Source organism: Ascaphus truei, chromosome 17, assembly GCF_040206685.1.
Source record: "Ascaphus truei isolate aAscTru1 chromosome 17, aAscTru1.hap1, whole genome shotgun sequence".
In the NCBI taxonomy this organism is placed as follows: domain Eukaryota; kingdom Metazoa; phylum Chordata; class Amphibia; order Anura; family Ascaphidae; genus Ascaphus; species Ascaphus truei.
Genome location: NC_134499.1, coordinates 8488660 through 8632838, shown reverse-complemented (window position 1 = coordinate 8632838; position 144179 = coordinate 8488660). Strand labels below are relative to the sequence as shown.

At 51.1% G+C, this 144179-nt stretch overlaps 1 protein-coding gene across 1 annotated transcript; it reads left to right on the top strand.

The window, feature by feature from the left end:
- Positions 1-32485: 32485 nt before the first annotated feature.
- Positions 32486-99176, top strand: ELFN2 (extracellular leucine rich repeat and fibronectin type III domain containing 2). Its single transcript, XM_075573842.1, has 2 exons — positions 32486-32717; positions 90130-99176. Exon 2 carries the CDS (start codon positions 90531-90533, stop codon positions 92937-92939), a length of 2409 nt encoding a protein of 802 aa, XP_075429957.1. The 5' UTR covers positions 32486-32717; positions 90130-90530; the 3' UTR covers positions 92940-99176.
- Positions 99177-144179: the final 45003 nt, after the last annotated feature.

The following is a 144179-nucleotide window of genomic DNA, read 5'->3' as shown; positions in this document are numbered from 1 at the left end:
ATGTATGTATGTATGTATGTATAACTGTCTCTGACTGTCACTTCTGCCCGGCTGTCTGTCTCCCTAGTCATAGGGTGGGCCGCAGAGCACAGTGTTTCACTGTCTCTCCCTCCTGCTTGGCTGTCTGTCTCTCACTTCTGCCACCGAGTGGGCAGCAGGGTGAGCTGTCTCTCAAGCTGTCTCTCTCTCTCTCTCTCTGTGCCGGCTGCCACTCTCCCCTCTAACAGACTAGGCAGCAGTGCACTCTCTCTCTCTATGCCTGGCTGTCTCTCTCCCTTCTCACAGACTAGACAGCTGGGCGAGTTGTGTCTCTCTCTCTCTGTGCCCAGCTGTCTCTCTCTCTCTCTGTGCCCAGCTGTCTCTCTCCCTTCTCACAGAGTGGGCAGCAGAGTGAGCTGTCTCTTTAGCTGTCTCTCTCTCTGTGCCCGGCTGTCTCTCTCCCTTCTCACAAAGTGGGCAGCAGGGCGAGCTGTCTCTCTCACTGTCTCTCTCTCTCTGTGCCCTGGCTGTCTCTCTCCCATCTCAGACTAGACAGCAGGGCGAGCTGTGTCTCTCACTGTCTCTCTGGCTGTCTCTCTCTCTATGCCCGGCTGTCTCTCTCCATTCTCACAGAGTGAGCAGCAGAGTGAGCTGTATCTCTCACTGTCTCTCTGGCTGTCTGTCTCTGTGAGCAGCAGAGTGAGCTGTCTCTTTCAGCTGTCTCTCTGGCTGTCTCTCTGAGCCGTGGTTCCCTCCCCCATATAACACTCTCTGGGACCTTGAAGTCTCTGTGACGCGCCAGCTCACACAGTGATGTTAGTCACTGTGCCCACTCTCTGCCCGCTCTGTGCCACCAGGAAACATCGGGATCCCGGGCCACATTGTACCCGTCCCTTCTATAAGAACTCCCCCTATATAAGAGCATCCCCGCAGGCCTATCTCTGGGGTTAGATCCCTGCTATCAGAAAACTCCTATAAAAGAGCCACCTCCTTTCCTATTGGATAAACCGTTCTGTGTTAAAACAACAGGAGTTATAGGGAGCGGTTATATGGAGGTAATAGGAGGGGTTATAGGGAGCGGGTATATGGAATAATGGGAGGGGTTATAGGGAGCGGTTATATGGGGTAATGGGAGGGGTTATAGGGAGCGGTTATATGGGGTAATGGGAGGGGTTATAGGGAGCGGTTATATGGGGTAATGGGAGGGGTTATATGGGGTAATAGGAGGAGTTATAGGGAGCGGTTATATGGGGTAATGGGAGGGGTTATAGGGAGCGGTTATATGGGGTAATGGGAGGGGTTATAGGGAGCGGTTATATGGGGTAATAGGAGGAGTTATAGGAAGCAGTTATATGGGTAATAGGAGGAGTTATAGGGGCAGTTATATGGGGTAATGGGAGGGGTTATAGGGAGCGGTTATATGGGGTAATGGGAGGGGTTATAGGGAGCGGTTATATGGGGTAATAGGAGGAGTTATAGGAAGCGGTTATATGGGGTAATAGGAGGAGTTATAGGGGGCGGTTATATGGGGTAATAGGAGTTATAGGGAGAGGTTATATGGGGTAATGGGAGGGGTTATAGGGAGCGGTTATATGCGATAACGGGAGGGGTTATATGGGGTAATAGGAGGAGTTATAGGGAGAGGTTATATGGGGTAATGGTAGGGGTTATAGGGAGCGGTTATATGGGGTAATGGGAGGGGTTATAGGGAGCGGTTATATGGGGTAATGGGAGGGGTTATAGGGAGCGGTTATATGGGGTAATGGGAGGGGTTATAGGGAGCGGTTATATGGAGTAATAGGAGGAGTTATAGGAAGCGGTTATATGGGGTAATAGGAGGAGTTATAGGGGGCGGTTATATGGGGTAATGGGAGGGGTTATAGGGAGCGGTTATATGGGGTAATGGGAGGGGTTATAGGGAGCGGTTATATGGGGTAATAGGAGGAGTTATAGGAAGCGGTTATATGGGGTAATAGGAGGAGTTATAGGGGGCGGTTATATGGGGTAATAGGAGTTATAGGGAGAGGTTAAATGGGGTAATGGGAGGGGTTATAGGGAGCGGTTATATGCGGTAATGGGAGGGGTTATATGGGGTAATAGGAGTTATAGGGAGAGGTTATATGGGGTAATAGGAGGAGTTATATGGAGCGGTTATATGGGGTAATAGGAGGAGTTATAGGGAGCATTATATGGGGTAATAGGAGGAGTTATAGGGAGAGGTTATATGGGGTAATAGGAGGAGTTATAGGTAGCGGTTATATGGGGTAATAGAAGGAGTTATAGGGAGGGTTATAGGGGGTAATAGAAGGAGTTATAGGGAGCGGTTATATGGGGTAATAGGAGGAGTTATAGGGAGCAGTTATATGGTAGTGTGTGATACCGTGTGATAGTGTGTGACACAGTGTGATAGTGTAATAGTGTGTGATACAGTGTGATAGTGTGTGACACAGTGTGATAGTGTGTGATAGTGTGTATCACAGTATGATAGTGTGCTTGTGTGGGATATAGTGTGATAGTGTGTGACAGTGTGATAGTGTGTGACAGTGTGATAGTGTGTGACACAGTGTGATAGTCTGTGATACAGTGTGATAGTGTGTGATACAGTCTGATAGTGTAATCGTGTGTGACAGTGTGATAGTGTGTGCACAGTGTGACAGTGTGTGATACAGTGTGATAGTGTGTGACACAGAGTGATATTGTGTGATACAGTTATACAGAGTATGCAGCTTATACACTGTCTTCCCTCTCTCAGCTGATTCACTCCTTATAAAGACATTCAGCATTGTCACTGACCTGTGCAAACCGCCAGTGACTGTGGTCCTCAGCTCCCTCTGGTGGCCAGCAGTCTGTATGACATCTCTTGGTGCACTAACCCTGGAGTGAGAGTAATACATATCAAATCAAATGAGCTTTATTGGCATGACGAAAGAACATTTCAGTATTGGCAAAGAGTGAATAATAGGGGGTAGGGTATAATAGTTACACAGAACATGAATTATAGGGGGTAGGGTATAATGATTGCACAGTACATGGGTAACAGTTACACACAGGGATGTGGGGGTTAGTGGACGTCTCTCAGCCTCTGGCAGGTGCTGATATAGTGTGCAGCCAGTTCTGCGGGGGTTTCATCTTCTCCCAGGAGGATCGCTATTTTTTGGTTCTCATCTATATTATTAAAGTTCTGGATAAGAGCTGTGAGTTTCTCTAGGTGGACACACATCACTTCAGAGTATTGTGTGCAATGCAACAGGAAGTGTGTTTCATCTTCTACCACTCCTAGCTCACATCGCTGGCACAGTCTCACCTCCCGGGGCTTCCAGTTCTGTCTGTATCTGCCTGTGTCTCTCACACACCTCTCCTAGCTCACATCGCTGGCACAGTCTCACCTCCCGGGGCTTCCAGTTCTGTCTGTATCTCTCGCACACCTCTCCTATCTCACATCGCTGGCACAGTCTCATCTCCCGGGGCTTCCAGTTCTGTCTGTGTCTGCCTGTGTCTCTCACACACCTCTCCTATCTCACATCGCTGGCACAGTCTCATCTCCCGGGGCTTCCAGTTCTGTCTGTGTCTGCCTGTGTCTCTCACACACCTCTCCTAGCTCACATCGCTGGCACAGTCTCATCTCCCGGGGCTTCCAGTTCTGTCTGTGTCTGCCTGTGTCTCTCACACACCTCTCCTAGCTCACATCGCTGGCACAGTCTCACCTCCCGGGGCTTCCAGTTCTGTCTGTGTCTGCCTGTCTCTCACACACCTCTCCTAGCTCACATCGCTGGCACAGTCTCATTTCCCGGGGCTTCCAGTTCTGTCTGTGTCTGCCAGTGTGTCTCACACACCTCTCCTAGCTCACATCGCTGGCACAGTCTCCTCTCCCGGGGTTTCCAGTTCTGTCTGTGTCTGCCTGTGTCTCTCACACATCTCTCCTAGCTCACATCGCTGGCACAGTCTCATCTCCCAGGGCTTCCAGTTCTGTCTGTATCTGCCTGTCTCTCTCACACACCTCTCCTATCTCACATCACTGGCACAGTCTCACCTCCCGGGGCTTCCAGTTCTGTCTGTGTCTGCCTGTGTCTCTCACACACCTCTCCTAGCTCACATCGCTGGCACAGTCTCATCTCCCGGGGCTTCCAGTTCTGTCTGTGTCTGCCTGTGTATCTCACACACCTCTCCTATCTCACATCGCTGGCACAGTCTCATCTCCCGGGGCTTCCAGTTCTGTCTGTGTCTGCCTGTATCTCTCACACACCTCTCCTATCTCACATCACTGGCACAGTCTCATCTCCCGGGGCTTCCAGTTCTGTCTGTGTCTGCCTGTGTTTCTCACACACCTCTCCTATCTCACATCGCTGGCACAGTCTCACCTCCCGGGGCTTCCAGTTCTGTCTGTGTCTGCCTGTGTCTCTCACACACCTCTCCTATCTCACATCGCTGGCACAGTCTCACCTCCCGGGGCTTCCAGTTCTGTCTGTGTCTGCCAGTGTGTCTCACACACCTCTCCTAGCTCACATCGCTGGCACAGTCTCACCTCCCGGGGCTTCCAGTTCTGTCTGTGTCTGCCTGTGTCTCTCACACACCTCTCCTATCTCACATCGCTGGCACAGTCTCATCTCCCGGGGCTTCCAGTTCTGTCTGTGTCTGCCTGTGTCTCTCACACACCTCTCCTAGCTCACATCACTGGGACAGTCTCATCTCCCAGGGCTTCCAGTTCTGTCTGTGTCTGCCAGTGTGTCTCACACACCTCTCCTATCTCACATCGCTGGCACAGTCTCATCTCCCGGGGCTTCCAGTTCTGTCTGTGTCTGCCTGTGTCTCTCACACACCTCTCCTAGCTCACATCACTGGGACAGTCTCATCTCCCAGGGCTTCCAGTTCTGTCTGTATCTGCCTGTCTCTCACACACCTCTCCTATCTCACATCGCTGGCACAGTCTCATCTCCCAGGGCTTCCAGTTCTGTCTGTGTCTGCCAGTGTGTCTCACACACCTCTCCTAGCTCACATCGCTGGCACAGTCTCACCTCCCGGGGCTTCCAGTTCTGTCTGTGTCTGCCTGTGTCTCTCACACACCTCTCCTATCTCACATCGCTGGCACAGTCTCATCTCCCGGGGCTTCCAGTTCTGTCTGTGTCTGCCTGTGTCTCTCACACACCTCTCCTAGCTCACATCACTGGGACAGTCTCATCTCCCGGGGCTTCCAGTTCTGTCTGTGTCATGGAACAACAATCATAGTTCTGTTCCCTTTTTCCCTTTTTGCAGCTCCCCCTGCTGGCCCTTTATGTAGTAGCACTTTCCCTGCAGTTATTATTCCCAGTGCAGGTGAAAAGGATACATTAGTTTCTTCTCTATCTCCTAGCCTCCTGCAAGTGGTTGCTATGACAACCCCTGTTATTCCCCTGGCATAGTGGACTGTCCCATTACCCCCTGCCTGTATTCACAGTTTCCTTAGCCCAGGCTCTGTTCCTGTGAGACACCCTCAGGCACCCTCCATTTTGCTTTCTTTCAATCTCAGCAGGCTAAGCAAGCACTACTCATGCCACAGCTCTTGGTAAGAGTATCGTTTTTACTTTTTGTCCCTATTATCAAGCACTATTATTGTAGAAGCTCTCTCTCACTACACCATCTACAAGTAACTTTGTTATCTGCTGCCTATTAATAAAGTGAAGAAAAGATAAGAACTTGTGGTGTTTGTAAAAGGAAACTAGTTAAGCTGTCTGACCATATATTACCCAGCGTACTCCCTTTGGTTCCAGAACAGTAAAAACGGCCACTGCTTACAGCCTTTAGACAGTAACTTGCAGCAGCTTTAAACAGCAAGCAGCTTACACAGCTCCTGCAGCAGTACAGAAAGCAGCCTTACACTGTCACACAGCCTTCAGCTCACACACAAGGCACCAGCACTGCAGTCAGACAGTGCACTGTACACAGAACTTTGATTGCTCTTTTCTGTCTTTGAGTTCACCTTCTGCACAGCCTGACAGTGAGGAGCTACCATCTCACCTAACCCTGCGCACGTTCCATGGCTAGCGCCACCAGGGCCACGCCACCGGACACCCGCCAGGACACGGGTCAGAGCCACCGGACACCTGTAAGTACAGCTACCCCTACGCTTACCGCTGCAGGACACCTACCGGCACTATCCGAGACAGTCATCCATCGCTGACGCAGATAAACAGACCGCACGCCACACGCACTGGCTAAAGGCCTACACACACCTACAGCATGGCAGAACTCAGATCCCCACCAGACACAATGCAGGAGAGTGACCACTCAGACACAGAGACCACTGCGCAACTGCAACAGCAGTCGAAGATGCACTTTTCAAGAGAGTCGACAGCTTTCCCAGGATCACAGCTAAAGACTACTCGAAGTTACGAGAGCTCGGGGACCTGCTGCAAGAGCTGGAGTTTGCAAGAAAAGACCATTCCTTAACAGGTCTCAACGTCCTAGACTCAGCTCGCGGAGTGAGACCCATCTTGGAGAAACTACCCTACAACCTCCAAGAAAGATGTACGTCACAAGGCTCCAAATACAAAAGGGAGAAGCAAGTCGCCTTCCCTCCCTTCTCATTCTTCTTGAGCTTCATCCGCGAAGCTGCAAAGACAAGGAACGATCCCAGTTTCATCTTGGGTGCGCAGACCACACACAGTGCAAACAACCTGAGGAATGAGAGACCAGTGGCGAGATACGGTAACGCCAGAACACCTATCTCGGTCCACAGGACGGACGTGTCCCCCACGACCCAAACAACTCCCGGCCAGTCGGTCGCTGGAGACAAGAAACCAAGGGAACAAAACAGGGAATGTTCCATACACAAGAAGCCACACCCACTTAACAGGTGCTTTGGGTTCAGGATGAAGTCCCTAGAGGAACACAAGAAGTTACTCAGAGAATTTGGAGTTTGTTTCAGGTGCTGCAATTCCACGACTCACCTAGCCAAAGACTGTAAAGAAGCCATCAAATGTGTGGTGTGCAAAAGTGACAAGCACGTAACATCTCTACATCCAGAGGCGCTGACACTCCACCAACTCAACAACCCATCCTCCATAGCGGAGCATGGCGGGGAGGAAGGAGAAGGAGAGCCAACATCTGTCATGTCTCAGTGCACCGAGGTTTGCGGAAAAGGAAGTGACAAAGGGTCCTACTCCAAAATCTGCCTTGTCGCAGTGCACCCCCAGGGACAATCTGTAGGGCTATCCGGATGTATGCAATCCTCAACGATCAAAGTAACAGATCATTGGCGAAGACGGAATTCTTCAACTCATTCAACACACAAGACAATGCCTCACCCTACACCCTCAGAACCTGTGCAGGGTTAACTGAGACAACAGGGAGAAGAGCGAATGGCTACATTATACGTTCAGTGGACAACAGAGTGAAGATATCTCTTCCCACACTCATCGAGTGCAACTACATGGCTGCAAACAGGGATGAGATTCCCACACCAGACGTGGCACGCCATCACCCACACTTCAGAGGAATAGCCAACTACATACTGCCGGTAGAACAAGGTGCCAAAATCTTGCTGCTGCTCGGTAGGGACATCCTGAGGGTGCACAAAGTCCGTAAACAGCACAACGGTCCCCACAACGCACCATACGCCCAAAGACTTGACATAGGATGGGTGGTAGTGGGCAACGTGTGCACTGACAAAGGACACAAACCAGACTATGTTGACGCCGCAAAACGGTGATAACAGAATGTGGACACACATCCCTCTCCGAACCATGTCTTGGCTATCTCCAAGTTACAGGAAGGCCAAGTGAGGAGAAGAGACAAAGTCATACCCCTGAGATCAACAAAACCATCTTCGCATCAGGGGAATGTGACAATGGTCTAGGATGCTCAGTAGTCCAGACCACTTAGGATGATGAGTCAACTCCACTCAAGGAAGAAAGTAACCTCCTGAAGGTGATCGTCCAAAGGAAAAGAAACAATCGGACGTCCTCCTGCGAGCAATGGCACAGCTAAGACGTACAGTCATTCCTCTCCGCAGAATACCAAGTAGCAAAGCAGCCAGCTGCCACGGCTGGCATAGCCGCAAAAGATTGCACCCTGCAGGTGAAACCACAGGGGCAAAAAGACTGTTCTCTCACACGCCTAAAAAGAGACAGTCGCAGAGACATTCCACAAAAGGATTTACAAGGACAAAAGAGACTGTTCTTCGTCATGTCCAGGGAGAAAACAACCTCCCGAGGGCAGTTAACAAAGAGACGCAAAGGCGTATCACCAAAATATGTGGAGACATTCTCGTGCAAGAGGAATGCACTGATGACTTGGAGTGCACAACGTTCCAAACAACAGGAGACGACCATACAAGCGACCTTAGGGACTTGGATCCGGGGACCGACACGCCGCCCATACAGCGGAGTCTGGGGATAAGCTGGAATCTCAAAACAGACGCATTCACATTCCAGGTGTCCATCGAGGGAAAACCCTACACCCGACGCGGGGTCCTGTCCACGGTCAATAGTCTTTACGAACCGCTGGGATTCGTGGCTCCAGTCACCATACAGGGGAAGTCTCTTCTCAGAGAAATGTCCTTCGAGAAGCAGGACTGGACGTGGAAGGACTCTTTGAAGATCCTAGAGCAGCTTCAGATCCCACACCCCTACTCACCCACATCTCTCACCGCTGCACACAGCAAAGAGCTTTACGTGTTCCAAGGTGCCTCTACAAAGGCCATAGCAGCGGTAGCCTACTTAAAAACCACGGATGCGGATGGAGGCGACCATGTCAGGTTCATCCTCAGCAAGGCTAAAGTGGCGCCACAACGCGACCACACTATACCCAGACTTGAGCCATGTGGCGCCGTATCAGCGGTAGAACTGGCAGAACTCGTCAAAAACGAAATTGACTGCAAACCAGATGCTGTCAGGCTCTACACAGATAACACACACAATGTGGAACTGGGTTGCATAAGCAATGAGAAAAGAAGATTCCACGCATACGTTGTCAACCGTGTAGAAAGAATCAGGAAGTCAAGCCAACCAGAACAATGGTACCATGAACCCACAGACCAAAATCCTGCAGACCATGCCACCAGATCAGTGCCCGCAGCACAACTACAGAACACGTCGTGGCTCACAGGACCAACGTTTCCAACGCAGCACGTGGAAACGCCATCAGCCCCAGTTGACGACTTTGAACTTGTGGATCCAGAGGAGGACATGGAGACAAGGCCTCAAGTATCTGTGTTACTCACGAATATACGGTCCAGAAACGCCCTGAGAAGATTCTTTGCCATCAGAGGACCAGCCAGACAAATATGCTCCAACTGTGGAACCAATTTCGTTGGGGCACGTGAAGGATTACAAATAGGCACTAAACAGTGCCGGAGACTTTTGCACAAAGACATTGTGGTGCAACCAGCTAACCTGGAGCGGTGCATCCACCTGGCCTCCCTTACCAGAAGATTTTGGCCAAAGGACTTTGACGCCAGTGGTACCGGCCGGTATCACCTCGCTATGTGGACATGGACTTTTGCATTGTTATGTTATGTTTGCATTGCACATATGTTCCACATATTCTATTATATAGTGGTATCTCCAGATACCAGATGGGGAGTGTCATGGAACAAGAATCATAGTTCTGTTCCTTTTTCCCCTTTTTTGCAGCTCTGCCTGCTGGCCCTTTATTTAGTAGCAGCAGTTATTATTCCCAGTGCAGGTGAAAAGGATACATTAGTTTCTTCTCTATCTCCTAGTCTCCTGCAAGTGGTTGCTATGACAACCCCTGTTATTCCCCTGGCATAGTGGACTGTCCCATTACCCCCTGCCTGTATTCACAGTTTCCTTAGCCCGGGCTCTGTTCCTGTGAGGCACCCTCCATTTTGCTTTCTTTCAATCTCAGCAGGCTAAGCAAGCACTACTCATGCCACAGCTCTTGGTAAGAGTATCGTTTTTACTTTTTGTCCCTATTATCAAGCACTATTATTGTAAAAGCTCTCTCTCACTACACCATCTACAAGTAACTTTGTTATCTGCTGCCTTTTAATAAAGTTAAGAAAAGATAAGAACTTGTGGTGCTTGTAAAAGAAACTAGTTAAGCTGTCTGACCATACATTACCCAGCGTATTCCCTTTGGTTCCAGAACAGTCTGTATCTGCCTGACTCTCACACACCTCTCCTAACTCACATCGCTGGCACAGTCTCATCTCCCAGGGCTTCCAGTTCTGTCTGTGTCTGCCTGTGTCTCTCACACACCTCTCCTAACTCACATCGCTGGCACAGTCTCATCTCCCGGAGCTTCCAGTTCTGTCTGTGTCTGCCTGTGTCTCACACACCTCTCCTAGCTCACATCGCTGGCACAGTCTCATCTCTTGGGGCTTCCAGGTCTGCCTGTGTCTGCCTGTGTCTCACAAACCTCTCTAGCCCACATCACTGGCACAGTCTCATCTCCCTGGGCTTCCAGTCCTGTCTGTGTCTGCCTGTGTCTCTCACACACCTCTTCTAGCTCAAATCGCTGGCCCAGTCTCATCTCCCGGGGCTTCCAGTTCTGTCTGTGTCTGCCTGTGTCACTCACACACCTCTCTTAGCTCACATCGCTGGCACAGTCTCATTACCCGAGTGTTGCAGAGTACATGCAACCACACACGCGGGGTCTCTTGATAATAAATAAGCCTTAAGCCTTAAAACATACAGTACACAAAACAAAATAGCTTCTCTTCAGCAGAGAAAAACAAAATAGCTTCTCTTCAGCAGACAAAAACAAAATAGCTTCTCTTCAGCATAGAAAACAAGGCAGCTTCTCTTCAGCATGCAGGACACAGAGAGTTCATCCCACATGTACTTTGAAAACAGACCTTATAGCAGTAATCTCTTCAGTATTTCACTCCTGTCTCCTGACCAGCTAGCCTGCATGTGTGTACAGCCTGGGGGTTTTAAAACACCTTGATTATGCAGCTGGGGTCAGAATAATTAAGCAGCCCTTCTCAACTGAAACTTAACCTCGTCACTGCTGCACTGCAAGCCTAAACATAGGTTTGCCAGGTATATGGCTGGTGACGTTCAGTCACCCTGTCACACGGAGGCTTTCAGTTCTGTCTGTGTCTGCCTGTGTCTCTCACACACCTCTCCTAGCTCACATCGCTGGCACAGGCTCATTTCCCAGGGCTTCCAGTTCTGTCTGTATCTGCCTGTGTCTCTTACACACCTCTCCTGGCTCACATCGCTGACACAGTCTCATCTCCCGGGGCTTCCAGTTCTGTCTGTGTCTGCCTGTGTCTCTCACACACCTCTCCTAGCTCACATCGCTGGCACAGTCTCACCTCCCGGGGCTTCCAGTTCTGTCTATATCTGCCTGTGTCTCTCACACACCTCTCCTAGCTCATATCGCTGGCACAGTCTCACCTCCCGGGGCTTCCAGTTCTGTCTATATCTGCCTGTGTCTCTCACACACCTCTCCTAGCTCACATCGCTGGCACAGTCTCATCTCCCGGGGCTTCCAGTTCTGTCTGTGTCTGCCTGTTTCTATTTCCAGGCTGTGAGCGCTCATTCTGTACTGGCCCAAGGTCTGTCTCTGCTTTGGGTTATTTACCTTCAGTAGGTAGGGTGCCGGAGTGTATTCTCTCTGTAGGCTGTGGTAGGTCTCCAGCTTCTTTGAGCGCTGGATATCATTTTCCCACATAGTCACATACTGCTTCTTCATTTCGCTGGCGAAATAGGTTTTTGGCAGGCTGTTGATCTGTGTCCGGTTTTGTTCTTGGAGTGAGAGGACAAGTTGTTTGATGGAAAAATACAAGAGCATCACTAGATCGCCCCCAAGTGGTTGTTGCTGTCATCATCTCTAAACGTTCAATTCTCTTTTATATACTGCTGCGGCACAGTTTATTCGAGCATTTGCCCGTTCTGTGCCGCAGCAGTAGCCTGGCGCGCGCCCGAGTGTGACGGGCGCACGCCGAAGCAGCGGAAGAGCGCCCTCCGATCGGGGCGCTCTCCCTACCGCTGCCGGGTCCGCCGGGTCCCCCGGAACCCCCTGCCGCTGTCCCGCGATCGCGGGACACCAGGGCTCCCTCGGGGAGCCCCTGGACACGCGTGTAGCGGGCGCACGCTCCCGATGACGCGTGACCGCGCGTCTATGACGCGCGGCACGCCGAGGGGCGGCCACTAGCAAGCCGGGAGATTTCCCGGCTTGCGGTACCGACCACACTTCAATAAAGTGTGTCGGTAGTGTATACTGTATCATTCATAAGGGTTCGTCACGTTCCCTCTGTCCTACCCTCCCTCCCCTCTCTGCTCCCCACAGGATTAAATCAGGGTGTCTACGGAGCGGCACCCCATTCATTTCAGCTCAGGGGAGCCCCTGCTTCTGGAGATACAGACCCTCATAGGGGGTGTCACTCGGCGAGCAGGGTTCCCGTAATGGCGGAGTGTCACAGTTCCCACGCGCCTGCCGGCCAATAGGAAGCCGTGATGTCATCCGGTGCGGCTTCGTATTAGACCACGTGACGCGGGAATTTTAAACTGTGCTGAGATACCGGCACCCCTTTTGTAGGTCTGTATCTCGGGAAGCAGAGGGTCCCCACAGCTGAAATTAATGGGGTTCAGCCTCAGAGACCCCCCCCGCTCCAACCCTGTGTTAAAAAAAATAATAATGTTTAAAAAGTACCTGAATTTCTCCTTTAAGGGGTTCCCTCTTTACCTGCCAAAGTGGCCGCTCTGCCCCGTTTTCAGCCCCCAAAGCATCATTGGCTTTAACCCTTGGAGTGCCAGAGGTCCCTAAGTAGTGCTACAGCCCGTCCGTTCGGCACTGTGCGGTTCAAAAGCGGTCACGTGACGGCGGCGGCCTTTTTGGCGGGAAACGGAAGAAGAGGAGGGATCCTTAATCTCCACTCTCCCCTACCCCCCCCCCCCAGCCCCCTCCTTAAATTTTATACTCTTATAATCTCTATAAAATACAAGAAACAGTGAAATTGCGCACCAATGGTTATCGCTAATTGTGATAAAATAATCAAATTGGGTGAGAAGCGCAAAAAAGGCAAAACTAAACGCAATTTTACAGTAAATAGAAAACCTGAGTGCAGGAAAAAAAAATATATATAAATATGTGAGGAGTTGGCTGCTGAACGACACACACAGCTCAATATCTGGAAAAGCTGCAAACAAAAAAGATCACAACTTTTAGGGCCTCGTTCTAGAAGCTCCGATAATCAATTTATCGAGACTTTTGAGCAGAAATCGCAACATTTTGCGATGTAGCTGCGGTATTCTGAAAGCCTCGATAAGTTGGTTAACTCGCACGGGGAAGGCCTTTTTTTGGCGATTTCGCGCTCCTGGCCAAACCCACCGCGTGGGAGCAGCGAAACCTCTGGAAATCGCATTGTTTCTGATATCACGCTGTTCTAGTCGCTGCGGTTAGATAATCGGAGCTCTGGAATCGCGGGTTTATCAACGATTCATCTCGCCAGCCCAAGGGCGGCGACATGCGATCTGCGAGCAGGACTTTGAAAAAATAAAAAATGCATATTTTCCGGCATCAGATTGAAGCCGGGGGTCTCCGGGGGTCTCCGGGGGTCTCCGGAGCTGATACACATTAATAAAAAAATTTTTTTACTTCTGCTCTGGGTATGTCTATTTTTGATCAATAAATGGCCTTTTATTTTTACTAATTGCGCGTGGTTTGTTCTAATGGTCGGAGGGCAGTGACCACCATTGCAACAGCATTTTTTTTCTATTCAACACACCGGCCGGAGCACGCCGTTTCAGCGCTGTACCCGGGCGTACGGCTCCTCGGTATCAGCCTCACGCGGCAGACATCAGGATTGAGTTGTGAGTACTTGCCAGCTGATTTTCATAGCGTGGGACACAGGGTGTTAGCGAGGGTAGCAGTTGCGGGGCTCAGCGGATTTGCCGTGTGACACGCTTAACGGCGTGTTCATCGGTAGCTCGGTCTCGCTCATTGCTTCCTAGCCCCCCACCCTGAGTGAGTCCATTCACACACTTGGAGGGTAAGAAGCCTAATCGGGTTCTGTGTCTCATATACACGTTGTTTGAATCTAATCGGACTAATAAGATAAGAATTATTCTACTTTTCTACTGCTATCGTTGGAGCATCAGTGTTTGAGGTTTGTTCCTCGTTTTTTCCACATTAATCCCAGCTCCGGACCCCCGGCTTCCATCCGATGCAATAAAAATGCATTTACAAGCAGCTTCGTTAACTTAGCGGCTAACCGCTAAGGCAATGAAGGGGTTAACTACCAGTGCCATGTTTATTGTGGGTAGCGGGGGTGGGTGAAGGTGGTATTTGGCCCATGGTGGGTGTTTTGGTTTAGGTTTTGCGGGGGGGGGGGGTTGAACTACCCACCCGGGCCAAATGCCGCCTTCACCCATCCCCGCTAACCACAATCAACATTAAAAAAACACAACAACCCTAATACCTACCTCCTCTACCCCCAACAACCATAATACCTACCTCCTCTACCCCCAACAACCCTAATACCTACCTCCTCTACGCCCAAAAACCCTAATACCTACCTCCTCTACCCCCAACAACCCCCCCAACACATGCAGTACAGTAATGGGCAAAATTACTGCGATCCATTTAAAATAAAACATCAGACAGCATAAAGTAAATAAAACTTGCACTTACCCCTGCCAGGATGAAGGCTGTCCTCATCCTCATCACCGTCTTTGTACTCCGTTGTCAGCAACAGCAACAGTACAATAAAAAAGTACAATCTAATAGTTTCCAACCCCTTAATCACTTTAGCGGTTAGTAACCACTATAGTAATTAAGGGGTTAACCCACCCTCCCCCACTACCCCACTACCCACCCAGGAGGCCTAACCACCTACCCTGGGGACACTACCGCCACCCTCCAACCCCGCTACCCATATAAATATGGGCATGCTTTGCCACTATAGTAATAAATGGGTAACCTAAAAAAAACAGGCACAAAATAAAACACATTACATAGAAAAAAAACACTCTAAAAATGCCAAGAAAACAATTGATTGCCACATTGGTACAACATGCCCATATAATATGGGCATGATTTAGCACTATGACAGTCAATGGGCAGCTAAAAAATAAACAACTACCAAAAAAATTAAATTCAATAATAATCCCCAAAAATAAACAACAATAAAAAATTAAACACCAAAAAAATACCAGACATAAATAAAACAAATACCAAAGAAGCTCCAGAATTAAAAAGCAAAACACCAAAATAATACCATAAATAAATAAAAGAAAATCCCCCCCAAAAAACATTATAAAAAAGCAAAACACAAAAAATAAATCAGTTACAAAAATCAACAAAGAAACCCAAGAATTATACAAAGCAATGAACCAAAATACATTTAAAACAAATAAAAGCAAGTATTTGCCAAAACATGCATTGCTTGTTACTGTATGTATCTATAGCCCTAAAGGGGCCTCGCGGGTGAATAGGGGGGAGGGTTGGTTAACCCCTTAATTACTATAGTGGTTACTAACCGTTAAGGTGATTAAGGGGTTAGGAACTATTAGATTGTATTTTTTTATTGTACTGTTGCTGACAACGTCGGCGGGAACATGCCAAACCGTGCGGGGGAACATGCCAAACCGTGCGGGGGAACATGCCAAACCGTGCGGGGGAACATGCTAAACCGTGCGGGGGAACATGCCAAACCGTGCAGGGGAACATGCCAAACCGTGCGGGGGAACATGCCAAACCGTGCGGGGGAACATGCCAAACCGTGCGACGGGAACATGCTAAACCGTGCGGGGGAACATGCCAAACCGTGCGGGGGAACATGCCAAACCGTGCGGAGGAACATGCCAAACCGTGCAACGGGAACATGCCAAACCGTGCGGGGGAACGTGCCAAACCGTGCGGGGGAACGTGCCAAACCGTGCGGGGGAACATGCCAAACCGTGCGGGGGAACGTGCCAAACCGTGCGGGGGAACGTGCCAAACCGTGCGGGGGAACATGCCAAACCGTGCGGGGGAACGTGCCAAACCGTGCGGGGGAACGTGCCAAACCGTGCGGGGGAACATGCCAAACCGTGCGACGGGAACATGCCAAACCGTGCGACGGGAACATGCCAAACCGTGCGGCGGGAACATGCCAAACCGTGCGGGGGAACATGCCAAACCGTGCGGGGGAACATGCCAAACCGTGCGACGGGAACGTGCCAAACCGTGCGGGGGAACATGCCAAACCGTGCGGGGGGAACATGCCAAACCGTGCGGGGGAACATACCAAACCGTGCGGGGGAACATGCCAAACCGTGCGGGGGAACATGCCAAACCGTGCGGGGGAACATGCCAAACCGTGCGGGGGAACATGCCAAACCGTGCGGGGGAACATGCCAAACCGTGCGGGGGAACGTGCCAAACCGTGCGGGGGAACGTGCCAAACCGTGCGTGAGTTGTGTGTATGTTACCCTATGTACTACACTGAGTTGTGTGTATGTTACCCTATGTACTACACGATGAGTTGTGTGTATGTTACCCTATGTACTACACTATGAGTTGTGTGTATGTACCCTATGTACTACACGATGAGTTGTGTGTATGTTACCCTATGTACTACACGATGAGTTGTGTGTATGTTACCCTATGTACTACACTATGAGTTGTGTGTATGTACCCTATGTACTACACGATGAGTTGTGTGTATGTTACCCTATGTACTACACGATGAGTTGTGTGTATGTTACCCTATGTACTACACTATGAGTTGTGTGTATGTTACCCTATGTACTACACGATGAGTTGTGTGTATGTTACCCTATGTACTACACGATGAGTTGTGTGTATGTTACCCTGTGTACTACACGATGAGTTGTGTGTATGTTACCCTATGTACTACACTATGAGTTGTGAGCTTTTCTGTTTTGTTTGAATCTCTGGAAAAGGGACACTCGGGGTTGCCACCTCTCCGGGCACTGACCTCCAGGCTACGGGTTGCCACCTCTCCGGGCACTGACCTCCGGGCTACGGGTTGCCATTGTCCATCTCCAGGTGGCGGCGGGGAGCGGTGTGCTGCGGCGGCGTCTCCGTCATTCTCTGTTATTCTCCTGCCACGGCATCCGGACACTGTGTGATGTCATGACGCGATGCAGCGTCACGTTGCCATGGCAACACGTCATTTGACGCCGCACAGCCATGTTCACTGCAGTTGGAGGGGGAATTGCAGCAGGATGCCGGGAGACGCCGCCGCGTCACGCCGCACCAGGTAAGGGATTTTTTTCCCCCCGGGTTGGCCTTCAGTAGAAGGTGGCAACCCTAGTGACACTGTGTGTGTCATCTGCATATCATTACCCAGAATCCCTGGCTGCAGTGGAAGCACCATGCTAAGAGATAATGGGGAAGGGCAGGGTTGCGGGCCTGTTGGAGACGTGTGAATGAGCTCACAACGTGGGGTTCTTATTCACTGTACACTGCACGGCAGAGGGTGTCATACTCAGCCCCACTCTGTTTGTGTGGTAGGGGTCCGGAGAACCTTCAATAGTTTGAAATACGCGTGTCATTACTTTTTTTGACGCTTCTTCCTATGTTTTCTACTGTGATTCCTTTCTGCAAACCTGCGTGTAGGCTCATGACCACTTTTAAAATGGCTGCCACTTGCTCTCGCCCCTCCCCACCCCTAAATATAAGATGGCGTCTGATATGGAAGGGGTTAACCCCAGTCTCCGTTAACGAGCGTGTGCGCTGGCGGGAACCCCCGTATATAACCTGCGTGAGCTTGGCTGTCCTAGGCCCGAGGTTGCCATGGAAACCCTGCTCCCTTCTTCCCCCATGACTCCGGGAGCGAGACCATTCTGTCCGCATCTGTCAACCTCTGCAATCCCCCCCCCCCCCCAACTACAGGTCATGTGCTGCACCCATTCACTGCCGCAGGGTAATGAGAGAGAGGGGGGGGGAGAGGTAGATACAGAGAGATAGAGAGATAGAGAGATAGAGAGATAGAGAGATAGATAGAGAGATAGATAGATAGATAGATAGATAGATAGATAGATAGATAGATAGATAGATAGATAGATAGATAGATAGATAGATAGATAGATAGATAGATAGATAGATAGATAGATAGATAGATACATAGATAGATAGATAGATAGATAGATAGATAGATAGATAGATAGATAGATAGATAGATAGATAGATAGATAGATAGATAGATAGATACATAGATAGATACATAGATACATAGATACATAGATAGATACACCGATAGATAGAGAGATAGATAGATAGATAGATAGATAGATAGATAGATAGATAGATAGATAGATAGATAGATAGATAGATAGATAGATAGATAGATAGATAGATAGATAGATAGATAGATAGATACATAGATACATAGATACATAGATAGATACATAGATACATAGATACATAGATAGATACACAGATAGATAGATAGATAGATAGATAGATAGATAGATAGATAGATAGATAGATAGATAGATAGATAGATAGATAGATAGATAGATAGATAGATAGATGATAGATAGATGGATAGATGGATAGATGGATAGATGGATAGATGGATAGATGGATAGATGGATAGACGGATAGACGGATAGACGGATAGACAGATAGACAGATAGACAGATAGACAGATAGACAGATGCACAGATACACAGATACACAGATAGACAGATAGACAGATAGACAGATAGACAGGTAGACAGGTAGACAGATAGACAGGTAGATAGATAGATAGATAGATAGATAGATAGATAGATAGATAGATAGATAGATACACAGATAGAGATAGATAGAGAGAGAGAGAGAGAGAGAGAGAGAGAGAGAGAGAGAGAGAGAGAGAGATAGATCGATAGATAGATACACAGATGACTGACCATAGGGACAACATAACAACCCCTCTCTCTCTGCCATCTCACTCCTTTCCTCTCTATCCATTTCCCTCTCTCTCTCTCTCTCTCTCTCTCTCTCTCTCTCTCTCTCTCTCTCTCTCTCTCTCATTTCACTCCTTTCCCCTCTCTCATCATTCTCCCACACTCCCTCTCTCTTCCCCATCTCCTTTTCTCTCTTCATTCCCCCACACTGCCTCCCTCTCTCTCACCTTACTCCTTTTCTCTCTCTCCATTCTCCCACATTCTCTCCCTACCTCTCCCCCTCTCTCTCTCCCATCTCACTCCTTTCTCTCTCTCTGTTAATTCTCCCACACTCTCCTCTCCCTCTCCACCTTGATCTCTCCTCTCTCCTCCCTTCTCTCCCAAAAAAACTTCACCCCCTGTTCCCTCCCTCCTCTCTTCCCTCTCCCGCTCCCTGTTCCAGGGAAGGTCTTTAGCTGACAGGTGTCTGTACATACGACAGCCTTTTCCCTCCCCGACCTGCAGCGAATTAAACGTAATCTGCATAAGTAATTGGCTCACAGTGGCTCGGCCTGCGGGTGGGGTGAAATTAACAAGCGGTCGAGAGAGACACTTCGTCAACAGCGTCTCTGCATAAAAGCCAACGCTGGTGAAAGCATCTCTGTTCCACTACCTTTTAAGTTCCCCCTGATCACTGCACTTTTGGAATCCACCCTGCATTGGACGTAGAGTCGGCAGCATGCGCGTCTCCCGGGCTGCAGCGCGGGGTTAGGGCGGCAGCTGTTTAAGTCTTGCAGCAAAAAGGATTATTTCTGCTTAATTACGTTAATCGAGGTCCCCCTGCTGTGAGTGACCGGGGGCTGGCCTGCCGTTCCCAAACATAACATTATCCCCGTGTCTATTTACACTGAAGACGTAGCAGCGCCCGGTGTAAGCAGCCAGGGGCCTGGCCCGAGTGTGTACAGGGGCACTAGGAGGGTTACGATGCCGCGTCTGACAGCTAGGAGATGTACAATGCTGTCTCAGATCCTTCTGACAGTGTTGGGTTTACGTTATGTGGTTTGAGCGTTGGGGGGAATATTTGTGCCATTTTGGGTGGTAGGGGGTACGTTTGCTATGTTGGAGATGTTTCCTTTCGGGGTTAACGAGCGAATGTTGGGGGCGTTATCTGATTTCCAATGTTTAGGTGGATATGGAGAAAAAGAGAGAAACAACCAAAAAAAGAGAGATAGACAGGCGCAGAAAGAGGGATAGACAGACAGATGAAGGATGAGAGAGACAGACAGAAAAAGGGAGATTGGTAGACAGCCAAAAAAGAGAGGTAGACGGACAGATGAGGAAAGAGAGGGGCAGAGTTCTGGAAAAAGAGAAAGACAAACATGCGGAAAGAGACAGACATCCAGAAAGAGAGAGAGACAGACATCTGGAAGGAGAGAGGGACAGACACCCGGAAAGAGAGAGTGACAGACACCTGGAAAAAGATAGATATTCAGACATTCAGAAAAAGACAGAGTCAGACATTCAGAAAAAATAGAGCAGCAGACCTCTGGAAAAGAGAGAGGCAGACATCTGGAAAAAGAGATAGTCAGACATCTGGAAAAAGATAGTCAGACATCTGGAAAAAGAGATAGACAGACAGACATCCGTAAAAAGAGATAGACAGACATCCGTAAAAAGAGAGAGGCAGACATCTGGAAAAAGAGATAGACAGACACCTGGAAAAAGGGAGAGGCAGACATCTGGACAAAGAGAGAGGCAGACATCCGGAAAAAGAGATAGGCAGACATCTGGAAAAAGAGAGAGACAGACATCTGGAAAAAGAGAGAGGCAGACATCTGGAAAAAGAGAGAGACAGACCTCTGGAAAAGAGAGAGGCAGACATCTGGAAAAAGAGAGGCAGACATCCGGAAAAAGAGATAGGCAGACATCTGGAAAGAGAGAGAGACATCTGGAAAAAGAGAGAGGCAGACATCCGGAAAAAGAGAGAGGCAGACATCCGGAAAAAGAGATAGAGAGACATCCGGACAAAGAGATAGACAGATCTGGAAAAAGAGAGAGACAGACATCTGGAAAAAGAGATAGGCAGAGAGGCAGACATCTGGAAAAAGAGAGAGAGGCAGACATCTGGAAAAAGAGAGAGGCAGACATCTGGAAAAAGAGAGAGGCAGACATCTGGAAAAAGAGAGAGGCAGACATCTGGAAAAAGAGATAGACAGACATCTGGAAAAAGAGATAGACATCCAGAAAAAAGAGAGAGACAGACATCCGGAAAAAGAGAGAGACAGACATCCGGAAAAAGAGAGAGACAGACATCTGTAAAAAGTGCTCTGATTGAAGTGAATAGGAGTGTCAATGCGATAGTGCCCCGATCGGCACTATTGCAGTGTAGTGAATAACCGTCTTTGTTACTTACAACAGTTTGCTCCCCACAAACACCACTGGGCTGTACCCATTCCAGATCACGCCTGTACCCGCCCCCCTGGTTTTCCCTGACGTGTTCATGTTTCTGCCCCTTCCAGATCCAATGTGGCTCCGGTTTCCGGGGTTTCCCGACTGCTCCGATGCGGGTTCTCTCTCCGCGTCTTCCTTTTCCATGAGATATTCCACCTCGGGCCTTTCCCAGGGCAGGGACCCTCCCTCCTGGCTCCGGGATTTATTTTACAGCTTGTTTTTTTTTTAAAATGCAAAATTCAAAAGCAAGAGATGAAAATAGAAAAGATTAAAAGATTACAGATAGCTGGGGAGAGAAGGCCTCTCTGCTGCAACAGTGTCTGCTGCTCTCACCCACACTCACTCTCCGATCACTCACTCTCCCTGTCTCTTTCTTTTATTATTTTTCTCCCTTACTTCCTCTCTCTGTCCCTTTCTCTCTTCCTTCCTACCTCTCTCTCTCTTTATTCCTTCCTTTTTTTCTTACTTCCTTTCTCTCCCTTTCTCTCTTCCTTTCTGTCTCTCTCTCCCTCTTTCTCCCTTCTTACCTTTCTCTCTCTATTCCTTACTTCTTTCCTTTCTCTCTTTCTTACTTCCTTTCTCTCTCTCTCTTCCTTCCTTTCTCTCTCCATTCCTACATGTATCTCTCTATCCCTTACTTCCTGTCTCTCTCTTACTTCCTTTCTCTCTTCCTTTCTTTCTCTCTCTCTGTTCCTACCTTCCTCTCTCTATCCCTTACTTCCTTCCTGTCTGTCTCTTACTTCCTGTCTCTCTCTTACTTCCTTTCTCTCTTCCTTTCTTTCTCTCTCTGTTCCTACCTTCCTCTCTCTATCCCTTACTTCCTTCCTGTCTGTCTATTACTTCCTTTCTCTCTCTGTTCCTTTCTCTCCCTTCCTTCCTCTCTCCGTTCCTTCCGCTCTCTCTTCCTTCCTTCCTGTCTCTCTTACTTCCTTTCTCTCTTTTACTTCATTTCTCTCTGTTCTTTCTCTTCCTTCCGTCCTTTCTCTCTGTTCCTACCTTCCTCTCTCTATCCCTTACTTCCTTCCTGTCTGTCTCTTACTTCCTTTCTCTCTGTTCCTTTCTCTCCCTTCCTTCCTCTCTCCGTTCCTTCCGCTCTCTCTTCCTTCCTTCCTCTCTCTCACTTCCTGTCTCTCTCTTCCTTCCTTTCTCTCTTTTACTTCATTTCTCTCTCTGTTCTTTCTCTTCCTTCCGTCCTTTCTCTCTGTTCCTACCTTCCTCTCTCTATCCCTTACTTCCTTTGTCTCTCTTCATTCCTTTCTCTCTCTCTCTCCGTTCCTACCTTCCTCTCTCTATTCCTTACTTCCTTCCTGTCTCTCTCTTACTTCTTTCTCTCTCTATTCCTTTCCTTCCCCCATTTCTCTTTTCTCCACTCTTCACCCACCCGCCCTCTCTCTTCCTTTCTGTCTTGCAGTCTTTCATCTTTCCAACTCTCCCTATTTCTCTCTCTTCCATACTTTCTCTCTCCATTCTCTTCCCGCTCTCTTTTGATATCTGATCTCTCTCCGTGTTAATTCCTTCACACCGGCTCAAATGTGTCATATGCCCCTCCAGCACCACACGGGTTAAGCTCCTTTGCCCCCCTCGCTCTCCGGGTTTGTGGATACAAGGGGATGAGAGCGGCCCTAGCATCCTATTGGTCAGTCCCTTATGATGTCACAAACCATTCTAAAAGTATCCAGTGGCTTTAATCTCTGGACATTAGATTGATCCAGGGCAATAAATCTTATCTACGATTCGCTAATGCAGCAAATACACGAACAGACACATTGCTAAGGCCATGAATTCAGCCCTTTATAGCTCATTTCTGAGGAAATAATATTTGGAATTTGGCTCAATATAGAACAGTATTTTTGTGCTAAGAATATGTTTAGCTGCAATTTGTTTTAACACTAACCAGGTTTACTCTTATACATAAAATATACTGGACACCTAACAAGCTCCTGTTAGGTGTCCAGTATATTTGACAATTGTGTTTCAGCTAGTCTTGGCTGTTTGGAAGGTGGCAACCTCCTACTTAATTGAAGCTCACCCCCTCCCACATTTGAATGGTTAAGGGCTCACTCCATAGCATCTTCCACACAGGGGAACTTGTTTGCTTGCAGGATGGTTGTGACAACTCTAATACAGAGTGCTTTTCCTGGTAATGTACAGGTTAATAAAGGCTTAAATCAGACTTAGAACTTTGCAACTAATATTGACAGATTTACTATAAATCATTCTTCCTGTTATTACACAGGTTACTAAGAATTTATATTAGCGTTAGGGACCCCTGAATTGTGGTCTGCCGTGAAGTTGGCTCAGGGGCTTACAACAATTTTGGCCAAAAATGTCAAACTAAAAGACCATTTTACTTAATAGATATTTATACATATATATTTAGGCACTGTACCGTGTATGAGTTTCACTGGATGTGCTAAAACTGAGCTTTGTCTGTGTTTTATGTACTGTCTCTGGTTTTAAATACTCTTATACATAGACTGGATTTGTCTCACTATAATATGGTTTATTCTGGTAGTGACTCTGGATTTATCTCACTATAACATGGTTTATTCTGACTGTGACTCTCTGGATTTGCCTCAGTATAACATGGTTTATTCTGATAGTGACTGTCACGGGAGACCAGGACTAATACCGGGGATCAATATCGCTAGACAGAACATGAGAGTTTATAAAATGAATTTATTGGAAAAGTATATCCACAACTATACAAAGCACACAAACATCACACATACCCTGCACTGGGGAAACTGGGGGATACCCTGCATACCTAGTAGCAGGGACCACCATGCAGAGATTTCCCCTGTTCTCTCTTCTTGCCCAGTACCTACAGGACTGGTTTTCAGACCTGAGACCAGCACTGGATTGGACGTTGCAGTGTCTCCCTGTCACAGCCACACCTCTGTAACTCTCTGCGGACTCTGTCTTCTAGGGGTCTCCCTCCCCACCTTTTTATTCACTTAAAACATAATATTGCAACACTCAAGGCCAGGTGCTGCCTACATGCCCAGGCCCTGATTTGTGGGTAGAACTGCAACATAACATTTGCAACATAACAAGGATACAGGGAAAGGTCACAGACCAAGTTGCAACAATTCTCCTGCAAACATATTAATCCCTGATTCCTGAGGTGCTGGAACCAAGCAAAGACATTCATATATACATAACATATAGTACAATACCAATGTATTACTGACAGGTACTGTAGGGGTAGTGGCAGACTTAACCTTTATTAACAGCAGCCATATTTACCCTACCGTCACACCTCCCCCTTAAACGGTGAGCTCTGGGGTGGAGACCCCAATGGGTTCATCCCCAAGCGTGACGCCTGAAGGCCAGAGCTAAGCCGGCCCAGGATCGTCCTGCCGGGAAAGTCCATCGGCATTGCCGTGCTCACTCCCTTTTTTGTGCTGTACGGTAAAGTCATATTCTTGGAGGGTCCCCTGACACCCGCTGCAACCAGCTCAGGGGATTGTGGTCAGTAATGACCGTAAATGGGCGGCCATACACATATGCTTGAAGCTTCCTGAGGGCCCATACTATAAGAGAGAAAAAGTATATAAATGCAGTAGTCTAATTATGGGGTGCATGGGAAATAGATACTAATTAGCTATAGCCAGGCACTCTTTCTCAACCGTAGCATAAGCAGCCTCCCGATCTAATAACTTGTGGCTCAAATACACGATTGGGTGTTCAACTCCATCGGCATCCACCTGACTTAACACTGCACCAATGCCAAAGTTAGAGGCATCAGGTTTAATCAGGAACCGCTTATCATAGTCGGGAGCTGCTAGGATTGGAGCGCTTGCCAGGGCAGCCTTGAGAGCAGAGAAGGCACCCTCACACTCCGGTGACCAGGTTACCGTGCGAGGGTGCCTCTTTTTAGTCATGTCAGTCAAGGGTTTGGCCACAGCACTGTAATTGGGTACAAATTTGCGGTAATACCCAGAGGTCCCCAAAAAGGCTAGCACCTGCTTCTTAGTTCTAGGAACTGGCTACCCCACAATAGATTACACCTTGGCGGGTTCAGGTTTGAGATGCCCCCCGTCTACCTTATGCTCAAGATATACAACCTCTGTCATCCCTATCTGGCACTTAGCCGGCATAAACGTTAGCCCGGCCTCCTGGATGCTGTCTAAGACTGCTGCTACATGAGTAAGATGGTCAGTCCAGGAATTACAAAGACCGCCAGGTTGTCTAAGTACGCCCTAGTATACCCTTGCATTCCGTCTAGCAGGCAGTTGACCATGTCAAAGACTATGTCTTTGTTTATATAGCGCCAAAAGTGTACTCAGCGCTTCACAAAGAATACAGTACAGTGAATGATAATAATACAATAAGTGCAGCAAAATCAGATAATTGGAAAGGAAATCAATGCCCCGAAGAGCTTGATGAAGGCTGACTTCTCCTGTGCCTCCTGGGTCACAAGCATCTGCCAGTACCCCCGGCTCGGATCCATGGTGGCCAGATACCTTGCCTCGGCGAGCTTGTCGAACAGCTCATCCATCCTTGGCATGAGATAGGCATCCAACCTTGTCTGGGAATTTAACTGCCGGTAGTCTATGCAGAACCGGGTGGTTCCATCCTTTTTGGGAACAAGGATCACTGGGGAGGCCCAGGGACTATGTGACCTGGAGATCACTCCCATCTCCAACATCTCCTCAATCCGCTCGGCTTACCCGGTCAACCTTCTCCGGAACGTCCACGACTGGGAGTTCCAAGGCCTGGGAAGTGATGGGTTCAGGATTGCGACCCTGAACCGCAGCTGAGTTTGGGACGGGACGCCGGTGACTCTGGCTTCGAGTCACCACAACTACAACTATGGCATCGTCCTCCTCATAGCTGCATCGGAGTCGACCCAAGTCATTGCCCAACAGTACAGGAGTATCAAAACTGGGCAGAATGCCGACATCGCGGATGCCTTGGCCCCCAGTCCAGGAACACACGGGCCACTTGGAGGGATTTGCTGCCTCCATCCGCCAGAGTCACCCTCATCCTCTCCCCGGGTAACAGGTGGTCTGGCCTGACCATATCAGGCCAAACCAGAGTAACAGCGGCACCAGAATCAATCATTCCAGCGGTCATCCGGTCCCCAAAGGTCACCGGTCGAAGGTGCTTGATCCGGACATCCGTGTGACCAAGACCAACCATGGCAACCTGGGAAGCTGGCTTGACTGGAACAAAGGGATTGGTTGCTTGGGTCGCTGCGATTTCCATCAGGAACGTAGGTGATGGTGCTGGATCGTCTGGGCTGCCTATCCAGGTGACAGCCCAGGCCACTGGGGTACGTTGTCCAGCTCCTGCACCCTGGGGCTGGAGAAGCTTGGGATAGTCGCGTTTCATGTGCCCGTCTGGTTGCACTTGGAGCACTGCCATCCATGGACGAACTCGGTAGGTGCCAGCCAGGTGCTGTTAGGTGCTGTGGCTGGCCGCCAGGAGCTCATGCTGTTTCGGGCGGCATCAGGCAGTCGAGGCTGTAACGGTGCTGTCAGTTTAAGGGGCACCGTGGGCCGCCTCCGGAGACGAGGACGTGTGGCTATGAAGTCATCTGCTAGGGCCGCCACTTGCCTTTGCACTGGCTGGTTTGCAGTCGGTGATCCACTCGTATCTCAGGTAAGCATTTTAGCATGAACTGTTCTTTGACCATCAGGTCATGGAGTGCCTTAAATGTTGTTACTCGAGGTGCGTGTCCTGGGACCCCTTGTTCAGGGCTCTGAACAGGGCCCAGTAGGTCTCTGGGGTAGTAGCATACCGCGCCAGGAGACCCTCCTTCACAACTCGGTAGTTCTTTGCATCCTCCCGGTCCATCTCATGGTGTACCACGGCTGCTTTGCCGTGCCGCTGAGGGGCCAGGTATTTGACCCAGTCCTCCTCAGGTTGCTTGTGCATTTCACAATAGTTCTCAAAGGACTGCAGATATTCATCAATGTTATCCGTGTCCCCACAAAATGCGGCAAAGCTGCCATACTTGATTCGGGGTGCCCGACTGGCACGGGACCTCTGACTTCCCAATGATAATCGGGTGGGTGCGTGAGCAGTCAGGAGCTAGAGCAGGGCGCTCGCTCAGCATTGGTGGGCTCACTAACTAGGTCATCCAGCACAAGCCGTATGCATGCTGGCATGCCCATCTCCGCTGCAGGCAGCTCCGTCGAAATCTCCTCTGACTCCTCACTGGAGTTGGCTGGTGATTCCTGAAGTCCGTAGGGGCCCGGAACTGCCTCAGGGCTGGCCAGTGCTTCAGCTCTAACACCTGAACGCTAGCAAGTCGGCGATCAGCTGCGTCTTGCTGCAGTTTCCGGTAGGTATTCTACACTCCTCACATCGGAGTACGATCCGGTTCTTTGTCCAGGACCGATTCTTGGCTGGCATCCTTGTAGTCTTGTCTGTATGTTGACTAAACTACAGGGACTGGTAAGGGTGTGTATCTGAGTATTGTACAGTTGTAACTCTGAGTTCTGTGGTCTTCAAAATGGAGACCTCACTTAGGACAGATATTCCCTGAATAATATCAGTGCTGAGCCTGGCGATCCCACTGCTACCCCAGAAAATAGCCTGTCACGGGAGTCCAGGACTAATACCAGGTATCAATATCGCCAGAGAGAACACGAGAGTTTATAAAATTAATTTATTGGAAAAGTATAACCACAACTATACAAAACACACAAACATCACAAATGCCCAACTGGGGAAACTGGGGGATACCCTGCATACCTAGTTGCAGTGAACCCTTTGCAGAGATTTCCCCTGTTCTCTCTTCTTCCCCAGTGCCTACAGGACTGATTTTCAGGCCGGTCTGCCTGCCTCTTTTACGTGGTCACCGCTCTACGTAGGTTTTCCTGGATCTTTCCCCATAGCTCCTGTAGTTGTTGGATACGGTTATCCACAGCTGGGACTCCGGATGCTGCTGCTGCTGAGGAAAGAGCTGAAGGATTAAAGCCAAAGTTAGTGAAGAACGGTGACTCCTGCGATGACTCGCTCAGCAGGTTGTTGTGAAAATTCATGGCAAGAGGTCTGCCCAGTTATCCTAATTCTCGGATATAAAGCAATGTATGTATTGTTCCAAAGACTGGTTAGTCTGCTCCGTCTGTCCATTAGACTGGGGGTGATAGGCGGATGAAAAATGTTGGGAGACTCCAAGTTGCTGGCAAAAGGGCTACTAGAACTTGGAGATGAACTGAGTGCCCTGATCCGACACAATGACTTGAGGGGCTCCATGGAGTCGGAATATCTCTTTGATAAAGACATCAGGAAGTTTCGCAGCATTATGTAATCCCTCCAGAAGAATGAAATGAGTCTGTTTGAAGAACCGATCTATGACCACCAGGATCGTGGTCATACCCTTAGATAAGGTTAGCTCCACAATAAAATTCATAGTAATATGAGTCCATGGCCGATCCGGAATTGGGCACGGTTGTAGAACCAAATAGGACGATTCCTGGGTGTTTTTGTCCAAGCGCAGATAGGACAATCGGCCACGAAGGTCTTAGTCTCTTTCCGAATCCCAGGCCACCAGAATGTCCGTTCAAGCAATTCAATGGATCTCAGATGACCAGAGCACTTGGAGCTATGGTCCCATTCCAAGACCTTCCGTTGAAAGGCTTTCGAGATGAAAAGGCTTCCTTCCGAAACCTCGAGGCCTGCTGGGATGTGGGATTGGTCCTAAATGATGTCCTTCAGTGAGTCAAAGGTGGCCGCTGAGATAATGCGTAAAGGAGGAAGAATGGGCTCTTCCCGGTTCTCTGCCACGTCATCAACCAGGAATTGTCAGGAACGAGCACCCACCTTCACATTCTTTGACCCGGGTAGGTAAGAAATAATAATATTAAAACGAGAGAAGAATAATGAGCACCACGCTTCTTGTGACCCCAATCGACGGGCGCCCTCGATGTACAAGATGTTTTTGTGGTCTGTGAGTATAGTCACCGGATTTTCGGTACCCTCCGGCAAGTGTCTCCATTCCTTTAGAGCCATTTTTATGGGCAAGAGTTCTCAGTTGCCCAGGTCATAGTTCCGTTCGGCTGGAGAGAAGTTTTTGGAGAAGAATGCACAAGGGTGCACTTGGCTTTTGGGTTTTTCTGCTTTGATAGCACCGCTCCTGCCCCAACATCCAATGCGTCTACCTCTAAGGTGAAGGGTAAAGCAGGATCTGGGTGTACCAGAACTGGAGCCGAAGCAAAGGCTGTTTTTAGTCACCGTGGTCGAGGGTAGGAGACTGGAGGGTAGTTGAGGTCACTTAGCCGAGGTCTAGAGTTGTCGAAGAAGAGTGGTAGATATCCATCCTGAGGTCGAGGGTTGCAGAGGGCTGGGAAGTAGGGTAGGGGTCCGTGGTCAAGGTAACTGGAATGCAGGATAAGATAGTGCAAGGCAAGACAAGCCAGGCAGGGTACAGCAAGCAGAAGCTTGTGGATAGCACTTCGTCACTAGATAGAAACTACTATGCTCAGCCGATTTGGAGCAGGGATCGCTGAGCATATAAAGGTTGGTGAACCAATAGGATGAGAGGTACGCAGCAGCAGATAATTGACTCTTGATTGTAGAGCCAATGCAAGACAAGGAGCACATCTGAATATGATAATCACTATTGTACACTTGATCGTCATGGGGCGGAGTTAGCACTGCAGGTGTCCTAGATGAATCAGCTGTTCTGCTGTCAGTGCTAATTTGTGTTTGGATCCTGCGCCTGACTATCCCTGGACGGCGCCTGCGTATGATCTTGTCAGCGAGAGCTACCTCACCGAGAGCATCACGAGACACTTCACGGAGGCGTGGCCTAAACCCGATCCTCACAGGTAGTGACTCTCTGGATTTGGCTCAGTATTGTATTGTATTGTATTGTATGTCTTTATTTATATAGCGCCATTAATGTACATAGCGCTTCACAGTAGTAATACATGTGGTAATCAAATAAATAACAGATAATATAAATAACAGATCATGGGAATAAGTGCTTTAGACATAAAAGTAACATTTCGGAAGAGGAGTCTCTGCCCCGAGGAGCTTACAGTCTAACATGGTTTATTCTGGTAGTGACTCTGGATTTGGCTCAGTATAACGATTTATTCTGGTAGTGACTCTCTGGATTTGGCTCAGTATAACATGGTTTATTCTGGTAGTGACTCTGGATTTGGCTCAGTATAACATGGTTTATTCTGGTAGTGACTCTGGATATGACTCAGTATAACATGGTTTATTCTGGTAGTGACTCTCTGGATTTGGCTCAGTATAACGGTTTATTCTGGTAGTGACTCTCTGGATTTGGCTCAGTATTACATGGTTTATTCTGGTAGTGACTCTGGATATGACTCAGTATAACATGGTTTATTCTGGTAGTGACTCTCTGGATTTGGCTCAGTATAACATGGTTAATTCTGGTAGTGACTCTGGATGATTCAGTATAACATGGTTTATTCTGGTAGTGACTAGATTTGGCTCAGTATAACATGGTTTATTCTGGTAGTGACTCTGGATATGACTCAGTATAACATGGTTTATTCTGGTAGTGACTCTGGATATGACTCAGTATAACATGGTTTATTCTGGTAGTGACTCTCTGGATTTGGCTCCGTATAACATGGTTTATTCTGGTAGTGACTCTGGATTTGGCTTAGTATAACATGGTTTATTCTGGTAGTGACTTTCTGGATTTGGCTTAGTATAACATGGTTTATTCTGGTAGTGACTTTCTGGATTTGGCTCAGTATAACATGGTTTATTCTGGTAGTGACTCTCTGGATTTGGCTCAGTATAACATGGTTTATTCTGGAAGTGATTCTGGATTTGGCTCAGTATCACACGGTTTATTTAATTCTTAACCCTCTGGATTTGTCTCAGTATAACATGTTCATGTACATTCTCAATCCCCTCTGGATCTGGCGTTATACAGCATGGATAATTCCTGTATTACATGCTTCTCTTTCTCTCATTTAATTTTGATTGATTGATCTGCAGGTCACAGAGACACGGTGAGAGGATTATAATCTCCCTGACACTTCTCATTATAAAGAAGGTGATTCAGACTATTGGATCGGGGCTCTACACATTGCTGCATCTGTACAGCTCACTCATTGGTTACCTTAAGAGAAGACCAATCAAGGGCAACATAAAGTCTTCATAATCAATGACCTTCTCTGTTGAGCAGATCCTTGCCTGGGCTGCCACGTTGAATCCGTGGCCTCCTCAATGTTACTCTCTGCAGCACAACAGCGTGTAGGACAAGGGTAGTGTACTGTATATACGTGTGTGTAATGTAACACACAGTTGTGTGGCCATGTTAAGTTGTGCACTCTTCGGTCTATGGGCAGCAGTGTGAAGTTGTGTGTGCAGCTGTGATACTGTAACACAACACACCCACACAAATATTACAGAGATCCGCTCTCACCTACACATCCAAGCACAAAATATAACATATATCCACACACCTCCCTCTCTCCCTCCCTAATCTCTCTATCTTTCCTTTTCTATATCTACTGTCTCTTTATCTCCCCCTCCACTCCTATGCTCTCCCTCTCTCTTTCCTCACCCATATACAATCTCCTTTGCTCTCTCTCCACCACCCCCCCCCCCGCCACTTTCTTCCTGCTGTCTCTCCTCTCTTCCTTTCTCTCTCTAGCCCTCTTCACTCCCTCCACCCCTCTCTTTAGCCCTCTCTCTCTCTCCCTTGTATCTTCCTCTCTATCCTCACACACAGATCTCCTGTTTTTCTCCCTCACCTCTCGGTTCTCTATCCCCCCCCCCCTCCCCTCCATCCTTCTCTCAGCTCTGGCTCTGCAATCAGGGTTTGCTCCACATTAATCTCTTTGCTCCGGTCTCCCTGAGAGAGTCGGTCTCTTTAGAGCGCTGCCTGAGCCTGCTCTCGTGCCTTCCCAGCTGTCTCTCTCCCTCTCCCATCCTGTGCTCTCTACCTCTCTCCTCATCCATCACGCGTCTGTGTCTCATTTGCGAGCGGTCTCTCCTCCTCCGCGCAGTCTCCCCGTCCCTACGCTCTCTTTACACTACCCCCTTCTGTCTCTTACGCTCTCCCTTCTTTTTGCTTTGCACTCCTCCTTTTATTCCCTTCTCTCTCTCTCTCTCTCTCTCTCTCTCTCTCTCTCTCTCTCTCTCTCTCTCTCTCTCTCTCTCTCTCTCTCTCTCTCTCTCTCTCTCTCTCTCTCTCTCTCTCTCTCTCTCTCTCTCTCTCTCTCTCTCTCTCTCTCTCTCTCTCTCTCTCTCTCTCTCTCTCTCTCTCTCCCCCTCCCCCCCCTCCCTCTCTCCCCCTCTCTCCCCTCCCCCCCCCCTCCCTCTCTCCCCCCCCCCTCTCGCTGTGTGGGTGCCTATCTGTTGGTTTTGGACAGCTGGGGAGATCTGGAAGGGATCCTGTCTGGGTGTATGTCTCAGTGGCCGCGGGGGACTCAGCCGTGCTGGTGACACCGGGCAGAGGGGACACGGGAGAGCGGGGGAGTCACAGCGACACCGGTTGCTAAATGGACCAGCAGATTCTGCATAGCACAGCGATGCGAGGCAGGGAGCGCTGACACAGGGACACAGGTACAGCTGCATGTGCGACAGTGTGCGACAGTGTGTGTGTCCGTGTGTGGGACAGTGTGTGTCAGTGTGTGTGCGGGGGTCTATTTGGGAATAGAAATATATGTGTGTGTTTGTGTGTCAGTGTGTGTGCGGGGGTCTATTTGGGAATAGAAATATATGTGTGTGTTTGTGTGTCAGTGTGTGTGCGGGGGTCTATTTGGGAATAGAAATATGTGTGTGTGTGTTTGTGTGTCAGTGTGTGTGCGGGGGTCTATTTGGGAATAGAAATATGTGTGTGTGTGTTTGTGTGTCAGTGTGTGTGCGGGGGTCTATTTGGGAATAGAAATATGTGTGTGTGTGTGTTTGTGTGTCAGTGTGTGTGTTTGTGTGTCAGTGTGTGTGCGGGGGTCTATTTGGGAATAGAAATATGTGTGTGTGTGTTTGTGTGTCAGTGTGTGTGCGGGGGTCTATTTGGGAATAGAAATATATATGTGTGTGAATGCACATCAGTGTATGCGTGCATTTATTGATGTGCGTGAATGTACATGTGTGTACATGTATGTCAGTATGTTGTTGCTTATGTTAGCGTGTATGTGCAGGTTTTGTGTGTGTGTGTGTTTGAACATATATGCGCAAATGTATAGTGGCTATGTACCAGTATGTGTATTCCTGTATCTCAGTGTGCGTGTGAGTGTATGTGTGAATGTGCATATCAGTGTGTATGTGTCAGCGTGTGTTTGTGTGTAGATGTTAGTGTGTGCCAGTATATTAGTGTTATGTGTATATCAGTCTGTGTCTCAGTGAGTACCAGTACTGTATATTAGAGTGTGTATAAGCGTGTGTGCATGGCTGGATGTACAGTATGTGTGTGAGTGTATATGCAGTGTGTGTCTGTATGTTAGTATTTATCAGGTGTGTAGGTTTATATATCAATATGTGTGTGTACAGTGTATGTCATTGTGTGTGTGTGCTAGTGTATATGTTTCAGTATGTAGGTGTGTATATGTCAGTTTGTGCGTATGTGTGTATGAATCTGTATATCAGTATATATGTGTAAGTGTGTGTCAGTGAGTTGGTGTCTTGGAGTGTCAGTAAATGTGTGTGTGTCAGTATATGTATATCAGTGTGTCAGTATATATGTGTAATAGTGTGTGTGTGTCACAGTGTCAGTAAATGTGTAGGTGTGTCAGTATAAAGGTGTAAGTGTGTGTGTGTGTGTGTGTGTGTGTTTGTGTGTGTTACGGAGTGTCAGTAAATGTGTAAGTGTGTGTTTGTCAGTATACAGTATATAGTTCAGTGCAGTATATATGTCAGTGTGTGTGTGTCAGTATACGTGTAAGTACGTGTGTGTATGTGTCAGTATATATGTGTAAGTGTTTGTGTGTGTCAGTATATATGTGTAAGTATGTGTGTGTATGTGTGTCAGTATATATGTGTAAGTATATATGTTTGTGTGTGTCAGTAGATATGTGTGTAAGTGTGTGTCTGTGTCAGTATATATGTAAGTGTGTGTGTCAGTATATATATGTAAGTGTGTGTCTTTGCGTGTCAGTATATGTGTGTGTGTGTGTGTGTGTCAGTATATGTGTAGGTGTGTATTAGTATATATGTGTGTGTGTCAGTATATGTGTAAGTGTGTGTGTGTGCGGGGGTCTATTTGGGAATAGAAATATATGTGTGTGTGTGTGTCAGTATATGTGTAAGTGTGTGTGTCAGTATGTGTGTGTGTGTGTGTGTGTGTGTCAGTATATGTGTAAGTGTGTGTTTGTGTGTGTGTCAGTATATGTGTAAGTTTGTGTTTTGTGTGTGTCAGTATATGTGTAAGTGTGTGTTTGTGTGTGTGTCAGTATATGTGTAAGTTTGTGCCTGTGTGTGTTTGTCAGTGTGTGTGTGTGTGTGTGTGTGTGTGTGTGTGTGTGTGTGTGTGTTGGTATATGTGTGTGTGTAAGTGTGTAAGTGTGTGTGTGTGTGTGTGTGTCAGTATTTATGTAAGTGTGTGTGTGTGTGTGTGTCAGTATATGTGTGTGTGTGTGTGTGTGTGTGTCAGTATATGTGTAAGTGTGTGTGTATGTGTGTGTGTGTCAGTATATGTGTAAGTGTGTGTCAGTATATGTATAAATGTGTGTGTGTGTCAGTATATGTATAAATGTGTGTGTGTGTCAGTATATGTGTAAGTGTGTGTGTGTGTCAGTATATGTGTAAGTGTGTGTGTGTGTCAGTATATGTGTAAGTGTGTGTGTGTCAGTATATGTGTGTGTGTCAGTATATGTGTAAGTGTGTGTGTGTGTCAGTATTTGTGTGTGTGTCAGTATATGTGTAAGTGTGTGTGTCAGTATATATGTAAGTGTGTGTGTCAGTATATGTGTAAGTGTGTGTGTCAGTATATGTGTAAGTGTGTGTGTGTGTGTGTCAGTATATGCGTGTGTGTCAGTATATGTGTAAGTGTGTGTGTGTGTGTGTGTGTGTGTGTGTGTCAGTATATGTGTAAGTGTGTGTGTGTCAGTATATGTGTAAGTGTGTGTGTCAGTATATGTGTAAGTGTGTGTGTCAGTATATGTGTAAGTGTGTGTGTGTGTCAGTATATGTGTGTGTGTCAGTATATGTGTAAGTGTGTGTGTGTGTGTGTGTGTGTGTGTCAGTATATGTGTGTGTGTGTGTGTGTCAGTATATGTGTAAGTGTGTGTGTGTGTGTGTCAGTATATGTGTAAGTGTAAGTGTGTGTCAGTATATGTGTAAGTGTGTGTGTGTGTGTATGTGTGTGTGTCAGTATATGTGTAAGTGTAAGTGTGTGTGTTAGAGCAGGAGGATGCATCGATTTCCCCTGGAGACAGAGGGGGTCTTCCTTTCATGCAGTGCTAGGGGTGACATCTCTCTCCTTCCCATAGTGTCTCACTTTCATGCTACGCTGGGGGGGGTGTTGTGTTTCCCTGGTGGTCTCTCACTTTTCCCGGGATTCTCCCTTTATGTGGTGAGGGGGGTCTCTAGGGCGCCTATGTTCTATATGGTGATCAGGGGGTCTCCCAGCTCCTCCCATGCTTGTGTTGCACTGCTGGAGGAGAATGTCACTATCATTTTTCTTTGGGGGTCTCCCCTGTTATGTTCTGACGGGGGCGGGGGGTCTCGCATGTTGCGATGGGGGGGTGAGGAGCGTTCGGTTTCACATACAGTGAGGGGGTCTTCTTATACTTTGCTGCAGAATGTCTCTGAGATTTGCGGGTATCTTGCCAAGGAAGTCTCTCTGAGGGCGGGAGAGGGACCTCCGTCTGGATACATTTCTGATTTCGCTCTGTATGCCTCTCTCATGGGTGACAGTGTCTTTCTGGATTTGCTCTAGAAGTTGCTTATGTTTTGCTCTAGATGCAGTACCTGTCTCTGGTTTGAAACTACATGTATGTCTCAGACTTTGCTGTTGATGTCGCTTTCTGGTTTTGCTCTGGATGTCTCTTTCTGCTCTGTATATCTTGTTCTGGTTTTGCCCGGGATATCTCTCTCTCTCTCTCTCTCTCTCTCTGGTTTTGCTATGGATGTCTTTCAAGCTTTGGTCTGGATGTCTTTCTCTGAATTCAATCAGGATGTCTCTCTGTGGCATTGCTCTGGCTATATCTCTCTGCATTTGCTCTGGATGTCTCTCTGGTTATGCTTTGGATGTCTCTCTGGTTATGCTTTGGATGTCTCTCTGGTTATGCTTTGGATGTCTCTCTGGTGATGCTTTGGATGTCTCTCTGGTGATGCTTTGGATGTCTCTCTGGTGATGCTTTGGATGTCTCTCTGGTGATGCTTTGGATGTCTCTCTGGTTATGCTTTGGATGTCTCTGGTTATGCTTTGGATGTCTCTCTGGTTATGCTCTGGATGTCTCTCTGGTTATGCTCTGGATGTCTCTCTGGTTATGCTCTGGATGTCTCTGGTTATGCTCTGGATGTCTCTCTGGTTATGCTCTGGATGTCTCTCTGGTTATGCTTTGGATGTCTCTCTGGTTATGTTCTGGATGTCTCTGGTTATGCTTTGGATGTCCTTCTCTTGTATTTTGCTTTAGATGTAATTCTGGCATTGCTATGGGTGTCTCTGTGGCTTTGCACTAGATGTCTCTCTGGTTTTAATCCAGATGTTTCTCTGAGTACCTTGCACTCTGGATATTTCTCTCAGACTTTGTTCTAGATGTCTCTCTCAAACTTTGTTCTAGATGTCTCTCAGGCGTTGCTCTAGATGTCTCTCTCCAGTTGTGCTCTGGATGTCTTTCTCTTGTGGTTTACTCTATACGTATTGCCCGACTTGCCTCTCTCTCTCTCTGGTTTGCTCTGGATATCTCCCTCAGCCTTTGCTCCACCTCTCACACCATTTCAGGGGTGGGTGTCTCTCCTGTTTTATTGGGCATCTGTCTTATTTTTTGCCATTGAAGAGAATGGACTGAGCCTTTATCAGGAGGTCCTCCCTCTTCCCATCTGCATGTCATTTCCCAGAATCCCCTGCTGTAGTGGAAGCACTGTATGCTAGATGATAATGGCGAAAAGCAGGGTTGCAGACCTGTCTAAGACATGTGACTGTGCTCACAAGCGATATTTTTACACACACACACACACACACACACACAGAAAAAAGTTTAGAGACAGAAGGAGAAAAATGGGGTAGGGAGAGAGGGAAAGTGAAGGTGGGATAGGGAGAGGGAAAGTGAGGGAGAGAAGAGGGAGGGAGAAAGAGAAAGGTATCAAGAGATGAGAGAAAACATGCAAGGCAAAAGTAGCGGGAGAGAGAGAGAGAGAGAGAGAGAGAGAGACACAGACAGGGCGGAAACCCTGATGAAAGTACTGTAGGAACAAGATAGAGCAAGAAAGAAAGAGACAGAGAGCATGAACAAGGGCCCACTGCACATTAACTACAGGCCTCTGCATCTGCCCATAAGGTGACTGCACATTAACTACAGGCCTCTGCATCTGCCCATAAGGTGACTGCACATTAACTCACTGGTAGGGTTTCCAGGTGTCCAGTATTGAACCGGACTGTCCTGTATTTGCCCACTCTGTCCAGTAAAAAATAAGAGGTAATAATAGACATGTATGTGTATACCGGTATTACCTCTCTAGGCGTGTATGTGTATACCGGTATTACCTCTCTGGGTGTGTATGTGTATACTGGTATTACCTCTCTGGGCGTGTATGTGTATACCGGTATTACCTCTCTGGGCGTGTATGTGTATACTGGTATTACCTCTCTGGGCGTGTATGTGTATACTGGTATTACCTCTCTGGGCGTGTATGTGTATACTGGTATTACCTCTCTGGGCGTGTATGTGTATACCGGTATTACCTCTCTGGGCGTGTATGTGTATACCGGTATTACCTCTCTGGGTCTGTATGTGTATACTGGTATTACCTCTCTGGGCGTGTATGTGTATACCGGTATTACCTCTCTGGGTGTGTATGTGTATACCGGTATTACCTCTCTGGGCGTGTATGTGTATACCGGTATTACCTCTCTGGGTGTGTATGTGTATACCGGTATTACCTCTCTGGGCGTGTATGTGTATATCGGTATTACCTCTCTGGGCGTGAATGTGTATACCGTTATTACCTCTCTGGGCGTGTATGTGTATACCGGTATTACCTCTCTGGGCGTGTATGTGTATACCGGTATTACCTCTCTGGTTGTGTATGTGTATACCGGTGTTACCTCTCTGGGTGTGTATGTATAGACTGGTATTACTTATCTGGGCGTGTATGTGTATACCGGTATTACCTCTCTGGGCGTGTATGTGTATACCGGTATTACCTCTCTGGGCGTATATGTGTATACTGGTATTACCTCTCTGGATGTGTGTGTGAATACCGGTATTACCTCTCTGGGCGTGTGTGTATACCGGTATTACCTCTCTGGGTGTGTATGTATAGACTGGTATTACTTATCTGGGCGTGTATGTGTATACCGGTATTACCTCTCTGGGCGTGTATGTGTATACCGGTATTACCTCTCTGGGCGTATATGTGTATACTGGTATTACCTCTCTGGATGTGTGTGTGAATACCGGTATTACCTCTCTGGGCGTGTGTGTATACCGGTATTACCTCTCTGGGCGTGTAGGTGTATACCGGTATTACCTCTCTGGGCGTGTATGTGTATACCGGTATTACCTCTCTGGGCGTGTATGTGTACACCGGTATTACCTCTCTGGGCGTGTATGTGTATACCGGTATTACCTCTCTGGGCGTGTATGTGTATACCGGTATTACCTCTCTGGGCATGTATGTATATACCGGTATTGCCTCTCTGGGCGTGTATGTGTATACCGGTATTACCCCTCTGGGCGTGTATGTGTATACCAGTATTACCTCTCTGGGCATGTATGTGTATACCGGTATTACCTCTCTGGGCGTATATGTGTATACTGGTATTACCTCTCTGGGTGTGTGTGTGAATACCGGTATTACCTCTCTGGGCGTGTATGTGTATACCGGTACTACCTCTCTGGGCGTGTATGTGTATACCGGTATTACCTCTCTGGGCTTGTATGTGTATACCGGTATTACTTCTCTGGGCGTGTATGTGTATACTGGTATTACCTCTCTGGGCTTGTATGTGTATACCGGTATTACCTCTCTGGGCGTGTATGTGTATACCGGTATTACCTCTCTGGGCGTGTATGTGTATAGCGGTATCACCTCTCTGGGCGTGTGTATGTGTATACCGGTATTACCTCTCTGGGTGTGTGTATACCGGTATTACCTCTTTGGGCGTGTATATATATACCGGTATTACCTCTCTGGGTGTGTGTATACCGGTATTACCTCTCTGGGCGGGTATATATATACCGGTATTACCTCTCTGGTCGTGTATGTGTATACCAGTATTGCCTCTCTGGGCGTGTATGTGTATGCCCGGTATTACCTCTCTGGGCGTGTATGTGTATACCGGTATTACCTCTCTGGGCGTGTATGTGTATACCGGTATTACCTCTCTGGGCGTGTATGTGTACACCGGTATTACCTCTCTGGGCGTGTATGTGTATACCGGTATTACCTCTCTGGGCGTGTATGTGTATACCGGTATTAACTCTCTGGGCATGTATGTATATACCGGTATTGCCTCTCTGGGCGTGTATGTGTATACCGGTATTACCCCTCTGGGCGTGTATGTGTATACCAGTATTACCTCTCTGGGCATGTATGTGTATACCGGTATTACCTCTCTGGGCGTATATGTGTATACTGGTATTACCTCTCTGGGTGTGTGTGTGAATACCGGTATTACCTCTCTGGGCGTGTATGTGTATACCGGTACTACCTCTCTGGGCGTGTATGTGTATACCGGTATTACCTCTCTGGGCTTGTATGTGTATACCGGTATTACTTCTCTGGGCGTGTATGTGTATACTGGTATTACCTCTCTGGGCTTGTATGTGTATACCGGTATTACCTCTCTGGGCGTGTATGTGTATACCGGTATTACCTCTCTGGGCGTGTATGTGTATAGCGGTATCACCTCTCTGGGCGTGTGTATGTGTATACGGTATTACCTCTCTGGGTGTGTGTGTGTATACCGGTATTACCTCTTTGGGCGTGTATATATATACCGGTATTACCTCTCTGAGTGTGTGTATACCGGTATTACCTCTCTGGGCGGGTATATATATACCGGTATTACCTCTCTGGTCGTGTATGTGTATACCAGTATTGCCTCTCTGGGCGTGTATGTGTATGCCCGGTATTACCTCTCTGGGCGTGTATGTGTATACTGGTATTACCTCTCTGGGCATGTATGTGTATACCGGTATTACCTCTCTGGGCGTGTATGTGTATACCGGTATTACCTCTCTGAACGTGTATGTGTATACCGGTATTACCTCTCTGGGCGTGTATGTGTATACCGGTATTACCTCTCTGGACGTGTATGTGTATATCGGTATTACCTCTCTGGGCGTGTACGTGTATACCAGTATTACCTCTCTGGGCGTGTATGTGAATACCGGTGTTACCTCTCTGGCGTGTGTGTATACCGGTATTACCTCTCTGGGCGTGTGTATACCGGTATTACCTCTCTGGGCGTGTATGTGTATACCAGTATTACCTCTCTGGACGTGTATGTGTATACCGGTATTACTAGGGTGACCAGATTTTGAAAATGAAAAACCGGGACACATTTTTTTATTTTATTTATTTATATATATAAAATAAATAAATATATATATATATATATATATATATATATATATATATATATATATATATATATATATATATATATATATATTTATTGTAGTACACTTATACTTTACTACCATTAGAGAGAGAGTGTGTGTGTGTGTGTGTGTGTGTATGTGTACACCTCAATAATCGAACAAAAAAAAAACCCAGATGTGAATGATTCTGAACCCATTAACCAGTGTCAGGATGCCCCCTCTTCACAATTTCTAAAAGCAGCAATCCCGCCTGGGATCTTACCTGATCCGCAGTCCCTCAAGGTACTATACTAGAGGGGAGGTGTTCCTTACCTGTCTTCCGATGTCTCCCGCGTGAAATTTGAGTCAGATCTGGAAGAAAGCAGAGTAGGTTACTTCGGTGTAGGTATACGGCAGTTAAGATAAGACAGAGAGTGAGGGAGACAGGGAGGGAGGGGCGAGGGAGGGAGACAGGGATTGGAAGGAGGGAGACAGGGAGGAGGGAGGGCGGGCGAGGGAGTGAGACAGACAGGAAAGGAGGGCAAGGGAGGGAGACAGACAGGGAGGGAGGGCGAGGGAGGGAGGGCGAGGGAGGGAGACAGGGAGGGAGGGAGGGTGAGACAGGGAGGGTGAGACAGGGAGAGGGAGGGAGGGTGAGACAGGGAGAGGGAGGGAGGGTGAGACAGGGAGAGGGAGGGAGGGTGAGACAGGGAGAGGGAAGGAGGGTGAGACAGGGAGGGAGGAAGGGTGAGACAGGGAGGGAGGGTGAGACAGGGAGGGAGGGAGGGTGAGACAGGGAGGGAGGGTGAGACAGGGAGGGAGGGGAGAGACAGGGAGGGAGGGAGGGTGAGACAGGGAAGGAGGGAGGGTGAGACAGGGAGGGAGGGAGGGTGAGACAGGAGGGAGGGTGAGACAGGGAGGGTGAGGGAGGGAGAGACAGGGAGGGAGGGAGAGACAGGGAGGGAGGGTGAGACAGGGAGGGAGCAGGAGGGTGAGACAGGGAGGGAGGGAGTGTGAGACAGGGAGGGAGGGAGGGTGAGACAGGGAGGGTGAGACAGGGAGGGTGAGACAGGGAGACAGACAGGGTGGGAGACAGGGTGGGAGACAGGGTGGGAGGGAAGGAGGGAGACAGGGTGGGAGGGAAGTAGGGAGACAGGGTGGGAGGGAAGGAGGGAGACAGGGTGGGAGGGAAGGAGGGAGACAGGGTGGGAGGGAAGGAGGGAGACAGGGTGGGGGAGAGAGAGGGAGGGAGAGAGAGGGAGGGAGACACACACCCACTGACACACACACTGATACACACACAATGATGCACACACACCCCCACTGATACACACACACACACTGATACTGATACACACACACACTGATACTGATACACACACACACACACACACTGATACTGATACACCCCCCCCCACTGATACACACACACACCCCCACTGATACACCCCCCCCCACTGATACACCCCCCCACACTGATACACACACACACACACCCCCCCCCACTGATACACACACACACCCCCACTGATACACACACACACACACCCACTGATACATACACACACACACACACACACACACACACACACACTGATACACACACACACACACACACACACACACACCCACTGATACACAAACACACACACACTGATACACACACACACACTGATACACACACACACCACTGATACACCCACCCACACACACACACCCACTGATACACACACACCCACTGATACACACACAATCACTGATACACACACACCCACTGATACACACACAACACACCCCCACTGATACACACACACACTGATACACACACTGATACACATACACACACCCACTGATACACACACACCCACTGATACACACACACATACACACACACACTTGATTAAAATACACACACACATACACACACACTGATACACATACACATACACACTGATACACATACACACACACTGATACACATACACACACACACACTGATACACATAAACACACACACACACACACACTGATAAACACAGATACACCCGCCTCCCCCTGCACCGCCCGCCAGCCCCTGCACCGCCCGCGACCGCGAAGCAACCACTGCCCGCCCCCGAGCCCATCTCCCACACCAAGGGGACGGGGGGAAGTGAGCGCCGGGGGGCAAAGCTGTGAGCGCCGGGGGGCAAAGCTGTGAGCGCCAGGGGGGCAATGGTGGGAGCGCCGATGTGCAATGGTGGGAGCGCCGGGGGGGCAATGGTGGGAGTGCCGGGTGGCAATGGTGGGAGCGCCGGGGGGGGCAATAGTGGGAGCGCCGGGGGGGCACTGGTGGGAGCGCCGGGGGGGCAATGCTGGGAGCGCCAGGGGGGGCAATGCTGGGAGCGCCGGGGGGGGGGCAATGTACAAGGTGGTACAAAGGCAGGCGCACCCCAGCTACCACGTCCTATTACCCCCCCCCCCCCTGGCTGGAACCCGGGACAGAAGGGGGACACTCACGCGCACAGAGGAAGCCGGGAAGACACGTGTGCTCTGCACAAAGCGGAAGTCCAGCCCCGGCTTCCTCTGACCTGCCTGCAACCAATCCCCTGCGGGGCCGGCCGGCATTCTAAGTCCCGCCCCCCGCAGCATCCTTCATCCAATCCCCTGCAGGCCGGCCGGCATCTAAGTCCCGCACCCGGCATTCTCCTTCATTCAGTCCCCCCGGCAGCATTCACACGCACATAGAAAAATACTTACCACCGCCGCTGCCCCGCAATACCGGGACAGGAACAAAAACCGGGACAAAAACCGGGACAGGCTTAAACCGGTACAGGCCTCAAAAAACCGGGACTGTACTGGTAAAACCGGTACGAATGGTCACCCTAGGTATTACCTCTCTGGGTGTGTATGTGTATACCGGTATTACCTCTCTGGGTGTGTATGTGTATACCGGTATTACCTCTCTGGGTGTGTATGTGTATACCGGTATTACCTCTCTGGGCGTGTATGTGTATACCGGTATTACCTCTCTGGGCGTGTGTGTGTATACCGGTATTACCTCTCTGGGCGTGTATGTGTATACCGGTATTACCTCTCTGTGTGTGTATGTGTATACCGGTATTACCTCTCTGGGCGTGTATGTGTATACCGGTATTACCACTCTGGGCGTGTATGTTTATACCGGTATTACCTCTCAGGACGTGTATGTGTATACCGGTATTACCTCTCAGGCCGTGTATGTGTATACCGACCGGTATTACCTCTCTGGGCGTGTATGTGTATACCGGTATTACCTCTCTGGGCGTGTATGAGTATACCGGTATTACCTCTCTGGGCGTGTATGTGTATACCGGTATTACCTCTCTGGGCGTGTATGTGTATACCGGTATTACCTCTCTGGACGTGTATGTGTATATCGGTATTACCTCTCTGGGCGTGTACGTGTATACCAGTATTACCTCTCTGGGCGTGTATGTGAATACCGGTGTTACCTCTCTGGCGTGTGTGTGTATACCGGTATTACCTCTCTGGGCGTGTGTATACCGGTATTACCTCTCTGGGCGTGTATGTGTATACCAGTATTACCTCTCTGGACGTGTATGTGTATACCGGTATTACTAGGGTGACCAGATTTTGAAAATGAAAAACCGGGACACATTTTTTTATTTTATTTATTTATATATATAAAATAAATAAATATATATATATATATATATATATATATATATATATATATATATTTATTGTAGTACACTTATACTTTACTACCATTAGAGAGAGAGTGTGTGTGTGTGTGTGTGTGTGTATGTGTACACCTCAATAATCGAACAAAAAAAAAACCCAGATGTGAATGATTCTGAACCCATTAACCAGTGTCAGGATGCCCCCTCTTCACAATTTCTAAAAGCAGCAATCCCGCCTGGGATCTTACCTGATCCGCAGTCCCTCAAGGTACTATACTAGAGGGGAGGTGTTCCTTACCTGTCTTCCGATGTCTCCCGCGTGAAATTTGAGTCAGATCTGGAAGAAAGCAGAGTAGGTTACTTCGGTGTAGGTATACGGCAGTTAAGATAAGACAGAGGGTGAGGGAGACAGGGAGGGAGGGCGAGGGAGGGAGACAGGGATGGAGGGAGACAGGGAGGGAGGGAGGGCGGGCGAGGGAGTGAGACAGACAGGAAAGGAGGGCAAGGGAGGGAGACAGACAGGGAGGGAGGGCGAGGGAGGGAGACAGGGAGGGAGGGCGAGGGAGGGAGACAGGGAGGGAGGGAGGGTGAGACAGGGAGGGTGAGACAGGGAGAGGGAGGGAGGGTGAGACAGGGAGAGGGAGGGAGGGTGAGACAGGGAGAGGGAGGGAGGGTGAGACAGGGAGAGGGAAGGAGGGTGAGACAGGGAGGGAGGAAGGGTGAGACAGGGAGGGAGGGTGAGACAGGGAGGGAGGGAGGGTGAGACAGGGAGGGAGGGTGAGACAGGGAGGGAGGGTGAGACAGGGAGGGAGGGAGGGTGAGACAGGGAAGGAGGGAGGGTGAGACAGGGAGGGAGGGAGGGTGAGACAGGGAGGGAGGGTGAGACAGGGAGGGTGAGGGAGGGAGAGACAGGGAGGGAGGGAGAGACAGGGAGGGAGGGTGAGACAGGGAGGGAGGGAGTGTGAGACAGGGAGGGAGGGAGGGTGAGACAGGGAGGGTGAGACAGGGAGGGTGAGACAGGGAGACAGACAGGGTGGGAGACAGGGTGGGAGACAGGGTGGGAGGGAAGGAGGGAGACAGGGTGGGAGGGAAGTAGGGAGACAGGGTGGGAGGGAAGGAGGGAGACAGGGTGGGAGGGAAGGAGGGAGACAGGGTGGGAGGGAAGGAGGGAGACAGGGTGGGGGAGAGAGAGGGAGGGAGAGAGAGGGAGGGAGACACACACCCACTGACACACACACTGATACACACACAATGATGCACACACACCCCCACTGATACACACACACACACTGATACTGATACACACACACACTGATACTGATACACACACACACACACACACTGATACTGATACACCCCCCCCCACTGATACACACACACACCCCCACTGATACACCCCCCCCCCCACTGATACACCCCCCCCACACTGATACACACACACACCCCCCCCCCACTGATACACACACACACCCCCACTGATACACACACACACACACCCACTGATACACACACACACACACACACACACACACACACACACACACACACTGATACACACACACACACACACACACCCACCCACTGATACACAAACACACACACACTGATACACACACACACACTGATACACACACACCCACTGATACACACACCCACACACACACACACACCCACTGATACACACACACCCACTGATACACACACAATCACTGATACACACACACCCACTGATACACACACAACACACCCCCACTGATACACACACACACTGATACACACACTGATACACATACACACACCCACTGATACACACACACCCACTGATACACACACACATACACACACACACTGATACACACACACACATACACACACACTGATACACACACACTGATACACATACACATACACACTGATACACATACACACACACTGATACACATACACACACACACACTGATACACATAAACACACACACACACACACACTGATAAACACAGATACACCCGCCTCCCCCTGCACCGCCCGCCAGCCCCTGCACCGCCCGCGACCGCGCAGCAACCACTGCCCGCCCCCGAGCCCATCTCCCACACCAAGGGGACGGGGGGAAGTGAGCGCCGGGGGGCAAAGCTGTGAGCGCCGGGGGGCAAAGCTGTGAGCGCCAGGGGGGCAATGGTGGGAGCGCCGATGTGCAATGGTGGGAGCGCCGGGGGGGCAATGGTGGGAGTGCCGGGTGGCAATGGTGGGAGCGCCGGGGGGGGCAATAGTGGGAGCGCCGGGGGGGCACTGGTGGGAGCGCCGGGGGGGCAATGCTGGGAGCGCCAGGGGGGGCAATGCTGGGAGCGCCGGGGGGGGGGCAATGTACAAGGTGGTACAAAGGCAGGCGCACCCCAGCTACCACGTCCTATTACCCCCCCCCCCCCCCTGGCTGGAACCCGGGACAGAAGGGGGACACTCACGCGCACAGAGGAAGCCGGGAAGACACGTGTGCTCTGCACAAAGCGGAAGTCCCGCCCCCGGCTTCCTCTGACCTGCCTGCAACCAATCCCCTGCGGGCCGGCCGGCATTCTAAGTCCCGCCCCCGGCAGCATCCTTCATCCAATCCCCTGCAGGCCGGCCGGCATTCTAAGTCCCGCACCCGGCATTCTCCTTCATTCAGTCCCCCCGGCAGCATTCACACGCACATAGAAAAATACTTACCACCGCCGCTGCCCCGCAATACCGGGACCAGGAACAAAAACCGGGACAAAAACCGGGACAGGCTTAAACCGGTACAGGCCTCAAAAAACCGGGACTGTACTGGTAAAACCGGTACGAATGGTCACCCTAGGTATTACCTCTCTGGGTGTGTATGTGTATACCGGTATTACCTCTCTGGGTGTGTATGTGTATACCGGTATTACCTCTCTGGGTGTGTATGTGTATACCGGTATTACCTCTCTGGGCGTGTATGTGTATACCGGTATTACCTCTCTGGGCGTGTGTGTGTATACCGGTATTACCTCTCTGGGCGTGTATGTGTATACCGGTATTACCTCTCTGTGTGTGTATGTGTATACCGGTATTACCTCTCTGGGCGTGTATGTGTATACCGGTATTACCACTCTGGGCGTGTATGTTTATACCGGTATTACCTCTCAGGACGTGTATGTGTATACCGGTATTACCTCTCAGGCCGTGTATGTGTATACCGACCGGTATTACCTCTCTGGGCGTGTATGTGTATACCGGTATTACCTCTCTGGGCGTGTATGAGTATACCGGTATTACCTCTCTGGGCGTGTATGTGTATACCGGTATTACCTCTCTGGGCGTGTATGTGTATACCGGTATTACCTCTCTGGGCGTGTACGTGTATACCGGTATTACCTCTCTGTGCGTGTATGTGTATACCGGTATTACCACTCTGTGCGTGTATGTGTATACCGGTATTACCTCTCTGGGAGTGTATGTGTATACCGGTATTACCTCTCTGGGAGTGTATGTGTATACCGGTATTACCTCTCTGGGCGTGTGTGTGTATACCGGTATTACCTCTCTGTGCGTGTATGTGTATACCGGTATTACCTCTCTGGGCGTGTATGTGTATACCGGTATTACCTCTCTGGGCGTGTATGTGTATACCGGTATTACCTCTCTGGGCGTGTATGTGTATACCGGTATTACCTCTCTGGGCGTGTATGTGTATACCGGTATTACCTCTCTGGGCGTGTATGTGTATACCGGTATTACCTCTCTGGGTGTGTATGTGTATACCGGTATTACCTCTCTGGGCGTGTATGTGTATACCGGTATTATCTCTCTGGGTGTGCATGTGTATACCGGTATTACCTCTCTGGGAGTGTATGTGTATACCGGTATTACCTCTCTGGGTGTGTGTGTATACCGGTATTACCTCTCTGGGCGTGTATGTGTATATCGGTATTACCTCTCTGGGCTTGTATGTGTATATCGGTATTACCTCTCTGGGCGTGTATGTGTATATCGGTATTACCTCTCTGGGTGTGTATGTGTATACCGGTATTACCTCTCTGGGTGTGTATGTGTATACCGGTATTATCTCTCTGGGTGTGCATGTGTATACCGGTATTACCTCTCTGGGTGTGTGTGTATACCGGTATTACCTCTCTGGGCGTGTATGTGTATACCGGTATTACCTCTCTGGGCGTGTATGTGTATACCGATATTACCTCTCTAGGTGTGTATGTGTATACCGGTATTACCCCTCTGGACGTGTATGTGTATACCGGTATGACCTCTCTGGACGTGTAAGTGTATACCGGTATTACCTCTCTGGGCGTGTACGTGTATACCAGTATTACCTCTCTGGGCGTGTATGTGAATACCGGTATTACCTCTCTGGGCGTGTGTATACCGGTATTACCTCTCTGGGCGTGTATGTGTACCAGTATTACCTCTCTGGGCGTGTACTGTATGTGTATACCGGTATTACCTCTCTGGGCGTGTATGTGTTTACTGGTATTACCTCTCTGTGCGTGTATGTGTATACCGGTATTACCTCTCTGGGCGTGTATGTGTATACCGGTATTACCTCTCTGGGCGTGTATGTGTATACCGGTATTACCTCTCTGGGCGTGTATGTGTATACCGGTATTACCTCTCTGTGCGTGTATGTGTATAGCGGTATTACCTCTCTGTGCGTGTATGTGTATAGCTGTATTACCTCTCTGGGTGTGTATGTGTATACCGGTATTACCTCTCTGGGCGTGTATGTGTGTACCAGTATTACCTCTCTGGGCGTGTATGTGTATACCGGTATTACCTCTCTGGGCGTGTATGTGTATACCGGTATTACCTCTCTGGGTGTGTATGTGTATACCGGTATTACCTCTCTGGGCGTGTATGTGTATACCGGTATTACCTCTCTGGACGTGTATGTGTATACCGGTATTACATCTCTGGGCGTGTATGTGTATACCGGTATTACCTCTCTGGGCCTGTATGTGTATACCGGTATTACCTCTCTGGGCGTGTATGTGTATACCGGTATTACCTCTCTGGGCGTGAATGTGTATACCGGTATTACCTCTCTGGGTGTGTGTGTGTATACCGTTATTAACTCTCTGGGCGTGTATGAGTATACCGGTATTACCTCTCTGGGCGTGTATGTGTATACCGGTATTACCTCTCTGGGCGTGTATGTGTATACCGGTATTACCTCTCTGGGAGTGTATGTGTATACCGGTATAACCTCTCTGGGCGTGTATGTGTATACCGGTATTACCTCTCTGGGCGTGTATGTGTATACCGGTATTACCTCTCTGGGCGTGTATGTGTATACCGGTATTACCTCTCTGGGCGTGTATGTGTATACCGGTATTACCTCTCTGGGCGTGTATGTGTATACCGGTATTACCTCTCTGGGCGTGTATGTGTATACCCGTATTACCTCTCTGGGCGTGTATGTGTATACCGGTATTACCTCTCTGGGCGTGTATGTGTATACCGGTATTACCTCTCTGGGCGTGTATGTGTATACCGGTATTACCTCTCTGGGCGTGTATGTGTATACCGGTATTACCTCTCTGGGCGTGTATGTGTATACCGGTATTACCTCTCTGGGCGTGTATGTGTATACCGGTATTACCTCTCTGGGCGTGTATGTGTATACCGGTATTACCTCTCTGGGCGTGTATGTGTATACCGGTATTACCTCTCTGGGCGTGTATGTGTATACCGGTATTACCTCTCTTGGCGTGTATGTGTATACCGGTATTACCTCTCTGGGCGTGTATGTGTATACCGGTATTACCTCTCTGGGCGTGTATGTGTATACCGGTATTACCTCTCTGGGCGTGTATGTGTATACCGGTATTACCTCTCTGGGCGTGTATGTGTATACCGGTATTACCTCTCTGGACATAGTGACCTGTCGGCTTGGGGGGCTGTGGGATTTCCCTGAGCAGGGAGCGAGCAGGGCTGTTGGCTAGGGGGCTGGGCAGCTTCCTCCACCTGATTGGCTGCATTACCCAACAGCAGCCAATCAGGAGAAGGTGTCAGGAGCCTGGGGGTGGTGCCAAGGAGAGGAGGAAACAGCATGGAGCGGAGAGAGGTGTGTGTCTCTCGAGCCCGTCGCTCCTTTCACTTTTGTGTCCAGTATTTTTGGAGAAGCCTCCTGGCCGCCCTACTCACTGACACTGCATTAAGGTCACTGCACTCTAAGGCTGAGTCCATAGAGTCTCCAGCCGTGCGGAGGCGCGCGGAGGCTGAGGGAAAGCGGGTGCTTTCCCTGGCCTTACTACGTGCGCCGTCCGGGGACGTGTCGGTGGGCGGGCCAGTAACGTAACGGAGCGGTTCGCCCTCATTGGGGAGAACCGCTCATGTGAACGTCCCTCCGCTCCCATGAGCGCTTAAACTAAAAAAAATTGCCGGCTGCGCCTGCGCGCACCTGCGGAAGCGTGCGCGAGCCCCTGCTAAAGCCGCTCTCATTGCGGCTGCAGGGGCTCACTGGAAAGCGTCTAAGCGCTGACCATGCCCGCGGCCTTAGGCTGAGTCCCCGCTGGCGCTGAGCGCGCTGATGCTTGGAGAGCGCTCCAAGCATGGGCGCCGGGTGTCCTCTGATTTACGCAAGCGCGCGGGGGGGGGGGGGGGAGGAGGGGCGGCATTGCGGGCCAGCTGAGCATGCGGGGAAGTCAGATTTTTTTTTGGTAAGCGCCGAGCACGGGCGCGCGCCGCGTGAGCGGGAACTTATATATTTATATATATGTAAGTTACCGCGGCAAGCACAGCCCGCTCAGCGCTGGCGGGGACGCAGCTTAAGTCACTGGCACTATGTTCAGATCACTGCACATTAACTCGCTGACACTGCGACCTGGTCAATGCACATTAAGTGTTTGGCACTGTATTAGGTTACTGCACAATAATTCACTGGCACTGCTTTATGTTCACTGCACAATAACTCACTAGCACTGCATTAAGTTCACTGCACAATAACTCACTAGCACTGCATTAAGTTCACTGCACAATAACTCACTAGCACTGCATTAAGTTCACTGCACAATAACTCACTAGCACTGCATTAAGTTCACTGCACAATAACTCACTAGCACTGCATTAAGTTCACTGCACAATAACTCACTGGCACTGCATTAAGTTCACTGCACAATAACTCACTAGCACTGCATTAAGTTCACTGCACAATAACTCACTGGCACTGCATTAAGTTCACTGCACAATAACTCACTAGCACTGCATTAAGTTCACTGCACAATAACTCACTGGCACTGCATTAAGTTCACTGCACAATAACTCACTAGCACTGCATTAAGTTCACTGCACAATAACTCACTGGCAGTGCTTTATGTTCCCTGCACAATAACTCACTGGCATTGCTTTATGTTCACTGCACAATAACTCACTGGCACTGCTTTATGTTCACTGCACAATAACTCACTGGCAGTGCTTTATGTTCACTGCACAATAGGTCACTAGCACTGCTTTATGTTCACTGCACAATAACTCACTGGCACTGCTTTATGTTCACTGCACAATAGGTCACTGGCACTGCTTTATGTTCACTGCACAATAACTCACTGGCACTGCTTTATGTTCACTGCACAATAACTCACTGGCACTGCTTTATGTTCCCTGCACAATAACTCACTGGCAGTGCTTTATGTTCACTGCACAGTAACTCACTGGCACTGCTTTATGTTCCCTGCACAATAACTCACTGGCAGTGCTTTATGTTCACTGCACAATAACTCACTGGCACTGCTTTATGTTCACTGCACAATAACTCACTGGCACTGCTTTATGTTCCCTGCACAATAACTCACTGGCACTGCTTTATGTTCACTGCACAATAGGTCACTGGCACTGCTTTATGTTCACTGCACAGTAACTCACTGGCACTGCTTTATGTTCACTGCACAATAACTCACTGGCAGTGCTTTATGTTCACTGCACAGTAACTCACTGGCACTGCTTTATGTTCACTGCACAGTAACTCACTGGCACTGCTTTATGTTCACTGCACAATAACTCACTGGCAGTGCTTTATGTTCACTGCACAGTAACTCACTGGCACTGCTTTATGTTCACTGCACAATAACTCACTGGCACTGCTTTATGTTCCCTGCACAATAACTCACTGGCACTGCTTTATGTTCACTGCACAGTAACTCACTGGCACTGCTTTATGTTCCCTGCACAATAACTCACTGGCAGTGCTTTATGTTCACTGCACAATAACTCACTGGCACTGCTTTATGTTCACTGCACAGTAACTCACTGGCACTGCTTTATGTTCCCTGCACAATAAGTCACTGGCAGTGCTTTATGTTCACTGCACAATAACTCACTGGCACTGCTTTATGTTCCCTGCACAATAACTCACTGGCACTGCTTTATGTTCACTGCACAGTAACTCACTGGCACTGCTTTATGTTCCCTGCACAATAAGTCACTGGCACTGCTTTATGTTCACTGCACAGTAACTCACTGGCACTGCTTTATGTTCCCTGCACAATAACTCACTGGCAGTGCTTTATGTTCACTGCACAATAACTCACTGGCACTGCTTTATGTTCCCTGCACAATAACTCACTAGCACTGCATTAAGTTCACTGCACAATAACTCACTGGCACTGCATTAAGTTCACTGCACAATAACTCACTAGCACTGCATTAAGTTCACTGCACAATAACTCACTGGCACTGCATTAAGTTCACTGCACAATAACTCACTAGCACTGCATTAAGTTCACTGCACAATAACTCACTGGCACTGCATTAAGTTCACTGCACAATAACTCACTAGCACTGCTTTATGTTCCCTGCACAATAAGTCACTGGCACTGCTTTATGTTCCCTGCACAATAACTCACTGGCACTGCTTTATGTTCACTGCACAGTAACTCACTGGCACTGCTTTATGTTCCCTGCACAATAACTCACTGGCACTGCTTTATGTTCACTGCACAGTAACTCACTGGCACTGCTTTATGTTCCCTGCACAATAAGTCACTGGCACTGCTTTATGTTCACTGCACAGTAACTCACTGGCACTGCTTTATGTTCCCTGCACAATAAGTCACTGGCACTGCTTTATGTTCCCTGCACAATAAGTCACTGGCAGTGCTTTATGTTCACTGCACAATAACTTAGTGTATCCTGCCAGACCATGGATGGTTCTCTGAAGTTGTTGCCAAGCAACAAGAACCAAGCCAGGCATGGATGGTATGTTTGGGGTGTTGCTAGCAGGGGTGCAGGATTTTCCCAGTTGCCATGGAAACCTGATTATACATGTAACCCCCTATGTCTGCTATTAGCACAGGACATGGCCCTTTAAGAATTACATTCCACTGGCCAGTACAAAGTACAGTGACACCTCAGGGATCCCTGCAACAGCGAAGGGGAGAAATGTCAGTATTTAACAGCCAGAGGAAAGAGAGACCCCCCTGCAGTGTAACAGCCAGAGGAAAGGAAAAGATCCCCCTGCATTGTAACAGACAGAGGAAATAAAGAGATCCCCCTGCAGTGTAACAGCCAGAGGAAAGGAAGAGATCCCCCTGCATTGTAACAGACAGAGGAAAGGAAGAGATCCCCCTGCATTGTAACAGACAGAGGAAATAAAGAGATCCCCCTGCAGTGTAACAGCCAGAGGAAAGGAAGAGATCCCCCTGCATTGTAACAGACAGAGGAAATAAAGAGATCCCCCTGCAGTGTAACAGCCAGAGGAAAGGAAGAGATCCCCCTGCATTGTAACAGACAGAGGAAAGGAAGAGATCCCCCTGCAGTGTAACAGCCAGAGGAAAGAAAGAGATCCCCCTGCATTGTAACAGACAGAGGAAAGGAAGAGATCCCCCTGCATTGTAACAGCGAGAGGAAAGGAAGAGATCCCCCTGCAGTGTAACAGCTAGAGGAAAGGAAGAGATCCCCCTGCAGTGTAACAGCCAGAGGAAAGGAAGAGATCCCCCTGCAGTGTAACAGCGAGAGGAGAGAAAGAGATCCCCCTGCATTGTAACAGCCAGAGGAAAGAAGGAGATCCCCCTGCATTGTAACAACGAGAGGAAAGAAAGAGATCCCCCTGCATTGTAACAACGAGAGGAAAAAAAGAGATCCCCCTGCAATGTAACAGCCAGAGGAAAGGAAGAGATCCCCCTGCATTGTAACAGCCAGAGGAAAGAAGGAGATCCCCCTGCATTGTAACAGCCAGAGGAAAGGAAGAGATCCCCCTGCATTGTAACAGCCAGAGGAAAGGAAGAGATCCCCCTGCATTGTAACAGCCAGAGGAAAGGAAGAGATCCCCCTGCATTGTAACAGCCAAAGGAAAGAAGGAGATCCCCCTGCAGTGTAACAGCCAGAGGAAAGAGATCCCCCTGCAGTGTAACAGCCAGAGGAAAGGAAGAGATCCCCCTGCATTGTAACAACGAGAGGAAAGAAAGAGATCCCCCTGCAGTGTAACAGCCAGAGGAAAGAAAGAGATCCCCCTGCATTGTAACAACGAGAGGAAAAAAAGAGATCCCCCTGCAATGTAACAGCCAGAGGAAAGGAAGAGATCCCCCTGCATTGTAACAGCCAGAGGAAAGGAAGAGATCCCCCTGCATTGTAACAGCCAGAGGAAAGAAGGAGATCCCCCTGCAGTGTAACAGCCAGAGGAAAGAAGGAGATCTCCCTGCATTGTAACAGCCAGAGGAAAGAAAGAGATCCCCCTGCATTGTAACAGCCAGAGGAAAGAAAGAGATCCCCCTGCATTGTAACAGCCAGAGGAAAGGAAGAGATCCCCCTGCATTGTAACAGCCAGAGGAAAGGAAGAGATCCCCCTGCAGTGTAACAGCGAGAGGAAAGTAGGAGATCCCCCTGCAGTGTAACAGCCAGAGGAAAGGAAGAGATCCCCCTGCATTGTAACAGCCAGAGGAAAGAAAGAGATCCCCCTGCAGTGTAACAGCCAGAGGAAAGGAAGAGATCCCGCTGCAGTGTAACAGCCAGAGGAAAGGAAGAGATCCCCCTGCATTGTAACAGCCAGAGGAAAGGAAGAGATCCCCCTGCATTGTAACAGCCAAAGGAAAGAAGGAGATCCCCCTGCAGTGTAACAGCCAGAGGAAAGGAAGAGATCCCCCTGCAGTGTAACAGCGAGAGGAAAGTAGGAGATCCCCCTGCAGTGTAACAGCCAGAGGAAAGGAAGAGATCCCCCTGCAGTGTAACAGCCAGAGGAAAGAAAGAGATCCCCCTGCAGTGTAACAGCCAGAGGAAAGGAAGAGATCCCGCTGCAGTGTAACAGCCAGAGGAAAGAAAGAGATCCCCCTGCAGTGTAACAGCCAGAGGAAAGGAAGAGATCCCGCTGCATTGTAACAGCCAGAGGAAAGGAAGAGATCCCCCTGCAGTGTAACAGCGAGAGGAGAGAAAGAGATCCCCCTGCATTGTAACAGCCAGAGGAAAGAAAGAGATCCCCCTGCAGTGTAACAGCCAGAGGAAAGGAAGAGATCCCCCTGCAGTGTAACAGCCAGAGGAAAGGAAGAGATCCCCCTGCATTGTAACAGCCAGAGGAAAGGAAGAGATCCCCCTGCATTGTAACAGCCAGAGGAAAGGAAGAGATCCCCCTGCAGTGTAACAGCGAGAGGAGAGAAAGAGATCCCCCTGCATTGTAACAGCCAGAGGAAAGAAAGAGATCCCCCTGCAGTGTAACAGCCAGAGGAAAGGAAGAGATCCCCCTGCAGTGTAACAGCCAGAGGAAAGGAAGAGATCCCCCTGCATTGTAACAGCCAGAGGAAAGGAAGAGATCCCCCTGCATTGTAACAGCCAGAGGAAAGGAAGAGATCCCCCTGCAGTGTAACAGCCAGAGGAAAGGAAGAGATCCCCCTGCAGTGTAACAGCCAGAGGAAAGGAAGAGATCCCGCTGCAGTGTAACAGCCAGAGGAAAGAAAGAGATCCCCCTGCAGTGTAACAGCCAGAGGAAAGGAAGAGATCCCGCTGCATTGTAACAGCCAGAGGAAAGGAAGAGATCCCCCTGCAGTGTAACAGCGAGAGGAGAGAAAGAGATCCCCCTGCATTGTAACAGCCAGAGGAAAGAAAGAGATCCCCCTGCAGTGTAACAGCCAGAGGAAAGGAAGAGATCCCCCTGCAGTGTAACAGCCAGAGGAAAGGAAGAGATCCCCCTGCATTGTAACAGCCAGAGGAAAGGAAGAGATCCCCCTGCATTGTAACAGCCAGAGGAAAGGAAGAGATCCCCCTGCAGTGTAACAGCGAGAGGAGAGAAAGAGATCCCCCTGCATTGTAACAGCCAGAGGAAAGAAAGAGATCCCCCTGCAGTGTAACAGCCAGAGGAAAGGAAGAGATCCCCCTGCAGTGTAACAGCCAGAGGAAAGGAAGAGATCCCCCTGCATTGTAACAGCCAGAGGAAAGGAAGAGATCCCCCTGCATTGTAACAGCCAGAGGAAAGGAAGAGATCCCCCTGCAGTGTAACAGCCAGAGGAAAGGAAGAGATCCCCCTGCAGTGTAACAGCCAGAGGAAAGGAAGAGATCCCCCTGCAGTGTAACAGCCAGAGGAAAGGAAGAGATCCCCCTGCATTGTAACAGCCAGAGGAAAGGAAGAGATCCCCCTGCATTGTAACAGCCAGAGGAAAGGAAGAGATCCCCCTGCAGTGTAACAGCCAGAGGAAAGGAAGAGATCCCCCTGCATTGTAACAGCCAGAGGAAAGAAAGAGATCCCCCTGCAGTGTAACAGCCAGAGGAAAGAAAGAGATCCCCCTGCATTGTAACAGCCAGAGGAAAGAAAGAGATCCCCCTGCATTGTAACAGCCAGAGGAAAGGAAGAGATCCCCCTGCATTGTAACAGCCAGAGGAAAGGAAGAGATCCCCCTGCATTGTAACAGCCAGAGGAAAGAAAGAGATCCCCCTGCAGTGTAACAGCCAGAGGAAAGGAAGAGATCCCCCTGCAGTGTAACAGCGAGAGGAGAGAAAGAGATCCCCCTGCATTGTAACAGCCAGAGGAAAGAAAGAGATCCCCCTGCAGTGTAACAGCCAGAGGAAAGGAAGAGATCCCCCTGCATTGTAACAGCCAGAGGAAAGGAAGAGATCCCCCTGCATTGTAACAGCCAGAGGAAAGGAAGAGATCCCCCTGCAGTGTAACAGCGAGAGGAGAGAAAGAGATCCCCCTGCATTGTAACAGCCAGAGGAAAGAAAGAGATCCCCCTGCATTGTAACAGCCAGAGGAAAGGAAGAGATCCCCCTGCATTGTAACAGCCAGAGGAAAGGAAGAGATCCCCCTGCAGTGTAACAGCCAGAGGAAATAAAGAGATCCCCCTGCATTGTAACAGCCAGAGGAAAGGAAGAGATCCCCCTGCATTGTAACAGCCAGAGGAAAGGAAGAGACCCCCCTGCAGTGTAACAGCCAGAGGAAAGAAAGAGATCCCCCTGCATTGTAACAGCCAGAGGAAGGAAAGAGATCCCCCTGCAGTGTAACAGCCAGAGGAAGGAAAGAGATCCCCCTGCAGTGTAACAGCGAGAGGAAAGGAAGAGATCCCCCTGCAGTGTAACAGCGAGAGGAAAGGAAGAGATCCCCCTGCAGTGTAACAGCCAGAGGAAAGAAGAGATCCCCCTGCAGTGTAACAGCCAGAGAAAGGAAGAGATCCCCCTGCAGTGTAACACAGGTTATGTTTCACAGTAACTGTAGGAAGCAGAAGCTGCATCTGTTTGACCCCAGAGCTGCAGCGAGAGGTTATTGTACAAACACCGTCTGATCTCAGGGCCGGGGAACTAATATGCAGTGACTGTGAGAGATAGAGAGACAGAGGCGCAGCGCTAGTGATTGTTTTAGTCGGATTGCAGAAATACTGGGTGGTTATGTGGTAGCCCTGTGTATGTATCCCTGTGTGTGTATCCCTGTGTGTGTATCCCTGTGTGTGTCTCCCTGTGTGTGTATCCCTGTGTGTGTATCCCTGTGTGTGTATCCCTGTGTGTGTATCCCTGTGTGTGTATCCCTGTGTGTGTATCCCCTGTGTGTGTATCCCTGTGTGTGTATCCCTGTGTGTGTCTCCCTGCTCAAAATGATAGATAAAGTAATACAAAGTTTGTTATAATTCCTTAGGCCTCGGTCAGGGTGGCAGAGACAGGAGGTAGAGGGCGCGCGTCCGCGTGTGTGCGCGTCAGTCTGCTGGGCGATGTGTGCACATCATCCCCAGCAGACCTTTGCTAGCGTTCAGGAGGCGGGGCGACAGACCTGAGGTTAGGGATCGGTGTTGCTCTTCTGACTACACTTTCTCGAATGATTTGATTGGCTGCCGAAGTCCCAGTGACGCTGCTGCAGCTTGAAACAACAACTTGAGTTGGTTATGGAAACTGTAGCCAGCGTCAGCTCCGTACTTTGGCGACAGGGCAGCTTCTACCCTGACAACTGATATTTACTTTAAACACTTTGTTTCGACCGTGCGCGCGCACGTCGCGAAGCAAGCTCCGTACTTTGGCGACAGGGCAGCTTCTACCCTGACAACTGATATTTACTTTAAACACTTTGTTTCGACCGTGCGCGCGCACGTCGAGAAGCAAGCACCCTGAACGAGGCCTTACAGTTTTGTTGTGTCTAATTACTCCTGCTTCCCACTCTGTGTACCCTCACTATAAGGCTGCGTCCATAGTGGACTGAGCCGCGCGGACGCTGAGGCTCGCCTGTTCAAGCATGAGCGATTTCATGCACATGCAGGCGAGCCAGCGTGCGCGATCGGGAGGCGGGGCAGTGACGTAGCTGGGCCAATAGCCCGCGACGCACCAACGTCACGGCGCCGACGTCACGGTGCCGTTGATGCTGCTGTGCTGTGATTGGATGTTTTCAGCCGACAGCGCGCTGAAAAACAGCTTTGCCTGTCGGCTGAAAAATCCAACGCTTCAGCACGCCTGCGGACGCTCGCGTGAGCCCCCTCTCAAGACATCCTCATTGAGGATGCCGGGGCTCCACGCGGAGCGTCCGCACGGCTCAGCGCTGCCTGTCCTTCCATGGACGCAGCCTAAGGGCTTAACCCCGCTGCCTACTACAGCGTCCGCTGTGGCGGACGCTGAACGCACGAGAGCCCTCCCCTCAATGGCACCGGGCCCGCTGCGAGGGGGGGCCGCAGCGCTGAGGCGCGAGCTGCTCCTGCTCTCAATAGAATTGAGAGCAGGACTCGCTTCGAGCGATACGGCACGCCCCCCGGCGGTACAGCCAATGAGGGCGAACCTGCCGGTTGACGTCATGGCCGCGCCCCCGTCACTCCCCCGCCACGCCCCTCGGTCTCTCTTCCTGCAGCTCCCTGCAGACCAGGTAATCGGCTGCACGTGCCGCCATTCTCGCGAGCGCGCGTTGCAGCTGAGTTACCAGGGACTTAGCCTGAGAGTTACACCCCAAGTTACAGGACTCAGACCCCCACATCAGGGACAGGGCTCGCGCACGCTTGCGGAAGCGTGTGTCTCACCAAGTTTTCAGATTTTCCCGCTTGCCAGAGCGCAGGGCCGGTCACGTGAGCTGGTTCGCCGAAAACAATGAGGGTGAACCAGCTCCGTGACGTCACTGGCCCGCCCCCGACACGCCCACGGACGGCGCACTGTGTAAGGCCAGGGAAACACTGCTTTCCCTGAGCCTCAGCGCACCTCCGCACGGACAAAATGACTATGTCCCAGGCCTTACATGTTTTTCCCTGCTCTGAAGCAGCCAGAGCTGTGTATATTGCAACATTATTGTAACATGTAATCCCCTTTTACACAGCCTCTACTCAGTTGCCCTGGCAACCTACCAATACTCACAGTGTGAGATTGGTTTAGTCCTCTCCCTCTGCTTTATCTACATATTGCTATGCCCCTTAGTGTGCTCCTGTCTGACAGCAAAGTGTGCTCTCTCCTTTCCAACAAGCAGCCAAAGTGAGTAGACATATCTTCCACTGCCCCCTCAGAAAGGGAAATCCTTTTTACCTTCCCCTCAGAGAAGCACTTCCCCATAGCAGAGCACCTTCCTCTCATAGGTTATTCTCCTGACAAGAGAAATCTGCTAGCACAATCCACATATAGAACTTTTATATTTCTGTTAACTCTCCTCAATAAAGTTGAACAAAATAGAAGAACTTTGTGTGCTTTAAAAGGGGACGAGTTAGGCCTCGGGCATGGCTGACCCGTGCTGAGGCGCGCTGCTGCTCGGCACTGAGCCCCTGCAGCCGCAATGAGAGTGGCTTTAGCAGGGGCTCGCGCACGCGTCCGCACGCTTGGGGAAGCGTGTGTCTGATGGCGTTTTGAAATTTAGCGCTCGCCTGAGCGCAGGGCCGGTCACGTGAGCGGTTCGCCCAATGAGGGCGAACCAGCTCCGTGACGTCACTGGCCCGCCCCCAGACCCGCCCACGGACAGCGTGCTGTGTAAGGCCAGGGAAAGCACCGCTTTCCCTGAGCCTCAGCACGCCTCCGCACTGTTTTGGGCACAATGTCCCAGGCCTTAAACTACATGGGCTTACTTACATGCTACAAGTAAGTGAGCCTGGGTCCAGAATAAATAATGGCCTATAGATTATGATAAGCCTGGAGCACTTGTATATAATCCTGTAGTATGGCTTGTTACGGTTTTGGTAACATTCTGGATTTGTCGCACCAACTTCAGGCTTTCTTATTACACCAACCTGAGCTCGGCATACGCAACCTGGTTTTTCCTGACAATCTTTAGCCTGGCATTCCTATGATAAAATTCAGGATTTGGCACACTTTAGCCTGGCATTCCTATGATTAGATTCAGGATTTGGCACACTTTAGCCTGGCATTCCTATGATTAGATTCAGGATTTGGCAATCTTTAGCCTGGCATTCCTATGATAAGATTCAGGATTTGGCACACTTTAGCCTGGCATTCCTATGATTAGATTCAGGATTTGGCACACTTTAGCCTGGCATTCCTATGATTAGATTCAGGATTTGGCAATCTTTAGCCTGGCATTCCTATGATAAGATTCAGGATTTGGCACACTTTAGCCTGGCATTCCTATGATGATTCAGGATTTGGCACACTTTAGCCTGGCATTCCTATGATTAGATTCAGGATTTGGCAATCTTTAGCCTGGCATTCCTATGATAAGATTCAGGATTTGGCACACTTTAGCCTGGCATTCCTATGATTAGATTCAGGATTTGGCACACTTTAGCCTGGCATTCCTATGATTAGATTCAGGATTTGGCAATCTTTAGCCTGGCATTTCTATGATGATTCAGGATTTGGCACACTTTAGTCTGGCATTCCTATGAAAAGACTCTGGATTTGACACACTTTAACCTGACATTACTATGACATGATGCTGGATTTGGCACACTTCAGCCTGGCATTGCAATGATGATTCTGTATTTGGCCCACTTTAGCCTGGCATTCATATGATAAGATTCTGTAGTTGGCCCACTTCAGCCTGGGATTCCTTTGTCACCTCATATTCCCATTGCAGTGTCCTTGTTGTGACAATCAAGTCTATTCTCTTCCTAATACATTCAACATATGGCATCAAAACACTGACACTTCTATAAACTCCGTGTATTTGGCACAGTGATTTCTAGTGGTAATACAGCAAACACAGCACTGCGCCTTCAGCTCAGCACACTCACTATTCTGCTTCTCCGTGGAAAATATGTTTTTGGGTCACTATGCTGGTATTCTATGGTAATTCTCTAGATTTGGGGCACGGCTCTGATAGACTATAGTAATTTTGGATTTCGAGCACTGGGACTGTGATCATTTTCTGGATTCGGAGCACGATTCTGGGCTGTGATAACCCTCTGGATTCGGAGCACGATTCTGGGCTGTGATCATTTTCTGGATTCGGAGCATGATTCTGGGCTGTAATATCCCTCTGGATTCGGAGCACGATTCTGGGCTGTGATCATTTTCTGTATTCGGAGCACAGTTATAGGCTGTGATAGCCCTCTGGATTCAGAGCACTGTTCTGGCTTGTGATCATTTTCTGGATTCGGAGCACTGTTCTGGCTTGTGATCATTTTCTGGATTCGGAGCACAGTTATAGGCTGTGATAACTTTCTGGATTCAGAGCACTGTTCTGGCGTGTGATAATTTTCTGGATTCGGAGCACTGTTCTGGCGTGTGATAATTTTCTGGATTCAGAGCACTGTTCTGGCGTGTGATAATTTTCTGGATTCGGAGCACTGTTCTGGCTTGTGATCATTTTCTGGATTCGGAGCACTGGTTGGGGGCTGAGCAAATTTTCTGGTTCAAAGCACAGTTCTAGGCTGTGCTTATTTTCTGGATTCTAAGCACGGTTCTGGGCTGTGATAATTTCTGGAATCAGAGCACGGTTCTGGGCTGTGATAACCCTCTGGATTCAGAGCACGGTTCTGGGCTGTGATAACCCTCTGGATTCAGAGCACGGTTCTGGGCTGTGATAACCCTCTGGATTCAGAGCACGGTTCTGGGCGGTGATAACCCTCTGGATTCAGAGCACGGTTCTGGGCGGTGATAACCCTCTGGATTCAGAGCACGGTTCTGGGCTGTGATCATTTTCTAGATTCTAGGCACATTTCTCGGCTGCGATCATTTTCTGGATTCGGAGCCCTGCCCTTGTAGACTGTGATAATGGTAATATATAACTCCTTCACATACTGTTCCCATACCCGCTTCCTATAATCTCCTCCACTAACTCAGGGGCGCTCAACTGCAGTGCTCAAAACGCCCTATACAAGTCATATTTTATGCATATCCCAGCTTCAGCAACTGATCCACTGATTGAGCCACCCGGGCTGAAGCAGGGACGGATTGAACCACCTGTGCTGAAGCTGATATATCCTTAAAACCTGACCTGTTCTTGAGGACTGAAGTTGAGTGTCGCTGCTCTAGTCAAACTGCTCCCTAACTGTTCCCATAACTCCCCTAGCTGCTCACATAAGCTCTTCCTTCACCTCGTTCCGATAACCGCTCCCATAACTCTTCTCCTAACTGATCCTAAAACGTTCCCCTGACAGGGGCTGTGCTTAGTCAGCACAAAGCGCCTCCATACACTGATTCTGCCACAACTTTCAATTGACGCTTAATGGGAATGTGACAGGGAAACGTCTGTTTGCCACGTCTCATACACGGGCCCCTACGAGGCCAGATGGAAATGCCATGGAAGGCCGAAGACCCTCACTCGGAATAACGAGAGCGGGCGGTACAGGTGGTGGTCTGTGTGGTACAAGGCCCAGTGCATATCTCTGTGTCTCGGGTACCAAATATTAGGCTGCGGCCAGGCAGGGAGCAGAGCGCGCTTGTGCTCGTGCGCGGTGATGTCACGCTCCCTGCTCGGTGACATCACGCTCCCTGCTCGGTGACATCACGCTCCCTGCACGGTGACATCACGGTCCCTGCTCGGCAAGGAGATTTGTGGCTGGCTAGGTGCGCGCGCGGGAGGGGGGGGGCGTGGCCATGACGTCACGAAGCTGGTTCGCCCTCATCGTGCGAACCGCTCACGTGACGCGCCAGCGAGCGGAAAATTCAATTTTGCTTGCTTCGGCACGCAGCTAAGTGCCGAGCAGGCGCTCGCTCACGCTGGCCACACACATTGCCGCAATGTGTTTCATAGCGTGAGCGCCCGCTCACCGCCACCCTGGCCGCAGCCTTAGAATGTAAGCTCTCCGGGTAAGATATGTACTGTCTTTAAATCACACTACACAGTGCTAAGCAAGAGTTAACCCCTGCAGTGCTGGGTGACCTGCAACACAATATACACGGGCATCTCAACCCAAAGATGGGCAGGCGTCTCAGGGCGTTAGAAGGAACTTGCACTGGGATAGTTGGCACAAAGTGGGCACTGTTTGTTTTTCCCATTCTCGTGGCACTGCATGGCACCACGTGGCACTGAATGACATGTCTTATGCTCACTTTCTCCCCTCCAGTTCGTTCACACAATGCCGATTTAATTAGCCCGTTATCTCACAGTGCCAGCTGCTGCCTCGAGCACCGCAAGTCCACCAGAGAATAGGTACAAGGTACCCAGCAGTGAGAGAAAGAGTGGGAGAGAGAGAGAGGGGGCAAGGGAGGAGAGAGAGAGGGGGGGGGATAGGGAGAGAAATAGAGAGGGAGAGAATGAGAGTGAGGGGTGGGGGGGAAGAGGGGAAGGGGGAGAGACAAAGAGAGAGGGGGAGAGAAAGGGGGGAGCGAGAGAGTGGGTAGAGGAGGGAGAGAGAAAGTGGGGGACAGAGAGGGAGAGAGTGAGACAGAGAGGGGAGAGAGAGATAGAAGGGAAGGGGAGGGAGAGAGATAGAGGGGGAGGGAGAGAGGGGGAGGGATAGAGCGGGAGGGATAGAGCGGGAGATGGAGGGTAGAGGGGGTAGAGAGAGAGGGGGGACAGTGGGAGAGAGATTGCGAGAGGGGGGAGAGAGAGAAGGGGGGACGGGAGAGATATGGGGAGGGAGAGAGGTGTGGTGGGGAAAAGATGAGACAGAATGAGAGAGAGGGGGTTGGGTGTGGGAGGAGAGAGTGAGGGATAGATGTGGTGGGAAGCAGAGGTGTCTGGTGGGAGGGAGGATGTGTTGGGAGAGACGGGGGGGATTGGGAGGTAGAGGTGTGATGATATAAATAGAGAAATACAGGGAGACAGGTGTGTGGGGCGAGAAGCCGCAGAGTTGGGCGAGAGCGGTTTCATGTTTATGTTGTTAGCAGTGCCGTAGTTCTAAAAAAACTAGAGGGTATACCGTGTGCTACCTGGGGGGTCAATAGAAAGACTGCGATGGGGGGGAGGAGATAGATGGGGGGAGGAGAGAGAGGGGAAAGAGATAAAGGGGGGAGAGGAGAGAGAGAGAAAGAGGGGAGAGGGAGGGGAAGGAGAGAGGAGGGAGAAGAAAAGTGAGGGGGGAAGAGAAAAGGTCGCAGCGAGGAGAGAAAGAGAGGAAGAGAGCGGGGTAGGAGGGAGGAAAGAGTGAGAGAGGGGAGGAGAGAAAGGGTGGGTGGGGAGGAGAAAACGGGTGGGGGAGAGGAGAGAAAGGGTGGGGGGAAGAGATGGAGAAAGAGAGGGGTGGGGGGGGGATTAGAGAAAAAGGAGAGAAGGGGCGGAAAGGAGAATGTAAAGCAGGGTATAACCTAATGGTTGGAAGATAACAGAGGGGTATGCGGCGGTAACATTACTGGCTGCAAGGTAATATTTCATAGGGTTCCTTTTAAAGCGTACAGAACGAGCGCCAGGGGCTCAGGTGGGAGCTGCCTACAGTCCCGCAGGGATTTGGGTAACGCATTACCTAAGGACCGCAAAAGTCGCCATATTTAAAAGGCCCCACAAACATGATTCAACGTCAGTATTTTGTCTGCCGTATGCAAAAGAAGTCGTACACTGGGCCACTGATGTGGCCACCTGTGCTGAAGCAGGGAGATCCTGGTCACCTGTCCGTGGCCAGATAGGGCTGGAGTTGGCCGCCCTTGCCTCAAGTCAGATAACTCAACGGCAGCTAAGTCACTATGTAAACTAGGGGGGCGGGCCAACTCCAGTCCTCAAGGGCCACCAACGGGTCAGGTGGCAGAATATCCCAGCTTCAGCACATGTGGCTCAACGAGTGGCTCAGTCTTCGACTGCACCACCTGTGCTGAAGCAGGGATATCCAGAAAACCTGACCTGTTGGTGGCCTTTGAGGACTGGAGTTGGGCGCTCCTGGTCAAGACAGTATTGGGTACGCCGGGCTTTTTAAAGGTCCCCCCCTATAAATCCCATAAGCAAAATGCCGCCGCAGCTTCAGACTGGCACGCTCCCTCCCTCGCACGCTCCCTCCCTCGCACGCTCCCTCCCTCACACCCACACCGACTGAAACAAACGGATCGTGTTTTCATATGCTAATGCGTCTCCATCTCTTGACGAAGCTGTTAATTAGAGCTGTGTGAAGCGCGCGGGGGGAGGGGCTCGTGGATTCTCCCGGGGCACGGGTGGGGTTAACAGGTTGCCGGGGGTTAATTCTATCGCAGAGGGGGTCTGCAAAGGATTGAAGTGGTGGTGGCATGGGGGGGGTCCTTGTGCAGGAATGTGGGGGTGGGAGCGGGAGGGGGATGTGTTATTTGTTTTTGTTATACAGTGTGGAAAGGCGGCTCCCTGCGCGAGCGTACCCGCCTGATATGAGAAGAGAAGTGGGGAGAGTGGGCGGAGAGGGGAGGGGGAGAAGGGGGGAAAGGGGAGAGGGAGAAGGGGGGGAGAGGGGACGGAGGGAGAAGGGGGGGTTAGGAGGAGAAGGGGAGAGGTTGGGAGGAGGGGAGAGGGGGAGAAGGGGGAGATGAGGAAAGGGGAAGAAAGGGGAAGAGGAGGAAAGGGGAGGGGGAGAAGGAGAAGAGAGGAAAGGGGAAGAAAGGAGAGAGGAAGAGGAGAGGGGGAAGAGGTTGGGAGAAGAGGGGAGAGGGAGAATGGAGAGAGGAGGAAAGGGGAAGAAAGGAGAGGGGAGAAGGGGAGAGGAGGAAAGGGGAAGAAAAGAGAGGGGAGAAGGAGAAGAGGAGGAAAGGGGAAGAAAGGAGAGGGGAAGAGGAGGAAAGGGGACGAAAGGAGAAGGGAAGAGGAGAAAGGGGGAAGAGGAGGGAAGAGAGGGGATAAGAGGAAGAGGTGGAAAGGGGAAGAGGAGGAAAGGGGAAGAAAGAAGAGGGGAAGAAAGGAGGAGAGGGAGAAGGGGAAGAAAGTAGAAGGGGACAGGGATACAAGGAGAGAAGGGTGAGGAGGGGATAATGGGTGAGGAGGGGAGAGGAGAAGGGGTGAGGGATAGGAGAGAGGAGGAAAAGGTGTGAGGGGGGAGGAGAGAGGAGAAGAATGGGAGAGGAGAAGAGGATATCACCGAAATAAAGATATGGGGGGAGAGGGAGAGAGAGAAAGAGAGAGAGTTGGAGAGAGCGCGGGGAGAGAGAACTGGAGATAGATAATGAGAGAGAGAGAGAGAGAGAAAGTTGAAGAGAGAGAGAATGGGAGATAATGAGTGAGTTGAAGAGAGAAAGAACGAGAGAGAGAATATGAGAGAGAGAGTAGGAGAGCGAGAAAGTTAGGGCAGGAGTTATAATAGCAGTTAGGGGAGGATTTATATGGAGCGGTTAGGGGAGGCATTATAGGGAGAGTTAAGGGGAGGAGTTATATGGAATGGTTATAGGAGCAGTTAGGGGAGGAGTTATAGTGAGCAGTTAGGGGAGGAGTTATAGCGAGCGGTTACGGGAGGAGTTATAGGGAACGGTTATAGGAGCAGTTAGGGGAGGAGTTATAGGTAGCGGTTAGGGGGAAGTTATAGGGAGCAGTTAGGGGAGGAGTTATAGGGAGCAGTTAGGGGAGGAGTTATAGGGAGCAGTTAGGGGAGGAGTTAGGGGAGGAGTTATAGGGAGCAGTTAGGGGAGGAGTTATAGGGAGCAGTTAGGGGAGGAGTTATAGGGAGGAGTTATAGGGAGCGGGTATAGATGCAATTAGATTGATAGAAACTGCAATATTAAAATGAGATGTAAAAGATTGTGCACTTTTTGGTTTGATTAAATCTGTCAGAGCACAAATACGGTTGAAATACCCTCTGACAGCTAATGGGTTAAAAAGAAAAACCCTCAGCTGTCATTGCAAATCAGGTGTACTTATATCTGCCGGCGCCTCCCTCAGGACTGAGGGGGTTAAACATAAATTCCTAATGGAGACCACTTAGCAGTGTAATACCGTGCTTCACTGCCCCTCAGCTGAGACCTGGCTCTGCCATTAAACAGGAGCCCGCTGCCTCTCCGCTTTCATCTCCTGTCAGGGACGCCCTCTGAGACACAGGTGCAATAGTCTGCAGGTCACTAGCAGGGGGATGTTAAGGGTGCGATGCTCTTCATACCTGTGCCAGTGCCGAAAATGTCAATGATGCAACTGGCACAGGTATAAGAATGGCGCTCTGCGGGTCTCTACAAGTAATTATGTGTATGGAGCAATGATCTGCGGTTCACTAGCAGGGATTTTGTTGATACTCTGCAGTCAGGAGAAGGGTGACCAGATGTCCCGGTTTAGCCGGGACAGTCCCGGTTTTTAGAGCTCTGTCCCGACTTTTTGGGGTGCTGTCCTAGTTTTTCAATCCTGTTGGCCGCACATGCGTGACATTTATCCCGTTTTTTGCCGGGACAAATATGGTCACCCTACATTACATTTAAATCTAGGACTGTTTGATCCTGTCCCTGATATTCTGCAGTCAGGTCAACCTCGTAGGACGTGCTCTGCTGAGCCTCAGCCTGAGACAGAGCCTCACCCTGATCCTGACTGCGTTACTTTTTCACTTTGGTAGGAATCACTTCACTCAACCTAGTGATTTGGACAGCACTGGTTTAGCAGTCTCCAAAACACAGACAAATACGAGCTCGGGAAGCTAGGAGTCAGACAACAGGGCTGCTTCCACACTTCCAAGTTTTATTCAGTTGTGCCCCGACATTTATACAGAAAACCAAGGGCATGTTAATACATAACATATCATGTTTAACAATGTGAGAAATAACAAGTTTCTGTAGAGGTTATGTATCTGTGTCTTTGGACAAAGCATTAGTAAATCATTACATCTTGCTTGTGTTTGGCCGGCAGTTTCTACTTCTACATTACAAAGAGAAATACAGGGAATGTTTTATCAAGAGCATGCAACTGTCTTGTTTGGGACATTTTACAGCTCTTGCTATTGTATGAAAGACAAACTTAGAACAACAGAAGTAAATAAAGATTACAACTAGCATAGTGAGTTAATTCAGTACTGGAACAGCTCATATAAAAAGGATAAATCTAGCAGATTATATTAACCCTTTCAATCCCTGAGACTTGTAGAGCTGACATAATTTTAACCCCTTCACTGACCCTCACCCTGAGACTGACCCTTAACCTGAAGCCTCACTCTGTTCCTGACCCTCACCCTAAGACTGACCCTCGCCCTTATCCTGACCCTCACCCTGAGACTGACCCTCACCTTGAGCCTGACCCTCACCCTGAGCCTCACCCTGAGTCTGACCCTCGCCCTGAGCCTGACCCTCACCCTGAACCGAACCTTACCCTGAGCCTAACCCTCACCCTGAACCTACCCTCGCCTTGAGCCTCACCCTGAGCCCCATCCTGAGCCTGACCCTCACAGCTGACCTGAACTTGAGCCTCACCCTGAGCCCTGAGCCTGACCCTCGTTCTGACCCTCACCCTGAGCCTGACCCTCACCCTGAGCCTGACCGTCACCCTGTGCCTGACCATCACCCTGAGCCTGAGCCTATAGCTAAAGTGGAGGAAGTGGAGGAAATTGAAACTCGCCAAGCTGCTGAACATAATAATTCTCCACGAACAGAACAAATCTGCCATACCCCATCAGCACACACCCATGTGCAAACTGCCCTACACCATCAGCACAGCACCCAGGTGCAAACTGCCAACCCCATCAGCACAGCCCCCAAGTGCAAACTGCCTACCCCATCAGCACAGCACCCAGGTGCAGAGGGGATACAGAACTCAGCTGCACAGAGAGAGGATCCACAAAAATAATCGTCCAATCCCTTCTAAACACGTGCCTGGGAACATGGAAAAGGTGTAAGATTTGATCCAGTGATGACCACACAAAAGAAGGGCCAATGTAAGGCTGACATTCAGTGGTCCGATGGTAGAAGACCCTGACATAGATTATGTTGGGGAAACTCTGATAAAAATGATTTGTTTTAAGCCAGACGATGTGTACGCCGCGCTGCGCATCCCTCCCTCTCACCCTTATGACATCAGCTTCACAACCACCTCAAACTTGGATATCTTTTGGAGAAGGTATAATGACGTCAAAAAGCAACACAGAATGGGATAAGTTTGAAGCCCCTGCCATCTCCCAGCCAGAAACGGTAACCGTCAGCATCGTTTTTGGCCACAAGTCCATTCCAGTCGAGGACATGACCTATTGGCTGAAGCAGCACTGTGAGGGACTGAAAGGGCCATTAAAAATGTATAACGGTGACTTCTGGTATGGAGAGGACATGTTTTCAGTAAAGTGAAAATAATACCATGGAAATCTTGCAATATATCCGATAAGCATCACCTTCCTCAGGGAATCCCACAGATCAGGAGTGACCAGCATGGATCAGACGATGTTATGGGGATAAAACATCAGACCATCACCCTTGGGCCTACCTACAAAGAGAGCAAGAACTTGACTTGACACAAAACCAGCAACGACACACTTTAGAACAAAGAGTTATTCTTCAAGAAAATCCTGGAACAAAAAAAGCCGGAACAGCTAGAACCTACTCCTACGTGGAACCCAATCTCAAAGAGAGAGGAGGCGGGTAATCTTCCTTGGAAAAGCTGCAAGGCTAAGAATGGGGAACTTATAAAGTTAACGGGACAGCAAGGCCTTCGAAAGGATGGACAACCAATCAAAAGTCAAGAGCATTCATGCTGCCATTGGTAAACTCCAAATACAAAACAGGTTTTGAGCTCTTCAACAATCCTGGACGCAGGTCACTGCGATGAGGAAATGGCAAAAACCCATGACCAAAAACGCACAATCCTGTGACCAAGAGGTAACTTCAAGTGTCCTAGAGGTGCAGCCTGAAGATAAGATGCAGTACATCCCAGTCATGGTGCCTAAAGCTAGTTCACCAGATATAATAGTCACATCATCCGATACAAGACCTATCATCCACATCATCTAAAGCAAGGGTGGTCACCTCCTGTCCTCAAAGGCCAGCAACAGGTCAAAGAATAGACCTGCGATAAGATACTGAACATACACCCGGGGAGATGTCCGTGATTATTGACAGCATGGAGTATAGAATAGTCAATATTTATGTGCCTCAAATAAGGACTGTTCTCTGCAATTCAGCCATATTTACATACAGCAAAGTGATCATTTTGGGCGGTGATTTGACTTGTATTGTCGCCAAGATAGGGCGGCAAAATATGATCATTTGCATTAGGATTCCACCTTTCTTAACTAGATGTGTACTCGAGCAGGTTTGCAACGTGTGTTCAGGATACACTTCCCCGCATTTATACACAGGATTTGATTGGCGGTGCCGACGCACGGAGCCCCGCGCTTATACCGGCCCTGCGCTCTTCTCCACAACAGTTAAAACTGATTGCCGGTGGAGAGCGCGGGGCCTCTGCGTCTCTCACCTTCCACCCGGCTTCTCCTCTCTGGCATCGCCTCATCTCTGCGACGTCGCAGCATCACGTTGCCATGACAACGTGACGCCGCTACGTCATGTGACGATGAGATGCCGGAGCACGTTAGACGCCCCGCGCTCTCCCACCGGCACCGAGCCCCGTTAAATTTCAAGCCAGCTCTGGTTATACATACATCACGGGGAAATGTAGCCGCAAAGATAACATGTAAATCTGTCACCACAAGTAGTAGTAATGTTACTTTACAACCAGTTATCTTTTCTGATCACGCCATGGTAGGAGTAACATTAAATATGGATACATCTGTCTTTTGTGGCCCAGGTTACTGGGGCCTAAAGTCCCAAACATTCAAGAACAATGCGGTTATGAACAAGCTGAAATCCATCGTTGCAGAACAAGTGATAAGAATCCTATGTGCCAGCTGGGCGGAATGGTGGGAACATTTAAAGGAAGTGGGAAAAGTGCAGCAAAGGCAACCCCTAGCTCTACAAATAAGGAATAGCTGAAGTGTAGAGCAAAACTAGACCAAGCTTTCTCCGACATCCAGTCAAATAAACAGATACCCCAAGAATATATTTTGACGCTTGTCATGTACGACACACCTGTGAGCACGTGACTTGCATTCAGGACAAGGGTTAATACTCCCACTTTGAACCTCTGCAAAGGTTCCTCAAATGGACAATATCTCCCCTAAAGGACAAGGGTTGATACACAGCTCACAAGCTGCCCCACCCATCACCTTCACAAAGGTCCCTCAAATGAGTAATATCTCCAATAAATCCGTCGCCATATACCACCTGTCACGAACAGCACGTCAGTGAGCATGTGACTTAGATGTGCAATCAGGGTTAATACACATGGCTACTCTAGCCAACTCACCTGCGCAAGGTACCTTACTCAATTTCAATCATATCTATACGCTTCCATCGTCTGAGAAATGCAAATAAAAATAAGATGTAAAATGTATATTTGCCACGGTCCCAGATCCATATTTATAATAGAAAAACTATGCGCATAACACACAAAAATCTGTTGTAGAAAAATGTGCCCGAATATTTAAATACTCTCTCCAGAGCGTGCGATACTCCCACTTTGACCTCTGCAAAGGCTCCTCAAATGGACAATATCTCCCCTAAAGGACAAGGGTTGATACACAGCTCACAAGCTGCCCCACCCATCACCTTCACAAAGGTCCCTCAAATGAGTAATATCTCCAATAAATCCGTCGCCATATAACACCTGTCACGAACAGCACATCAGTGAGCACGTGACTTAGATATGCAATCAGGGTTAATACACATGGCTACTCTAGCCAACTCACCTTTCACCTGCGCAAGGTACCTCACACAATTTCAATCGTATCTATACACTTCCATCGTCTGAGAAATGCAAATAAAAATAAGATGTAAAATGTATATTTGCCAGGGTCCCAGATCCATATTTATAATAGAAAAACTATGCGCATAACATACAAAAATCTGTTGTAGAAAAATGTGCCCGAATATTTAAATACTCTCTCCAGAGCGTGCGAAAGTCCATTTAGAGCTAAAAGCATCACTTATTAAATGTTTTTATATATATATATACAGTATATATATATATATATATTAAAAAAAGAAGAAAAAGAAAAGTGCCCAATCGTAGTGCAATACGTTAAAAAATATGTAAATTTAATATCCCAGATTCACAAATGAACACTCACAAACAAACGTTAATGATTGGACTATACTTGATATATCTATCTTGGCGCTGCTCCGCGACAGACCGTAAGAGACTTGCACTCTTTTCCATTGGAGCCACACAAAATTGATTCCCCAGCTGGAACCACATACGCCTGTGGTGTGTTGCCGGAGGATACCTGTACAGAGGACTAACATCGCAGGTTCCTGCTGGTGTGGAGACTCGTGGCGTGCAGTTTTGATGATCAGCAAAGACACAGTCACGGATCGTTGGAGCATGAGTATATACTCATAATACGCCTTTTTTTAATGTTTGTTTGTGAGTGTTCATTTGGGAATCTGGGATATTAAATGTACATATATTTTTTAACATATTGCACTAGGATTGGGCGCTTTTCTTTTTTTCTATACAGGTCAAGGGGAGGTCGTTGAGCCCACAAAGAAGGCAGCCTGTATCCAGTGTGCAAGACATGTCTGATTTTGTATCTATGGACTCTTAAGTATCATTATCCATACTATTCTTTATTAGGACATTATAGGAAATTTATTTGGTACATTATTATTTTCTGTGTGGATTGATATAGAATATAGATATACTTATGGTAGTTCAGAGTCCCATCCGGATATACATGTAAAATATCACTCCCAAGCATTGAGTTATATTTATTATGTAGTTATAGTAATTAGAAATTCAAGTATCATATAGTTTTAGTAGTTCATACATGTGGTATAGTTAGGCATCAGATATATTATAATCATCAGATATATTATAATCATTTATTTTTTATTATAGTCTCATTTTATATTTTAATTAACATATATGGTTTTATATTTCATATAATTTTTGGATTTTTATTGGTGTTGCTCACTATTATAATAAGCGCTGTCCCTGTTATATATATATATATATATATATATATATATATATATATATATATATACATACATACATGCACACAGTGCTTAGATTACAGAAAAGGGATTACAAGAACATACAATTACAATAGATGCAGAACAGTTTCTCAAAATAAAAGGATGAAGAATAAACAGAAAACCCTATACAATAACATATGCTATAGGTTTTCCCCAGAGAGGTCACTGGCTCAGGAAGATGAGATATCATGTGCTTGGTCCAAACACACCTCTGTTGAAATCTGATTTTCATAAACCCTTGCTAAACTTTAAATGCAATTTTTCCTGTTGAAATCTGATTTTCATAAACCCTTGCTAAGCTTTAAGTGCAATTTTTCCCATTGAAACAACATAAATCCGCCCCCATTTTAAATCACCTGCGATATTGACAGTTTTACGACAGAGAAAAAAAAAACCTTACAAACGACAAACTTTTCCTCAATATCTAAACACACTCATAACTTTCCTTCTATATTAATAATACTTACACACTCGTGAGCTACCTCAATAGATTAATGCGGTCGTTACGGACGCAACAAGACTAATCATGACCATCTTAACCCTACATTTGAGTGGCAAATGGATATCTGTCCTGTAGTACCCGCTAAACCTGACGTGTCTGTAATCATTATATGCCACTCGGTGCCACGGATACACACATGTAATTCTTAGCATGTCCAGCAGATGAAGTTACTCTTCGGTTGAATACTTTCTTAGCCGCACCCCTGAAACTTGCAGAACCCTCCAGAGAATGCTTTTAAGCCATCCCTAAAAGGATAATGTTTATACAGTTGTCAGGAGCAGTGCCGTCTTAACGCATGGGCACGCTGGGCAGTTGCCCGGGGGCCCCACGAGCATAGGGGCCCCACGCTAATCTATGCACAGACCAGAATTTAACACTAATTTTACGATCACCGCCTCAGCATTCACATCTCCCGCTAACTCGGTAGAAGGAGGAAAATTACGACTTGTAGCGGAGAGTTGGCGTGTCTGCATTCGAGAGATAAATGTTGCTGTTTTTATTGGTTGCAATGTTATGGAAGCAGAATATTGTAACGGATAACAGATTTGCGGGAGGCAATTACCGGTTCGGGTTGTGTAGGCCGGGCCCAGTGCACTGCTTTGCCGGGGGGCCTATAATGCTGTTAAGACGGCCCTGGTTAGGAGAGCCATATTTTATTCCCATCTCTGGCAAAACAACTGCCCTTATCTCGAGACTATCAGCTCCATACAACCTATCTGGCACTTTTAGTTGCCCCCCGCTCCCATTAAACTCCCTTTGAAACCCAGCACTCATCCATGTCAAGTCATAAACCCAATATATTGTATTTTTACTCAAACTGTAGCTCATTAACCCCTGAAGCACCAGATGGATTCAAATAAATAATATCTCATGATATTATCATGACAACGCTTAGGACTTAAATTTTGGGAAAGCAATCTAATCGCTTGCAATCCTTTATTAGGCTGCGGCCACGCTGCTGCTGAGACCGCTCATGCTTGAGAGTGGTGACGTCACACCTCTCCAAGCATGAGCGCTCGGCTGTCCTTCACAAATTCGAGAGCAGGAGCGGGGGAAGTGCTGTTTAAGGAAGGGGGCGTCTCATTGGCTGGATCGGGACTGTGTGTCTGTGTGTGTCTCTGTGTCTCTGTGTGTGTGTGTGTCTCTGTGTCTGTGTCTGTCTGTGCGTGTGTGTGTCTGTGTGTGTCTCGTTGTGTGTGTGTGTCCCTCCATTATCTCTTTCCCCCTCCCTCCATTCACTCCCTCCCCCCTTCCCTCCATTTTCTCCTTCCCCCTCCCTCCATTCTCTCCTTCCCCCTTTCACTTCATTCTCTCCCTTCCCCTTCTCTCCTCTCCATCCCCCTTCTCCCCTCCCCCTTCCCTCCATTCTCTCCCTCTCCCTTCGCTCCATTCTCTCTTTCCCCCCTCCCTCCATTATCTCCTTCCCCCTTCCTTACATTCTCTCCCTCCCCTTCCCTCTGTTCTCTCCTTCCCCCTCCCTCCATTCTCTCCTTCCCCCTTCCCTCCTCTCCCTCCCTCTTCTCTCTTCTCCCCCTTCCCTCCATTCTCTCCCTTCCCTCCATTCTCTCCTTCCCTCCTCCCTCAATTCTCTTCTTCCCCCCTTCCCTCCATTCTCTCCCTCCCCCTTCCCTCCATTCTCTCCTTTCCCCTCCCCCTTTCCCTCCATTCTCTCCCTCCCCCTTCCCTCCTCTCCCTTCCCTTCCGCTTCCCTCCATTCTCTCCCTCCCCCTTCCTTCTATTCTTCCCCCCTTCCCTCCATTCTCTCCTTCCCCCCTCCATTCTCTCCTCCCCCTTCCCTCAGTTCTCTTCTTCCCCCCTTTCCTCCATTCTCCCCCCCTTCTCTCCTCTCCCTCCCCCTTCCCCCCATTCTTTCCCTCCCCCCTCCCTCCATTCTCTCCTTCCCCACCTCCCTCCATTCTCTCCTTCCCACATTTTCTCTCTCCCCTCCTCTCCCTCCCCCTTCCCACCATTTTCTCTCTCCCCTCCTCTCCCTCCCCCTTCCCTCCTAGCCCTCTCATTCTCTCCTTCCCCCGCCCCCCTTCTACCTCCCCCTTCCCTCCTCTCCCTCCCCCTTCTCTCCTCTACCTCCCCCCTTCCCTCCATTTTCTCCTTCCCCCCTCCCTCCATTATCTCCTTCTCCCTTCCCTCCATTCTCACCGACCCCCTTCCCTCCATTCTCTCCTTCCCCCTCCCCTCTTCCCTCCATTCTCTCCTCCCCCCTCCCTCCATTCTCTAATTCCCTCCATTCTCTCCTTCCCCCCTCCCCTCCATTCTCATTCCTCCCTCCATTCTCATTCCTCCCTCCATTCTCTCCCTCCCCCTTTCCTCCATTCTCTCCCTTCCCTCATCCCCCTTCCCTCCATTCTCTCCTTCCCCCTCCCTCCATTTACTCCTTACCCCCTTCCCTCCATTCTCTCCCTCCCCCGCTTCCCTCCTCTCCCCCCCTTCCCTTCATTCTCTTTTTCTCCCCCCTTCCATCTTCTCCCTCCCCCTTCCCTCCATTCTCTCCGTCCCCCGCTTCCGTCCTCTCTTCCCCCTTCCCTCCTCTCTCCCCACCTTCCTTCCTCTCTCCCCCTTCCCTCCTCTCTATCCCTCACTTCCCTCCTCTCTCCCCCCTTCCCTCCTCTCTATTCCCCACTTCCCACTTCTCTCTCTACACCCCTTCCCGTCCTCCCCCGTTCCTCCTCTCCACCTACCCTCTGCTCCCCCTTCTCTCCTCTCTCCCCCCCTTTCCACCTCTCTCTCCCCCCCTTCCCACCTCTCTCCCTCCCCCCTTCCCTCCATTCTCACTCCGCTCATCCAATACTGTCTCTCCCCATTCTGTGTCTCTGTCTCTCTCCCCATTCTGTGTCTGTCTCCCTCTCCCCATTCTGTGTTTGCCTCCCTCTCCCCATTCTGTGTTTGCCTCCCTCTCCCCATTCTGTGTTTGCCTCCCTCTCCCCATTCTGTGTTTGCCTCCCTCTCCCCATTCTGTGTTTGCCTCTCTCTCCCCATTCTGTGTTTGCCTCCCTCTCCCCATTCTGTGTTTGCCTCCCTCTCCCCATTCTGTGTTTGCCTCTCTCTCCCTATTCTGTGTCTGTCTCTCTCTCCCCATTCGTGTCTGCCTCTCTCTCCCTATTGGTTATTGAAGGGTCATGTGACCCTGCTGAGCGCTTGGAAATCAAATGTCCGTCTCTCCAAGTGCTGACCTTTGGAGAGCGTACGTGTGCGAGCTCCGCGTGAGTGGGCGTACATATTGAGTTTCAATTAAGTAAATGCGGCAAGCAGCAAGTGCGCTCTGCAGCAGCGTGGACGGAGCCTTAAACGTGAGTAGAGTTGTGGCTCCATAGAAAGCTATAGGTCCAACCTCTGGAAGCACTGTAAGGAGAAGAGACCATCTCAGACCTTCAGTGAAGGAGACAGAGAGTTCAAGAACCCTACAAAGTTGTTGAGATTGTAACCTCCTTTTATTTGAATCTTTTTAACAGCCCTGATCAGGATGAAGACCTCATGGAAGGTTTCCAGGACCCGTTTACAGTCCCCCAGTTAGAAATAAAGGAGCGGGAAGCTTTCACCTCTCTATTACACAGTCAGAGATAGAGGCACCCATTAAGTCTTTTAGCCACAAATAAAACACACGGCTCTGATGGTCTGACAGCAGAATTTCTCAAGCTCAGTGTTTTTTAACCTTTTTTTTGGTTAAGGAACTTTCTAATTATATTGTGTAATTCTGAGGAACCCCAACACTCGTTAATACGGTGTCTGAGATGAGATGCATTATAAGGAACCCCAACCCTCTCTAATAGTGCGTCTGAGATCAGATGCATTGTAAGGAACCCCAACTCTCTCTAATAGCGCGTCTGAGATCATGTGCATTGTAAGGAACCCCAACCCTCTCTAATAGCGCGTCTGAGATCAGATGCATTGTAAGGAACCCCAACCCTCTCTAATAGCGTGTCTGAGATCAGATGCATTGTAAGGAACCCCAACCCTCTCTAATAGCGCGTCTGAGATCAGGTCTATTGTAAAGAACCCCAACCCTCTCTAATAGCACGTCTGAGATCAGATGCATTTTTATGGAACCCCAACCCTCTCTAATAGCGCGTCTGAGATCATGTGCATTGTAAGGAACCCCAACCCTCTCTAATAGCGCGTCTGAGATCAGATGCATTGTAAGGAACCCCAACCCTCTCTAATAGCGCGTCTGAGATCAGATGCATTGTAAGGAACCCCAACCCTCTCTAATAGCGCGTCTGAGATCAGATGCATTGTAAAAAAACCAACCCTCTAAAAGCGCGTCTGAGATCAGATGCATTGTAAGGAACCCCAACCCTCTCTAATAGCGCGTCTGAGATCAGATGCATTGTAAGGAACCCCAACCTTCTCTAATAGTGCGTCTGAGATCAGATGCATTGTAATGAACCCCAACCCTCTCTAATAGCGTGTCTGAGATCAGATGCATTGTAAGGAACCCCAACCTTCTCTAATAGTGCGTCTGAGAACAGATGCATTGTAATGAACCCCAAACCTCTCTAATAGCGCGTCTGAGATCAGATGCATTGTAATGAACCCCAACCCTCTCTAATAGCGCGTCTGAGATCAGATGCATTGTAAATTCTTCAGTATTTGATACAATTTTCAAATGACCTGAATATTGAAGGGAACCCTTTTAAGGATGCATCGGGTACCCAAGGCCTCCTTGGAACCCCTGTTGAAAAACACTGATCTTGCTGATCTGTTAAGTCCTGTTCACTGGTAGCCCTTTGCTGTCCGCTTATTCTATTGATCCATTTTAACGCATGCTACAAGATGATGTACGCGTGCAGCCTGTTACTGGCCACTGCCAGCGGGAGATGTGTTATGTACGGCCGATGCCGACGATACCTCTATTTTTGTGTCAAAGCGAGAAGCATTTTTTGGAAGTGTGAAGTGTGTTCTCGCAGTGTAGGAAATCTTCTAAAGTTTCAAACTCCCTTCTAACTGAAAACCAAAGGGAAGCATCCGGGATTGGGGCAGACGGATACGACGTCCTTACTGCCCTCCCATGTTAGAGAGTGATGGACATACTGTATAAACCTCTCCGGGATCAGATTACTACACGTGGTTCTGCGCAGGGGAACTGGGAGCACACGCTAAGAATAGGCCCAGAGGAAGTGTCCGGGTGGAAGAGTCGGAAACTCTTTTTATAAAAAAAATCATGAAGAGCTTTTTTTACTGCCACTTTTCATCTACTTATGGGGGGGAGTTTATTCCCACCAATCAGTTCTTCTGGCTCGTCCGGGAAAGATCGCCTTAATACGATAAAAAAAAGCAAAGTGACTTACATGCTTAAGGCAAAAGGAGCAGTGGCGGATTTAGTTTTATCGCCGCCAGTGGGCTCGGGGGCGGCCCCCCGTCCTCTGCGTATGACGTCACAACGCAGTGTCACAACGTGACATGATGCTGTGTTGTCACGGCAATAAGTGGCACGTGACACCGTGTTGTCATGACGATGCGACGCTACAGGATAGGGCGTGCTACGGAAAAGGTAAGACCCACACTCGCACAAACAAACTGCAACCCCCCAAAAATTGCCGCTCTGGGCTATACACAGATACCCAACAAGCTCTGAGAAACCCCTACCATTATTTAAGCTTGCCCCTCCCCACTTTCCAAGTTGGCAGGTCAGTTTCATTTTGCCAGGTTACGACAGATCCAATGTGATCATTCTTCCTGTAATTATACAGGTAAATAAGAATTTTAACCCAGGGAGTGTTAGGACCTGCTACGGTCATGCCTTGTAAGTGGCAGCAGGCTTAAAACTCTTTGGCCACAGGGTTAAACTGAATGACACCTTTTTCAAGAGATATATAGGTATTGCACTGTGTATTTTGTTCACATTGGAAGTAGCTTTGGACATCTTTGTCTGTTTTTTGTTGTATACGCTCTAGGCTGCAGCCTACTCAGTCTGATGGGAAACCCGCCAGTGAAAAGGAGGTCTTGGAATGGTCAATCCAAAATTGTTTTTCAATCTTATTTTTTTGTTCTTTTTTAATATTTCTAATCTGTTTAATAATGCTGGTAGTATTGGGCAGCATCCATGGGGAAGTGGGTAAATAATAGTAAGTGGGTAATAATAGATAAAGATACAACAACTGACACAAATGACACAAAAACATGATACTTTTAAAATATTTATCCACAAATGATTCAACATTCAATATCCATGTGTGAGAAAGCATGGGACCCTTTAGATTCAGTACCTGGTGGCGCCCCCTTGAGCAGCAATGACTTCAACTACGCGTTTCCTGTAACTGCTGGTCAGTCTCTCACATCGGGTTTGAGGAATTTTGGCCCTTTCCTCCTTACAGAACTGCTTCAGCTCAGTAACATTTGAGGGCTTCCTTGCATGGACAGCTCGCTTCAGGTCCTGCCACAACATTTCAATGGGGTTTAGGTACAAGTTTTGACTAGACCATTCTAAAACGCGAACTTTCCTCTTCTGCAGACATTCTTTTGCAGACGTTCTTGTATGTTTAGGATCATTGTCTTGCTCCATGACCCACTTTCACTTCAGTTTCAGCTCACGGACGGATGGTCTGACATTCTCCTTTAGAATCTTCTGATACTATGAAGAATTCATGGTTGTGTCAATGATGACAAGCCGTCCAGGTCCTGAGGCAGCAAAGCTGCCCCAAACCAGCACACTCCCACCACCATGCTTGACGGTTTGGATGAGGTTCTTTTGTTCAAATGCTGTGTTAGGTTTTCGCCAAACATAACATTTCTCATTGAGGCCAAACAGTTCTACATTTGACTCGTCTATCCAGAGAACATTGTTCCAGAAGTCTTGTGGATCATCTATGTGCTCTTAGGTGAACTTCAGACGGGCATCAAACATGAACACTCACATTAGCGAAGGCGAGAGTGGCCTGCAGATCCTTGGATGTTACTATGGGTTCTTTGAAGATTTTGGTAGAACAACCTCTCCTGGGTAGAGTGACTGTGGTCTTGAACTTTCTGCATTTGTAGACTATCTGTCTGACAGTGGATTGGTGAAGCCCCAAATCCTTGGAAATGGTTTTGTAACCCTGTCACCTGTGTGGTGAAAACCAAACTCCCAAAGTTTCTGATCTTTATATAGGGTGGGACCTCCCAAAATCACACCTGAAGATCTACCTAATTATTTAATCACCCGATTCTAATGATCTCCTTTAATTTAACTGGTAAAACCAGGGTTTCACTTACTTTTGCACATACCCTGACTCTTAATTTCTCATTGTTAGTTTAATTCATACATCATTTTGTTTCAAAAGACATATAAACCATACTGTATTGGATATTTAAGAAAAGACTGGTTTTGATTCAAGAAGGTTATCATGGAAAAATTATGGCATTTCCGTAATTATCATTGGGTTTCACAAACTTTTTCTCGCCACTGTATATGTTTATGTAACTGATAAGACTAATTTAATAAAAATACCCTATATTTGATATAAACCCAGGACTGTCTGAGCCTGTCCCTGATACTCTGCAGTCAGGAGGTCACCCTTGCAGAGAGAGGCTGTGTGCTCCCACTAGGGGCTCAGCGTGGCCTCAGACCCAGGAGGGGGATGGTGGTGCTGGGGCAGGAGGGGGATGGTGGTGCTGGGGCAGGTGAACCTGGGAACCCCAGGGGCTGAGGCCTGGATGTTACTGACACTGAGGATCTTTTGCAAACGGAAAGAGAATTGAGGAGAATTCAGAGAGAAAGAGATTGCTGAGCAGGAAGGAATGGAGGAAGAGACACAGGGAACAGGGGAGGTGCTGGTTCTGTCCGGGGAAAGTAACAATCAAACCCAGAGCAGTGAATCCCAGCAGCAAAGTAATGTTATAACTGAGGGCAAAAAGAAAAGAGAGGCTGAGCTGGAAAAGAGGAGGCGGGCGAGAAGAGAGCGCGGGCGGGCGGGCGGCAAGAGAGTGCGGGCAGACAAACAAGCCTTATAGCAAAGTGCCCAAACCCAATGCAGAGGCTGAATGTGCCAAGGGAAGAGAGGCTGAGAGTCCTCAGCACATGGAAACTGGGGCTGGTAGCCTCCTACATGAGGGGATTGCAGCAGGAGTCTGTCAGGAGGCAAACACAGGTACACTGCAGACAACAGCGGAGGCAGAAACAATGGAAAGAGACCCTGAGAAACTTTCTTCTCACTCAGAGACCATTGCAATAAACTCTGAAGAGGCAATGGAGCTAAACTGTGAGCCAGAAAGGGTTAACGCCCTGACATACACAGATTACACAGGTACCTGAAACCAGCACTGCTAACCTGGAACAGCTCTCAGCTGCTGAGACACACACACACAGAGGCTGCAGGGAGACACACAGGGGCTGCAGGGAGACACACAGAGGCTGCAGGGAGACACACAGAGGCTGCAGGGAGACACAGGCTGCAGGGAGACACAGAGGCTGCAGGGAGACACACACAGAGGCTGCAGGGAGACACAGAGGCTGCAGGGGAGTCAGATTGCCAGAGAGGGGAAACCTCACTGAGAGAGGAAAATCAGCTGTACCTGGTGCCTGCAATCAGCACTGATAGTCTGGATCAGGTTTCAGCTGCTGGGGGCTCAGACTGCCAGGAAAATACAGAACCAGCAAAACCCAGTGATTCCCAGCAAAAAGCATGGAAATCACTGAAAGGTTTGAGATTCTTTCCCACTATTCCCATAAGAAACCCTTTAAGAAGAAGGAATGTGGTGAGACTGACATTTCTAGGACCAAGAGAGAAAGATCCAGGTTTTGATTATGTGGGGAATACACTAATAAAGAAATCTTTGCGCTTTGACCCAGAGGATATTTACGCCATCCTGCATAGCCCTTATTCACCATTATACGATATCAGTTTTAAGACCTCCACCCACCTTGAGAAATTCTGAGAGAGATACAAAGCAGTGAGTAGCAGTCCTGAGTGGAAGTCTTTTGAGGCCACAGCGATATCTGAGACTGTGATAGTGAATATTATCTTTGACCATGAATCTATCCCAGTGGCTGACATTGAGTTCTGGCTGAAGCGCCAGTGTGACATACTCAAAGGACCAAGGAAACTCTACAATGGTGAATACTGGAATGGAGGATATCAGTTTGAGGTGAAACTGGTGTGTGCAGACAACACTGTGACACACTTACCAAACTTCCTATACATTGGAAATGAAAGAGGAAGGTGTTTCTGCCGTGGGCAGCCCAAATGCTGCTTTAAGTGTGGATCCAGATCACACTTTTCATCAGGGTTTAACAAGATCAGATGCAGCCTATGCAAAGATTTGGGGCACCACCGAAATGAATGTAAGAACAACATTTTGTGCAACTTATGATCAAGAAGTGGGCATTCATACAATGTGTGTCCCCATGCCCAACACAATCAAGCACAAGAGTATGTTCTGCAGCACCTACAACAGAGGTGGACAAAGACCTGCACTCCGAGGCACAGAGGCCAGCTGCAGAGAGGAGGGACTCCATGGGTTTGCGTCCGATTGAGGAGGTTTTAAAGGAAATCCGCAGTCAAATCACAGTAGAAAGAGAGGACACCAGAAGTAATCCCCTCTCTTCTCAGACCCCACAGAACAAAGACTCCCAAGAGGGACCAGTGCACCAGGAGAGGCGTGAGATGGAGATGCCCCTTGAAAGCACAAAAGAACAAAGCCAGAAGGCACTCTGCTCCAGAAAATCTAGAAGCAGTGGCTGATGATGAGGAAGCAGGAGGATCCACATGGGAGGCTCAGAAGTCACGGAAAAAAACTCCCATAACTGCAAAGCCAGCAAGTAAGGACAACCTTCGTGCAATTGAGCTTGTCCAAGAATTTAAAAAAAAATTACCTTACTGCAGTGATTGACCGCCTAAAAATACGGAACATGTTTCAGCCACTACAAAAGTCCTGGGCTGATAGGGTGGAAAATCAGGAAGAAGAGGAACAGCAGGAAAAAGAGAAACCGAGTATCCACGAAGCCCCAGATGCAGAAGCAACGAGGAATTCCCAAGAGGAACCATCTCCTCAAAACATCAACAGGATGGAGGTGGAACAACCCGCAGGATCCACTGTCATAGGTACAACCAATACCCCAAAGACGGACAGTAAAAGTGATAAAACTATAGCTTCACAGGACGTGGAGATGAGGCCGCCTTCCAACAAAAGAGGGTCATCGCCTGGCAAAGGGAGAACGAAAGAGAAAAAAAAGCACAAATAGAAGACGTGGAGTGTAACAACATCAACTCAGAATGACGCATCCCTCCCTCACCCCTCTAAAAGTAGGGTCTTTAAATGTTAACTCCATAAAAAACAGGAAGAGACGATCGCTGGCATATAACGCTTTCAAGGACCTAGACTTTGACATTTTATTCCTGCAGGGAACCAGACTCTCTTCCCTTAGGGAAATTTTGGCAGTTTCCGCAGAATGGACAAGCGCTGCATCTTTTTGGTCCTACGGCCCAGACCTGTGTGATGGGGTGGGGTTTCTATTCAATGGATATGGCTTCCAGTGTGAAAAAGTGATTGACTTGAGCCCAGGCCGATGTCTTATCCTAGATGTGTCATTCCAGAATGTCAAGCACAGATTAATTAATGTGTATGGCTACCAAACAAAAAAACAAAGAAGGGATTTGTTTGGTTTGGTTAAACCTTTTTTATTTACATCCAAATGTCTCGTTCTAGGGGGTTATTTTAATTGTGTGACCTCGAATCTAGACCGTGGCAGTGGTAGAAAAGTATTGGAATATGATATAGTGTTCCTAAATGATATGTGTAAACAGGCTAATTTAAGTGATGTGTATAGATTTCACAACCCAAATACTTAAGGATACACATATGTATGTGGGGAGAGAAAAAACAGAATAGACAGGTTATATGTTAGGAGCAATGTAAATACTGCCAGCTGCAGATTATCACCTGTAGAATATTCTGACCATGCTATTCTACAGATAACCCTACACTTAGATTCCTCTGTGATTCTAGGTCGCAGTGTTTGGAAGCTGAACTCCTCCATGTTACAGGAGGAGACTGTAAGAGAAAGTTTCCTACAGTTCTTCAAGGACTGCGTATCCACACAAGTTCTGTATCCCAATATAGTGCATTGGTGGGAGGTCACTAAAAAAGACATTAAAAGATTTTTTAAGAAAACCTCAGGTCTAACAAACCAGGCGAGGTACAAGAAATATTTGGCCCTCCGTTCTAAATTGCTGCAATTATATACGAGATCGCAGAATGGTCAAGAAGTGAATTCTGAGCAGTATAGGTGTGTTAAGTAAAGTATGAGGTTATTACAATATGAACGGTTATCCTCTTTAACAAATGAGAAGGATTTTGGTGGCTGTGGGATTTATTCTCCAGATCCCTTTGAAAATTGTAAAACCAGAACTAAAAAGAAGGTTATATGTGGCCTAAAAGATGCACAGGGTGTGTGTGTAACTAGTAAAGATGAGATGCTTAACGTTGTCACTGAATACTATGCAGAGTTTTTTTTAGCAAAAAACCTATTGATCCTGTAGAAATGGGCAATTATCTGGGATCTATTAACGTCCCATCAGTTTCTCAGGATGAGCTGATAGGCTTAGGCTAAGGCCCCGGTATCTCCGCTGTAACGCGCGCCCGCGATATTGGCGGCGCGTTCAGCCGATTCCCCGGTCTGCAGCTCACTGCAGGAAGAGAGACCGGGGGGAGGGGCGTGGCGGGGGAGTGACAGGGGCGCGACCATGACGTCACCCGGCAGGTTCGCCCTCATTGGCTGAACCGCCGGGGGGCGTGCCTAATCGCTCGACGCGAGTCCTGCTCTCAATTCTATTGAGAGCAGGAGCAGCTCTCGCCCGAGCGCTGCGGCCCCCCCTCGCAGCGGGCCTGGCGCCATTGAGGAGAGGGCTCTCGTCCGTGTGGCGGACGCTGTAGTAGGCAGCGGGGGCAAGGCCTTAGACTCCCCAATCACAGCAAGGGACGTGTCTAACGCAATTAAGACCCTCTCAGGTAACAAAACCCCCGGGGCAGATGGAATCACTGCTGAATTTTATAAAGTTTTCCGTGAGGTTTTAGCTGAAATATTGGCAAACGTTTATAATGCTTCTCTGGGAGGAATAGGTCTCTCTCACTCTCAGCGTGAATCCCTGTTAACCTTATAATATAAGAAAGGGGAAACGAAAGAATTAAAAAGTTGGCGACCAAAAGCCTTACTAAACAATGATTATAAAATCTTAGCGAAGATCCTTATAAATCGGATGAGTAACATCGCTGAGAAGGTGATAACGAGTTCCCAATCCTGTGCCATTAAGGGAAGGAACATCGCTAATAACTTAATTAACATCAGGGAGATGTTTGAGATGGGCAGGAATGGAGGTCTGTCGGGGTACCTGTTAAATCTTGATCAGGCCAAAGCCTTCGATAGGGTGGATCATGTCTATCTTTTTAAAACTCTGGAAAGATCTGGTTTCCCAGATACTTTTGTGGAGAAACTGGCTCTGCTGTATGAAGGAGCTTATGGAAGACCGGTCATTAATGGCTGGGTAGGGGAATCTTTTCCCATAAAGTCGGGTGTTGGACAGGGCTGCCCGCTGAGCCCCCTATTATACATCTTCTCCATAGACCCCTTTTTAAGACACCTGGAGCAGAATAGTCACATCCCCGCCGTACCCTGTGAGGGTCCCCAACACGAGGGGCAAGTTAAGTGCCAGGCGACGTTTATATTTATGTTGCCTCAAAAAGTTCATTTGAAGGTATTAACCAGGAAATAAATAAATACTCAAATGTTTCCAACTCCCGGGTGAATCGGGATAAGTCTGTGGCCTGCTGGTTAGGAAAAGAGGAAACCCCCTTTAGTCTACCTGAGGATATTCAGATAGACAATGCCTCTTTTAAAGTTTTAGGGATTTATTTTGGAAAAGAGTATTCTGGTGTTCACAACTGGAAGGAGAAACTGAACATCTGTAAGGTAAAGGTAGAACGGTGGAAGAAGTGGAAATTCTCTCTTAGAGAAAAAGTTAAAATGATTAAGATCTTTTTGATACCTATTTTTGTGTATTTAATTTTTGTATTTCCTCCCCCTGCGGAAATTACTGTTACTTTATGTAGCCTTTTTTTCCAATTGCTCTGGGGAAACCGTTTGAACGTGTTAAAGCGAGACATCACTTATTTGCTGAGAGAGAAAGGCGGTTTGGGAATGGTGAACCCTGTATTATTTTTTTCTCTCATTTTTGTATGTTTTAATTTGCAGAATTTTCTCAACAGAGATGACCAGATTTGGTATATATATTTTAGGAAGTGGGTGTCCACCCTTAAAAACTGGCTAGATGGCAAATCTGTTTAAAGAATGATTGTAAAAGATGTATATATCCCAGAATATATGAGGATTATGTACAAATTCTTAAATATATGTAAAATTACTGCTCTGGAAATTACTTCTGTTCCCAGGAAAAAACTGTACTGGGTAGTATTGAGCAGAATATGTGTCTCACAATTAGATCTGAAACACTGCGATATAGAGGACCAGACAGAGGCCTTACAGAATCTATTAGACCCGAGGATCCCTCTTGGGGTGCAGGATACCGTCTGGGTGACGTTCCATGGGCGTCTTTATGTAAGACCAAATTTAAAATATAAAAACATAGCGGACAGGAACTGCCCCCGAGGTTCCTGTGCTGGGATCCTGGAGACGATGGAGCACTTCCTCCTGGAGTGCCCCTACGCAGTGGAGATGTGGGAAAGCATGGCCGCCTCATTACGAATGCCAGATTTAAAGGGTCAAAACTATTGTGATATAGTGTATGGTGTGTTTAGGGATCACTTGCAAGGTTACAGCGGTAGCACAGTGGTGTTAATCAATGCACGTGTGAAATACAGGTTGTGGATCACCCGCAGTCTTCTCTCCGCAGAGCGGGATCTCGTGCCTGTTACCTGTGCAGGGGAACCGGTTATAGAGCAGATAAAGAAAATAAAGTAGGGGGAGAGAGGCAGGTGGGATACAAAGTCCTGGGAGAGAAGATGGGCGGGTGTTCAGATATAAGTGTGGAAATATTTTTTGTATACAGTGTAAATATTCTGGAAAAATTGCATATTTTAATTTAAGTTTGTTGCTTTTGTATTGATGTTTGTAAATATGTTTTGTTTTTTTATAAATACCCTACATTAGATATAAACCCATGACAGGCTAATCGGGATTAGACAGACAACCTAGAAGTGAGAGAAAGCAAGTGAGCGTAAAATGGGAGGTGGTGAGATGCACACAGACAGCTTCCAACTCATGTGAAAATGAAAAGCCTTGAGCCTTCAGTACTGAGAACAGACACGATGAGTTAGACAGATCTCCGTATCATGTGCTGGGAGGATAGGAAGCTTTGCACTGAGCTGCTCCCCGCACCCTCCCTTCTCCTCTCTCTATACAGTACACACAGCTCTTACTCTGTCATATTCCTGTACAGGAGAACATCTGTGCTGATTCGTGCTCTGTCACTGTCACCCCTTTCTCGTTTTAGACACAGCCAAGGGATGAAAACACAAGCAATCGCAGAGGTCTATATTATGAGTGGCCAACTCCTGTCCTCAAGGGCCACCAACAGGTCAGGTTGCCAGTATATCCCTGCTTCAGCATAGGTTTCTCAATCAGTCCCTGCGGGATATCAGGGATATCCTGGCAACCTGACCTGTTGGTGGCCCTTGAGGACTGGAGCTGGCCACCTCTGGTCTACATAGTCCCTTAACTGCTGTTGAGTTATCTATTTAAAGATGAGTGGCCATTAAGGAGAGAGAGTGGCTATTTCAATTTAGTAGACGACCCAAAAAAAAGGTTGACTGTAACTCACTGTGATTTGTAATATTCAGTTTGTGTATGTGTGGCTGCGTCCGGTTTAACATGTTACTGGCGTGTCTCATCGGACGCCATCAGGAGAAGTGTCTGCCACCTCCGATTCCTTTGACGCAAAAAGGAGAGAGGGGGACAAAATGGAGGCTCGGAGACGCAGAATTTGAATCCATCACTTCATGGCCCGTGTGTCATGTGATGCCTCCCCAACTCCCCATGACTGACTCTTTCCAAATCATGAACCGTTTCACATGGAGCAAAGTATCTTCAAATATTAAGCCTGATGAATGTGCCTCTTGTATCTTCAATAAAGGGGCAGAATAGCTTGTGGTTTCTATCGATGGCTCTCTTTCCTCAGCCTACTGCCTTTCATTACTGTTATATCTCCCATTCATCTCTCACTATCTCTCCCCCTCCCCCTACCTTTCAATGTTGGTGTGATGGTCTTTTACATATTTATCAATTGTGTCTTTCACTTGCCTCTCTATCCACCTATCCATTCATCCCTCTCTCTCTCTCTCTCTCTCTCTCTCTCAATTCAGGCTCTCTCTGCTCTGTCCCTTTTATCTCCAACTCTGACTCTCTTCTCTCTTCTGTATCCCCTTCTCTTTTCTACCTCCGAGCATCTGGCTTTCTTCCCCTCTCCATTTCCCAGTATCTCTCCCACCCCCCCCCCCCTTCTTCCTCTGCTGACGTATCCTTGTCTCTCTTCTCTTTCAGATTCTGGTGGCAGCTGGAGACAGACAAGACACAGAAACGGATTCATCTCTTGAAATCTGCATCCCGGGGGCACAGAGGCGGCTGGCAAACACACACACACATATACTTTCTCTCCTATCCCAATTGCTTGGACTGTCCAACCTCAGTTGCCCTTGATAGAGGAAGGATTGAAACGCTAAACAAAGAACTGTTGACTGCTGACGAGGTGCAAACTAGCGACACCACCTCTTATCAGCTCCTGGATTTATTAATCCCTTGTCCCCGTATCCTGCCCTGCAGAACACAATGTGCAGAATTCTGTGCAGGACTGTGACACACGGGCTTCGCTAAGTTATAGCGCAGAATCCTGCGGAGTAGAACCTACCTCTTCCCCTGCCCTCTCCATCGCTGTTGGTTGCACCATGTTATGCTGGTGGCTTTGTATGACAATGGTATTTTTCTTCTGGCACCTCCCACCAGGGGCGCAAGGTGACTGCTGGCTGATCGAGGGTGACAAAGGCTATGTCTGGCTGGCAATCTGCAGCCAGAACCAGCCCCCCTACGAGACCATCCCTCAGCACATCAATAGCACGGTTCATGATCTCCGGCTCAACGAGAACAAGCTGAAGATTATCGGATACGCCTCCCTGTCCCGCTTTGGAAACCTGACGGATCTGAACCTCACCAAGAACGAGATCTCCTACATCGAGGAAGGAGCCTTCCTGGGACAGTCTAACCTGCAGGTCCTCCAGCTGGGCTACAATAAGATGACCAATCTGTCAGAGAGCATGCTCAGGGGGATGCCAAGGCTACAGTTCCTCTTTGTTCAGCACAACCTGATCGAGGTGGTAACACCCAACGCCTTCTCTGAGTGCCTGAGCCTGATAAGCATTGACCTGTCCTCCAATCGACTCACTAGGCTGGAGAGTCCCACCTTCTCTGGTCTCCCAGCCCTGATGGTGTGTGAGTTGGCAGGGAACCCCTTCCACTGTGGCTGTGAGCTGTACAGCTTCCTGAACTGGTTGCTCATCTTTAACAATGTCACTCGCAACTATGACCGCCTGCAGTGTGAGAGCCCACGCGAGTTTGCCGGGTACCCCCTCCTGAGCCCCAGGCCCCATCACAGCCGCAATGCTATAACCGTGCTGCAGGCTCACTGCAGGAACGGCGGCTACCTGTCCCTGCCAGGGGAGAGGCCAACCCAACTCAACCTGCGGGACCTGGATGAGTACTCTGGCTACAGCCCTGGAGACTTCTTCTCATCTGAGCCCACAGCCCCCTCCAGCACTGATTCCTCCATCAGCCCCACCATTGATATTCACCATGTGACAGGGAATTCAGCCACTCTGATTGTCACCATCCCATACCCCTACAAAAAGATGTATGTCCTAGTGCAGTACAACAACAGCTTTGTGTCTGATGTGACCACCCTGAAGCACAAGAAGGAATACATCACCTTGGATAAGCTGAAGGCTCACATCAATTACACTTTCTGCGTGGCTTCCATTCGCAACTCAAAACGCTACAACCACACCTGCCTATTCCTAGCCACCCGCAGCAGAGAGAACGAGGTCTTTCCTCCCAACACTTCTACCACCACACACTACATCATGACTATATTGGGCTGTCTCTTCGGCATGGTCATCATACTGGGAGTAGTGTACTACTGTCTAAGGAAAAAGAGGAGGCAAGAGGAGAAGAAGAAATCCCTCAACGTCAAGAAGACAATCCTGGAGATGAGGTATGGTTCCGATGCTGACCCTTGCCTAGGAGCTCACCCCTCACAGAAGATGGGGGATCACCCCATCCCTATCTCTCGCATTTCCTCACTGCCAACATCAGTAGCTGGGCTGGGAGGAGAGAAAGGGATAGGGTCCAAGTCAATGAACTCTCAGATGGGGACGCCAAAGGTCCCAAAGAGCACAAACTACATGGAGGTGCGGAGTGGGGAAGGGCTAGAGAGAGGACAGAGGAGAATGTCAGGGGGAGAAGAGGATGAGGAGGACTTCCGGGAGCTGGACAATGGCGAGGGTTCAGCAGCTGAAATATCCACCATTGCCAAGGAGGTGGACAAGGTGAACCAGATCATCAATAACTGTATTGATGCCCTCAAGCTGGACACGGCCTCTTTTTTAGGTGGGGGGGACCCAGAGCTGGGTTACGACTGCAAGCCCATCCCAGCTAGCTCATCAGGGCACTTGGAGAGGCTGAGCTTCCTCTCTCCCCCATACAAAGATGGCGTACACCCCCTACAGCGCCAACTGAGCGCAGACGCAGCCACGGTTGCCAAGAAACGCTGCAGCATCTCGTCTAGCGGCTCCATCAAGAGTGCCCGAGTCTTCAGCCTGGATGTCCCCGACCAACCTCTTAAATGCGACTCCAAGTACATTGAGAAGAGCAGCCCCCTCAACAGCCCCCTTGACCGCCGGCCTCTGATGTCCTCTTCTGGGATCCACCACTTGGATGTCAAGCCTTCCTACCACTGCAGTGAGCACCGCCACTCCTTCCCTGCCCTCTACTACGAGGAAAGCGCTGATACGCTGAGCGAGAGGGTCAGCTTCCTGAAGCCTCTTTCCCGTTCGAAGAGAGACTCCAGCTACTCCCAGCTCTCCCCCCGACACTTCTCGGGATATTCCTCCAGCCCAGAATACTCCACCGAAAACACCCACAAGATCTGGGAGCGCTTCCGCCCCTATAAAAAACACACCCGGGAGGAGGTCTACATAGCGGCTGGGCACGCCCTGCGCAAAAAGGTCCAGTTTGCCAAGGGGGAGGACTTGCATGATATCTTAGATTACTGGAAGGGGGTGTCTGCTCAGCAGAAACTGTGATTGGCCAGCGATTGTGAGAGGTTAAAAGGTCAGCCAGGGCCTTTCCGTTAAGAATCGTGGCGTTGATGCACCGTGGTTCGCAATTAAAGTTTACATAGGAGGTGGGAGGGTGTACCCTCATGAAGGGGGGGAGGAGGAAGTTTAGAATTGCGGGTTCTGGACTAGGTGGGTTACTGACACAGACCTCCCCTCCTTTTTAACACCTTTCCCCTCTTCTCCACTCACTGTACCGGTGGCTTTCTCTCCGTTGATATATTTCGGTTTTGGTTTGAAATGCTTTTGTTTAACCTCGCTAAGCACATGGTTTTTGCCCTACGTCGCAAGCTGAATTCACGCAGCAATAAGGCACTTGAGGAGTGTAATTTCCACATACTGTAAGGTGATATTTTTCCTCAAAAGGGAACTCCTGACCGGTATAACAAAGTGCTATTTAAGCATATTATAATGAGAAATAATTGCACTTTCATTCAATTTCCTTCAACACAAGAGCAATTTTATGAAGGTGTGACGATTTTTTTATGTAGAGATTTTACCTGTCTCTGTTCTGCTTACACTGAAGGTACAGTATGGTGACCTCAATACTGCCTGCTCTGTGAGGTCGTCTGGGATGTCCAAAAATGGTCTTCAAGCAGCTTCCTGCCAATGAGCCAATCAGTGACAACAACTGATGTCATAGTTACTGGTTGACTTCCCGACAGGAAGTTGCCTGGTGACCACTTGTGTTTAGGGCAATTTTTTTAGTTTTTGTTGCATTTCTCTGGACCCACAGGGTCTGCAAAGTGTATTCTAACACAGTGAGACACCCCTGGGCCCATCAGCATTAGAAAATAAATAAAACGAGACGAATTGCTGCTTTAAAGCTGCTTTTACTGATCTGCGGGGTAATCTGGCAGTGACGGGGTTAAGAATAGGGGGATTTCCATCTTTTCCTCAGTGCCAAGCTCACGATTAGCACCGCTTGGAAAATATGGTCCCGCATCTGTGCATCACAGTACTCCATTCCAATAGGCAGCCAGACAGAGGATTAGAAGACCTCTTCATTATTAGTGGGGCTCCTTCATTTCCCTCGGGACCTGCACTTGCCCATATGAAATATGGCAGCCAACACAACATGATTCGTCTACAGCAAGACCCATATTTCAGGCTCTGAATGAGCGTACCGACACCGTCAGTTTTGACGTAACCAACGTCCCGTTTAATCCCTGCGTTAACCTTAACGGGCCTGTGTACATATGGGTCATTAGGGGAGTTCCTCATTTGCATATAGCTATCACTAACGGCCTAACTATGAGTAAACGCGATGCCGGAAACAGGACTTCACGTTACGTTGTTGGGCGTTGAAGTCACTTAATGGCGCTATGTGAATTTGGGCCACCCGTGGTAGCCATTAGTTATATACATTTTGCATTCACATACACTTAACCTCTTCCCTGCCAAAGGAGCCTGACCCCCATTGCTTAAGAGCTGCGGTGAGAGCAGATGTGATGTCATATGTGACACAGCAAATATCCGCGAGGCTGCAGTGCACGCAGATTCCGAGGTGACCCATCTTGGTTCTGCTAATCCTCCCGGCTGCTGTATAAAACAGAGAAAAAAGGTTGGCGGGGAGAGGAAAAGGTTGCACTGCTCCAAAGGAAGCACACTATACACACACTGTACTATATATATTGTATATAGACAGATATACACATATACACCTGTGTGTGTGTATATATAGATAGATATACACACACGTATACACATATACTGTATATATCTGTGTGTGTGTATATATATATATATATATATATATATATATACACACATACGCGCACAGGTATATATAGGTGTAGTCCCATATATTATATATGTCCACATTTAAAGAGCTGGCTTGTTTTTGTTGAGAGCACAACCTGCAGGATGTTGCCGGGAGAGGTATTAAATGATGTCCGCTTCACAGGTGCCTTATTGTATGTTCAAACACACCCGCTTCATTGCTGGTGTCTCAGTAACGCTGCCAGCTGAATCCTGCTATCTTCCTTGCCTTCTGGGGCAGAACTTCCAAATGTCCTACTCCCCCCCCCCCCCTATCAGCATGATTTAGTGGCAGGACTTGGATTTTTTTTTTAACATGCCTGCTACTGTGACAAGGCACCGTGGGAGGTGGGTTACCTGGAGCGTGTCAGCATTGCAAAAGTGAACGAGGACAACGCCACAGTGGAAATCCCAAACCCATTCCTAGACGAGGTCTCTCCTGGATGGAATCCCCCCATCCCGCCACTGTATTCTGACCAGCAAAACATCGACCAATAGGAGAGTTACTTTTAGCGTTGTTTGTCCTCCCGTCCTTTGGCATTCTACACTGTGACCCAATGCGTGAGCTCAGCTGTGCGACGCCCCCTCCTTCATTTATCCACTTGTGCATGGGCTTAACCCTGTCCCTTCCGGGTGCGCCTGCGGTGTATCAGACATTAACCCCTGCAGCGCCAAAGGAGGTCAGCAGGCCTTTTTCCCACCATGCATTGCAGGCCCTTTTTGGCACCTAGAGGTTTAAAGGCCATGATTGGCAGCGCCGGGGTTAAATCTCATCTCTTTCACTGTTGTTTATTTTTTAGGAGATGTTCTGTTCTTGGGGGCTCTTGTTTGGGGATTTACTTTGTGGGAGGGCGGGCTCTGTACACGACATTTTTGGGTGGATGATTTTCACGAGAGGAAGTGAAGAATTTTTTTTGCATGCGTTAGTGTAATTAAAAAAGAAAACGAACAAAAAAACACAAAAGAACAAAAAACACCAACCACCGCCACAGCAAAGCGCACATTACAGAGAGGTCGGCTGCAGGTGCGGAGATATACGTCTGCTTTGTGTCGGCTGGTATCTGAAGAGTCAGAATGAGGGGATTGTGTATGGAATGTTCCCAGAAATGTATACAATGTATATACTACAACAGCAGCGTCCACTCCCACCCGCAAACTCACCCTACTACAATAGCAGTGTCCACTCCCACCCGCAAACTGTCCCTACTACAATAGCAGCGTCCACTCCCACCCGCAAACTCACCCTACTACAATAGCAGCGCCCACTCCCACTGCAAACTCCCCCTATTACAACAGCAGCGTCCACTCCCACTGCAAACTCCCCCTACTACAATAGCAGTGTCCACTCCCACCCGCAGACTCCCCCTACTACAATAGCAGCGTCCACTCCCACCCGCAAACTGCCCCCACTACAATAGCAGCGTCCACTCCCACCCGCAAACTCCCCCTACTACAATAGCAGCGTCCACTCCCACCCGCAAACTCCCCCTACTACAATAGCAGCGTCCACTCCCACCCGCAAACTCCCCCTACTACAATAGCAGCGTCCACTCCCACCCGCAGACTCCCCCTACTACAATAGCAGCGTCCACTCCCACCCGCAAACTCCCCCTACTACAATAGCAGCGTCCACTCCCACCCGCAAACTCCCCCTACTACAATAGCAGCGTCCACTCCCACCCGCAAACTCCCCCTACTACAACAGCAGAGCCCACTCCCACCCGCAAACTCCCCCTACTACAACAGCAGAGCCCACTCCCACCCGCAAACTCCCCCTACTACAACAGCAGAGCCCACTCCCACCCACAAACTCCCCCTACTACAATAGCAGTGTCCACTCCCACCCGCAGACTCCCCCTACTACAATAGCGTCCACTCCCACCCGCAAACTCCCCCTACTACAATAGCAGCGCCCACTCCCACCCGCAAACTCCCCCTACTACAATAGCAGCGTCCACTCCCACCCGCAAACTCCCCCTACTACAATAGCAGCGCCCACTCCCACCCGCAAACTCCCCCTACTACAATAGCAGCGTCCACTCCCACCCGCAAACTCCCCCTACTACTATAGCAGCGTCCACTCCCACCCGCAAACTCCCCCTACTACAATAGCGTCCACTCCCACCCGCAAACTCCCCCTACTACAATAGCAGCGCCCACTCCCACCCGCAAACTGCCCCTACTACAATAGCAGCGCCCACTCCCACCCGCAAACTCCCCCTACTACAATAGCAGCGCCCACTCCCACCCGCAAACTCCCCCTACTACAATAGCAGCGCCCACTCCCACCCGCAAACTCCCCCTACTACAATAGCGTCCACTCCCACCCGCAAACTCCCCCTACTACAATAGCAGAGCCCACTCCCACCCGCAAACTCCCCCTACTACAATAGCAGTGTCCACTCGCACCCGCAAACTCCCCCTACTACAATAGCAGTGTCCACTCCCACCCGCAAACTCCCCCTACTACAATAGCAGCGTCCACTCCCACCCGCAAACGCCTATTGCTCAAAATTACCGCTCCCTATACCATATAACCCTCCCTATAACCCCTATTACCCCATAATCGCCCCCAATATCGCTGATTGCCGTGAGTATATCAGAATCTGAGCAAAGTAATGAGATACAATTACACAAAAACAATGACTGTCCAAGAATGTAACGCTAAATTGTGTTTAGTGTGTGATACAGATCAGTTACTGTAGTGTTTAGCAGGGAGTATTAATACCCTGAGATACACAGACACACATTAAAGCACAAATACACCAGTAGTGACATGATAATACACACAAACTTATACACATCGATACTCATCAACACAAGATTGATACATAGAGACACCCATTAACACACACACACACACACACAGTGACACACACAGTGACACACAAAGACATACACACAGTGACACACACACCCATTAACATACACATATATACCCATATGGCCCTAAATGTTCTTGTTGGGCAGAGACCCTCAGGCACGCCCTGGGATCCCCCAGTAATAACACCACTTATCTAATTAGCTGCCCAGAGTTCAATTCCCCACACTAGCAAAATTACACAAACACAATACTGTGTTATTATTATCTATTCTATATACATGACTAATTCTGATTATTTTACTGTTTCAATTGTACTTATTTCATTGAACTCCAAGAATGGCCCCCACTTATATACTGCCCCCGCTTATATTGCCCCCGCTTATGCTGCCCCCGCTTATGCTGCCCCCACTTATATTGCCCCTCCGATCTCAGAATACTGTAGGCTGACCAGTCACATATTAAACAGGTGGGCCGTTATCTCTATCTTGAACTGCAGCAGGGGGCTTAACTCCAGTCAATCCCCTGCACCCCCCCAACAGGCCAAGTGTTCAGGATATTCCTGCATGGCTCAATCAGTCCCTGCTTCAGCACAGGTGGCTCAATCAGAGGCCCAATCTTCAACTGGGCCTCTGGTTGAGCCACCTGTGCTGAAGCTTGGAAATCCTGAGCATCTGACCGGTTGGGTCCAGTTTTCGCTCATTATTCTGCGTATTTGTGGAGCTTTCTGTTAATCTGACGTCATCGTTGTGATTACAGTTAAATGTAATGATTACACAGGAGGGTTATACAGGAGCAATGCATGCCGGTGGTTTTTGTGTGCAACGTTGTATATACGGAGTCTCCGGAGCTGAACCCCATTAATTTCAGCTTCGGGAACCCCCCGCTTCAAGGAGATACTTACCGCCGTAGTCCCGCATCACGTGGGCCAATAGGAAGCCGCACCGATGTCATCACGGCTTCATATTGGCCTGCAGGCCACGGGAGCTTTGAACAGCGGCCATTACATGAACCCTGGTAGCCAAGGAGAGCGGCTGCTGGCACCTACTACGGAGGTACATATCTTTATAAGCAGGGAGTCCCCGGAGCTGCAATTTACGGGGTTCAGCTTCAATGCTATTTGCAAACGATTTCACAGCCATGGATTGTCGATGTAAAAACCTAACGATTTTTTGTTCCTATGGAGATGTCCCCCCAAGACGTTAGATATAGGAAATGTATCCCCTTAATAACGACTTTGTAAGAGAAACACTGAGCTGCTGTTCTGTGTGATTGTTTACATATCGCGCCCGCCCTGCTCTTTCCTTGACTTCCTCCAGGAAATGAGGTCACAGGAAGTAGCGGGAGCCATCATGGACAGCTTTAGACACACATTAACACGCACAATAACGCTAGGCCCCACCCAGCGCATTCTTCCTCCCCGCCATTCCGACCCTGTGGATACCAGTCCCGGCAGACGTACCTTCTCCCTCGTTGCGAGGACAGCGCAGGATAGGAAAGTCCTTTCCAGGTTTCATTTTATCGGCACGCAATCGTTCCTGAGAGAGAGAAAAATAAAAAGTATGGGGGAAAAAAATAAATCTATTTCTATATTTGCAATAAATTTCTTATGAAATCCAGGATCCAACTTGTGATTCTTAAGGGGAGTGGGGGGGAGGGGAGTCTCGGTGGAGTGGTCACCTTGTTAGCTGGTGATTGATGCACCCACTGTCCTTTCAGTGAAGGACATCCTCACGTGTCTCCTGAGCCTCCCACCCTCATGCTTCCCACCGTGACCATAACATTTGTCTTTCTCTGAGAGGTGCTTCCACTCTGCACCTTGTTGATCCTTTGATATATGTGAAACAATCCATCATATCCACCCTCTCCCTGCTCCCTTCCAGGGTGCGCATATATTCATTCGTTGTTTGTTCTTGTATAGCGGTTCTATGTGTTTGGTGCCTGAGGCACAGGGAGATAAAGTGACTCCCCCAAGGTCACAAGGAGCCGACACCCCTGCTTCAAACTCAGTGCCAATCAGTGTCTTTATTCACCAAGCCACTCCTCCCTATAATAAGGTATTTCCCAATAAACTACTGTATATAGTGCTGGCCTCTATATGCATCAGATCTGTCTTAAGTCCTTCTGGAGATGTGGCCTTCAACACTGGACACGACTTGGTGAGGTGGAATAAAGGATCTATAATGTAGTATCCCCACCTATCTATGTCCTGCAGATGTAACGCCTAGAACTGTGGGACACAAGACTCGAGGTGAGGTGGTATATAGGATCTATAAAGTGGCATCCCCACCTATCTATGTCCTTCTGCAGATGTAACGTCTAGGACTGTTGGATAAAGACTCTAGCCGATGTGGTATATAGGATCTATAACGTGGTATTCCCACCTTTCTATGTCCTGTAACCTCTAGGATTGCTGGGCACTGGATTCTAGGTGAGGTTGAACAAATGATCTGTAAGGCGATATAGCCACGTCCATGCGTCTTCAGCTAATGTCTCTCTCATCAGGTCGGCTTCCCGCTTGGCTTTGTTAGCATGTCTGGCTACAGTACTTTGGCCATCAGGTATTATTTGAGAAATGGAGCGGGTCACACACGTTGTATAATGGCTGCCCGGCGCATTAGTGCTATTATCATCATCGTTTATTTGCAAAGCGCCAACAGATTCCGCAGCGCGGTACAATGGGGCAAAGAGTTATGTATATTGCATAGACAAACAGTTACATACAGGGGAGGACCGACACGCACACAGATACAGAGCGGTAACGAGGCGCTGATCCGGAGAGCTTACACTCTAGTGGGAATGAGGGACAGTGTTGAAACAAGGTAAGGTGGCTGCTCACTGTGGGACAGGGTGCGGCGCAGGTTAGAATATGGCCCAGTCTGACAGCTGATCCCATTAAGCTTTGGGATGGGTGGGGGGATATTATATGCAGTAGGGTGGAGATTGATCCCCATGGGGTTGGAGGGGGAGGGGAGTTGGCTGTTAGAGGTATGGCGCGTAGCAGGGCTGGAGTGATGACGGTGCACTGCACTGAGCTTCGCGGTTACAGAGGTCCCGCACTCTTCCCCACAACACTGAAGCTGATTGCCAGGGGGAGAGAGCGGGGCCTCTAACTGTCTCTTACCTGTCCGGCCGCATCTCCTCCTTCCCGTTATCATGGTGGCGCGATGTCACATGATGTCACATTGCCGTGACGCAATGATGTAATTATGATATGTCATCCGAGATGCCGCGCCGGAGCAGGTAAGAGGAGCCGTGAATGACCCTGCACCGAGCACCGGCAAAGAACAAGCCGGGCCTGGTGAGTGGACGTCTGAGCAAAGGTGAGTTTTCAGGCAATGCTTAAACATCTGAAATCTGGGGGAGAGTGTGAGGGAGCAGTGAGAGCTGGGGGAGAGTGTGAGGGAGCAGTGAGAGCTGGGGGAGAGTGAGGGTGCAGTGAGAGCTGGGGGAGAGTGAGGGAGCAGTGAGAGCTGGGGGAGAGTGAGGGTGCAGTGAGAGCTGGGGGAGAGTGAGGGAGCAGTGAGAGCTGGGGGAGAGAGTGAGGGTGCAGTGAGAGCTGGGGGAGAGTCTGTGGGTGCAGTGAGAGCTGGGGGAGAGAGTGAGGGTGCAGTGAGAGCTGGGGGAGAGTGTGAGGGTGCAGTGAGAGCTGGGGGAGAGTGTGAGGGAGCAGTGAGAGCTGGGGGAGAGAGTGAGGGTGCAGTGAGAGCTGGGGGAGAGTGTGAGGGAGCAGTGAGAGCTGGGGGAGAGTGTGAGGGTGCAGTGAGAGCTGGGGGAGAGAGTGAGGGTGCAGTGAGAGCTGGGGGAGAGAGTGAGGGTGCAGTGAGAGCTGGGGGAGAGTCTGAGGGAGCAGTGAGAGCTGGGGGAGAGTCTGAGGGAGCAGTGAGAGCTGGGGGAGAGTGAGGGTGCAGTGAGAGCTGGGGGAGAGTGTGAGGGTGCAGTGAGAGCTGGGGAGAGTCTGAGGGAGCAGTGAGAGCTGGGGGAGAGTCTGAGGGAGCAGTGAGAGCTGGGGGAGAGTGTGAGGGTGCAGTGAGAGCTGGGGGAGAGTGTGAGGGTGCAGTGAGAGCTGGGGAGAGTGTGAGGGTGCAGTGAGAGCTGGGGGAGAGAGTGAGGGTGCAGTGAGAGCTGGGGGAGAGTGTGAGGGTGCAGTGAGAGCTGGGGGAGAGAGTGAGGGTGCAGTGAGAGCTGGGGGAGAGAGTGAGGGTGCAGTGAGAGCTGGGGGAGAGTCTGAGGGAGCAGTGAGAGCTGGGGGAGAGTCTGAGGGAGCAGTGAGAGCTGGGGGAGAGTGTGAGGGTGCAGTGAGAGCTGGGGGAGAGTGTGAGGGTGCAGTGAGAGCTGGGGAGAGTGTGAGGGTGCAGTGAGAGCTGGGGGAGAGAGTGAGGGTGCAGTGAGAGCTGGGGGAGAGTGTGAGGGTGCAGTGAGAGCTGGGGGAGAGAGTGAGGGTGCAGTGAGAGCTGGGGGAGAGAGTGAGGGTGCAGTGAGAGCTGGGGGAGAGTCTGAGGGAGCAGTGAGAGCTGGGGGAGTGTCTGAGGGAGCAGTGAGAGCTGGGGGAGAGTGAGGGTGCAGTGAGAGCTGGGGGAGAGTGTGAGGGTGCAGTGAGAGCTGGGGAGAGTCTGAGGGAGCAGTGAGAGCTGGGGGAGAGTGTGAGGGAGAAGTGAGAGCTGGGGGAGAGTGTGAGGGAGCAGTGAGAGCTGGGGGAGAGTCTGAGGGAGCAGTGAGAGCTGGGGGAGAGTGAGGGTGCAGTGAGAGCTGGGGGAGAGTGTGAGGGTGCAGTGAGAGCTGGGGAGAGTCTGAGGGAGCAGTGAGAGCTGGGGGAGAGTGTGAGGGAGAAGTGAGAGCTGGGGGAGAGTGTGAGGGAGCAGTGAGAGCTGGGGGAGAGTCTGATGGAGCAGTGAGAGCTGGGGGAGAGTGTGAGGGTGCAGTGAGAGCTGGGGGAGGGTGTGAGGGTGCAGTGAGAGTCTGAGGGTGCAGTGAATGCTGGGAGAGAGTGAGGGTGCAGTGAATGCTGGGGGAGAGTGAGGGTGCAGTGAGAGCTGGGGCAGAGTCTGAGGGTGCAGTAAATGTTGGCAGGGAGTCTGAGGGTGTAGTGAATGCTGGGGGCCAGTCTGAGGGTGCAGTGAATGCTGGGGGAGAGTGTGAGTGTGTAGTGAGAGCTGGGGGTGAGGGTGCAGTGAGAGCTGGGGTAGAGTCTGAGGGTGCAGTGAATGCTGGGGTAGAGTCTGAGGGTGCAGTGAATGCTAGTGGAGAGTGTGAGGGTGCAGTGAGAGCTGGGGGAGAGTGAGGGTGCAGTGAATGCTGGGGGAGAGTCTGAGGGTGCAGTGAGAGCTGGGGGAGAGTGTGAGGGTGCAGTGAGAGCTGGGGAGAGTCTGAGGGAGCAGTGAGAGCTGGGGGAGAGTGTGAGGGAGAAGTGAGAGCTGGGGGAGAGTGTGAGGGAGCAGTGAGAGCTGGGGGAGAGTCTGAGGGAGCAGTGAGAGCTGGGGGAGAGTGTGAGGGTGCAGTGAGAGCTGGGGGAGGGTGTGAGGGTGCAGTGAGAGTCTGAGGGTGCAGTGAGAGCTGGGAGAGAGTGAGGGTGCAGTGAATGCTGGGGGAGAGTGAGGGTGCAGTGAGAGCTGGGGCAGAGTCTGAGGGTGCAGTAAATGTTGGCAGGGAGTCTGAGGGTGTAGTGAATGCTGGGGGCCAGTCTGAGGGTGCAGTGAATGCTGGGGGAGAGTGTGAGTGTGTAGTGAGAGCTGGGGGTGAGGGTGCAGTGAGAGCTGGGGTAGAGTCTGAGGGTGCAGTGAATGCTGGGGTAGAGTCTGAGGGTGCAGTGAATGCTAGTGGAGAGTGTGAGGGTGCAGTGAGAGCTGGGGGAGAGTGAGGGTGCAGTGAATGCTGGGGGAGAGTCTGAGGGTGCAGTGAGAGCTGGGGGAGAGTGTGAGGGTGCAGTGAGAGCTGGGGGAGAGTTTGAGGGTGCAGTGAGAGCTGGGGGAGAGTCTGAGGGTGCAGTGAGAGCTGGGGGAGAGTGTGAGGGTGCAGTGAGAGCTGGGGGAGAGTTTGAGGGTGCAGTGAGAGCTGGGGGAAAGTGTGAGGGTGCAGTGAATGCTGGGGGAGAGTGAGGGTGCAGTGAGAGCTGGGGGAGAGTCTGAGGGTGCAGGGAGAGTGAGGGTGCAGTGAGAGCTGGGGGAGAGTGAGGGTGCAGTGAGAGCTGGGGGAGAGTCTGAGGGTGCAGTGAATGCTGGGGGAGAGTGTGAGGGTGCAGTGAGAGCTGGGGGAGAGTTTGAGGGTGCAGTGAAAGCTGGGGGAGAGTGAGGGAGCAGTGAGAGCTGGGGGAGGGTCTGAGGGTGCAGTGAGAGCTGGGGGAGAGTGAGGGAGTAGTGAGAGCTGGGGGAGTGTCTGAGGGTGCAGTGAGAGCTGGGGGAGAGTGTGAGGGTGCAGTGAGAGCTGGGGGAGGGTCTGAGGGTGCAGAGAGAGCTGGGGGAGAGTGAGGGAGAAGTGAGAGCTGGGGGAGAGTAAGAGAGCAGTGAGAGCTGGGGGTGAGGGTGCAGTGAGAGCTGGGGGAGAGAGTGAGGGTGCGTGGTAATCAATTTCAGAGGGGGGGCAGCGTGGGAGAAGTCTTGTAGGTGGGTGTGAGAGGGAGTAATAAGGTGGGAGGAAAGGTGGATGTCGTGGGCAGGTCTTTGAGGGTGTGTGTAAGTACAGTATGTGTTTGTGGATGAGGGGTGAGATGTACGGGTGCAGGGTCGTTGAAACCTTTAAACACTTGGACAAGTGACTAGAAGAGTCATTATTTAATAAAACTTTATTATTTTTGGTTTTAATTGCTCTCTGTAGTCTTGTGGCTGGAGGTTTATATACCTCCGTTTTTGGTCCTAGTGATTACACCTTTAACCCATTCCCACCATATATTCACCTATGTATGGTGACTTTGAGTGCTGTTATTAGGGCTTTTAGTGACCTCTTCTAGTCACTTGTCCAAGTGTTTATTTGTACCATATTCCCTAAGCACCGAGGTTCTTATCTCCATATGAAAAAAAGATATAGTGTTAAAAAGGCGCCGGCAGGTAAAGGATATATTCACCAACAGGAAGAAACCGAATTGGATTCCAGACGGTAGAGATGTGCTTAAAGAAAATGTAAAAAACACAAAACATAGTATAATACTGTATGTATAAGAGACAAACAACATATACTAAACCACTAATACTAAAAAATAATAAAAAAATATATATCAGCTGAGATCAGGGGTGATAGGAATTTTACAACATTTAATAAAATAGTTTAAAAACACTGGACATAAAAAACATATACAAATAATATAAACACAATTAATCTATAACAATTTAAGGACAATTAATTGTCCTTAAATTGTTATAGATTAATTGTGTTTATATTATTTGTATATGTTTTTTATGTCCAGTGTTTTTAAACTATTTTATTAAATGTTGTAAAATTCCTATCACCCCTGATCTCAGCTGATATATATTTTTTTATTATTTTTTAGTATTAGTGGTTTAGTATATGTTGTTTGTCTCTTATACATACAGTATTATACTATGTTTTGTGTTTTTTACATTTTCTTTAAGCACATCTCTACCGTCTGGAATCCAATTCGGTTTCTTCCTGTTGGTGAATATATCCTTTACCTGCCGGCGCCTTTTTAACACTATATCTTTTTTTCTTGTTCTGTTATCTGACCAGGGGGTCAGTTTTAGTGTTTAGGCAGCCCCTTATGCAAGGGTACTACCTGCATTAGGGTTACATTATATATAGTTAGCGCCACCTATTCTGTGTTTGCATCTTATCTCCATATACTACTAGGCGAGCGACTAGTCATTCTGTCTTTGTGTTATCGTTGAAACCTTTGTAAGTCACTGCTAGGGTTTTACATTTAATTCTAGAGGCTCTGGGTAGCCAGTGTCGGGATACGTGTAGCGGAGCAGCAGGACTGGAGCTGCAGGAGCAGAGCGGTGAGTGCTCAGGCACAGACCATGTGCCCACTAGGGAGAGAGAGACAGTTGCCACCGACCTTCTGTATCCTGACAGAGGGACTGTAACTCCCTTACAGAAGATGGTCAGGGATACAGGGGGGACACAGAGCAACAAGTGACATTACATAACCTCAGTGCCATCTGTCCCCTTCTCCTGTCCCCTCCCTATGCACACAGACTAAGAGGGAGATTTCACTCATCCTATCTGGAGGGAGGGGCTGGATATGGTGTGTGTGTAGGGGGGAGGCAGTGCTAGCAAAGGGGGGCACAGGGCACTCGTTTTAATCTCTCATTCTCTCCTTGGCACTCTCTCCCTCTGCTTAAAGTGTTATTTTTCTCTCCCTTACACACACATTTTCTCTCCCTTACACACACATTTTCTCTCCCTTACACACACATTTTCTCTCCCTTACACACACATTTTCTCTCCCTTACACACACATTTTCTCTCGCCCCCCCCCCCACGCATTGTGCGGCTGCTCTCCCCCCCGCCCCCCTGCACTGTGCTGCTGCTCCTGGCTGGAACGTTTATGTGACTGGTGCTTTTGCTGCTCCCTGTGTGGGCAACACATCATGCCATTAATAGCCCCTCCCTGGGGCAGCCAGCAGCTTACTCACTACAAGAGCTGACCCAGGAGCCAGAGAGCACAGAGCTTTGAGAGGGAGACTAATGAGCGCCCCCCCCCCCCCCCCGCACTCCCTGACTCACACTATCTGTCTATCTGTCTATCATCTACGTATCTATCCCTGACACATATATGTCTCTGCCCAGCTATCTGTCTGTCTCTATTACTGAAGCCCACCTCTGCCTGTCACTCTCCCCCCTCTCTCTCTATACCTCCCCATTGTTGTTCACTTGCTTATCATCTCCTCTTTCTCCATACACTCTCACACAAGTCTCTCCACTCTCTCCATTCTCTCCCACCCCATGTCTCTCCCCTCTCTCACTCCCCATCCACCCCCTCTCACGGCCCACGTCTCCCCTCTCTCACAACCATTGTCTCGCCTCTCACACTCAGTATTCCTACTCTCCCGCATCCCATGTCTCTCCCATCTCTCTCACACCCCACGTCTCCCCTCTCACGTACCCCATGTCTCTCATATCTCACACCCGATGTCTCCCTATCACAATCAATGTCTCTCCTCTCTCACACCCCATGCATCCTCTCTCTCACACCACAAGTCTCCCCTCAGTCAAACCCCACGTCTCCCCTCTCTCACTCTATGCCTCCCTTCACTCGCAGCCCATGCCTCCTATCTCTCACACCCCGTGTCTCCCCTCTCTCACACCCCGTGTCTCACCTCTCATACTCAATGTGTCTCCTCTCTCAGATCCCATGTCTCTGCTTTCACACCCCACGTCTCCCCTCTCTCACACCCCATGCCTCCCCCATCTCACACCACATTTCCCCTCTCCCACATCACGTCTCCCCTCTCTCACACCCCATGCTTCCCCATCTCTCAAACCACGTCTCCCATCTCTCACACCACGTCGCCCCTCTCTCACACCCCATGTCTCCCCTCAATCACACTCCACGTCTCCCCTCTCTCACACCCCACGTCTCCCCTCTCTCACACCCCACGTCTCCCCTCTCACACCCCACGTCTCCCCTCTCTCACACCCCACATCCCCCTCTCTCATACCCTATGTCTCCCCTCTCTCACACCCTATGTCTCCCCTCTCTCATAGCCCACATTTCCCCTCTCTCACACCCCACATCTCCCCTCTCTCACACCCCACGTCTCCCCTCTCTCACACCCCATGTCTCCCCTCTCTCACACCCCACGTCTCCCCTCTCTCACACCCCACGTCTCCCCTCTCTCACACCGCACATCTCCCCTCTCACACCATGCGTCTCCTCTCTCTCACACCCCATGCTTCCCCCATCTCTCACACTCCATCTCCCCTCTCACACCCCATGTCTCCCCTCTCTCATACCCCACATCCCCCCTCTCTCACACCCCATGCTTCCCCATCTCACCCCACGTCTCCCCTTTCTCACAACCCGTCACCCCTCTCAGACCTGCCTCCCCTCTCACACCCCACATCTCTCCTCTCTCACACCCCACTTGTCCCCACTCTCACAACCCCTCTCCTCCCCATACCTCTGCAGGTATCTCCCCCCTATCCTTGCACCCCCGTTTTCCTGGCTCCTTGCGGTCCAGTAAATCCCCTGATGGATTTGCCCCGCTCCCCCGCCCTGCTGCCCCCGTGGATGTGCTGAGCGCTGATATTCTCGGGCATCACGGGGATAGAATTATGTGGAAAATCCACTTTTCTTGTAGATGAGAAATAAAACTGAGAGGAGGACGGGGGAGAAAGAAAAGAGTGGGGAGGGAAAGGGTGATAAAGATGGAGTCCTCTCTCCCAAGCCCATCCTTCTTGCTGCCTGTCTCTTCTCCCCTGCGCTCTTTTTTATCGGTCTGTCTCTTCTCCCCTGTGCGCTCTTTTTGCTATCTGTCTCTTTTCCCCTGCGCTCTCTTCATCCTGTCTTTCGCCTCCCCTGCGCTCTCTGCTTTATGTATGTCTCTTCTCCCGGGCACTCTCTTCTTTCTGTATGTCTCTTCTAACCTGCCCTCTCTTCTCTTTCTGCCTGTCTCTTCTCCCTTGTGCTTTCTGCTTCCTGTATGTCTCCTCCACTGTGCCATCTCCTTGCTGCATGTCTCTTCCCTACACTCTCTTCTTCCTGTCTGTCTCTTCTCCCCCACGCTGTCTCTTCTCCCCTATACTGTCTGTCTCTTCTCCCCTGCGCTGTCTTTCTTTTCTCCCTTGCGCTGTTTCTCTTCTCCCCTGCGCCATCTGTCTCTTCTCCCCTGCGCCGTCTGTCTCTTCTCCCCTGCGCTGTCTGTCTCTTCTCCCCTGCGCTGTCTGTCTCTTCTCCCCTGTGCCGTCTGTCTCTTCTCCCTGCGCTGTCTGTCTCTTCTCCCCTGCGCTGTCTGTCTCTTCTCCCCTACGCTGTCTCTTCTCCCCTACCCTGTCTGTCTCTTCTTCCCTGCGCTGTCTGTCTCTTCTCCCCTGCGCTGTCTGTCTCTTCTCCCCAGCGCTGTCTGTCTCTTCTCCCCAGCGCTGTCTGTCTCTTCTCCCCTGCGCTGTCTGTCTCTTCTCCCCCGCGCTGTCTCTTCTCCCCTACACTGTCTGTCTCTTCTCCCCTGTGCTGTCTGTCTCTTCTCCCCTGCGCTGTCTGTCTCTTCTCCCCTGCGCTGTCTCTTTTCTCCCCTGTGCTCTGTCTCTTCTCCCCCGCGCTGTCTGTCTCTTCTCCCCTACACTGTCTGTCTCTTCTCCCCTGTGCTGTCTGTCTCTTCTCCCCTGCGCTGTCTGTCTCTTCTCCCCTGCGCTGTCTCTTTTCTCCCCTGTGCTCTGTCTCTTCTCCCCTGCGCTGTCTGTCTCTTCTCCCCTGCGCTGTCTGTCTCTTCTCCCCTGCGCTGTCTCTTCCCCCCTGCACTGTCTGTCTCTTCTCCCCTGCGCTGTCTGTCTCTTCTCCCCCTGCGCTGTCTGTCTCTTCTCCCCTGCGCTGTCTGTCTCTTCTCCCCTGCGCTGCCTGTCTCTTCTCCCCTGCGCTGTCTGTCTCTTCTCCCCTGCGCTGCCTGTCTCTTCTCCCCCTGCACTGTCTGTCTCTTCTCCCCTGCGCTGTCTGTCTCTTCTCCCCTGTGCTGTCTGTCTCTTCTCCCCTGCGCTGTCTGTCTCTTCTCCCCTGCGCTGTCTGTCTCTTCTCCCCTGCGCTGTCTGTCTCTTCTCCCCTGCGCTGTCTGTCTCTTCTCCCCTGCGCTGCCTGTCTCTTCTCTCCTGCGCTGTCTGTCTCTTCTCCCCTGCGCTGTCTGTCTCTTCTCCCTGCGCTGTCTCTTCTCCCCTGCGCTGTCTGTCTCTTCTCCCCTGCGCTCTGTCTCTTCTCCCCTGTGCTGTCTGTCCCTTCTCCCCTGCGCTGTCTCTCTTCTCCCCTGCGCTGCCTGTCTCTTCTCCCCCTGCGCTGTCTGTCTCTTCTCCCTGCGCTGTCTGTCTCTTCTCCCCTGCGCTGTCTGTCTCTTCTCCCCTGCGCTGTCTGTCTCTTCTCCCCTGCGCTGTCTCTTTTTCCCCCTGTGCTCTGTCTCTTCTCCCCTGCGCTGTCTGTCTCTTCTCCCCTGCACTGTCTGTCTCTTCTCCCCCTGCGCTGTCTGTCTCTTCTCCCCTGCGCTGCCTGTCTCTTCTCCCCCTGCGCTGTCTGTCTCTTCTCCCCTGCGCTGTCTGTCTCTTCTCCCCTGCGCTGTCTCTTCTCCCCTGCGCTGTCTGTCTCTTCTCCCCTGCGCTGTCTGTCTCTTCTCCCCTGCGCCGTCTGTCTCTTCTCCCCTGCGCTGCCTGTCTCTTCTCCCCTGCGCTGTCTGTCTCTTCTCCCCTGCGCTGTCTGTCTCTTCTCCCCTGCGCTCTGTCTCTTCTCCCCTGCTCTGTCTCTCTTCTCCCCTGCGCTGTCTCTTTTCTCCCCTGTGCTCTGTCTCTTCTCCCCTGCGCCGTCTGTCTCTTCTCCCCTGCGCTGTCTGTCTCTTCTCCCCCTGCGCTGTCTGTCTCTTCTCCCCTGCGCTGTCTGTCTCTTCTCCCCCTGCGCTGTCTGTCTCTTCTCCCCTGCGCTGTCTGTCTCTTCTCCCCCTGCGCCGTCTGTCTCTTCTCCCCTGCGCTGTCTGTCTCTTCTCCCCTGCGCTGTCTGTCTCTTCTCCCCTGCGCTGTCTGTCTCTTCTCCCCTGTGCTCTGTCTCTTCTCCCCTGTGCTGTCTCTCTTCTCCCCTGCGCTGTCTGTCTCTTCTCCCCTGCGCTGTCTGTCTCTTCTCCCCCTGCGCTGTCTGTCTCTTCTCCCCTGCGCTGTCTCTTCTCCCCTGCGCTGTCTCTCTTCTCCCCCTGCGCTGTCTGTCTCTTCTCCCCTGTGCTGTCTGTCTCTTCTCCCCCTGCGCCGTCTGTCTCTTCTCCCCTGCGCTGCCTGTCTCTTCTCCCCTGCGCTGCCTGTCTCTTCTCCCCCTGCGCTGTCTGTCTCTTCTCCCTGCGCTGTCTGTCTCTTCTCCCCTGCGCTGCCTGTCTCTTCTCCCCTGCGCTGTCTGTCTCTTCTCCCCTGCGCTGCCTGTCTCTTCTCCCCTGCGCTGCCTGTCTCTTCTCCCCCTGCGCTGTCTGTCTCTTCTCCCCTGCGCTGTCTGTCTCTTCTCCCCTGCGCTGCCTGTCTCTTCTCCCCTGCGCTGCCTGTCTCTTCTCCCCTGCGCTGTCTGTCTCTTCTCCCCTGCGCTGCCTGTCTCTTCTCCCCCTGCGCTGTCTGTCTCTTCTCCCCTGCGCTGTCTGTCTCTTCTCCCCTGCGCTGCCTGTCTCTTCTCCCCTGCGCCGTCTGTCTCTTCTCCCCTGCGCTGTCTGTCTCTTCTCCCCCTGCGCCGTCTGTCTCTTCTCCCCCTGCGCTGTCTGTCTCTTCTCCCCTGCGCCGTCTGTCTCTTCTCCCCTGCGCTGTCTGTCTCTTCTCCCCTGCGCCGTCTGTCTCTTCTCCCCCTGCGCTGTCTGTCTCTTCTCCCCTGCGCTCTGTCTCTTCTCCCCTGCGCTGTCTCTCTTCTCCCCTGCGCTGTCTGTCTCTTCTCCCCTGCGCCGTCTGTCTCTTCTCCCCTGCGCTGTCTCTCTTCTCCCCTGCGCTGTCTGTCTCTTCTCCCCTGCGCCGTCTGTCTCTTCTCCCCCTGCGCTGTCTGTCTCTTCTCCCCTGCGCTCTGTCTCTTCTCCCCTGCGCTGTCTCTCTTCTCCCCTGCGCTGTCTGTCTCTTCTCCCCTGCGCTGTCTGTCTCTTCTCCCCTGCGCTGTCTGTCTCTTCTCCCCTGCGCTGTCTGTCTCTTCTCCCCTGCGCTGTCTGTCTCTTCTCCCCTGCGCTGTCTGTCTCTTCTCCCCTGCGCTGTCTGTCTCTTCTCCCCTGCGCTGTCTGTCTCTTCTCCCTGCGCTGTCTCTTCTCCCCTGCGCTGTCTCTCTTCTCCCCTGCGCTGTCTCTTCTCCCTGTGTCGTCTGTCTCTTCTCCCCTGCGCCGTCTGTCTCTTCTCCCCTGCGCCGTCTGTCTCTTCTCCCCTGCGCCGTCTGTCTCTTCTCCCCTGCGCCGTCTGTCTCTTCTCCCCTGCGCTGTCTGTCTCTTCTCCCCTGCGCTGTCTGTCTCTTCTCCCATGTGCAGTCTCTTCTCCCCTGCGCTGTCTGTCTCTTCTCCCCTGCGCTGTCTGTCTCTTCTCCCCTGCGCTGTCTGTCTCTTCTCCCTTGCGCCGTCAGTCTCTTCTCCCCTGCGCTGTCTCTTCTCCCTGCGTCGTCTGTCTCTTCTCCCCTGCGCCGTCTGTCTCTTCTCCCCTGCGCCGTCTGTCTCTTCTCCCCTGCGCCGTCTGTCTCTTCTCCCCTGCGCCGTCTGTCTCTTCTCCCCTGCGCTGTCTGTCTCTTCTCCCCTGCGCTGTCTGTCTCTTCTCCCCTGCGCCGTCTGTCTCTTCTCCCCTGCGCCGTCTGTCTCTTCTCCCCTGCGCCGTCTGTCTCTTCTCCCCTGCGCTGTCTGTCTCTTCCCCCCTGCACTGTCTGTCTCTTCTCCCCTGCGCTGTCTGTCTCTTCCCCCCTGCGCTGTCTGTCTCTTCTCCCCTGCGCTGTCTGTCTCTTCTCCCTGCGCTGTTTGTCTCTTCTCCCTGCGCTGCCTGTCTCTTCTCCCCTGCGCTGTCTGTCTCTTCTCCCCTGTGCTCTGTCTCTTCTCCCCTGCGCTGTCTGTCTCTTCTCCCCTGCGCTGTCTGTCTCTTCTCCCCTGCGCTGTCTGTCTCTTCTCCCCTGCGCTGTCTGTCTCTTCTCCCTGCGCTGTCTCTTCTCCCCTGCGCTGTCTGTCTCTTCTCCCCTGCGCTGTCTGTCTCTTCTCCCCTGCGCCGTCTGTTTCTTCTCCCCTGCGCAGCCTGTCTCTTCTCCCCTGCGCAGCCTGTCTCTTCTCCCCTGCGCTGTCTGTCTCTTCTCCCCTGCACTGTCTGTCTCTTCTCCCCTGCGCTGTCTGTTTCTTCTGCGCCGTCTGTCTCTTCTCAACTGCACTGTCTGTCTCTTCTCCCCTGCGCTGTCTGTCTCTTCTCCCCTGCGCCGTCTGTCTCTTCTCCCCTGCGCTGTCTCTCTTCTCCCCTGCGCTCTCTGTCTCTTCTCCCCTGCGCCGTCTGTCTCTTCTCCCTTGCGCCGTCTGTCTCTTTTCCCCTGCGCCGTCTGTCTCTTCTCCCCTGCGCCGTCTGTCTCTTCTCCCCTGCGCTGTCTGTCTCTTCTCCCCTGTGCCGCCTGTCTCTTCTCCCTGCGCTGTCTGTCTCTTCTCCCCTGCGCTGTCTGTCTCTTCTCCCCTGCGCCGTCTGTCTCTTCTCCCCTGCGCCGTCTGTCTCTTCTCCCCTGCGCTGTTTCTTCTCCCTGCACTGTCTGTCTCTTCTCCCCTGCGCTGTCTCTTCTCCCCTGCGCTGTCTCTTCTCCCTGCGCTGTCTGTCTCTTCTCCCTGCACTGTCTGTCTCTTCTCCCCGGTGCTGTCTCTTATCCCTGCGCTGTCTCTCTTCTCCCCTGTGCCGTCTGTCTCTTCTCCCTGCGCTGTCTGTCTCTTCTCCCCTGCGCTGTCTGTCTCTTCTCCCCTACGCTGTCTCTTCTCCCCTGCACTGTCTGTCTCTTCTCCCCTGTGCTCTGTCTCTTCTCCCCTGCGCCGTCTGTCTCTTCTCCCCTGCGCTGTTTCTTCTCCCTGCACTGTCTGTCTCTTCTCCCCTGCGCTGTCTCTTCTCCCCTGCGCTGTCTCTTCTCCCTGCGCTGTCTGTCTCTTCTCCCTGCACTGTCTGTCTCTTCTCCCCGGTGCTGTCTCTTCTCCCTGCGCTGTCTCTTTTCTCCCCTGTGCTCTGTCTCTTCTCCCCTGCGCTGTCTGTCTCTTCTCCCCTGCGCTGTCTCTTCTCCCCTGCGCTGTCTGCCTAAAAGGCATTTAATTAAACGCTCTCAGATCAGCGCCCCTCCTGGCTAACTCTCCTGCATTCTTACTCCCTCTCTGCTCATTTCTCTCTCTCTTTCTTGTGTGTATGTGTGTATCGGTGTGCATGTCTCGTGTGTATCTGTGTGTATTGATGTGTGTGTGTATCGGTGTGCATATGTATGCATGTGTACAGTATGTGTGTATCGGTGTGCATGTGTATGTGGGGGCATGTGTTTCTGTGTATCGGTGTGCATGTGTATGTGGGGGCATGTGTTTCTGTGTATCGGTGTGCATGTGTATGCGTGTATATGCGTGTATTAGTGTGCATGTGTGTGTATTGATGTGTGTGTGTATCGATGTGCATGTGTATGCATGTGTACAGTATGTGTGTATCGGTGTGCATATGTATGCATGTGTACAGTATGTGTGTATCGGTGTGCATATGTATGCATGTGTACAGTATGTGTGTATCGGTGTGCATGTGTATGTGGGGGCATGTGTTTCTGTGTATCAGTGTGCATGTGTATGCGTGTATTGAAGTGTGCGTATATTAGTATGCATGTGTGTGTATTGATGTGTGTGTGTATCGGTGTGCATATGTATGCATGTGTACAGTATGTGTGTATCGGTGTGCATATGTATGCATGTGTACAGTATGTGTGTATCGGTGTGCATATGTATGCATGTGTACAGTATGTGTGTATCGGTGTGCATATGTATGCATGTGTACAGTATGTGTGTATCGGTGTGCATATGTATGCATGTGTACAGTATGTGTGTATCGGTGTGCATGTGTATGTGGGGGCATGTGTTTCTGTGTATCAGTGTGCATGTGTATGCGTGTATTGAAGTGTGCGTATATTAGTGTGCATGTGTGTGTGTATTGATGTGTGTGTGTATCGGTGTGCATGTGTATGCATGTGTACAGTATGTGTGTATCGGTGTGCATATGTATGCATGTGTACAGTATGTGTGTATCGGTGTGCATATGTATGCATGTGTACATTATGTGTGTATCGGTGTGCATGTGTATGTGGGGGCATGTGTTTCTGTGTATCAGTGTGCATGTGTATGCGTGTATATGCGTGTATCAGTGTGCATGTGTATGCGTGTATCAGTGTGCATGTGTATGCGTGTATATGCGTGTATTAGTGTGCATGTGTGTGCGTAGCAGTGTATGTCACTGTTTTACAGTGCGAGGATATACATATCAGTGTGGGCAGTGTGTATACATACATGTAGGGACATGTAAGTATACACATGCACACACGGATACATATTGAAACGTATATACAAACCGTGCTACAGTGTGTGTTGGTGTCACTGTATTATTGTCCCCTGCAGGGCAGCTCTGGGTCGTCACCTCCTGTGTCCCTCGCCTCAGATCTCAGTGTCACACGCTCGGCACTATTATCCTTGTGTTATTCTGAGGGACAGTATGTCTGTGCCCCCTGGGATGCAGAGGTCTCCCCGGTCAGGCCCCGGGAGGCAGCATGTGGCAGGGTGGCAGCGGGGTGACAGCGGGGTGACAGCGGGGTGACAGCGGGGTGGCAGCGGGGTGACAGCGGGGTGGCAGCGGGGAGGCAGCGGGTTGATAGCGGGGTGGCAGCGGGGTGACAGCGAGGTGACAGCGGGGTGGCAGCGGGGTGACAGCGGGGTGGCAGCGGGGTGGCAGCGGGGTGGCAGCGGGGTGACAGCGGGGTGGCAGCGGGGTGACAGCGGGGTGACTGTGGGGTGACAGCGGGGTGATAGCGGGGTGGCAGCGGGGAGGCAGCGGGGTGGCAGCGGGGTGACAGCGGGGTGGCAGCGGGGTGGCAGCGGGGTGACTGCGGGGTGACAGCGGGGTGGCAGCGGGGTGACAGCGGGGTGGCAGCGGGGTGGCAGCGGGGTGACAGCGGGGTGGCAGCGGGGTGACAGCAGGGTGACAGCGGGGTGATAGCGGGGTGACAGCGGGGTGATAGCGGGGTGGCAGCGGGGTGACAGCGGGGTGACAACGGGGTGATAGCGGCGTGGCAGCGGGTGACAGCGGGGTGACAGCGGGGTGGCAGCGGGGTGACTGCGGGGTGGCAGCGGGGTGACAGCGGGGTGGCAGCGGGGTGACAGCGGGGTGGCAGCGGGGTGACAGCGGGGTGACAGCGGGGACTTGGCTTATCCAGCGTGTGATTTACAATATCCTCTCTCACCTGATGACTGTCCCCGATTTGTCTTTGTGGCAGGTCCCCCCCCTCCACACCCCCCACCGCCGCCGCGTGACTTCACACACGCTTAATCTTTATTTATAGTGCGGTGGTGATAGACGCTCACTGCTAGATTTCTCTGTGCAAGTTCTGTCACTGGAACAGCGCGGGGACCCGCGTTATACACACGGGACAGGACCCCGCGTTATACACACGGGACAGGACCCCGCGTTATACACACGGGACAGGACCCCGCGTTATACACACGGGACAGGACCCCGCGTTATACACACGGGACAGGACCCTGCGTTATACACACGGGACAGGATCCTGCGTTATATACACGGGACAGGACCCCGCGTTATACACACGGGACAGGATCCCGCGTTATACACACGGGACAGGACCCCGCGTTATACACACGGGACAGGACCCCGCGTTATACACACGGGACAGGACCCTGCGATATACACACGGGACAGGACCCTGCGTTATACACACGGGACAGGACCCCGCGTTATACACACGGGACAGGACCTCTGCGATATACACACGGGACAGGACCCTGCGTTATACACATGGGACAGGACCCTGCGTTATACACACGGGACAGGACCCCGCGTTATACACACGGGACAGGACCCCGCGTTATACACACGGGACAGGACCCTGCGTTATACACGGGACAGGACCCCGCGTTATACACACGGGACAGGACCCCGCGTTATACACACGGGACAGGACCCCGCGTTATACACACGGGACAGGACCCTGCGTTATACACACGGGACAGGATCCTGCGTTATACACACGGGACAGGACCCTGCGTTATACACACGGGACAGGACCCCGCGTTATACACACGGGACAGGATCCCGCGTTATACACACGGGACAGGACCCCGCGTTATACACACGGGACAGGACCCCGCGTTATACACACGGGACAGGACCCCGCGTTATACACACGGAACAGGACCCTGCGTTATACACACGGGACAGGACCCTGCGTTATACACATGGGACAGGACTCTGCGTTATACACACGGGACAGGATCCTGCGTTATATACACGGGACAGGACCCTGCGTTATATACACGGGACAGGACCCCGCGTTATACACACGGGACAGGACCCCGCGTTATACACACGGGACAGGACCCTGCGTTATACACATGGGACAGGACCCCGCGTTATACACACGGGACAGGACCCTGCGTTATACACACGGGACAGGACCCCGCGTTATACACACGGGACAGGACCCTGCGTTATACACATGGGACAGGACCCCGCGTTATACACATGGGACAGGACCCTGCGTTATACACACGGGACAGGACCCTGCGTTATACACACGGGACAGGACCCTGCGTTATACACATGGGACAGGATCCTGCGTTATACACACGGGACAGGACCCTGCGTTATACACACGGGACAGGACCCTGCGTTATACACACGGGACAGGACCCCGCGTTATACACACGGGACAGGACCCCGCGTTATACACACGGGACAGGACCCTGCGTTATACACATGGGACAGGACCCCGCGTTATACACACGGGACAGGACCCTGCGTTATACACACGGGACAGGACCCCGCGTTATACACACGGGACAGGACCCTGCGTTATACACACGGGACAGGACCCTGCGTTATACACATGGGACAGGACTCTGCGTTATACACACGGGACAGGACCCTGCGTTATATACACGGGACAGGACCCTGCGTTATATACACGGGACAGGACCCTGCGTTATACACATGGGACAGGACCCTGCGTTATACACACGGGACAGGACCCTGCGTTATACACACGGGACAGGACCCTGCGTTATATACACGGGACAGGACCCCGCGTTATACACACGGGACAGGACCCTGCGTTATACACACGGGACAGGACCCTGCGTTATACACACGGGACAGGACCCTGCGTTATACACACGGGACAGGACCCTGCGTTATACACACGGGACAGGACCCTGCGTTATACACACGGGACAGGACCCTGAGTTATACACACGGGACAGGACCCCGCGTTATACACACGGGACAGGATCCCGCGTTATACACACGGGACAGGACCCCGCGTTATACACACGGGACAGGACCCTGCGTTATACACACGGGACAGGACCCCGCGTTATACACACGGGACAGGATCCCGCGTTATACACACGGGACAGGACCCCGCGTTATACACACGGGACAGGACCCCGCGTTATACACACGGGACAGGACCCTGCGTTATACACACGGGACAGGATCCTGCGTTATACACGGGACAGGATCCTGCGTTATACACACGGGACAGGATCCCGCGTTATACACGGGACAGGACCCCGCGTTATACACACGGGACAGGACCCCGCGTTATACACACGGGACAGGACCCCGCGTTATACACACGGGACAGGACCCCGCGTTATACACACGGGACAGGACCCTGCGTTATACACACGGGACAGGACCCTGCGTTATACACACGGGACAGGACCCTGCGTTATACACACGGGACAGGACCCTGCGTTATACACACGGGACAGGACCCCGCGTTATACACACGGGACAGGACCCTGCGTTATACACACGGGACAGGACCCCGCGTTATACACACGGGACAGGATCCTGCGTTATACATACGGGACAGGACCCTGCGTTATACACACGGGACAGGATCCTGCGTTATACACACGGGACAGGACCCCGCGTTATACACACGGGACAGGACTCTGCGTTATACACACGGGACAGGACCCCGCGTTATACACACGGGACAGGACTCTGCGTTATACACACGGGACAGGACCCCGCGTTATACACACGGGACAGGACCCCGCGTTATACACACGGGACAGGACCCCGCGTTATACACACGGGACAGGACCCCGTGTTATACACACGGGACAGGACCCTGCGTTATACACACGGGACAGGACCCCGCGTTATACACACGGGACAGGACTCTGCGTTATACACACGGGACAGGACCCCGCGTTATACACACGGGACAGGACCCTGCGTTATACACACGGGACAGGACCCTGCGTTATACACACGGGACAGGACCCTGCGTTATACACACGGGACAGGACCCTGCGTTATACACACGGGACAGGACCCTGCGTTATATACACGGGACAGGACCCTGCGTTATACACACGGGACAGGACCCTGCGTTATACACACGGGACAGGACTCTGCGTTATACACACGGGACAGGACCCTGCGTTATACACACGGGACAGGATCCTGCGTTATACACACGGGACAGGACCCCGCGTTATACACACGGGACAGGACCCTGCGTTATACAAACGGGACAGGACCCTGCGTTATATACACGGGACAGGACCCTGCGTTATACACACGGGACAGGACCCTGCGTTATACACACGGGACAGGACCCTGCGTTATACACGGGACAGGACCCTGCGTTATACACACGGGACAGGACCCTGCGTTATACACGGGACAGGACCCTGCGTTATACACACGGGACAGGACCCTGCGTTATACACACGGGACAGGACCCTGCGTTATACACACGGGACAGGACCCTGCGTTATACACACGGGACAGGACCCTGCGTTATACACACGGGACAGGACCCTGCGTTATATACACGGGACAGGACCCTGCGTTATACACACGGGACAGGACCCTGCGTTATACACACGGGACAGGACCCTGCGTTATACACACGGGACAGGACCCTGCGTTATACACACGGGACAGGACCCTGCGTTATACACACGAGACAGGACCCTGCGTTATACACACGGGACAGGACCCTGCGTTATACACACGAGACAGGACCCCGCGTTATACACACGGAACAGGACCATGCGTTATACACACGGGACAGGACCCTGCGTTATACACACGGGACAGGACTCTGCGTTATATACACGGGACAGGACCCTGCGTTATACACACGGGACAGGACCCTGCGTTATACACACGGGACAGGACCCCGCGTTATACACACGGAACAGGACCATGCGTTATACACACGGGACAGGACCCTGCGTTATACACACGGGACAGGACCCTGCGTTATACACACGGGACAGGACCCTGCGTTATACACACGGGACAGGACCCCGCGTTATACACACGGAACAGGACCATGCGTTATACACACGGGACAGGACCCTGCGTTATACACACGGGACAGGACTCTGCGTTATATACACGGGACAGGACCATGCGTTATATACACGGGACAGGACCCTGCGTTATACACACGGGACAGGACCCCGCGTTATACACACGGGACAGGACCCCGCGTTATACACACGGAACAGGACCATGCGTTATACACACGGGACAGGACCCTGCGTTATACACACGGGACAGGACTCTGCGTTATATACACGGGACAGGACCCTGCGTTATACACACGGGACAGGACCCTGCGTTATACACACGGGACAGGACCCCGCGTTATACACACGGGACAGGACCCTGCGTTATACACACGGGACAGGACCATGCGTTATACACACGGGACAGGACCATGCGTTATACACACGGGACAGGACCCTGCGTTATACACACGGGACAGGACCCTGCGTTATACACACGGGACAGGACCCCGCGTTATACACACGGAACAGGACCATGCGTTATACACACGGGACAGGACCCTGCGTTATACACACGGGACAGGACCCTGCGTTATACACACGGAACAGGACCCCGCGTTATACACACGGGACAGGACCCTGCGTTATACACACGGGACAGGACCCCGCGTTATACACACGGGACAGGACCCCGCGTTATACACACGGGACAGGACTCTGCGTTATACACACGGGACAGGACCCCGCGTTATACACACGGGACAGGACTCTGCGTTATACACACGGGACAGGACCCTGCATTATACACACGGGACAGGATCCTGCGTTATACACGGGACAGGACCCTGCGTTATACACACGGGACAGGACCCCGCGTTATACACACGGGACAGGACCCCGCGTTATACACACGGAACAGGGCCATGCGTTATACACACGGGACAGGACCCTGCGTTATACACACGGGACAGGACTCTGCGTTATACACACGGGACAGGATCCTGCGTTATATACACGGGACAGGACCCTGCGTTATACACACGGGACAGGACCCCGCGTTATACACACGGGACAGGACCCCGCGTTATACACACGGGACAGGACCCCGCGTTATACACACGGGACAGGACTCTGCGTTATACACACGGGACAGGACCCCGCGTTATACACACGGGACAGGACCCCGCGTTATACACACGGGACAGGACCCCGCGTTATACACACGGGACAGGACTCTGCGTTATACACACGGGACAGGACCCTGCGTTATACACACGGGACAGGATCCTGCGTTATACACACGGGACAGGACCCTGCGTTATATACACGGGACAGGACCCTGCGTTATACACACGGGACAGGACCCTGCGTTATACACACGGGACAGGACCCTGCGTTATACACGGGACAGGACCCTGCGTTATACACACGGGACAGGACCCTGCGTTATACACGGGACAGGACCCTGCGTTATACACACGGGACAGGACCCTGCGTTATACACACGGGACAGGACCCTGCGTTATACACACGGGACAGGACCCTGCGTTATACACACGGGACAGGACCCTGCGTTATACACACGGGACAGGACCCTGCGTTATACACACGGGACAGGACCCTGCGTTATACACACGGGACAGGACCCTGCGTTATACACACGGGACAGGACCCTGCGTTATACACACGGGACAGGACCCTGCGTTATACACACGGGACAGGACCCTGCGTTATACACACGGGACAGGACCCTGCGTTATACACACGGGACAGGACCCTGCGTTATACACACGAGACAGGACCCCGCGTTATACACACGGAACAGGACCATGCGTTATACACACGGGACAGGACCCTGCGTTATACACACGGGACAGGACTCTGCGTTATATACACGGGACAGGACCCTGCGTTATACACACGGGACAGGACCCTGCGTTATACACACGGGACAGGACCCTGCGTTATACACACGGAACAGGACCATGCGTTATACACACGGGACAGGACCCTGCGTTATACACACGGGACAGGACCCTGCGTTATACACACGGGACAGGACCCTGCGTTATACACACGGGACAGGACCCCGCGTTATACACACGGGACAGGACCCCGCGTTATACACACGGGACAGGACCATGCGTTATACACACGGGACAGGACCCTGCATTATACACACGGGACAGGACTCTGCGTTATATACACGGGACAGGACCATGCGTTATATACACGGGACAGGACCCTGCGTTATACACACGGGACAGGACCCTGCGTTATACACACGGGACAGGACCCCGCGTTATACACACGGAACAGGACCATGCGTTATACACACGGGACAGGACCCTGCGTTATACACACGGGACAGGACTCTGCGTTATATACACGGGACAGGACCCTGCGTTATACACACGGGACAGGACCCTGCGTTATACACACGGGACAGGACCCCGCGTTATACACACGGAACAGGACCCCGCGTTATACACACGGGACAGGACCCCGCGTTATACACACGGGACAGGACCCTGCGTTATACACACGGGACAGGACCATGCGTTATACACACGGGACAGGACCATGCGTTATACACACGGGACAGGACCATGCGTTATACACACGGGACAGGACCCTGCGTGATATACACGGGACAGGACCCTGCGTTATACACACGGGACAGGATCCCGCGTTATACACACGGGACAGGATCCCGCGTTATACACACGGGACAGGATCCCGCGTTATACACACGGGACAGGACCCTGCGTTATACACACGGGACAGGACCCTGCGTTATACACACGGGACAGGTCCCTGCGTTATACACACGGGACAGGACCCTGCGTTATACACACGGGACAGGATCCTGCGTTATATACACGGGACAGGACCCTGCGTTATACACACGGGACAGGACCCTGCGTTATACACACGGGACAGGACCCTGCGTTATACACACGGGACAGGACCCTGCGTTATACACACGGGACAGAACCCTGCGTTATACACACGGGACAGGACCCTGCGTTATACACACGGGACAGGACCCTGCGTTATACACACGGGACAGGATCCTGCGTTATACACACGGGACAGGACCCTGCGTTATACACACGGGACAGAACCCTGCGTTATACACACGGGACAGGACCCTGCGTTATACACACGGGACAGGACCCTGCGTTATACACGGGACAGGACCCTGCGTTATATACACGGGACAGGACCCTGCGTTATACACACGGGACAGAACCCTGCGTTATACACACGGGACAGGACCCTGCGTTATATACACGGGACAGGACCCTGCGTTATACACACGGGACAGGACCCTGCGTTATACACACGGGACAGGACCCTGCGTTATACACACGGGACAGGACCCTGCGTTATACACACGGGACAGGACCCTGCGTTATAAACACGGGACAGGACCCTGCGTTATACACACGGGACAGGATCCTGCGTTATACACACGGGACAGGATCCTGCGTTATACACACGGGACAGGACCCTGCGTTATACACACGGGATAGGACCCCGCGTTATACACACGGGACAGGACCCTGCGTTATACACACGGGACAGGACCCTGCGTTATACACACGGGACAGGACCCTGCATTATACACACGGGACAGGACCCTGCGTTATACACACGGGACAGGATCCTGCGTTATGCACACGGGACAGGACCTTGCGTTATACACACGGGACAGGACCCTGCGTTATACACACGGGACAGGACCCTGCATTATAAACACGGGACAGGACCCCGCGTTTCACACACGGGACAGGACCCCGCGTTATACACACGGGACAGGACCCTGCGTTATACTCACGGGACAGGACCCTGCGTTATACACACGGGACAGAACCCTGCGTTATACACACGGGACAGGACCCTGCGTTATACACACGGGACAGGATCCTGCGTTATACACACGGGACAGGACCCCGCGTTATACACACGGGACAGGACCCCGCGTTATACACACGGGACAGGACCCCGCGTTATACACACGGGACAGGATCCTGCGTTATACACACGGGACAGGATCCTGCGTTATACACACGGGACAGGACCCTGCGTTATACACACGGGACAGGACCCTGCGTTATACACACGGGACAGGATCCTGCGTTATACACACGGGACAGGATCCTGCGTTATACACACGGGACAGGATCCTGCGTTATACACACGGGACAGGACCCTGCGATATACACACGGGACAGGATCCTGCGTTATATACACGGGACAGGACCCTGCGTTATATACACGGTACAGGACCCTGCGATATCCACACGGGACAGGATCCTTTGTTATACACACGGGACAGGACCCTGCGTTATACACACGGGACAGGACCCCGCGTTATACACACGGGACAGGACCCCGCGTTATACACACGGAACAGGACCATGCGTTATACACACGGGACAGGACCCTGCGTTATACACACGGGACAGGACTCTGCGTTATATACACGGGACAGGACCCTGCGTTATACACACGGGACAGGACCCTGCGTTATACACACGGGACAGGACCCCGCGTTATACACACGGAACAGGACCCTGCGTTATACACACGGGACAGGACCCCGCGTTATACACACGGGACAGGACCCTGCGTTATACACACGGGACAGGACCCTGCGTTATACACACGGGACAGGACCCTGCGTTATACACACGGGACAGAACCCTGCGTTATACACACGGGACAGGATCCTGCGTTATACACACGGGACAGGACCCTGCGTTATACACACAGGACAGGACCCTGCGTTATATACACGGGACAGGACCCTGCGTTATACACACGGGACAGGACCCTGCGTTATACACACGGGACAGGATCCTGCGTTATATACACGGGACAGGACCCTGCGTTATACACACGGGACAGAACCCTGCGTTATACACACGGGACAGGATCCTGCGTTATACACACGGGACAGGACCCTGCGTTATACACACGGGACAGGATCCTGCGTTATATACACGGGACAGGACCCTGCGTTATACACACGGGACAGGACCCTGCGTTATACACACGGGACAGGACCCTGCGTTATACACACGGGACAGGACCCTGCGTTATACACACGGGACAGAACCCTGCGTTATACACACGGGACAAGACCCTGCGTTATATACACGGGACAGGACCCTGCGTTATACACACGGGACAGGATCCTGCGTTATATACACGGGACAGGACCCTGCGTTATACACACGGGACAGAACCCTGCGTTATACACACGGGACAGGACCCTGCGTTATACACACGGGACAGGACCCTGCGTTATACACGGGACAGGACCCTGCGTTATATACATGGGACAGGACCCTGCGTTATACACACGGGACAGAACCCTGCGTTATACACACGGGACAGGACCCTGCGTTATATACACGGGACAGGACCCTGCGTTATACACACGGGACAGGACCCTGCGTTATACACACGGGACAGGACTCTGCGTTATATACACGGGACAGAACCCTGCGTTATACACACGGGACAGGACCCTGCGATATACACACGGGACAGGATCCCGCGTTATACACACGGGACAGGACCCTGCGTTATATACACGGGACAGGACCCTGCGTTATACACACGGGACAGGACCCTGCGTTATACACACGGGACAGGACCCTGCGATATACACACGGGACAGGATCCCGCGTTATACACACGGGACAGAACCCTGCGTTATACACACGGGACAGGACCCTGCGTTATACACACGGGACAGAACCCTGCGTTATACACACGGGACAGGACCCTGCGTTATGCACACGGGACAGGACCCTGCGTTATACACACGGGACAGGACCCTGCATTATAAACACGGGACAGGACCCTGCATTATACACACGGGACAGGATCCTGCGTTATACACACGGGACAGGATCCTGCGTTATACACACGGGACAGAACCCCGCGTTATACACACGGGACAGGACCCCGCGTTATTTACACGGGACAGGACCCTGCATTATAAACACGGGACAGGACCCCGCGTTATACACACGGGACAGGACCCTGCGTTATACACACGGGACAGGACTCTGCGTTATACACACGGGACAGGATCCTGCGTTATGCACACGGGACAGGACCCTGCGTTATACACACGGGACAGGACCCTGCGTTATACACACGGGACAGGACCATGCGTTATACACACGGGACAGGACCCTGCGTTATGCACACGGGACAGGACCCTGCGTTATATACACGGGACAGGATCCTGCGTTATACACACGGGACAGGATCCTGCGTTATACACACGGGACAGGACCCCGCGTTATACACACGGGACAGGACCCCGCGTTATACACACGGAACAGGGCCATGCGTTATACACACGGGACAGGACCCTGCGTTATACACGGAACAGGGCCATGCGTTATACACACGGGACAGGACCCTGCGTTATACACACGGGACAGGACTCTGCGTTATACACACGGGACAGGATCCTGCGTTATATACACGGGACAGGACCCTGCGTTATACACACGGGACAGGACCCCGCGTTATACACACGGGACAGGACCCCGCGTTATACACACGGGACAGGACCCCGCGTTATACACACGGGACAGGACTCTGCGTTATACACACGGGACAGGACCCCGCGTTATACACACGGGACAGGACCCCGCGTTATACACACGGGACAGGACCCCCTGCGTTATACACACGGGACAGGATCCTGCGTTATACACACGGGACAGGACCCTGCGTTATATACACGGGACAGGACCCTGCGTTATACACACGGGACAGGACCCTGCGTTATACACACGGGACAGGACCCTGCGTTATACACGGGACAGGACCCTGCGTTATACACACGGGACAGGACCCTGCGTTATACACGGGACAGGACCCTGCGTTATACACACGGGACAGGACCCTGCGTTATACACACGGGACAGGACCCTGCGTTATACACACGGGACAGGACCCTGCGTTATACACACGGGACAGGACCCTGCGTTATACACACGGGACAGGACCCTGCGTTATACACACGGGACAGGACCCTGCGTTATACACACGGGACAGGACCCTGCGTTATACACACGGGACAGGACCCTGCGTTATACACACGGGACAGGACCCTGCGTTATACACACGGGACAGGACCCTGCGTTATACACACGGGACAGGACCCTGCGTTATACACACGGGACAGGACCCTGCGTTATACACACGAGACAGGACCCCGCGTTATACACACGGAACAGGACCATGCGTTATACACACGGGACAGGACCCTGCGTTATACACACGGGACAGGACTCTGCGTTATATACACGGGACAGGACCCTGCGTTATACACACGGGACAGGACCCTGCGTTATACACACGGGACAGGACCCTGCGTTATACACACGGAACAGGACCATGCGTTATACACACGGGACAGGACCCTGCGTTATACACACGGGACAGGACCCTGCGTTATACACACGGGACAGGACCCTGCGTTATACACACGGGACAGGACCCCGCGTTATACACACGGGACAGGACCCCGCGTTATACACACGGGACAGGACCATGCGTTATACACACGGGACAGGACCCTGCATTATACACACGGGACAGGACTCTGCGTTATATACACGGGACAGGACCATGCGTTATATACACGGGACAGGACCCTGCGTTATACACACGGGACAGGACCCTGCGTTATACACACGGGACAGGACCCCGCGTTATACACACGGAACAGGACCATGCGTTATACACACGGGACAGGACCCTGCGTTATACACACGGGACAGGACTCTGCGTTATATACACGGGACAGGACCCTGCGTTATACACACGGGACAGGACCCTGCGTTATACACACGGGACAGGACCCCGCGTTATACACACGGAACAGGACCCTGCGTTATACACACGGGACAGGACCCCGCGTTATACACACGGGACAGGACCCTGCGTTATACACACGGGACAGGACCATGCGTTATACACACGGGACAGGACCATGCGTTATACACACGGGACAGGACCATGCGTTATACACACGGGACAGGACCCTGCGTGATATACACGGGACAGGACCCTGCGTTATACACACGGGACAGGATCCCGCGTTATACACACGGGACAGGATCCCGCGTTATACACACGGGACAGGATCCCGCGTTATACACACGGGACAGGACCCTGCGTTATACACACGGGACAGGACCCTGCGTTATACACACGGGACAGGTCCCTGCGTTATACACACGGGACAGGACCCTGCGTTATACACACGGGACAGGATCCTGCGTTATATACACGGGACAGGACCCTGCGTTATACACACGGGACAGGACCCTGCGTTATACACACGGGACAGGACCCTGCGTTATACACACGGGACAGGACCCTGCGTTATACACACGGGACAGAACCCTGCGTTATACACACGGGACAGGACCCTGCGTTATACACACGGGACAGGACCCTGCGTTATACACACGGGACAGGATCCTGCGTTATACACACGGGACAGGACCCTGCGTTATACACACGGGACAGAACCCTGCGTTATACACACGGGACAGGACCCTGCGTTATACACACGGGACAGGACCCTGCGTTATACACGGGACAGGACCCTGCGTTATATACACGGGACAGGACCCTGCGTTATACACACGGGACAGAACCCTGCGTTATACACACGGGACAGGACCCTGCGTTATACACACGGGACAGGACCCTGCGTTATACACACGGGACAGGACCCTGCGTTATACACACGGGACAGGACCCTGCGTTATACACACGGGACAGGACCCTGCGTTATAAACACGGGACAGGACCCTGCGTTATACACACGGGACAGGATCCTGCGTTATACACACGGGACAGGATCCTGCGTTATACACACGGGACAGGACCCTGCGTTATATACACGGGATAGGACCCCGCATTATACACACGGGACAGGACCCTGCGTTATACACACGGGACAGGACCCTGCGTTATACACACGGGACAGGACCCTGCATTATACACACGGGACAGGACCCTGCGTTATACACACGGGACAGGATCCTGCGTTATGCACACGGGACAGGACCTTGCGTTATACACACGGGACAGGACCCTGCGTTATACACACGGGACAGGACCCTGCATTATAAACACGGGACAGGACCCCGCGTTTCACACACGGGACAGGACCCCGCGTTATACACACGGGACAGGACCCTGCGTTATACTCACGGGACAGGACCCTGCGTTATACACACGGGACAGAACCCTGCGTTATACACACGGGACAGGACCCTGCGTTATACACACGGGACAGGATCCTGCGTTATACACACGGGACAGGACCCCGCGTTATACACACGGGACAGGACCCCGCGTTATACACACGGGACAGGACCCCGCGTTATACACACGGGACAGGATCCTGCGTTATACACACGGGACAGGATCCTGCGTTATACACACGGGACAGGACCCTGCGTTATACACACGGGACAGGACCCTGCGTTATACACACGGGACAGGATCCTGCGTTATACACACGGGACAGGATCCTGCGTTATACACACGGGACAGGATCCTGCGTTATACACACGGGACAGGACCCTGCGATATACACACGGGACAGGATCCTGCGTTATATACACGGGACAGGACCCTGCGTTATATACACGGTACAGGACCCTGCGATATCCACACGGGACAGGATCCTTTGTTATACACACGGGACAGGACCCTGCGTTATACACACGGGACAGGACCCCGCGTTATACACACGGGACAGGACCCCGCGTTATACACACGGAACAGGACCATGCGTTATACACACGGGACAGGACCCTGCGTTATACACACGGGACAGGACTCTGCGTTATATACACGGGACAGGACCCTGCGTTATACACACGGGACAGGACCCTGCGTTATACACACGGGACAGGACCCCGCGTTATACACACGGAACAGGACCCTGCGTTATACACACGGGACAGGACCCCGCGTTATACACACGGGACAGGACCCTGCGTTATACACACGGGACAGGACCCTGCGTTATACACACGGGACAGGACCCTGCGTTATACACACGGGACAGAACCCTGCGTTATACACACGGGACAGGATCCTGCGTTATACACACGGGACAGGACCCTGCGTTATACACACAGGACAGGACCCTGCGTTATATACACGGGACAGGACCCTGCGTTATACACACGGGACAGGACCCTGCGTTATACACACGGGACAGGATCCTGCGTTATATACACGGGACAGGACCCTGCGTTATACACACGGGACAGAACCCTGCGTTATACACACGGGACAGGATCCTGCGTTATACACACGGGACAGGACCCTGCGTTATACACACGGCACAGGATCCTGCGTTATATACACGGGACAGGACCCTGCGTTATACACACGGGACAGGACCCTGCGTTATACACACGGGACAGGACCCTGCGTTATACACACGGGACAGGACCCTGCGTTATACACACGGGACAGGACCCTGCGTTATACACACGGGACAGGACCCTGCGTTATACACACGGGACAGAACCCTGCGTTATACACACGGGACAAGACCCTGCGTTATATACACGGGACAGGACCCTGCGTTATACACACGGGACAGGATCCTGCGTTATATACACGGGACAGGACCCTGCGTTATACACACGGGACAGAACCCTGCGTTATACACACGGGACAGGACCCTGCGTTATACACACGGGACAGGACCCTGCGTTATACACGGGACAGGACCCTGCGTTATATACATGGGACAGGACCCTGCGTTATACACACGGGACAGAACCCTGCGTTATACACACGGGACAGGACCCTGCGTTATATACACGGGACAGGACCCTGCGTTATACACACGGGACAGGACCCTGCGTTATACACACGGGACAGGACTCTGCGTTATATACACGGGACAGAACCCTGCGTTATACACACGGGACAGGATCCTGCGATATACACACGGGACAGGATCCCGCGTTATACACACGGGACAGGACCCTGCGTTATATACACGGGACAGGACCCTGCGTTATACACACGGGACAGGACCCTGCATTATACACACGGGACAGGACCCTGCGATATACACACGGGACAGGATCCCGCGTTATACACACGGGACAGAACCCTGCGTTATACACACGGGACAGGACCCTGCGTTATACACACGGGACAGAACCCTGCGTTATACACACGGGACAGGACCCTGCGTTATGCACACGGGACAGGACCCTGCGTTATACACACGGGACAGGACCCTGCATTATAAACACGGGACAGGACCCTGCATTATACACACGGGACAGGATCCTGCGTTATACACACGGGACAGGATCCTGCGTTATACACACGGGACAGAACCCCGCGTTATACACACGGGACAGGACCCCGCGTTATTTACACGGGACAGGACCCTGCATTATAAACACGGGACAGGACCCCGCGTTATACACACGGGACAGGACCCTGCGTTATACACACGGGACAGGACTCTGCGTTATACACACGGGACAGGATCCTGCGTTATGCACACGGGACAGGACCCTGCGTTATACACACGGGACAGGACCCTGCGTTATACACACGGGACAGGACCATGCGTTATACACACGGGACAGGACCCTGCGTTATGCACACGGGACAGGACCCTGCGTTATATACACGGGACAGGATCCTGCGTTATACACACGGGACAGGATCCTGCGTTATACACACGGGACAGAACCCTGCGTTATACACACGGGACAGGACCCTGCGTTATACACACGAGACAGGACCCCGCGTTATACACACGGAACAGGACCATGCGTTATACACACGGGACAGGACCCTGCGTTATACACACGGGACAGGACTCTGCGTTATATACACGGGACAGGACCCTGCGTTATACACACGGGACAGGACCCTGCGTTATACACACGGGACAGGACCCTGCGTTATACACACGGAACAGGACCATGCGTTATACACACGGGACAGGACCCTGCGTTATACACACGGGACAGGACCCTGCGTTATACACACGGGACAGGACCCTGCGTTATACACACGGGACAGGACCCCGCGTTATACACACGGGACAGGACCCCGCGTTATACACACGGGACAGGACCATGCGTTATACACACGGGACAGGACCCTGCATTATACACACGGGACAGGACTCTGCGTTATATACACGGGACAGGACCATGCGTTATATACACGGGACAGGACCCTGCGTTATACACACGGGACAGGACCCTGCGTTATACACACGGGACAGGACCCCGCGTTATACACACGGAACAGGACCATGCGTTATACACACGGGACAGGACCCTGCGTTATACACACGGGACAGGACTCTGCGTTATATACACGGGACAGGACCCTGCGTTATACACACGGGACAGGACCCTGCGTTATACACACGGGACAGGACCCCGCGTTATACACACGGAACAGGACCCTGCGTTATACACACGGGACAGGACCCCGCGTTATACACACGGGACAGGACCCTGCGTTATACACACGGGACAGGACCCTGCGTTATACACACGGGACAGGACCATGCGTTATACACACGGGACAGGACCATGCGTTATACACACGGGACAGGACCCCGCGTTATACACACGGGACAGGACCCTGCGTTATACACACGGGACAGGACCATGCGTTATACACACGGGACAGGACCATGCGTTATACACACGGGACAGGACCCTGCGTGATATACACGGGACAGGACCCTGCGTTATAAACACGGGACAGGATCCCGCGTTATACACACGGGACAGGATCCCGCGTTATACACACGGGACAGGATCCCGCGTTATACACACGGGACAGGACCCTGCGTTATACACACGGGACAGGACCCTGCGTTATACACACGGGACAGGTCCCTGCGTTATACACACGGGACAGGACCCTGCGTTATACACACGGGACAGGATCCTGCGTTATATACACGGGACAGGACCCTGCGTTATACACACGGGACAGGACCCTGCGTTATACACACGGGACAGGACCCTGCGTTATACACACGGGACAGGACCCTGCGTTATACACACGGGACAGAACCCTGCGTTATACACACGGGACAGGACCCTGCGTTATACACACGGGACAGGACCCTGCGTTATACACACGGGACAGGATCCTGCGTTATACACACGGGACAGGACCCTGCGTTATACACACGGGACAGAACCCTGCGTTATACACACGGGACAGGACCCTGCGTTATACACACGGGACAGGACCCTGCGTTATACACGGGACAGGACCCTGCGTTATATACACGGGACAGGACCCTGCGTTATACACACGGGACAGAACCCTGCGTTATACACACGGGACAGGACCCTGCGTTATATACACGGGACAGGACCCTGCGTTATACACACGGGACAGGACCCTGCGTTATACACACGGGACAGGACCCTGCGTTATACACACGGGACAGGACCCTGCGTTATACACACGGGACAGGACCCTGCGTTATAAACACGGGACAGGACCCTGCGTTATACACACGGGACAGGATCCTGCGTTATACACACGGGACAGGATCCTGCGTTATAAACACGGGACAGGACCCTGCGTTATACACACGGGACAGGATCCTGCGTTATACACACGGGACAGGATCCTGCGTTATACACACGGGACAGGACCCTGCGTTATATACACGGGATAGGACCCCGCATTATACACACGGGACAGGACCCTGCGTTATACACACGGGACAGGACCCTGCGTTATACACACGGGACAGGACCCTGCATTATACACACGGGACAGGACCCTGCGTTATACACACGGGACAGGATCCTGCGTTATGCACACGGGACAGGACCTTGCGTTATACACACGGGACAGGACCCTGCGTTATACACACGGGACAGGACCCTGCATTATAAACACGGGACAGGACCCCGCGTTTCACACACGGGACAGGACCCCGCGTTATACACACGGGACAGGACCCTGCGTTATACTCACGGGACAGGACCCTGCGTTATACACACGGGACAGAACCCTGCGTTATACACACGGGACAGGACCCTGCGTTATACACACGGGACAGGATCCTGCGTTATACACACGGGACAGGACCCCGCGTTATACACACGGGACAGGACCCCGCGTTATACACACGGGACAGGACCCCGCGTTATACACACGGGACAGGATCCTGCGTTATACACACGGGACAGGATCCTGCGTTATACACACGGGACAGGATCCTGCGTTATACACACGGGACAGGACCCAGCGTTATACACACGGGACAGGACCCTGCGTTATACACACGGGACAGGACCCTGCGATATACACACGGGACAGGATCCTGCGTTATATACACGGGACAGGACCCTGCGTTATATACACGGTACAGGACCCTGCGATATCCACACGGGACAGGATCCTTTGTTATACACACGGGACAGGACCCTGCGTTATACACACGGGACAGGACCCCGCGTTATACACACGGGACAGGACCCCGCGTTATACACACGGAACAGGACCATGCGTTATACACACGGGACAGGACCCTGCGTTATACACACGGGACAGGACTCTGCGTTATATACACGGGACAGGACCCTGCGTTATACACACGGGACAGGACCCTGCGTTATACACACGGGACAGGACCCCGCGTTATACACACGGAACAGGACCCTGCGTTATACACACGGGACAGGACCCCGCGTTATACACACGGGACAGGACCCTGCGTTATACACACGGGACAGGACCCTGCGTTATACACACGGGACAGGACCCTGCGTTATACACACGGGACAGAACCCTGCGTTATACACACGGGACAGGATCCTGCGTTATACACACGGGACAGGACCCTGCGTTATACACACAGGACAGGACCCTGCGTTATATACACGGGACAGGACCCTGCGTTATACACACGGGACAGGACCCTGCGTTATACACACGGGACAGGATCCTGCGTTATATACACGGGACAGGACCCTGCGTTATACACACGGGACAGAACCCTGCGTTATACACACGGGACAGGATCCTGCGTTATACACACGGGACAGGACCCTGCGTTATACACACGGGACAGGATCCTGCGTTATATACACGGGACAGGACCCTGCGTTATACACACGGGACAGGACCCTGCGTTATACACACGGGACAGGACCCTGCGTTATACACACGGGACAGGACCCTGCGTTATACACACGGGACAGAACCCTGCGTTATACACACGGGACAAGACCCTGCGTTATATACACGGGACAGGACCCTGCGTTATACACACGGGACAGGATCCTGCGTTATATACACGGGACAGGACCCTGCGTTATACACACGGGACAGAACCCTGCGTTATACACACGGGACAGGACCCTGCGTTATACACACGGGACAGGACCCTGCGTTATACACGGGACAGGACCCTGCGTTATATACATGGGACAGGACCCTGCGTTATACACACGGGACAGAACCCTGCGTTATACACACGGGACAGGACCCTGCGTTATATACACGGGACAGGACCCTGCGTTATACACACGGGACAGGACCCTGCGTTATACACACGGGACAGGACTCTGCGTTATATACACGGGACAGAACCCTGCGTTATACACACGGGACAGGACCCTGCGATATACACACGGGACAGGATCCCGCGTTATACACACGGGACAGGACCCTGCGTTATATACACGGGACAGGACCCTGCGTTATACACACGGGACAGGACCCTGCGTTATACACACGGGACAGGACCCTGCGATATACACACGGGACAGGATCCCGCGTTATACACACGGGACAGAACCCTGCGTTATACACACGGGACAGGACCCTGCGTTATACACACGGGACAGAACCCTGCGTTATACACACGGGACAGGACCCTGCGTTATGCACACGGGACAGGACCCTGCGTTATACACACGGGACAGGACCCTGCATTATAAACACGGGACAGGACCCTGCATTATACACACGGGACAGGATCCTGCGTTATACACACGGGACAGGATCCTGCGTTATACACACGGGACAGAACCCCGCGTTATACACACGGGACAGGACCCCGCGTTATTTACACGGGACAGGACCCTGCATTATAAACACGGGACAGGACCCCGCCTTATACACACGGGACAGGACCCTGCGTTATACACACGGGACAGGACTCTGCGTTATACACACGGGACAGGATCCTGCGTTATGCACACGGGACAGGACCCTGCGTTATACACACGGGACAGGACCCTGCGTTATACACACGGGACAGGACCATGCGTTATACACACGGGACAGGACCCTGCGTTATGCACACGGGACAGGACCCTGCGTTATATACACGGGACAGGATCCTGCGTTATACACACGGGACAGGATCCTGCGATATACACACGGGACAGGACCCTGCGTTATATACACGGGACAGGATCCTGCGATATACACACGGGACAGGATCATGCGTTATATACACGGGACAGGATCCTGCGTTATGCACACGGGACAGGACCCCGCGTTATATACACGGGACAGGACCCTGCGTTATACACACGGGACAGGATCCTGCGTTATACACACGGGACAGAACCCTGCGTTATATACACAGGACAGGATCCTGCGTTATACACACGGGACAGGATCCTGCGTTATATACACGGGACAGGATCCTGCAATATATACACGGGACAGGATCCTGCGTTATATACACGGGACAGGACCCCGCGTTATACACACGGGACAGGACCCCGCGTTATACACACGGGACAGGACCCTGCGTTATACACACGGGACAGGACCCCGCGTTATACACACGGGACAGGACCCTGCGTTATACACACGGGACAGGATCCTGCGTTATAAACACGGGACAGGACCCTGCATTATACACACGGGACAGGATCCTGCGTTATACACACGGGACAGGATCCTGCGTTATACACACGGGACAGGACCCCGCGTTATACACACGGGACAGGACCCCGCGTTATTTACACGGGACAGGACCCTGCATTATAAACACGGGACAGGACCCCGCGTTATACACACGGGACAGGACCCTGCGTTATACACACGGGACAGGACTCTGCGTTATACACACGGGACAGGATCCTGCGTTATGCACACGGGACAGGACCCTGCGTTATACACACGGGACAGGACCCTGCGTTATACACACGGGACAGGATCCTGCGTTATACACACGGGACAGAACCCTGCGTTATATACACAGGACAGGATCCTGCGTTATACACACGGGACAGGATCCTGCGTTATATACACGGGACGGGATCCTGCAATATATACACGGGACAGGATCCTGCGTTATATACACGGGACAGGACCCCGCGTTATACACACGGGACAGGACCCCGCGTTATACACACGGGACAGGACCCTGCGTTATACACACGGGACAGGACCCCGCGTTATACACACGGGACAGGACCCTGCGATATATACACGGGACAGGATCCCGCGTTATACACATGGGACAGGATGGAGCGTTATACACACGGGACAGGACCCCGCGTTATACACACGGGACAGGACCCCGCGTTATACACACGGGACAGGACCCTGCGTTATACACACGGGACAGGACCCTGCGTTATACACACGGGACAGGACCCCGCGTTATACACACGGGACAGGACCCCGCGTTATACACATGGGACAGGATCGAGCGTTATACACACGGGACAGGACCCCGCGTTATACACACGGGACAGGATCCCGTGTTATACACACGGGACAGGACCCTGCATTATACACACGGGACAGGACCATGCGCTATACACACGGGACAGGATCCTGCGTTATACACACGGGACAGGACCCCGCGTTATACACACGGGACAGGACCCCGCGTTATACACATGGGACAGGAGTCTGCGTTATACACACGGGACAGGACCCTGCGTTATACACACGGGACAGGACCCCGCGTTATACACACGGGACAGGACCAAGCGTTATACACACGGGACAGGACCCCGTGTTATACACACGGGACAGGACCCCGCGTTATACACATGGGACAGGACCCCGCGTTATACACACGGGACAGGACCCTGCGTTATACACACGGGACAGGACCCTGCGTTATACACACGGGACAGGACCCTGCGTTATACACACGGGACAGGACCCTGCGTTATACACACGGGACAGGATCCTGCGTTATATACACGGGACAGGACCCTGCAATATATACACGGGACAGGATCCTGCGTTATACACACGGGACAGGATACTGCGTTATACACACGGGACAGGACCCTGCGTTATACACACGGGACAGGATCCTGCGATATACACACGGGACAGGATCCTGCGTTATATACACGGGACAGGACCCTGCGTTATGCACACGGGACAGGACCCTGCGTTATATACACGGGACAGGATCCTGCGATATACACACGGGACAGGATCCTGCGTTATATACACGGGACAGGATCCTGCGTTATGCACACGGGACAGGACCCCGCGTTATACACACGGGACAGGACCCTGCGTTATACACACGGGACAGGATCCTGCGTTATAAACACGGGACAGGACCCTGCATTATACACACGGGACAGGATCCTGCGTTATACACACGGGACAGGATCCTGCGTTATACACACGGGACAGGACCCCGCGTTATACACACGGGACAGGACCCCGCGTTATTTACACGGGACAGGACCCTGCATTATAAACACGGCACAGGACCCCGCGTTATACACACGGGACAGGACCCTGCGTTATACACACGGGACAGGACTCTGCGTTATACACACGGGACAGGATCCTGTGTTATGCACACGGGACAGGACCCTGCGTTATACACACGGGACAGGACCCTGCGTTATACTGCACCGACACACTTTATTCGAGCAAATACCCGGTATGTACCTGGCAGATACCTGGAATGCGCCACTCCTCACCTCTGACAAGCCCCGTTGCATTTGCCTTCCCAGCCTGGGTTCATGCCTGGCTGATGGGCGGCTGATCTGTTAAATGATAATGATTAGGATTTAATAGGCTGCAATGCTTCGCGTGTCTACCAGATGGCATAAATTCATGAATTGTAATGTAGTATATATATATATATACTGTGCAGTATTGCAGCCAGCGGGAATAAAATGCTTCAATCCCTGCTTGGAAAATAACTCAATGCACTCGGGCAGAAAACAGTCACAAACCTCAATACACCCGGGTATACCCGAATTCGTGGGACTAGCCAAGCTCGAATAAAGTGTGTCGCCAGTGTACACACGGGACAGGACCCTGCGTTATACACACGGGACAGGACCCTGCATTATAAACACGGGACAGGACCCCGCGTTTCACACACGGGACAGGACCCCGCGTTATACACACGGGACAGGACCCTGCGTTATACACACGGGACAGAACCCTGCGTTATACACACGGGACAGGACCCTGCGTTATACACACGGGACAGGATCCTGCGTTATACACACGGGACAGGACCCCGCGTTATACACACGGGACAGGACCCCGCGTTAAACACACGGGACAGGACCCCGCATTATACACACGGGACAGGATCCTGCGTTATACACACGGGACAGGATCCTGCGTTATACACACGGGACAGGACCCTGCGTTATACACACGGGACAGGACCCTGCGTTATACACACGGGACAGGATCCTGCGTTATACACACGGGACAGGATCCTGCGTTATACACACGGGACAGGACCCTGCATTATACACACGGGACAGGATCCTGCGTTATACACACGGGACAGGATCCTGCGTTATACACACGGGACAGGATCCTGCGTTATACACACGGGACAGGACCCTGCGATATACACACGGGACAGGATCCTGCGTTATATACACGGGACAGGATCCTGCGTTATACACACGGGACAGGACCCTGCGTTATACACACGGGACAGGACCATGCGTTATACACACGGGACAGGATCCTGCGTTATACACATGGGACAGGACCCTGCGTTATACACACGGGACAGGACCCCGCGTTATACACACGGGACAGGACCCTGCGTTATACACACGGGACAGGACCCTGCGTTATACACACGGGACAGGACCCCGCGTTATACACACGGGACAGGACCCCGCGTTATACACATGGGACAGGATCGAGCGTTATACACACGGGACAGGACCCCGCGTTATACACACGGGACAGGATCCCGTGTTATACACACGGAACAGGACCCTGCATTATACACACGGGACAGGACCATGCGCTATACACACGGGACAGGATCCTGCGTTATACACATGGGACAGGAGTCTGCGTTATACACACGGGACAGGACCCTGCGTTATACACACGGGACAGGACCCCGCGTTATACACACGGGACAGGACCAAGCGTTATACACACGGGACAGGACCCTGCGTTATACACACGGGACAGGACCATGCGTTATACACACGGGACAGGACCCTGCGTTATGCACACGGGACAGGACCCTGCGTTATATACACGGGACAGGATCCTGCGTTATACACACGGGACAGGATCCTGCGATATACACACGGGACAGGACCCTGCGTTATATACACGGGACAGGATCCTGCGATATACACACGGGACAGGATCATGCGTTATATACACGGGACAGGATCCTGCGTTATGCACACGGGACAGGACCCCGCGTTATATACACGGGACAGGACCCTGCGTTATACACACGGGACAGGATCCTGCGTTATACACACGGGACAGAACCCTGCGTTATATACACAGGACAGGATCCTGCGTTATACACACGGGACAGGATCCTGCGTTATATACACGGGACAGGATCCTGCAATATATACACGGGACAGGATCCTGCGTTATATACACGGGACAGGACCCCGCGTTATACACACGGGACAGGACCCCGCGTTATACACACGGGACAGGACCCTGCGTTATACACACGGGACAGGACCCCGCGTTATACACACGGGACAGGACCCTGCGTTATACACACGGGACAGGATCCTGCGTTATAAACACGGGACAGGACCCTGCATTATACACACGGGACAGGATCCTGCGTTATACACACGGGACAGGATCCTGCGTTATACACACGGGACAGGACCCCGCGTTATACACACGGGACAGGACCCCGCGTTATTTACACGGGACAGGACCCTGCATTATAAACACGGGACAGGACCCCGCGTTATACACACGGGACAGGACCCTGCGTTATACACACGGGACAGGACTCTGCGTTATACACACGGGACAGGATCCTGCGTTATGCACACGGGACAGGACCCTGCGTTATACACACGGGACAGGACCCTGCGTTATACACACGGGACAGGATCCTGCGTTATACACACGGGACAGAACCCTGCGTTATATACACAGGACAGGATCCTGCGTTATACACACGGGACAGGATCCTGCGTTATATACACGGGACGGGATCCTGCAATATATACACGGGACAGGATCCTGCGTTATATACACGGGACAGGACCCCGCGTTATACACACGGGACAGGACCCCGCGTTATACACACGGGACAGGACCCTGCGTTATACACACGGGACAGGACCCCGCGTTATACACACGGGACAGGACCCTGCGATATATACACGGGACAGGATCCCGCGTTATACACATGGGACAGGATGGAGCGTTATACACACGGGACAGGACCCCGCGTTATACACACGGGACAGGACCCCGCGTTATACACACGGGACAGGACCCTGCGTTATACACACGGGACAGGACCCTGCGTTATACACACGGGACAGGACCCCGCGTTATACACACGGGACAGGACCCCGCGTTATACACATGGGACAGGATCGAGCGTTATACACACGGGACAGGACCCCGCGTTATACACACGGGACAGGATCCCGTGTTATACACACGGGACAGGACCCTGCATTATACACACGGGACAGGACCATGCGCTATACACACGGGACAGGATCCTGCGTTATACACACGGGACAGGACCCCGCGTTATACACACGGGACAGGACCCCGCGTTATACACATGGGACAGGAGTCTGCGTTATACACACGGGACAGGACCCTGCGTTATACACACGGGACAGGACCCCGCGTTATACACACGGGACAGGACCAAGCGTTATACACACGGGACAGGACCCCGTGTTATACACACGGGACAGGACCCCGCGTTATACACATGGGACAGGACCCCGCGTTATACACACGGGACAGGACCCTGCGTTATACACACGGGACAGGACCCTGCGTTATACACACGGGACAGGACCCTGCGTTATACACACGGGACAGGACCCTGCGTTATACACACGGGACAGGATCCTGCGTTATATACACGGGACAGGACCCTGCAATATATACACGGGACAGGATCCTGCGTTATACACACGGGACAGGATACTGCGTTATACACACGGGACAGGACCCTGCGTTATACACACGGGACAGGATCCTGCGATATACACACGGGACAGGATCCTGCGTTATATACACGGGACAGGACCCTGCGTTATGCACACGGGACAGGACCCTGCGTTATATACACGGGACAGGATCCTGCGATATACACACGGGACAGGATCCTGCGTTATATACACGGGACAGGATCCTGCGTTATGCACACGGGACAGGACCCCGCGTTATACACACGGGACAGGACCCTGCGTTATACACACGGGACAGGATCCTGCGTTATAAACACGGGACAGGACCCTGCATTATACACACGGGACAGGATCCTGCGTTATACACACGGGACAGGATCCTGCGTTATACACACGGGACAGGACCCCGCGTTATACACACGGGACAGGACCCCGCGTTATTTACACGGGACAGGACCCTGCATTATAAACACGGCACAGGACCCCGCGTTATACACACGGGACAGGACCCTGCGTTATACACACGGGACAGGACTCTGCGTTATACACACGGGACAGGATCCTGTGTTATGCACACGGGACAGGACCCTGCGTTATACACACGGGACAGGACCCTGCGTTATACACACGGGACAGGACCCTGCGTTATACACACGGGACAGGACCCTGCATTATAAACACGGGACAGGACCCCGCGTTTCACACACGGGACAGGACCCCGCGTTATACACACGGGACAGGACCCTGCGTTATACACACGGGACAGAACCCTGCGTTATACACACGGGACAGGACCCTGCGTTATACACACGGGACAGGATCCTGCGTTATACACACGGGACAGGACCCCGCGTTATACACACGGGACAGGACCCCGCGTTAAACACACGGGACAGGACCCCGCATTATACACACGGGACAGGATCCTGCGTTATACACACGGGACAGGATCCTGCGTTATACACACGGGACAGGACCCTGCGTTATACACACGGGACAGGACCCTGCGTTATACACACGGGACAGGATCCTGCGTTATACACACGGGACAGGATCCTGCGTTATACACACGGGACAGGACCCTGCATTATACACACGGGACAGGATCCTGCGTTATACACACGGGACAGGATCCTGCGTTATACACACGGGACAGGATCCTGCGTTATACACACGGGACAGGACCCTGCGATATACACACGGGACAGGATCCTGCGTTATATACACGGGACAGGATCCTGCGTTATACACACGGGACAGGACCCTGCGTTATACACACGGGACAGGACCATGCGTTATACACACGGGACAGGATCCTGCGTTATACACATGGGACAGGACCCTGCGTTATACACACGGGACAGGACCCCGCGTTATACACACGGGACAGGACCCTGCGTTATACACACGGGACAGGACCCTGCGTTATACACACGGGACAGGACCCCGCGTTATACACACGGGACAGGACCCCGCGTTATACACATGGGACAGGATCGAGCGTTATACACACGGGACAGGACCCCGCGTTATACACACGGGACAGGATCCCGTGTTATACACACGGAACAGGACCCTGCATTATACACACGGGACAGGACCATGCGCTATACACACGGGACAGGATCCTGCGTTATACACATGGGACAGGAGTCTGCGTTATACACACGGGACAGGACCCTGCGTTATACACACGGGACAGGACCCCGCGTTATACACACGGGACAGGACCAAGCGTTATACACACGGGACAGGACCCCGCGTTATACACACGGGACAGGACCCCGCGTTATACACATGGGACAGGACCCCGCGTTATACACACGGGACAGGACCCTGCGATATACACACGGGACAGGACCCTGCGTTATACACACGGGACAGGACCCTGCGTTATACACACGAGACAGGACCCTGCGTTATACACACGGGACAGGACCCTGCGTTATATACACGGGACAGGATCCTGCGTTTTACACACGGGACAGGATCCTGCGTT

What these genes read in the sequence shown, in the direction of transcription:
- ELFN2 (XM_075573842.1), top strand. Translation starts at nt 90,531, where the DNA reads ATGTTATGCTGGTGGCTTTGTATGACAATGGTATTTTTCTTCTGGCAC.